Source organism: Aedes aegypti, chromosome 1, assembly GCF_002204515.2.
Source record: "Aedes aegypti strain LVP_AGWG chromosome 1, AaegL5.0 Primary Assembly, whole genome shotgun sequence".
NCBI classification, from domain to species: Eukaryota; Metazoa; Arthropoda; class Insecta; order Diptera; family Culicidae; genus Aedes; species Aedes aegypti.
The window spans coordinates 156,561,603-156,692,818 of NC_035107.1; the positions used below are offsets into that span (position 1 = coordinate 156,561,603).

At 38.1% G+C, this 131,216-nt stretch overlaps 1 protein-coding gene and 1 long non-coding RNA gene across 3 annotated transcripts; one reads left to right on the forward strand and one right to left on the reverse strand.

Moving 5' to 3' along the window:
* Positions 1–7,478: 7,478 nt before the first annotated feature.
* On the forward strand, positions 7,479–92,127 carry LOC110678669. Of its 2 annotated transcripts, none has more exons than XM_021851851.1 (3): positions 7,479–7,943; positions 83,019–83,128; positions 89,265–92,127. In XM_021851851.1, the coding sequence occupies exons 2-3, from the start codon at positions 83,019–83,021 to the stop codon at positions 91,852–91,854; spliced, it is 2,700 nt and encodes an 899-aa protein (XP_021707543.1). In that variant the 5' UTR covers positions 7,479–7,943; the 3' UTR covers positions 91,855–92,127. The 2 variants fall into 2 exon arrangements, with proteins under 2 accessions (XP_021707543.1, XP_021707548.1); XM_021851856.1 differs by lacking the exon at positions 7,479–7,943 and adding an exon at positions 8,187–8,206.
* Positions 91,239–97,068, reverse strand: LOC110678672. The gene is made up of 2 exons (XR_002501824.1): positions 96,925–97,068; positions 91,239–91,279 (listed from the first exon to the last, which is right to left on the reverse strand). It is a non-coding gene; the product is annotated as an uncharacterized LOC110678672 (long non-coding RNA).
* Positions 97,069–131,216: the final 34,148 nt, after the last annotated feature.

Here is a 131,216-nt window from a genome sequence, read left to right on the forward strand (position 1 = left end):
TATACTCAATTCATTGTCATTTATGCCACCGTCAAAGTAACCGCACCACCACCAATATGGTACAATCGTAGATGACACAAAAGTAGATGAAGAAAACAAACAACGATGACCGTTTGTCGTTGGTGTGTTTTGATTAACAAAACCAGAAAAGTGTCAGTTTTAGAAAACTGATTATCAATGAGGTTCATATTAATTCCGATCCGATCCGAACGATCCGATGCACTGAATCGATTATACTGACGTGTCTTTAGTGTGCTTCGTGTAAAAATTACAACTTCTCGAAGCGGATTGTAAAAAACTCAAGCTGGTTCCAATGATTATCATTTTTTGTTTCCGATTATCACAGCGGTTGAGTATCAGCAAGTTAAAGGGAAACTGTCAATCTTGCGGCAAGCGCTTTGCCAATCTTTGGATCACAAAATTAGGAGCACCGATTCAACAGTTAAGCACCAAGTAAAATCTCAAAATAATAGTAGTTTTAAAAACTTACATATCTGCTGCACTCCGAGTTTTAAAATTTGTCTTTTCTCATCGTTTCAACAACTTTCACCAATGTCACTGCGGAACACGTTTTTGTCTCAAGCATCAAAATATCGCTATTTACTTAATTAAGAGTTGCTGCATCCATTGCCGTTTTCAAAAATATCATAGCACGTCTAGTTTTTGAGATATTGTCTGTTGAAAATGCAAAATTTGACTACATCAGCCAACTTGCATACAAGTTTTCCAGCTTGTAAGACAATTTATTTGCCTAATTTGCCTCAAAATTCAAACTTTACAGTAAGTTATAACAATACTTATCAGCAAAGTTCATAATACTATCGATGCTCAAAAGTTATTTTTTGGTGTCTTTTTTATTTCGTCATCGCACTGTGACGAATCTGACGATTGCCTGCCCTGCTCCAAATTTCATGTGAACATCAATTAAACCAGTGTTTTATACAACTTTGGCGATCTGTAGCTAAAAATTGTGACGTGCTGGGATATTTCTTAAATCGGCATCAGATTCAGCAACCCTTAACCTACTAGAGACACATAATTTGATCCTTGAAACACGCAAAAATGTCATTTTTGTTACGCTGTGTGTATAAACAATATTTTTTTAACCCTCTAATACCCAACCCCGCCTTTAGACGGGGTACACTTTGGAATTTTGTGTATTTTTTCGTAGAAGAGGCTTCAACAAAAAAAAAAATGAAAAAGGGGTGTTTACAAAAAAAAAATTATAAAAATCAAAAACCAAAATTCATAGATTTGCGAATAAAAATAAATCATTGCCCAAAACGTGTTTGGAACGATTTTAGTTAACTAAAAATGATATTTAGATCGAAAATAAAAATTTGGGTATTACAGGGTTAAGTGTCGCTGAACAAAAAAAAAACAAACTACTAGTACACTGTATTTTGAGAAATTTCACTTTATGTTTAACTTTTTAGCCGGTGCTTTTATAAGTTTCAAATTTTGTGGGATTAAAATTGATTAGGTTAATTTAAAATTAAAATTCTAGGTCTCTGTCAAAATTTCATGTATTTTATTCAAAACTAGTAATTTCGTTGAGAAAAAACTCAATTGAATCTCAATTAAATTTAAATAGATTTTTTGTAACAAGGTAAAAAGTAAAAATAAATATAAATTATAACATATTTTACTATGCATGTATTTTTTTATTCTAATAAGATAATTAAACAAAAATCAAAGCTCATCTTGACTCATTACGGGCATATTGGGTAATTTCACAAATTTTGTATGATATAAATGGAAATATGATAAATATATGTCATAATATTGAAACAATTAGTTCAAAAAAATTGAAAACAGCATTAAAATTTAGAAGAACAAAAAAGACGTTTCAAAATCATTCAAGGTACTGTAGTGGATCGTACTATGTCGATGATTTTTTCGGTCCCTTCGTTCTGCATACATTTTCACTCTCCATATCTCGATATCCTTCTTATCCCGATGTGATTTTTATTCCATATCTCGATATCCTCCTTATCTCTATATGATTTTTATTCCTGATTTTCTCTGTCGATAAGCTCAATATCAAAGCTAAACTAGACCAGATTTCAGGGATTCAAACAATTTGCAAAGGTGAAATGACGTCTGTTTGTTTTTAATGTCCCTGGTAACGGAGTGTTTTTCGATCTAGTTTCATTAAAGAAATGTTCTAGGGGGCGATCTCTCTCTATCTCGATGGTCCCTTCGATATCGAGATGTAGATAGTCGACTGTAATAAGGAACTTTGATGTACTTTCAGATTGACTTTCTCAGTCTAGAGTTATGAAAACGGCTAATTTTGGAAAGAATCGCAACAAATAAACTTTGTAACTAGACTATCGGAAGTATTTTTTACTTATGCAGTGATTTAGTTTTTCTATGAAGGTATATTATCTATATTATCTTTCCTTTATAATGCTTTTAATTGCCCAATACATCCTGTGTCTGAGAAAAAAGTCCTTGTTAGTGGTTTTCATCAAATGTTACGTTTTTTCGGGAATCCCGGGATTCTCGGGATGTCAAATTTTATATCCCGGGGTGTACAATCTGAATTTCCCAGAACAGCATTATTTACTTATTTTAGTCATTACATTGTATAACAGCCTACTTCATTGTATAGCCCTGCACTTCAAAAAATTATATAATTTCTCCAAATAATTTAAGGCAAACTAGATTATCACTACGAAGCGTGCAATTATACCATAATTCAGGAAAAATAGTGATACATGACAAAATACTACTTGAAAATTGTGTTTACAAATGTCATGCGCCTCGTACCGTTCTATGTAACCATTTAACGTGCACACTAGTGCACCATTTACCATGCGTCTAGTTTTCATCATGATTTAATTTCTTATTTTTAAAAAACGTTGTTGGCGAAGCAATTATGTTGTGTAGTGTGTGCACTCATTTTTAAGGGTATTCAAATTTTATTTTGCAATAAAAGCCATAGAAAGCTGAAAAATGGCTAAATAATTATTTTTTTCATTAAAATAGTCATAGGAGGTTTAACTGTGTTGTCCAAACCATTTCAGATTCGCTCAAAAAAGAAATATGAATCAGTTAAATCATGACATAACATTAAATTCAACATAACCCAATAATTTCATGCCTTTTATACTGATGCACGGTAATCGGAACCATACATATTAAAAAGAATTCATTCACCGTGCATTTGTGCTTCGACTGAAACAAAATAAAAAAAACTAATTTGCATAAAATTTCGAGGCTCATACAATGAAATACATCTAACTAGTAGTATCTACAGCGAAAATTTGTTGAAAACATCAACAAGAGTGTTGGAAAATTTCATTGTTAAACAGAGTTCACATGATTTTGACTACATAAAAAAAGTTTTTCAAAATACATTGTGACAAGCACTATTTAATTTCATCGAATTTATCTTATTTTGCCAACAAAACAATAATTTGGGAAAATTGTATAAATATTCTGTAAGAATCTGTATGTGTTGTGCACGGTGAATAGAAACCGCACGATGACTGGTGACTTGACGGTACTTGAGTCTATCAATTTCATTGGAACCTGACAGCTATGGGAATTCGTATCAGAAAACGGTAGACATGTAGTCACAACTCATGCATATACACTCGTTTTCATCAGAGTGTAAATGTGTAGAGTTGGTGGAACAAAGTTTGCCGCAAGCACAACAATTTCCGGCAGACTACGGTGGGCTGGGTATGTCGGTCGCATGTCGGAGGAATGCCAAGCTAAATAAATATTGAATGTAGACAATAACACCGTGTCAATAATTCCACGCTGCAAATCCAGTAGCTTTCTTTTCAAACGCATTTGTATGAATTTTAAGTCCATTGGCCAGTTCTCAACAATAGCCACCATTCCTAATCCCGCAGGCGCTAAGGCAAAATGATGGACCTTTGTGCCAGTTGTTCAACACAGCGCTAGGGAAAGCCACACGGGGTTTAACGGTCGAGGTAAAAAAAATGCATCACTGTGCCCAAATATTCGCACTCAGATTGCGCCAATTTTTTTTCAGGATTTGGCCTTTTCAGAAAATGTTATTTCATACTTGTTTTACTTTTATGTTTCATAGAATTCAGGAGTTGTGCAATCACAAGATAATAATTCTGAGAGTAATTTTCCAAAAATTCATTAATGTGATTCGAAACTAAAAACAAAAACTTTGACGGAATTCCTGAAATTGTCTCTTTAGGAGTTCTTGCTATCATTGTTGAGTAAATTCCTGAATACATTTCAGGAAGAATAAGAGATCGTTTACGGAGGAATCATTGGATTGTAGTTGGAGGAACAAATTCTTCGTAGAGAATCATCTATCTCTTAAAAGAATCTTTGGAACATTTCTGAGGAATTTCGTCGATTAGTTTATGAAGAAATCTTCGGAAAAATGTGCTGAACACCTTGTAAAGTTTCTGGAGGAATTCTCATAGAGCTCTCGAAGCACTTTTTTTTTTTGGTTTGTCCCGCGACAACCAATACATCGGATCATTCATATTTGTATGATGAGTTAGACGCGTGAAGTATTGAGATCATGCTTCCACAAGAAAAACGGCCCAAAACCGTTTTGTGTTGTTTGTCGCTAGAGTTGATTTTTTTCCATACTTGTGCAGCATAGAACTAATAACAAGACTAAGAGTGATATCATTCGTGTTATACATTATTTCACCACATTTTATGTAAGATTAGATAAAGTTTTTACTGGTGATCCACTTATCCCACCATGATAGGCAATTGGACAATTTGGAGCAAATTTCCATGTCTTGCATACTAAGTGTAATAAAATCAGAAAAATCGCTACAAATTCCGATTTGAAGTATGTTAGTTCCATATTTATCAACCATTGAAAAAAGTTCAATTTGCATTATTCACATGAGCTGTACAACAAGATAAAGTTATATATTGGTTTTTTCTGTATCCTTTAACCCCGTCGTACCTTATAAGAAGATTTTTGTCAGAAGCCTGCAGTTTTGTTGGACTTCAAGACATATCGAAAAAGTTTATAATGACACAATTATTACATCAAGATGATAGCCAGACATTTTTTTTTAATTTAAATATTAGAGTGGTTTTCCTAGGATTACAGATAATTTCATTTTTTTTTTCTCATTGGTCAAAGAATGACCTAAGTTCCTAATTCGATTTATTCGTTAATTATTATTATTTTTGATTGATTTCAGATTTGTGATTCATGAAAATCAAGTTGAAAGTCATAACTATTTATCTACGCCGAAATATTAAACAGTTCCGGGTTCTTTTAATGCATACAATAATTTGATTTCTTGTTGTATAAGCGTATTGAAATAATAATTGCACATCTATTATATTATTACTGCAGATTATTTGTGTTAAATTTTGTCCTAAAATGTTTTGGAATAAAATGCGAAATGCTCTCGCTACATTCTTTCAAGCAAGACGAAACAGTTTTAGACGAGTCTTCAGAGATAAAAAAGGTTTTTACGATATCTGAAATCGATCATATGGAGAAAGTGATTCAAAGTTAGAGCATTCTGAAAGTGAAAGCATTCTTATTAAATCATGGTCCTCTCGAAAACTATGAACACTACTGAAAATATTTATCGAAGTCTCAGTTCATTCTTAATTACACCGCCATGGATAAAACTGTTTTAGGAGCGGTCTGGTGCTGTTATAGAGTACATATAAGAATATTTACCGACAGATATTTACTTGCTTGGTATATGCCGACAGCATCCAGCGAAATAGCATTGAGCTACAGAGAAACAGAGGGCAACGCATATTTTGACCAAAGCGACCGCACCCTCACGATCTATATGTATCACAGCTACCAACTATAGCATGAACAGCGCCAAACTCTTAAATGATAGTTAATTGCATCCCTTGGTATATCAAAGCAAGCCATGGAAAAGTATAAACCACAGCAAAGGCGGTTCGGTTTCTATGCAGCGTTGAAATTCTTTTAGCGACGGCGGCACCAAGCCCCACTATGGGTTATGGGTGTGTTAAAGGTAGCACTAATCCTCGTGGTATGTAAATACATATACCGTTTTGTCTCAAATTCCGAACAGACTCATATTCCGAACACTCGGTTTTTGTATGGCTATTTGGTTGAAATATTTCGCTGAAATATTTCATCAAATTACCAGGAAATGTCAGACAATTATAATTCAATTTAAACGTCTTTCAATCTATTTTATATCTCGAGAATAGCGATCATTCTCTAGTTCGAGACCAGTAAAACCAGCTCAGATAAATTGATTTGCGAAATTATTCATTTGAATACGATTTATTCCTGCTGTTCGGAATTTGAATCAAGGTGTTCGGAATATGAGACAGAATGAACACAGTGTTCGGCATTTGAATCAAAATGTTGTTTCATACTTTTACGTGAAAACAATATTAAAGAAGTTCAAACAAACAATTTTATCAGCACTCCCAACAGCTAACGATTAGACTTTGCGAAGAAATTAAAATTTTCACAAATATCAGCTAATTTGTGCCTATCAGATGCATTTGAAGTCACCGATTGCCTTAAGTGTTCGGAATATGAGTCAAAACGGTATACAGTTTTTTTGCAACTGCTACTAGGTGTAGGTCGATATCTGAAACTATTCTATAGACCCGCGGAATGTTGGCTTGTTGATACGAAAGCCAATATAGCAGAAAGCAAAGTTGAATCGCGCGACATTCTCTTCGAATTTTAGCTCGGACTACTTCGATGCTAGTGAAAAAGTTTGTTTGGATATTTTTGTATCTGTGATCGAACTGTTTGCGATTTTTTTTATTTTTGGACAACGATAAACCGATTTCGGTTCCAACCTTTTGTACGTATATTCTGGTGAATGTACAATGTAGTATACGATCCACTGAGTTGGGGCGGTTGTTTTGTATGTTCCACCGGCATTTCCCAATCAATGGATCACGGGTCATGGCCATGAATAAATAACGTTAACAATTAGGGGCATGTTATAAAAGTCAAGTCTATCTGGAGATACGGTCGACTCGGAAATGCTCTCGATTCGATTCTAGTTTTTCGACTGTTGTCACTTTATGTGACTAGATTACTATGGGAGTCGACGGGCGACTTCTGAAATAGGTATGCTGGTATGCTTACATCTTTAGTGACTACAGACGACTCACGTGAATCTGCTCGATTGCTTCTGAGAAACACTTTGAATGTAAAGCAGCAGTAAAATAACGCCTACATGAATCGCTTCATAAACTACAATATAATGAATTCCTATAGATAAATAAAATAGCTATCAAGTATGAGATGCGTATGCCTGTTGAGTACAAAAACATATTACATCTAAACTCGCAATTCAAACGGGCTGCAAGTTTTGAAAATGGTGCATTGCAGTTCTGTGGAAAACAATCAAATACTTCGATCGACATTGACGTCATTAGCATCCTAGATAGCGCGGGGAAGACCAAACAAACTACAGTTGAGATCCACTGCTCTAGACACCACTGGCACTGGTCTAGCCGATCAAACCGCCCGCAATAGTCGTCAGATCGCTGGTGGGGATTTCTCGTGCAGCACGAAAAACTCGTTTGCGAGGTTTTGTTTGCGCACCCGCAAGACAGTATTCGGTAAAGCTTGCCGCGCTCAACACGTGAACCTCCATAGGTAATGTGGCGCTGCGCGTATATTCCCGTCGTTGTCGGCTCGTTGTCGCGAAGCTTCTAATGAAAACAAACCGTTTGCCGTCCGATCAAATAGTGTTTATAGTGTTTCAAATGCAATTCATCAAGCCACGACAACTGCATTGATAGCTAGAAAATGATAACAAGTATCAAAAATGTGTTTTGTGATGAGAAATGGTAAAATCGAAAATCCAAAACGTGCTAAAAACTGCAGCAACCGAGAAAACTATACAATGAACGACGTATCGACCAACAGCTACTGAAACGCATATACCTCTTTTTTACACACACGTCGAGTTGCCAATTAATTGTGCACATAGGAAAAGGTGAGATTTATATATTGCCCAATAGATTTATGTATGTATTGAATCGAAATATATTACGTGTTATTAGTTATGTAATGCTTACAGAAATATTTCATGTTCGCACACAGTAGGCGAAGTGCGGCTGCAGCTAAACCGTATGAAAAATATTGAAAACGAAGCATGAATGCACAGTGCACACCAGTAGTGCACACTTAGCCCATGCTGTTTGGCTATATCCCGTGCCTGCTATGATGGTAGAATCAACAGATATAGATAAATAACAGGTGGGTGTGTTGTGCGTTGTGTTCTGTCGACGACGACGACGCCGCCATTCGGTACCTACATTCTTCGTTCCGATCTCCCCTATAATAACAAAGCGACCTAGCTAGTCATTAACAAATCTCTGTTTTAAAAGTGTGGTGGTATGTCTTTTCCATCTCCTTGAAAGCTTTGCACCATACTATTTTTTTATCTTTTTGAACATAGGTACAAAGTAGTTCAATGCGACCATGCGGAGTTTTGCTTCGGTTGGGGCTGAGGCTGCAGTTAGCTTCACAGCAGCTGGACCAAGTCACTAACGAATTTTAGTCATTGGTAAATCTTGGCTCTATCTCTCCAATACTGGTCACAATTCAGGGCATGGCAGCATGTCTCAGAGTAAATAGACAAACTGTTGGTCCTTCTATTCATTTAGCAGCATATCCAAACGTTTTTCCTTTTGTGCCACGGACACGGTTTTGAGCTTGAGCAGGGGATTTCATCGCTTCGACCGATTTACACTGGATAGCATGAAAGTGTCAAAAATATATATATAATTGAACATTTACAAGCACATCGTTTGTCTCAAACGACTTATGAATATTTGATCTTTTGTGTGAACAATTGTACGAGCTCGGATGGAGTCATTGATGAACACCTGTTCCTACATCAAGATATCTAAAAATAATGAAACAATTACTTATTTGACAAGCATGTGACCTGTAATGTACTGACAGATTTTAAGTAAAATGCGAACAGCACGTCATCAAATATTTCATGCAAATAGTTGTGTTTAATGCAATTCTACTCATAATTGTACCGAAAAGATAATTAAAATGGTGCACACCAGGCCATAGACAACCATATATCAACACACAGTGTTCTTCGTAGCCAGGATGTCCCGGGCGATAAGTGAATATCACCCACTGTCAGTTGTGACAACTGACAGCGGGCGATGAAAATAAAGACCATCGTTTTGTTAAATGTTTGGTTATCAATTTTTATATCGTTCAATCAGCCAATAATGTACCACAAAGATAAAACACATTTAATATAACGATGGTTTTGGAAAGAGAGCAAACATTTAAAGACATCCTGCAAGCCTCTAAGCATGCAATCAGTTGTTTTATTGCGACGCTTTTTCGATTCGCTTTGTTTCAATTTACTCAAAAATGGGTAAACACATCAAGATATCGACTATGCTACACTGTCGATAATGATATATTAAAATACAGTGGTAAAAATTACTATTTTAGAACACTACGCCCATTATTGAATCTACCATGGAATTTCAGAACACTTTTTTTAATTCATTTTCATCGATATGGTTTTGACTACAGATATGATAAAATCAAGCGCATTTCTGGTCTGCTGAAAATTGTCGGTGAGGGCGCTTAAGTTAACCCCAGGCCCATGACAATCATATATCGATACACAGTGTTCTTCGTAGCCAGGATGTCCCGGGCGATAAGTGAATATCGCCCACTGTCAATTGTAAGAGCTGTGAAAATAAAGACCATTGTTTTGTTTAATTGTTTGCTATGGTTTGATTATCATTTTTTGATATTGTTAAATCAGTTAATAATGTGCCGAAAAGTTGAAGCACATTCAACATATCGATGGTTTTGGAAGGAGAGCAAACAAAAAAAGGCATCCTGCAAGCCTCCAAGCAAGCAATCAGTGATTTGATTGCGACACTTGCTCGATTATGGATCATAAACATTAAACAAAACTTCGCATTCTGATTGCACTCTCGATTCAAATTATACGAAAATGAATAAACACATGGAGATGTTGACTACGCTAAAAGTCGTCCCGTGCCATGGGCCTGGTTAACCCCGTAGAATGGTAATTTTTACCGCACATTTTTTTTTTGCGTGTACGGTGGACACTAAGTCAAGAAAATTCAAACAAACGTTATTTATACCAAGAATTAGTTCATGGCGATGCCGCGCGCTCAATTTAGTAGGGAAGATTGAGGTGATTTGATCTCCTGTCCTTAAGGTTCAATATAGAATCGACAAAAAAAAACACAAATTTAAATCAATGGTGGCTGTTTATTTTTTTCGCAATTTTATGTTAAACAGTCCATACGTTTATTAGAACACTGACTCGGACAACATAAATGATATCCAGTGGAAGACCGCTAGACCCCCCCCCCCCTTGGCCCCCTCCACAAAAATCCTAACTACGCCAATGATAATATCTGTTATCTGTCACGAAAGGGTGCTAAAAACTAGCGTTACACAGATTTTTTAACAGCCATTACTCTAAAACTAGTCATTCGACTTCAAATCTTCTTTCACAGTCAAAAAGCTTGACTCTCCAACTAATAAATAAAAATATTCTACATAGTCGTAGCAAGGAACAAAGATTCTTAAGGGAAGTGTGTCTTCCTTAAAAACAGCGTTACAATGGTTCAGAGACCAGCATCGCAGGGAAGGCAAATGGAGAATGGGGGCTCCTTTTTGGAATGTTTGTTTATGAACCTATAGGGGGAGATCCCCCAGTACCGGACACCCATAGTCGTAAATAGCCATCAGACTTGAGGGGGGCCACGGCCCCTTCTCATGAGAGGTAAAAGGCGTAAAGGATTAAGATAATTTTACAATGCTTTCGATAATATTTGTGAACCGATTAGAGTTGCGCACTTTTATACAGAGGTAGATCAAAACCTGAAAATCGTCCAAAATCGATTGATCAACTTTCTTTGATACCAAATATCACTTTTATGAGAAACAAGTAAACACATTTAATTTTTTTTCGTTTTATTTTGGCATTTTTAACCCAACCACATAGATCTAGAATGATATACAAAGATCAAAAAGGAGACTAAAATCAGGAAACAAATTTACTTTTCCAATTCTGTATGAACTAGAATTTTAGCAAAGTAATAAAAAAAATCCGACCCTTCAAAGCCTAAAAACAATTGCAAGTTTGAAAGTTATTGTTTCTCAGAATTTCAGTAGCGAGCGATTCATTTCTCTAAACTTCTCGAAAGGTACAGAAGGTGCCACAGAAAAACAATAAAATTTACCAAAATTGGAATAATACATTTTTTTGTTAGGGTTAAAGACTTTATATGCTACAAATGCTTGGCTATCATCAAATTGAAGAACTGAAAGTTTTTTCAATAAAGCTGTCGACTTAAAAATCGTATTAATTTCTGTATTACCAAAAACTTTTATAATAACTTTTGTGGGAAAACATTATCATTTGTTGATAGTGTTAAATGTATTTTTACTGACAACCAATACTTTTATTCTCATGTTTTTAAACTTTGACTACAACTTCTAGAAACTTCAAAGAATTTGTGTCAATATAACATTTAAAAATCGTTACGACTTATACGACCTAAGGTGGTTTGATGTAGTTTTATTGTATAAACCCGCCGCTATCTCGCTGTACATAGAGGGATTTCAATTTTCACAGTTTTGCTGTAATATTGATACTTACCACCAGTTCGTTTATGTTCCCGACGTCTCAGAGACATGACTGATAAATTAAATAATATTCACATTCAAACGTTCACGAAGAAAGTGTTCAAAACACTTCACTTGCTGCATCATTATTTATGTTTTCGAAATATTTTTTTGTAAAACTTTGCAGTAACTCTTAAACACAAGCATTTCCCAGTAACAACAATTTGTTCAAGATCAATTATTCACAAAATATCGCGCTTGTTTTAAAATTTGAAATCATACATAATAGCCGAAGAGACTATGATTTTGTAATTAACAATACCACTATAAATGGATCAAACCAGTTCTACCCATTCTAAACGAGTTTCGGTGAATCTCAATATCGGGAACGCTAAAACAAAAACAAAAAGTATACAGTATGGCAGTATGCGACGTTTCAAAACTACATATTGCTATTGCCTGTCAAAAAAAGATCATCCAGGAATTTATATTCACTATGCATTTATCGCTTTTCATAGTTTGATATTAAATGCTAGTTTTGACTATATTGTCATTACTTTTCCAATTTTTTTTCGGGGGACCAAGTCCAAGTTTCGGGGGGTCCAGGCCCCCCTGGCCCCCGCTATTTACGCCAATGCGGACACCTAAGCCACTAAATTCATAATTTAAAAAAATATTGGTTTTATGTGATCTTGTTATCCATTTATGATAAATATTATTATTACCACCTTAAGGAAAAGTCGATAAAAGTGCTGAAAATATTATGAATTTTTCGAATATTGGCATTATTTCCAACAATTTTTAGATAAATACACTAGATCCGCATGATTTCCTTTGTCTTATAAAGTTCACGGATGAATGATTGATTTTTCAAAATTTGTCATTTTTCGAGTCGATTTTCTACTGATGGGGTGATATGAGCACCCCATTTTTGATTGCAAAATAATCTCATATAATTTAAAAAATCAATTATGCTGTTATTACGCTTGATAGTGATTAGTATTTATAAACACTCCGTGCAATAAGACATATTTTTTTAAGAACATTCTAACAGTCAAACTTCATAATTCTGAAATGATGAAATTTAAAAGAGCCTTTCGGGGCAATCTGGGCAGTTTTTTTTCGAACATCATTTATTTATTTTTCTTTGAGTTTTGAACACTGACTTATAACATGCCTATTGCTTCATTTCCTCATAAGCTTTGGGGTTGCATGTTATTTCAGATGAAATATCAAGATTTTATGCAGTTTTCAAGGGGTGCTCATTCCACCCCATTGGCCAAACCGCCCCGACTACCCCTATTTCATAACCAATTCAATGCATTTTCAACATTTACAATAACAATTTGAGTTTTACTTAGTTTGCAAGATGTCCATCAAAAACCTCTTTCATATATGAGGAGAAGTAACACATTTTACTATGTTGATGTGGTACAAAATATATTCTTACTTTCAAATTATTATTGTATTCGATCATGCTTGCGTGATTCAAACTATTTTACAATTTTTATAATAATCTCTAAATATGCTCAAATTTATGGCTATAGGGGCCGGTACCAATGGTTGTAATGTACCAGTAGATTGGACTATGGAATAAAACGTACATTTTTCGATAAAAACGACATGTGTTATTTTTGGTGGATAGATCGCCTCTAGTTTAGTCGATTTGCCAAATTTCATCTTTTTATTGTATCAAAAAGTCATATAAATAATCAATTTACGCAAAAAATTTGCTCCCTTGCACCAATAGTTGCCGTCGTGTTCCAGTAGTGGATCAACGGATTAAAGCAGTTTTTAAAATGGATGTATAAAAATGAAGAAAAGTCCCAGAGATGATCTTTATGCATCATTCAAACGATATTAGTTACTGTTTCGAGGGAGAAATGTTGAACCTATTTAAAAAATTACCATTTTGATTAAAATTCCTTGTATTATTCCCGAACGTCTACTACTGGAGTACTAGCGCAACTACTGGAACACGTGTACCAATAGTGGCTCAAGTGATTTTATGTTTAAAAAAAATAGTTTTATCACTCTTTTTATATTTTTCCCATATAGTAGAGGTTGAAATCTTTATGTTGACGCCAAAAGATCTCTGTTAAGGCTTTTCGTTATTATGTTATGATTTTTTATAGCTTAGGTAGTCCACTAATGGCACCGGCACCCTACGTCAATTTGCATATTTTAAGGATGAGTTATTCTACGCAAACATTACTCTTCATAATAGCTTTCATTTCTTCTAATGGGCGATCTTGATTTCTCAATTTTTCGACTTTATCCGGTATTGGATATTGTCCGGTACTGGGGGATCTCGCCCTATGCATGTGATTAAAAATTCAAAGCGATTTTTTCAACATTAAATTGTGTATAGAAGTTAAGTAAATATGTTTGAGAAGTAATACAAATGTTTGATTATACCAAAACATAATTTTACTCAAGACACAACGTAAACACTGTTAATAGTAGTTTACGAAACAAGTTACAGAATGATGATTTTTACAGCACGAGACGTGAATTTATACTACGAGGCTTGCCGAGTAGGATAATTAAGGTAAATGTTCCAATAGTGGAGGTACTAAGCACAGTTCATCTTCATCAACTCCTCAAAATTCAAGTACCGTAATTAATGTACCGTAATCCGGGGTATCATTGATCAGCGGGGTAACATTGATCGGAATGACTCATCTCGTAAAAAGTTCGTATTATCATTTATTGATGGAAGATTTCCAAACCATGAATGGTGCTTCCCTTTCTTATATTCATGAGCTAATAAAAGTGAAGGTTTTTGCGAAAATTGCGTCTACCTTATACGTAAATTTGGCAACTTTTCGAAATAATGGTTTTAATGGTTAAGGATGACACTACCAAACATTCATGTCTCACATAAGTTCTGTTAACCATATGAGCAAGGAAAACGCGGTTCTTACTAAAAACAAATCCGTAGTCAAAACTTTCATAGGTATGTTCAATTAGGCAACATTACCGAATTACTGTTAAGAATGTATATTTCCCTTACGAAATTGCCTACCTTTAGGCGTATTCCGTGGTTCGAAGTGTTTTTAATTTTAAATTAACTCAAAATGTAAATGACTTGTAAGCGTTTGGCCTTCATATTCGGCTTCAGGGGCCATGATTTAAGTATGTAACGACATTTTCAATATTACCGAACGTTGTTTACATAAGTGATCAATGTTACCCCATACCAGCTAAATCAGAATATCGCTTAAAACTTCACTAGTCACGGGCTATAGGTGGCAGTAATTGTTTTAACAATATAAAATTTGCAACATTTGCATTTTTATACGAAATATTCAAGAAATATAAAAAAAATGATCAATGTTACCCCGGATTACGGTACATATTATTGTTGTAACGGGAAGTAACGACCCCTCGATTGGAGAAAATTGATTTCATCGCAGTCAGTGTCAGTGAAAAATAATACCGTTTTGTCTCATATTCCAAACACTTAAGGCCAACAGTGACTTCAAATGCATCTGTCTGGCAAAAATTAGCAAATATTTGTGTAAATTTTAATTTCTTCGCAAAGTCTAACTCTTAGCTGTTGGATGTACCGATAATAATTTTGATTAAATTAGTTTCAGTATTGTTTTTACGCAAAAGAATGGAACAACATTTTGATTCAAATGCCGAACACTGTGATAATTCTGTCTCATATTCCGAACACCTTGATTCAAATTCCGAACAGCACGAATAAATCGTATTCAAATGAATAATTTCGCAAATACATTTATCTGAGCTTGTTCTACTGGTCTCAAACTAGAGAATCATTACTACTACGGCGGTATAAATTATATTGGAGACGGTTAAATTGAATTGCAATTGACTGCCATTTCCTTGTTATTTGGTGACATATTTCAACGAAACATTTCAACCAAATCGCCATACAAAAACTGAGTGTTCGGAATATGAGTCTGTTCGGAATTTGAGACAAAACGGTACCTCCACTATTGATACACTGTTCCTTTAGTTGAGGTAAATTTTTAATTTGTGTTCCTATAGGGCAAACGCTCCCTTAGTGGAGGCATGTTTCGTACTAATAAATGATTATGTGATATTTTTCTATGATGCACGATGCAATAATGATACAAGTAATCGAATAATATTCATAAATTTCAACCGTAAAACTATTTAAAACAATTATTTTGCTTATTTTTTTTTGCTTCTTTGCACCTATAGTGGTGAATCAGTACCCATAGTGGAGGGTCCCATAAGAAATCAATGGTTTGCGCCACTAAAGGAACCATTCTTAAAATATACCTCCACTAAAGGAACAGTGTTCCTATTATTGGTTCAAGGCTTTTTGCAGGGAAATTTAAAATAAATCGTGATTTGTATACATTTGAGTGATAGAATTGAGATCTATCGAATGATACATTAAAATCATATATTTCATGGTTTTATCATCATGTTTTAGCAGTTTTCTCTTAGGTGCGCCACTAATGGTACACTTGCCCTAGTTGCGGTATCCGTTGTTTTCTTATGGGATCTTCCATTATAGGAACACTTTACCGCAACTATTGGTACAAGTGAGGAAAGTTTAAGCTGTTTTGATGATATTTCATCAATTTTGAAGCAATTTGAACGATGTTTCCAGCTATTTCGTGAATCAATAAGCCAATACGTGGATTGGCGGTGTCGGATCTGTTGCTAATTCAATTAAATCAGTGTAAATGGAACTACCGCAACTATACCCAGTAAACACAAACTCGTACACGACAGCGTATAAAAGTACAATTGTGGAGGTGATATACGTACATGCGCCATAAGGCTGCATGCAAAATGTACGTATATTGCCTCCCCCTTTGTACTCTTATACCCTATCATATACGATCGTGTGTTTGCTGGGTAAAAACACCCACAACTAATGGATCACTTACCCTACGACGAGTGCTGTAAAACGAGTTACGTACAACATTTTTTGCAATTTCGTAGAAGACCACTTGAGGGTATCACAAATTATATCGGAATGCATTCACCATTATTTTACAGTTTCTGGAAAATTGTTGTGTTATGATTAATTATGCAACTCTAAACAGTTGCGTAATGAATCATTACAGCACTGGTTTCAGTTGCGTAATGACTATTCCCGCACTGCATACCTCAGTGCAGGAAAGTTAATCAAACAGCAGTTAAATACACTTAAGGGATCCGTCATTGATTTCGGGATTTTCAAAGGCAGTTTTTTCGTTCAAAATCAAGAAAATTTACAGGAGAATGTGTTCACTGTATTATATTCTCCAACCGAAACAAAGTGAACACATTTTCATCGAATAATTATCAGTTTTGAACAGAAAAACTGCTTTTAAAGTTTCGACGATGATCACGATGACGGAGCGTTGAACGTTAAACATTATTTTACTTAAATATTTCAAAAATCCCAATGTTGTGCCTTAACCTGAAATTAAAATCTAAATCAATATGTAGTTTTTTGACATTTTAGTGATTGTAAAAACCAAGTGAGCATGTTTGAGTAGATATAAAATGTTTGATTACACTCTTGGTCTCATCTACCTATAAATCGAAATTCAAAGCGATGATATCCCAAGTAACATTGGTAGCTGAATAACAGCTTATGCAGCTAAAATGCTGTTTATACAGTCTCTTTTCAGCTGAATAAGCTGTTATTCAGCTACTATTGTTACCTGGAATTTTTAGGAAAAGGAAGTTTTCTTATAACACTTCAAATTTATTTAATCTAAAAAAACACAAAAAACTCAATTTCATGAGCTCGTTTGCCTAAAAATCTAAATTCAAAGCGATGGCACGTAGCTTTTTTGAAATAAATTTACTAAGAGATGTTTAGAGAACAAGTTAAAGTAGGAATATAGAATTTTTACCCACAAAATTTATTTACTCAAGAAACTACGTAAAACTCTAATTCTTGCACCTATATGCATGTGATTAAAAATTCAAAGCGATTTGAAATTGCGAGTTGCAATGTCAACATGACTGCCAAAACAAATGACGGGCTACTTAGCCTTAAGTAAACATATTTGAGGAAAAAATATGTTATTTAAATACACTTAACAATTATTTTACTAAAATATTACGAAAATCCCAATTTTGTGCCTTACCCTGACATTAAAATCTAAATCAATAAGCAATGCAGTTTTTTGACATTGAATTGATTGTAGAAACCAAGTGAGCATGTTTGAGTAGATATAAAATGTTCGATTGCACTCAACATTTCTTTAAACTGTGATATTCATAGTTGTTGAGTAAAATAGTTCATGTGTGTGATCGATTGTTTTTCTCTTAAACACTGCTTTAAAGAAATTTATCTTGAAAAAACTTAATGTCATCGCTTTGAATTTCTATGTACAGGCAATCAGTCTTACGAAATATTGCTGTTCGTATCTTCTTAGATAATATAATTTTGAGTGTGATCAAAAATTTCAATTTTTACTCAGTAATTTTAACTTGACTCCTACAATCAATTTAATATAAATAAAAAAACTACATATTATCGCCTTTGATTTTGATTTAGAGGCATAAAATTTGAAATTTGATTATTCATAGTTTTTCCAAGTATCATAAATTTTGAGTGGAATCAAAAATTATATTCTAAGCTCAAATATGTCAATATAACTTCTATTAGTAAATTCATTATGAAAAAAAAAATAAATGTCATCGCTTTGAATTATGATTTACAGGCAAACGAGCTCATGATTGAGGGGTTTTCTTAGTTTCTTATGTGAAATAAATTTTGATTGTAATAAAAATTTTCATTGCTTCTTAAACATATTTACTTAGCTTCTATAATCAATATGATGTTAAAAAAAAACAGAACAAAATATTATTGCTTTGATTATTTCTCTACAAGCATAAATTCTCTACAGGCTTTAATTCTGTATTTTCATGCAGAGATAACTCCAATGGTGGATTGGCTATGTTCATCAGGACCGATATCACCTTCACTCCAGTGCGTAACGTTCATTCAGATGGATTTCACCATATCTCTGTCGAGCTTGCAATCAATGGCCGTATGTATGATGTCCATGGTTCTATCGTCCTCCGTCATTTGATGTCAATGTTTTTATGAATAAATTAGAAGATTGTCTTGATAATTCAAATCATAACCGCTCTTGTTTCTTTGTTGGTGACGTTAATATACCTATTAATGCAAAAAATAATAACGTGGTTGTCAAATACATGTTCTTGCTCGAGTCGTATGGATTTGCTTGCACAAATACAATGCCTACCAGACCGATCAGCATGAACATTCTTGATCATGTAGTTTGTAGATTGACATTCAGAATTCAAGGAATGACACAATCTCGACCTGTGAAAGTGATCATTCTATGATCATCGCTTCCTTTAAATTAGCTGATAAAAGAGAAAAAATAACTATTTCAAAAACAATTGTAGACCATCGAAAAATTGCTGTCGAATTTAATAATTTTCTGGGTAGTGTTTGTGAAGTAACAGATGTCAATCTTTGTTTTGAAAATAGCGTATCTACTTATAAGAATTTACTTGTGAAATATTCCAAAACTATTACCAAGAATGTAAGCACGAAAAACAGTTTTTGTCCTTGGATGAATTTCAATGTGTGGTCGTTAATAAAGCTTAAAAATAACTACATCAAAAGAGTTAAAAGGAACCCACAAGACATACATCTAAAAGATCTCCTAAAACACGTCTCGAACAAAGTTATCATAGCGAAGAAGCAATGCAAGAAATTGTATTTCGACAACATTTTAAACAATACACCACACTCGAAGTTGTGGAAACACATAAACAACATTTTTGGGAAAGATACTAAAACTGATAAAATTACCCTAGTTGAAGATGGTGCAAAAATCACTGATGATCAACAAATTAGTGAAATATTCAACAATTATTTTTCGAGCATAGGCCAAAAATTAGCCGATAGCATTCAGGTGGATGCTGGAGTGAACCCACTTTCAAATGTAAGACGTGTGTCTAGTTCTATATTTTTGAATCCAGCTACAGCTAATGAAGTGACAATGATTATTAATGATTTGGAGCGTAAAAAAAGTCCGGGGCCCGATAAAATCAATGTTGATCTCATCAAAAGCAATTCTGATCACTTTTCTAGAATACTATCTGATTGTTTCAAAAGAATTATTGAAACTGGCTCATATCCCAACTGTTTAAAAATTGCTAGAGTCATTCCTATTTTAAAATCTGGTAATGTTTGTGATACAAGCAACTACCGACCGATCTCAACACTATCCATATTTAATAAAATATTAGAAAAATTGCTTATTAACAGGTTTATTCCTTTTCTCAAACAGCACAACGTGTTGTACAGTTTTCAATATGGTTTTCGTCAAGGCAGCAGTACTGCTACGGCGACTGTTGAATTGCTTGACGATATAATAAAGGGGATTGATGAAAAGCAAATCGTCGGTGCACTCTTCTTAAATTTACGCAAGGCTTTCGACACATTGAACCATGCAATACTCTTAGATAAATTGGAGGCCTACGGAATTAGAGGTATAGCAAATGAAATTGTGCGCAGCTATTTGCAAGATAGAAAACAGTTCGTCACAATTGGTGACTCACAGAGTTCGTTAAAGTCCTTAGGGGTGGGTGTACCTCAAGGTAGTAATATTGGTCCATTATTGTTTCTGTTGTGCGTGAACGACCTAAATAGGTTGCAATTAAAGGGAACACCACGTTTATTTGCTGATGACACAGCTCTGTTCTATCCGCACTTAGATGTAGATGCGATAGTGGAGCATATGACCGAAGATTTGAGTATTCTGTCGCAATATTTTTCTTCTAATTTACTTTCTTTAAATGTATTGAAAACCAAATATATGATGTTTCACTCATCTAGAAAGATTTTTCAACAACGAAACCAAGTCTTACTCAATTCTTCCTGTATTTAACAAGTATCATCATTTATATACTTAGGTTTGATGCTGGATTCTACCCTAAGCTGGGCAAATCACATTAAAAATGTAGAAAAAAAGGTATCATCGCTATGTGGAATTATGCGAAGAGTAAGTCATTTTGTATCGCGCAGAATACTTCTAAACTTCTATTTTGCTCATATTCACTCACGCCTGAGCTATCTAATTATAGCATGGGGTCGTGCCTCTAAGTCTTCTTTAAAAAAGCTTCAAACTCTCCAGAATAGATGTTTAAAAGCGATATTTAGCAAACCGTTTTTATTTCCCACTCTTCAACTTTACTCTGATGTCTCTCACAATATCCTTCCAATTCACAGTCTCTGTAAAATGCAGACTCTAATATTTGTTCATGACACTCTGCACAATAATCTTTTTCATCATAATATTCAACTACCTTCAATATCCCATGGCTATCGTACAAGACGTACACATAATTTGCATCAAAATAGAGCACTTACAATGCTTGGTCAAAAAAGAATTTCAATCATTGGTCCTAAGCTGTACAATCAATTACCGGATTACTTGAAACAAATAAGCGATCGCAATAGTTTCAAACAAAAGCTAAAGCAATACTTAAAACTAAATCTTCACGACATTCTTGGATAAAAAATAGTATTCGTATTTTGAGCAATATGTCAACTACCAGAAACCAATCATAGCTTAATTAAATTCTCTTTTTCTTAAATATCTTTCTTTTTTTTTGTTTAAAGTTAATTAGTAATTATATCATAAGTGGGTCCCTTAAAAGGAACATTTGTTCCACTGGGACATCACGCCATATCATTCTATTTAAATTAATTAAAATTCAGTTTAACGTTAATTTCAATCTCAGCTCATGTTTTGCTAGTTTTTTCATTAGTTTTTTTGTTCACGTGCTGCACAGAGTGAGCTGAGATAGTTGCGTCCACTACCAGGAAGCTACACGTGAGCTTTTTGGTGTGGGGGATAGTGGCGGGTAAAAAAAAAATGTGTATTGGACTAGGTTTGACGTAGACGGATTTCACGCCAACTCGACAAAGGGATTGGCAGCACCCCTTCAGAATTTAATGAAACTTTCTGGGTGTGAAGACTATGTGAAACTAAGATACTTTGCATATTTTGTTTTTTCAAAATCGATCTAGACTAACATTTGGAAAGGGTCAATGTTTTTTTTTTACTTTTTTTGTATAAACCCGTATAACTCGAAAACGGTAAGACCTACAAAAAAGTGTTGTATGGGGGACTGTCGTGAAATTTCCTGAAATTTTAGGAAAAAATATTGAAAAAATAAAAAATCATTTTCTACACTGAAAAAAAAACATGATTCAAAATACACATCCCCCTACGGACCGTCTACCTTGCTACGACCATATGTGTTATTTTTCTCTAAGCGTTTGACCACAATGTTTTCGTTAGTGAAAAACTTTCAGCATTTGGACAAATATTCGTAGAGTTATGATTTTTTTAAAAGTCCGTGTAACGCTATTTCTCACAGTAGGGGATTTTTTTTTATTTCCGTACAAAGTGGGCCGAAGGGTCTCAGATTTTCATGAAACTTTTTCCACAGGCAGGGCTCATCAATATATGAATAAAAAAAATAAGAAAAAATCAGGGTCGCTTATTTTCCCGGAAAACTCAGTTGGATTTTTTTTGTTTTCCTCTGACACTACTTACTTTGAAAAATCATAGATCAAGAAAGAAGCATCGTAGAAACAAAGTTTTTTTTATGAAAATGAAAGCAAATTTTCTCAGGAATAAAAAAAAATTAACTGGAAAAAGTTTTCCACAAAATTTTCCACCGTTGAGAAAATTCGTAAAGAAAAGCCGGAAAAACTATGCTCCAACTCGTGGAAAATTTTCAAAAAAATATTTTTGAGAAGATAATTTCATAAGCTTTAATCGCTGAAATTTTTGAAATGTACTTTTTTTTCGTTTTTGAGTTATGGCCAATTTTGTAAAAAGTGTGCAAATGTGCCATTTTGAGCCTTTTTTTTTGAAAAATCATAACTCAAGAAAGAAGCATGGTAGAAACAAAGTTTTTTTATGAAAATGAAAGCAAATTTTCTCAGGAATAAAAAAAAATATTAACTGGAAACAGTTTTTCACAAAATTTTTCACCGTTGAGAAAATTCGTAAAGAAAAGCCGGAAAAACTATGTTCCAATTAGTGGAAAACTTAAAAAAAAAAATTTGGAAAAGGTAATTTCATAAGCTTTAATCGCTGAAATTTTTGAAATGTACTTTTATTTTTCGTTTTTGAATTATGGCCAATTTTGTGGAAAATGACCATATAAGCCTTTTATTTTAAGACCTATATTTCAATCGAAGCATCGGAAAAACAAAGATTTTTTATCAAAGCAATTGCAAATTCTAAAACATCTGAAAAAAAGATATGGGATTGGTTTTAATGTAGTATAAGTCGGAATGGATGATATTTTTCATGAAAAATTACACCGCTAAGAAAAACTGAAAAAAACTGTTTCTGCCTCAATTTTTCATTACACTGAAAAGGGATTCTTTCTTTTCTATAGAACAAATAAGATTATTATTATTATTTTTTAAATTTAATCATTCAATTATTCAGTATATAACTTACATTTTCGTCTTAATACTATCTATTTTTTCAACCGGGAAGATTGTCTTTGGTTGCTAACACCAGAAGATCTTCGTTTCTGGTTAATCATAATCATGCACTTCATGCAGATTTTCATCTTTTCCGTAATCCACCGAACTCCATTCGAATGAAACTTGGTCATGAGACCATGGCTAATCGAGCATAAATTTGTCCTTACTGATTTGTGGCCGTCCAGTCCGAAGGGGTTACAGCATAGCGAATAGTATTTGTAGTATTGAACTTTGTCCATTTCAACAGCTTCGGTAATAACGAGTAATATACAGCTGACAACACTTGCACTTTCTCACTTGTACGAGAAATCTGGGCATTTTCACAAAACTATGACCAAACGCAGAAATTAAAAAGTAGTACATCTTACAAACTTCAGTGATTGAAATTGATAAAATTCTGTTCTCAAAAATATTTCTTTGAAAATCTTACACGAGTTGGAACATAGTTTTCCCGGCTTTTCTTTACGAATTTTCTCAACGGTGGAAAATTTAGTTGAAAACTTTTTCCAGTTAACATTTTTTTTCTATTCCTTAGAAAATTTGCTTTCATTTTCATAAAAAAACTTTGTTTCTACGATGCTTCTTTCTTGAGCTATGATTTTTCAAAGAAAAGGCTCAAAATGGCACATTTACACATTTTTTACCAAATTGGCCATAACTCAAAAACGAAAAAAAAGTACATTTCAAAAATTTCAGCGATTATAGCTTATGAAATTATCTTCTCAAAAATATTTTTTTGAAAATTTTCCACGAGTTGGAGCATAGTTTTTCCGTCTTTTCTTTAGAATTTTCTCAACGGTGGAAAATTTTGTGGAAAACTTTTTCCAGTTAATATTTTTTTTTATTCCTGAGAAAATTTGCTTTCATTTTCATAAAAAAACTTTGTTTCTACGATGCTTTTTTCTTGAGTTATGATTTTTCAAAGTAAGTAGTGTCAGAGGAAAACAAAAAAATTCCAACTGAGTTTTCCGGAAAAATAAGCGACCCTGAATTTTTCTACATTTTTGTTATTCATATATTTGATGAGCCCTGCCTGTGGAAAATGTTTCATGAAAATCTGAGACTCTTCGGCCCAAACCCGTACGAAAATAAAAAAAAATCCCCAGTAGCGTGACAGTTAATCAGTTAAGCAAAACGAATGCAAAAGTAAAGAGTTTTAGTATGACACTTCATGTCAGATCTATTGGAATCGATAGCATTTGAAGCCTTATATTCGAATATTAAGAATCGATGAGATTCCAGCATTTTTGAAACACTTACAATGAATGACCTTCAACGATCCATAAAAGCAAAGCCCACCTAAAAATAGTGCAACTAACGAAATTCGACTGTATCGAGTTAGGGAGAGTTGGCTGTATGTCCTACGATGCAGTTGCAATCAGGAACATAACAGTAAATGAAAAAGTAATCCAAAATGAACAAACTTCTTGGGCTTAGTCCAAAAGCTAGAAAGTAGTGTTCTAATGTGGATACACCTACATCTAACGCAGAAAAATGAAAGGAACTGGAATACTTAATCGAAGCTCATTACGTAGTATGTAGCTACCATTTACACCGGCAGTATGGTCAACATTCAGACCTGAACAATTATGTCATGTTGAATGTCTTCCGTACACTTTTGTTATCATAATACAATCTTGAGTTTGCTAAATGTACAACCCTGCATGTGAAGTACAAACGAGATGCATCTTAATGAAAGTGAAAAGTTGAACAGCTGAGATAATTAGTTAATTATCCCATTACTATAAAATTGTTTTTACTTTCCTCCTCGTGTGCCCAGAAACGAAACTTCCATTCCTACAGCAAGCATGCGGTTGGTTTGAACCCATGCACGAGCACAATTTATTAAAGCGCAGAAGAAGGTTCCCAGACCTTGAAGAATTATAAAAATTTAGAGAAATTGTAACAACACAATGGGCATTGTGTAAACAGTTTGATACCATGTGTGAATTGTACATATTCGTTCAACCTTTCGCTTGCATCTGCCGTAAATAAGCCGTATTATTCAGCTCATTTCGAGAAGCAGTATGCAGCTAACGGCAAGTTAATTCACCTATACGAATACTATCGCTTTCCGAAGTGACGTCGTGAAGCGTGTTTGATGGAGGATGTGCTTTTGATGGATGCAGAGAGCAATGAACATTTAGCCAGTCAGTCTATAGATCTTATCAGAGTGTTGTTTTACGGTTGATTTAAAAAATTTCCATAGCTCGATAGATAGGTAGGGGTAGTCGTGGCGGTTTGGCCAATGGGGTGGAATGAGCACCCCTTGAAAAATCCATAAATTCTTAAAATTTCAACTAAAAAAACAAGCAACCCCAAAGCTGACAAGGAAATTAAGCAGTAAGCATGTTATAAGTCAATGTTCAAAACTCAAAGAAAAATAAATAAATTAAATTCGAAATAACTGCCCATATTGCCCCGAATGGCTCTTTCATATTTCATCTTTCAAGATTGATGATGTTTGACTATTAGAATGTTCTTTGAAATTTAATCTTTTTGCACGGAGTTATTATAAGTACTAATAACTTTCATGTGAAAGTAGTGAAAAAAATTGAATTTAGATTATAGGAGATAATTTTACAACCAAAAATAGGGTGCTCATATCACCCCATCGGTAAAAAATCGACTCGAAAAATGGCAAATTTTTAAAAATCATTCATTTATTCGTGAACTTTATGAGACAACGGAAATCATTCGGACCTAGTGTATTGTTCTAAAAATTGTTGAAAATCATGCAAACATCCACTTTTATCGACTTTTCCTTAAGGTGGCCAAACTGCCCCGCTTTCCCCTAATAGGCAGATGGGTTAGCGATGAACGAACGACCCTGATATGCTAGATGCATTCAGACCAAATTCAAAACAGGTTTAAAACACCTTAGACTGTGAATATTGTTTTACGTAGGTATCACGTGCATTTATATTCATAAAATACCACCAGTAAGTGTAGCACTGTGCCAAAAGACCAAAAAAATTGTCTTTAAAAAATATATATCTAGAATTGGCAAAACATTATTACTAACACTTTAAATACAGGATCTGATTATAATCATTTTTCCTTAGTATTACAAAAAGCATATTTTAGAATCTGTTGTACATATCATTTTGCAAACAATTACAATTCAAACATCCCGTGATTCACCCCCTAAAAAACATACTAAAGTGTTCAGTAGAGTGATGCAAATTTTGAAATGTTTGCTCCCCTATACTTAAACGATTTTAATTATGGTAAAAAGCATCCTCCCAAAGTTTGAAGTGATTCGGAAGAAATTTGACTGTGCACACGCCATTTGAAGTTTATATGGAGATTACTATGGAAAACGCCAATCCTTTGTGCTCAGCCCTCTACCTCGTCGTCATAATATTTTATGTAAAAGTGAACATATTCTTCTAATGTGAAATCCTCCCAGCTACAACTTTGCCGAAGACCACTTTTTGATTGGACCTCAGAATAAATTGTTATTCATCATAATAAAGTTGGTTTGCATGTCGCATGCTTCACTAACTGTTCGGCAGGCAACAGTGGTGCTCCTGGCGGGAAGAATAGATCAAAGTAATCCAGGCTGTTCCACAGCAAAAAAGCAGTGTTGTTCTGAAAGTAATTGAATGATCATCTCAGCATGATTCAGACTTTGTTATCAATAATAACAAATTATCCTTACGTCTCGTCGAAATGTGGTCTTCGGCAAAGTTGTAGCTGGGAAGTTTTCCTATGAGATGAGTGTGTTTACTTTTCCATAGATTATTATGAAGAGCAGTTAGAGGACTGAACACAACAGGTTTGCAAATTTCATAGTAATTTCCATATAAACTTCAAATAACGTGTGCACAACCAAAATTTCTTCCGAATCATTTCAAATTTTGGGAGGATCATTTTCATCATAATTGACATCGTTTAAGCATAGGGGAGCAAAAACTTCAAAATTTGCAAAAGTCTAGTGTTCAGTCCATATCTCTGGGATTACACGTCCAATTGAAACTCTCTAAGCTGAATTCGAAAGGCAAAGAATTATTCTTACTTCGTATGTATTTCCAAAAAACATTTTTTGAATTTTGTACACTAATTTTTTACTTAAAGTTGTGACATTTTTCAAAAAACATGACGAATTTTCTCAGCATTTGATCGACCAAAATTTTAAAACAAGCTGTCATTAGAATCGTAATCTTATATTCTTCGAAGGTCGCTCACGAAAACCCCTCAGTATGATGCAAATCGTGCAAAAGTTTGGGTTTACCTGAGCCGCACGAAAATCATTTTTGTCAATATCTCTTCCATTTTTCAACCGATTTTAATAATTCATAGCTTTTTCAAACGCAAATAATGGCGCATACATGATTGGTTTGAGATTTCATAGATTTTTCGTGTATTAAGTAAGTTCAGGTGAACCCAAACTTTTGCACGATGACTTGAATGACTGTTTCATTGGTTTTGAATAATTTTCAGATTTTTCCGCAAACAAATCGTGAGTGCTATTCAAAGAATATAAAATTACGGGTTGGAAATTTTCACGACTCCCAGGGCATAGAGTATCATCGTAACTGCCACACGATATACAAATGCAAAATATGATCAATAGGGTCCTAAAGCCCTGTCCCAATTTTAGTGCCAAACGCTCAAGTTTAGGCCAAAAACGCATGTTTACTCAATTTTCTAATGTTTTCCGTTGGTTTAAGCCCAAAAAACATTTTTTTAGATTTTGTCACAACCTTTGGCTTAAACTCAAATGTTGGGTGTATTTTGTTTTCCGTGTCCCTTATGAAATGTCAGATAGGAACAACCCCAGTGGTCGAACTAAAACCCCTGTGGTGTTTTTGTCGACTAAGCGAACGTCAAACATGATCACAAGTGTCAAGGTTCATTTATGGAACAAATTTTTAAATCAAAGTTTATACATGATATAGCCATTATTTGAGCGGGAAAAAATTCTAAAGTAGTTACAGTAACATGCTTTTTCGTGTTATTAAATAAAAACAAGATTTCATTAAACATTTTAGGACCCAATTGGCAGAGAAAGCTCCCAGTTCAAGGCTCAAGAATCCATCATTCAGTCATCAACAATCATCAAAAATTAAAAACCAGTTTTTTTGTTCAAATTCTAAAAAATCCTCATGAAAATCTATCATCGCATCACAGATAACAAGTGCAATGTAATGATAGATTTTCATGATAATTACTTCCGTTTTGAGCGAAAAAACTGATTTTGACTGACATTTGAAAAACGATGATGGTTATTTTCCTCTTAATAACTGTGGAAGTGTCCATAAGAACACTAAGCTGAGGAGCAGGCTTTGTCCCAGGCTTTGACGTAACGCCAGAAAGAAGAAGAAGACATTAATACTGATGATGATGTTCGATGTCATCACGCATGGGCGTAGCCAGAATGGCAAAATTGTCTTACGTAATTAATTAACCGCCCCCTAGCTGTTATTCTAACAGAATACAAGGCGGGTTTTGGACATAACTTAGAGCAGTATTCTTTGATAATCTTACCTTTTGCTCTCCAGTTTTCAAAATGACGTCCAAGTAAAAGGAGCAGCGTGTCAAAATGTTGCTCCACGCAACAAGAGAATCCGACGTTCTTGCACGAAACTTATGTGAATGCGGGCTTCGTGGCCGTGTGGGTAGAGGCGTCAGTCGTTTAGGCGTATTGTACTACGGAGCGTGAGTTCGATTTCCGCTCCAGTCGGGAAACTTTTCGTCAAACGAAAAATTCATCATTGCACTGGGCTACTGGGTGTTGTGTTGTCCGTTGCCTAATGTTCGTAATTGTTCAGTCTGTGCAGCCTTTGGCTGAAGACGGTGTAAATTGTCTTTTATTTCAAACAGTTTTCAGAATAGGAGTTTTATACCGCACCAGGAAATGTGAAAAAGGCCAAAATTTGCAAAACCATCAAACTACAGTAGGGACCCGATTTTGTAACCCCTCTATGAATTTTAGGCTGACAAAATGGGGAACCTGACAAAATCGGGTAATATTTTTTGTTTCTGTTTTTCAAATTCGGACGTGTTAATATTTGCATATTTAAGGGGGGTCTGTAGCCTTGAGGTTACGCTTTCGCTTCATAAGCGGAAGGTCATGGGTTCGATTCCCAGCCTCTCCACGAAAAACCCGTCCAGCCACCAGAAGACGCCTCACGGAGGACCGTGCTTTGGGGAGCACATCCATCCTCCGTCAGTATCAGATGGTGACTGAGACAAACTGACCCTCTTCGCAGGCAGCTAGCCTCACTAACAGCAGAGCTCTCTCCTACCTGCTCGGTGTGAGAGTAAAAGAGTAGGAGAGAGTGAAACTAGATGTAAATATAGATAAGTTGAAAATAGATTTGTATCGGTAAAGAAGCTACAAGATCAACTGAGTCCGGCACAGTAGTGGCCACGAGCACGGAGTGCCTTAAAAAAAAAAAAATATTTGCATATGTTTACAACCTACATAGACTTTTAAGGGGTGACGGACATGGGCGTAGCCAGGTTTTTTGTTGAGGAGAAGAGCAGCAATTTCACGCCAAAACTTTTTCAAGTAAGCAAAGAAAAGTCCTGAAAAGTCCTGAACGCATCTTGAGTAACGGGTCCATCAATGTCTTGGAGAATTACTTATTGGAAAAAATCTAAAGATTCGATTCATAGTGACCCCTTTGATCAGCGATTTTGCTCTGGCCATTTAGACAACCGGAATCAATCTGAATCCTCGAATCTGAACTCGATATCGACTCATGGAACCATACTAGAACTATGATGGTCCCTAGAAACAGCTTTCCAAAGGATTGCTGTTCCATGACTCGATATTTCCATGAGTCGATGGTCCCTTCAATATCGACTCATGGAGGTTTCACTGTATCTTAGAATTTTTCTTAGGACACCGAAATTCCTAAAAAAAATCATACGATCAACTTAAAGGAATTTAGTTATTTTTTTCCAGAAATTTCATCAAAGAAGCCTTGAAGGTCTTCTCGGAATTCCTTTAAGTAAAATTCATAGAATGTTTCAACTAAAGATTGCAGTATAAATTTTCCTAAAAAATATTTGAAATTCATTTAGAAGTTTTTATAGAATTGCTTCAGAAATTTTATAGGCATTTCATCAAGAATTTGACCTGGAATTGTTGAAAAAATTTCTTGTAGCATCCAACAAAATGTATTTTTTAAGAGATCCTTTCAAGACCTCATGGAGTCATTCAAAGCAGAATCTCATGAGGATGAGCATAAGGAGCAAATTTTGAAGGAATATTTTGAGATATTTTTGAAGAAAAACACGAAAGAATGTAAAAAGGAGTAAAAATAAATGAAGTCATTCATTTAAAATTAAAATTACTTCATAGGAATTCGGGGTGTAGTTTCTGGACGAGTTCAAGAGGGAACGCATGAGGAAAATTTAATCTTGAACGAATACTTTGAAAAATCCAGTATGTTTCTGGAACAATTTATAAAATTATTACATGAGTATTTTTGAAAGAAAGTTTCATCAGGTTTCCATAGAATAATTTAAAAAAAAAAGTATTAAGATAAAATCTCGGAGGAATTCACGAATGAACCTACACACCTAGTTTTTTATCGTGAACTCGGCTGTGTTTTTCAATTTTAACCAATAATTGTCAGGTTGCTAAATAACGAAGCACGATTTATTGATACTCGAGATCTTATGAAATTCGTTTGTCGACTACTCTGCTATGTATATCTCCATTGCGGACAGTTGATAAAACCTTAGAACAATTTCTGGCAAGATGTTTTTAAAAACCTGATTGTTTGGTATACTCTATTGTGGGGCTTTATATTCTCTAGTAAAAGGAATCACCCTCCAGCGAATATGCACATCTTACCCTGCCGATTGTCCGTTCACAAATGAGGCAGCGTTCAGTAATGATGAGCGGGAAATACCTGAGCGTCCGGTTCGCTCAGGGATACCAACATTCACGACTTGCTTATTATGTTTCCAGTGATGGCAATACATCTGTGTATTGTCTATCGTGGTGCCATCTATATCTCACATCTTCCTTCTTCTCACAAATTTACAGAAAAAAGTAAGTAAATGTCAAATGTACGTTAATACTTTATTTTTACTACATTTTCTCTTGAATTCAAATGTTGCTGTCACTACATCTATTTAAAATAAGTTTCCCTTTGCACATGGGAAAAAATGTCTTTTTCTATGTTTGACTCACGAATCATCCACTTTCCACTAACTATGGGTGCTAAGTGGATTATTTTCCCAGTGTATCGTAGTTCTGCCATCCTCCGCCAGGGGACCATCAATGTATGTATTAAGGGTTAAAACTGAGCAGAAAATGGTAAATCACGAACAGCGTGCAAGCGGAGCAAGCTGTCAAGTCCAGCGTTTGTTTTGCTCTGGTAGCGTTCCCCATTAAACATTTGACAGTTCAACGGCCGACTAAAGCCCCAAACGCAATGATGGCGGAACGGCAACGGAAAGCGGAACCGGTTCGCCAGCATGAACTACAACAAGCTTGTCGACTAAGTGTTAGTTCAATTTCATTCGTTGTCAGCTCAGTCGAGATGGTGTGATTCATCCTGGCGAACCGGTACCGCATTCCGTTGCCGTTCCGCTATCATTGCGTTTGGGCCTTAAATTGGTTGAAAAATCGGTCGATTGTTGCACCGACGCTTATGGAAGTTTAACACAGCGATCAACTGACTAATCGCCAGATTAAATCGGGTGGCCGACGAAATCTGGTGTTTAGTAGGTCAACTTACTTGGATTTTACTTAAAATACCGATTTATCCACCTATTTAGTAGGATTACGTCGGCCCACCCTATTAAATAGGGTGATATTCGGTTGATCCCTGTGTTGGCAACACGGAATCAGCCTTTTCAACAGGGATCAACACTGGTGAAGTGACAGACAACTACAATGACACAAGGAGGATGAAATGAAACGTCAAAAAAGGTACACAAACTGAAGACATCAAACATTGCACGTGAAGAAGCAAATTGAAGTAAAAATTATAAAGTTAATAGATTCTTATTTGAATTCGATTACATTTAACAAATAATTACACGAAATTGTAAGTAAAATAAATGAATTTGACACAACACATATGTAACACTTAAAATATGATTTATAGCTTAATAGTAATCTACACACAATTGTTACTGTACGACGGAGAACATTTGCACACGTGAAAGACTTATATTGTAAGTAAACAAACTATTAAATCTAACTTAATCGCTAATGGAATGCTAATATATTTTAGCTTGAAGCTTACTCAACTACCCACATAACCGAGTTTGCTATAGGAAAGTCCGAATCGTATCCGCTCCAGTAACAAACTTCAAGAATATAAACATTCTAACCTCTCATCTGCCGACGGTCGGGATAAGCTCCAGAAAATATGACGACATTACCGTCTGAGACCGTGACCAATGTCGGAGAGGCGACAGAGCATAGAAATTGCCGCGTTTGCAACCAGCCAGATGAGGCAGACAGCCAGATGGTCCAGTGCAACGGCTGTAGGCACTGGTATCATTTCAGATGCGCCGCGGTTGGGGATAGTATTGCCAACGAGAGCAGAGTATATCTCTGCGGTTTCTGTTCAACATCACCTGGCTCGTCAATAGCACAATCGACAACGGCAAGCGCACGAGAGGCCAAGTTGAGGCTCGAAATGCAACGCCTAGCCGAAGAGAAGGAGCTACGGGCTAGATTGCTGGTGGAGAAGGAAAAGCAAGATAAGGACATGCACGATATGGCGATGCGACTGGAAAAAGAACGAAGAGAGAAAGCGATTTCTGACTTGATGACGTTAGAAAAGGAGTTTATCGACAAAAAATACCAACTGCTGCAAGCCCGATTGGAAGAAGACGACGATGGAATAAGCCACAGAAGTCACCGTAGTGTCCGCCATGGAGTGGACAAGGTCCAAGAGTGGATGAATGCACAGCCAGCCGTGACCCTGAGTTCCAATTCTGGAGGAGTAGGCCCCACTGGACTCACATCTACAGCATCCAACGTATTTCATCCACCCTCATCATCAACGGTAAACAAAAACGCTTGCAGTCAACCTGCGGGAATTGCTGAAGAAATCTCCTGCGCTACGTCCTTTGGTCCAACATTCAAGGACCTAATTTCGCCTGTGACGACGTCCTACCCAGGGCTGCCAGTGGAAACGCTAACATCAACTCCAAGCAACGTCCCATCAGTTCCATTGCAACAATCCACACCGAGGAGTTCAGCAGCAAATGTGCTAGGGACCGTTTCGTTATTGCCTACCTCGATACATCCATCAGCAAGCATGCCAGGTACAAACACTCTCCACCGTTCGTTTTATCCAAACACGACAACAATATCAGTAAGTAATCGACCGAATGTTGTTGAAAATGTAAGCCATGCTTTGGGCGGACAGGGTAATGTTGGAACAGTTATAGGGTCTATTTACAATCGAATACCGTGGGCAAGTCAACCTGGCGGTGAAATGCCTGTTAGTAGAGTTAGTGTTCCCGCACCGATCAACCCTTCGTGGTTAGAAGGTTTACCGGCGCGCCCCTCTGTACCGGCAAGTGGCCCTATGTGCTCTTCGTTTCCGCAAAGTGGTTATCCCTCAGCACCACCAGGTATTCCGAGTATTACGCAGAGTAGCCTTTCTCTACCGTCCATGGTATCATCTGGTGTGGGTGGGGGGATATATAACTTGTCCTCTCAACAATATCCCGGCATAAGTGTAACCAGTTATCAAACTCCAATTTTCTCGGTGCCGCAACAACCCAGCATACCAATGCAGCAGTCCTTTGGCCCTAATTCTCAGCAATTGGCCGCTCGTCATGTAGTGCCAAAGGAACTCCCTTCGTTCGCGGGAAATCCAGCAGAGTGGCCTCTCTTTTGGAGCAGTTATGATACATCTACACAAATGTGCGGATACACCGATGCGGAAAACTTGATGCGGCTACAGCGTAGTCTGAAGGGCGAGGCTAGGAAAGCCGTAAGCTGCTTCCTGCTGCATCCATCGAATGTGCCTGAAGTGATGAACACATTGCATTCGTTATATGGTCGTCCCGAGGCTATAATACACACACTACTAAACGAAGTACGAGCCACTCCACCGCCAAAACCAGAGAAGCTGGAGACCCTGATCAATTTTGGACTGGCAGTTAGGAACCTTTGTGTGCACCTCGTGAGTACAAGACAAGATATGCATTTATCGAATCCGATTCTATTGCAAGAGCTTGTTGAAAAATTACCTGCAAACATCAAGCTGGATTGGGCGCTCTACAAACAACGTGTCCTGGTAGCAGATCTTCGCGCTTTCGCTGACTACATGAACGTGTTGGTCACAGCGGCTAGCAGCGTCACGACCATCGTTGAACCTGCGTTTCAAAAGGCTGAACGACAAAAGGTGAAGACAAAGGCATTTGTAAATCCCCATTCGACGGTAGATTCATGACCGCCATGGCAGAGTAAAGAAGTACCAAGCTCAGATGTGAGCAAACCGGACATCAAAGTGGATCGACCATGTGTAGTGTGCAAAACATCTGGGCACAAGCCGAAGGATTGTGATATGTTCAAGCAAAAAGATCTAGCTGATCGTTGGAAGATCGCATCTGAAGTTCACCTTTGCAAGAGGTGTTTGTATCCACATGGACGTTGGCCATGCAAAGCTTCAACATGTGGTGTAGACGGATGTCAGCAGCGCCATCATCGCCTTCTTCATCCTGGCGAACCACAAGTAGGGGGTAATAGAACTGCGATGAACTACAACACGGGCACAGTAGCTGTTCATAAACAATTACGTAGTCAGATACTGTTCTGCATAATTCCTGTTTTGTTACACGCTAATGGGAAATCAATTCGAACCTTCGCCTTTTTGGATAGCGGTTCAGATTCCACCCTGATCGAGAACTCGATAGTGAAGCAGCTAGGCATAGTGGGCCAACCGGCTCCGCTGTGCATACAATGGACTAATGGAGTGAAGCGTACTGAAGATATGTCGCAACAAGTTCAACTCTTGATTTCTGGATTGGATTCGACGAAGCGTTTCGCACTGAATGATGTACACACCGTAAGGAGTCTAGATTTGCCTCGACAATCCTTGAAATTCGACGTGCTCCAGAGAGATTTTCCTCACCTTCGCTGACTTCCCGTGAAGAGCTATGACGACGCATCCCCTGGGATTTTGATTGGGCTAGATAACACGAAGGTTAAAAACACTCTAAAGCTTAGAGAAGGTAAACCTGATGAGCCAGTAGCAGCAAAGACACGGATTGGTTGGGTTGTATTCGGACGTAACCGAGGCTCAGGAGAAAATTCTTCTCATCGACTTCTTCACTTGTGTAAACAGTCCAGTGATGAGGTGTTTCACGATTTAGTGAAAAATTTCTTCCGTATTGAGGGCACGGGGGTATCATCAACAAACGCTCTTGATTCTGCCGACGTCCGGCGCGCTCGAAACATCCTTGAAGAAACTACAGAACGCACCTCTAGCGGTCGATTCCAGACGGGGCTCTTATGGAAATATGACCATTTTCAATTCCCAGACAGTAGACGAACAGCGGAGCGCCGTTTAGTCTGTCTAGAAAAGCGGCTGCAGAAATCACCAGAGTTGTATGATAACGTGAAGCAACAAATTGCTGAATATCAGCGCAAAGGTTATGCGCACATAGCAACGGACAAGGAACTAGAAGAAACAGACCCAAAGCGAGTTTGGTATTTGCCTTTAGGGGTCGTCATCCACCCAAAGAAACCGGGAAAGGTGCGTGTAGTCTGGGATGCGGCCTCAACGGTACAAGGTGTCTCACTGAATTCTGTTCTGCTGAAAGGACCTGACCTACTCACCTCATTACCCGCGGTGCTAAGTCGATTCCGTCAGAGACAAGTGGCCATCAGTGGAGATATACGGGAGATGTTCCACCAGGTTTTGATACGACCGGAAGATCGACATGCACAGCGTTTCCTCTGGCGGGACAGCCCATTGCTCCCGATGCAAGTATTCGTCATGAATGTAGCTACTTTTGGATCTTGTTGCTCTCCGTGTTCTTTGCAATACATTAAAAATTTGAACGCGGACGAGCAGGCAGACGAGTTTCCAAAGGCAGCCGAGGCGGTGAAGAAAAGCCATTACGTCGATGATTATTTGGATAGCGTGGATACGGTTGACGAAGCAATACAGTTGGCGGAAGAAGTAAAAGCGATACACGCTAAGGCAGGGTTCGAAATTCGGCACTGGATGTCAAATTCAACTGAGGTAATCCAGCGAATTGGCGAATGTAGCGAGGACACAGACAAAATATTCGTGATGGACAAGTGCAGCAGTATAGAACGTGTTTTGGGAATGACGTGGCAGCCAAAGGAGGATGTTTTCTCGTTCTCTCTCCAGTTGCGTGAAAATCTTCAATCTCTCATAACCGACGATGCAGTACCGACGAAACGAAAAGCTTTAAGTCTGGTGATGAGCGTCTTCGACCCGTTGGGATTGGTGGCAGTGATCCTCGTTCACGGAAAGGTGTTGCTTCAGGACATATGGCGCTCTGGCGTGGATTGGGACGAAAACATTCCAAAAAACTTGCTCGTACGTTGGAGAACATGGATACAGATGTTGAAGCAACTCGATCTGGTGAAGATACCTCGCTGTTATTTTCCTGCCTACGGGCAACTGGCCTACGACTCGTTGGAGCTACATATATTTGTGGACACCAGTGAAACCGCTTATGCAGCCTGCGCGTACTTCCGTTTAGTGGATCGTGGGGTCACTCGATGTTGTCTAGTGTCGGCGAAATCAAAAGTCGCTCCACTCAAACCGATGTCTATTCCACGACTTGAACTCCAAGCTGCGGTTATGGGAGCACGCCTTATGAAAACAGTCGTTACCAATCACACGCTTAAAATTTGTCGCAAAGTGCTATGGAGCGACTCCAAAACAGTGCTTTCGTGGCTGAGATCAGATCCACGGCGCCACACGCAGTTCGTGGGATTCAGGATCGGGGAGATTTTGGAAGCTACTGACATCGAAGATTGGAGATGGGTCCCAACAAAATGTAATGTCACTGACGAAGCTACCAAATGGAACGCAGGGCCTAATATTGAGCCAAACGGTCGCTGGTTTAAAGGACCCAATTTTCTATATAAAGACGAAGACTGCTGGCCTCGACGTGAACCTCCGTTGCAAGAGTCTTCAGAAGAATTACGATCGGTGCACGTACAAACCCATGTCGTGATCAAACAGGTGATCGAGTTCAAGCGTTTTTCAAAATGGGAACGTTTAATACGTACTGTCGCTTTTGTTCGTCGTTTCTACGAGAACTGTCAGAAGAAGACGAAAGGTGAACGTTCATATCTCACACTATCTTTGAGTCGCGAAGAATTGAAGAATGCGGAGTTCACTGTGTTGAGAATGGTGCAACTGGAAGCTTATCCGAACGAATATGAGCTATTACTAAAGAACCAAGATGTTCCACTGAGTCAACAGATGAAGATCAAGAAGAGTAGTGCTCTTTATAGTAAGTCTCCGATAATTGGTGAGGGTAATCTTATCCGAATGAAACGGCGTACTGGAGAAGTTGACTGGATTCCCAATGACATGCGATTTCCAGTGATCCTACCGAAATCGAGCTGCGTGACCTTTCTACTAATCGACTGGTATCATCGTAAATTCAAGCATGCCAACGGAGAAACTGTAGTGAACGAGGCTATGCAAAAGTACGCTGTCTCCGCACTTAGAGTTCTAGTAAGAACTGTAAGCACACGCTGCAACTGGTGCCGAGTGTATAAGGCGAAACCTCAAACACCACCGATGGGCCCCTTACCAGCTGTACGCATTACTCCTTACGTCCGTCCATTTTCCTTTGTTGGGTTGGACTACTTTGGTCCGCTAACTGTGAAGATTGGTCGCAGCAATGCAAAACGATGGGTTGCACTCTTTACGTGCTTGACGGTTCGTGCTATCCATTTGGAAGTAACCATGAGCCTCTCCACTGAGTCCTGCAAATTGGCAATTCGGAGGTTCATAGCGCGTAGAGGAGCTCCGTCAGAAATTTATTCCGACCAGGGCACAAACTTTCAAGGAGCGAGTCGAGAACTTCATGAACAGATCTACGCTATTAATAGCTCTCTGGCTGGCACTTTCACTAATACTACGACACAGTGGAAGTTCAACCCTCCCTATGCACCGCATATGGGAGGAGCTTGGGAAAGGCTCGTGCGATCTGTAAAGGCGGCTCTGAACGCTACATCAGTGAGCAAAAATCCGGACGAAGAAACTTTGATGACGGTAATGGTGGAGATAGAGAGTATGGTGAATACTCGCCCTTTAACCTACATGGCGCTGGAGAATTCGGAGCAGGAGGCGCTAACTCCGAATCATTTTTTACTCTTGAGTTCTTCCGGTGTGAATCAACCATCAGCGCTCCCAGTAGACCCGAAAACGGTGCTGCGTTCAAACTGGAACTTAGTCCGTGCAATGTTAGATCGGTTTTGGGCACGATGGATCCAGGAATACCTACCCGTAATCTCCAAGCAAACCAAATGGTTTGATGAAGTCAGAACCCTGCGAGTCGGTGATCTAGTAATCGTTGTGCAGAACGACATCCGTAATAGCTGGACAAGAGGGAAGGTGATCCGAGTTTATCCTGGGAAAGATGGAAGAGTACGGAAGGCGGATGTCCAAACCTCTACCGGCATAATTCAACGGCCAGTGACCCTGCTAGCTGTTCTGAACGTACAAGTGCCAGGTAATGGTATAGCAGAAGGAACTTCGTGCAATACGGGTGGGGGCATGTTGGCAACACGGAATCAGCCTTTTCAACAGGGATCAACACTGGTGAAGTGACAGACAACTACAATGACACAAGGAGGATGAAATGAAACGTCAAAAAAAGTACACAAACTGAAGACATCAAACATTGCACGTGAAGAAGCAAATTGAAGTAAAAATTATAAAGTTAATAGATTCTTATTTGAATTCGATTACATTTAACAAATAATTACATGAAATTGTAAGTAAAATAAATGAATTTGACACAACACATATGTAACACTTAAAATATGATTTATAGCTTAATAGTAATCTACACACAATTGTTACTGTACGACGGAGAACATTTGCACACGTGAAAGACTTATATTGTAAGTAAACAAACTATTAAATCTAACTTAATCGCTAATGGAATGCTAATATATTTTAGCTTGAAGCTTACTCAACTACCCACATAACCGAGTTTGCTATAGGAAAGTCCGAATCGTATCCGCTCCAGTAACACAGGGTTAATCTTTCATAAGCGTCGGTGCAACAATCGACCGATTTTTCAACAAATTTAGTCGGCTGTTGATCTGTCAAATGTTAAATGGGGTTCTTAGTACATCACATTCTTTCTTTAGTAAACACAAAACTCTAGGGGTTTTTTCACAAATTTCATAACGCTGAAAATGACCATTTTTGACACCCACCCACCCCCTCGTAACGCATTTTGTATGAATATTTTTCGAATTTTGTATGAGATGTAACATTTTAAGGACACCCACCCACCCCCTTCAGCGTTATGAAATTTGTGAATGGGCCCTAGAAACTTCAACTGTATCGACGTAAACATTTTCTTTCACCCTTTTTTAGTAAACACATAGCTCTAGAAACTTCAAATTAATGCAATCAATAACAGTGAAAGGCACGGAACAGTACCAAAGCAGATAGGGCAGTTTTCTGTCCATCAGTCTAGTAGCCGTAGTCAAACAAATAAACTAGATTTCCATTTCGGAGAAAAGTTTATTTTAAAGTTACCATTTCTTTGAAGACATTAAGGTCTCACGTTAGGCTCTTAAAGTTGGAAGGAAAAATCAACCGGTAAGTAGGTAATTGAAGTAATGTACTAATGTAGTTTTCTTTTCGTTTCAGGTTTTAGCTGTTCAGGTTTATTTACGTTTTTCGTGACCCATTCACCCTGGCAGTTTACACAAATTCATTTAATAAGAAGTTTTTCTTGTACGATTATCTCAAGGCAAAACGATAGCTATTGATTTACGGCTTTGACATAATCTTCCAAATACCCAGGAGCTTTTTTGTCCCTTCTAGGCCGCTCATTGGTTCCGGACATACCTCCGAGCTCGTCGGCATCCTCGATATTATCATTTCGTGATTTTTGGTTTTGTACCCATTCATAGACTTTCTTTGTCTGGGTAATGTGTCGTCTCAATGTAGCTCCATCGTCGTCGACTAGCAGTAAAGTACCGTTCTCGCGGAACATTACTAAAGGACCTATCTAACATTGAGAGGCTCTCTTTGTTTACTTTCTCTTTCATTAATAACTGAGTCACATTAACCTCTTCTGTTGTGTTTTTTGTATGAAACGCTAGTCAAGGAAATTGACTTTCGATCTATAGTGAAAAACTTCCCAAAATCTTCAGTATTCCACTGTTATAATCGAAAGAGAACAAGAGAGGAGAGAATCTCTCATTTGTACATAGGTCCTTTAGTAATGTTCCGCGAGCGTTCACCTCTTCGAGCACCGTGTACCGTGTAGCTGCAAATCTTGAATCACCTTTCGCTCGGTTTTGGTTTTCCACAATCACAATGTCCCCGGGCTTGATGCGACTTTCCCGAGCATCACGGCGTAAATCCTCTTGAGCTTTTCCTCGAAGTTTTGCGTTGCGATCTCGCATGGTCAGTAGACTCTCATCGTGTTGGGATTTGGTTCGATTCAGAAGCGGAAGACCTCGTTTGATTTTTCTCCCCAGCATTACTTCTTCCGGTGGAACGTTGGTTACGGTGTGTGTGGCTGCATTGTGAGCCCTCACTACGGCTTGTAGCTCATCATTATAGTTGTTCCCAGAGCTCACGGCGGCCGACACTACTTTGTTAACCAATTTCATGTAAGACTCGGCTAACCCATTCTGCTGCGGGAACAGCGGTGTAGAAAACACGGTTTTGATGCCTCGTTGCGAACAGTAGGACTTATAATCGTCACCGTTGAAAGGCGGCCCATTATCGCTTTTTATGGTTTGCGGAAAACCCTCACGATCGAAAACTTCTTCCAAAACCGTCTTTGTGTGTTGGAAACTAGTAGATTTGACCGGCCGAGCTATTACATACCTCGATCTGTAGTCAACTAGTACAAGTATATAGATTCCTCCAAACCTGGCGTATGGGCCATTAAAGTCCACTGCAATGGAGTCCCATACAGTATCAGGAGATAATTTCCGTCGCATCGGGGTGGGTCGCTCTGGCCTACCATTAGTAGCGCAGATCTGGCAAGCTTTTACCCAGTTTTCCGCATCTCCAGGCATTCCTGGCCACCAAACACGCTCTCTAAGAATGCTTTTGAATTTCGCAGCGAGAGGATGGCCTTTGTGGGCTACTTGCAGAGTCTTTTCCTGTAGTGCGTTAGGAATGACGACACATCCATTTTTGACTACCAAACCATTAGAAATATACAGATCCGAAGCAACCTGCTGATACCTTCTAAGCTTTTTAGGCCATTCTTCAGAATTGATAGCTGACATAACTTCGGAAAGCGTCTGATCGTTGGCGGTTGCCTCTCTAATCTCCTCCTCCGTCAGGAATCCTGCTGTGCTGACTTCAAGCTTAGCGATCTCCCACAGACTGGAGTTTTCGTTGAATGGTTCGTCATTCCCAGTGTACAGGCGAGAGGGTGTATCGGCGATGTTATCTGTTCCCTTGATGTACTCAACATCGTAACTGTATGGGCTGAGTCGTAGTGCCCATCCATCGGCTCTCGTAAGTACCCTCTTAGAGTCCTCGCGAGAGCGATTGAGGATAAACGACATACCCTTCGAGTCGACTCGCAGTGTGAAATGCCTTCCCAAAAGAAAATACGCGAAGTATTCTACGCCCCAAACGGCACCCAAGGCTTCACGTTGATTTTGAGCGTAGCGGCGGTCTGTCTCGGTTAGGGCTTTCGAGGCGAAACTGATGATCCGATGTAGGCCATTCGCATTTACCTGCACCAGGAACGCACCTAACGCATTCGGTGAAGCATCCGTGTAGAGGATCGTTCTATCAGTTTCATTGAAGTAACCCAGCGTAACCGTACACTTGGCGATGGCTTCCTTGACGGCGTTAAATGCTTCCGTTTGTGTGGAACCCCAAGCCCAACTGTTCTTTGCTGCAACCTTCCACAATGGTCTCGTCAAGTCAGCGAAGTGCTTAATGTGAGGACTTAGATACGAAGCAAGCCCTAGAAAGCTGCGTAGTTCCGATACCGTCGTAGGCCGTCTGAAGTCCCGAATGAGTTTTGCCTTTTCTTCGTCGATATGGAATCCCTGTTCGTCTAGTTTATGTCCGAGAAAAGCCACACTGCTCTTATCAAACTCGCACTTATCAGGGTTTATCGTCAAGTTGTTCGCTTTTAAAACCTGCATCACTTGTGCCACGGTTTTTCTCAGTTCAGACAACGAGCTAGCGAAAATCAGAATGTCGTCTATGTACACTATAACATTCGGAAAATCCTTTAGAATTCTCGTCATCTCTCGCTGAAAGATTTCAGGAGCGCAGTTAACTCCAAACATTAACCGCTTAAAACGGTACATCCCGTCTTCCGAGAGAAACGTCGTAAGTTCTCGAGAGTCTTTGTCCAATTCTAAATGGTAGTACGCGTTCGACAAGTCTAGTTTTGAAAAATATTTGGCACCATGAAGTTTGGCCTTCATTTCGTTTATCGGAGGTAGTCGGAAGTACTCCCGCTTGATAGCCTTATTCGCTGCACGCATATTGACAACCAAGCGGAAGTCCCCCTTTCCCTTTGCGACAGCGGACATTCCACTGAGCTGAGACGTTTTCTATGATGTCCTTCGCTTCCATATCCTGTAGCCTATTCCTAGCTGCCTCTCGGTAGGCAGCAGGAACATTGTAGTATGCGTTCCTCACCGGTGGGACTGACTTATCGACGCTAAACTTTACCCTGACTCCCGGCATCTTTGGGAACGGAGATGGCTGCTCGGAATTCTTGCAAGCGTTTACGTTTGCTCCAACTTGCAACAACTTCATTTCACCCGCAGTTTTCCTGCCTAGCAAAGAACGGCGTCCATTTGGAACCACTAGGAAGCTGGCCCATACGGTGGGTTTAGCCAGTCCAACCGCTCTCACTGTAGCTCTAAAGGAATGCTGGATTTTCATCGGCTCGCTGGTAGCATACGCATGAACTTTAAAAGCCGTATCGTTTTCCAACGGCTTGATGTTTGTTCGACCTGATGCCATGTCGAGCTTCAGTTGTTCCCAATCGCGACCCCCGATAACATTGACATCGGATCCTGAATCTATAAGGAACTCTATCATTGAACTTCCTATCTGGCAACTAACAGAGCGTCCTGATAAGAGATCAAATGTGCGGACTGTAATAAAAGGAGAAAAGTAACGAAGGTTTTATATTCTTTGTAATTTTGCAATAATGCTTTATTTTTATAACATCAACAACTAAATATCAATCCACTGATTAAGGCAATACCTCATGCTCATGTTTGCTGGGCTCGACTGCCATAGCTTGTTGATCCTCGTCCGTATTGTTGACTCGTTTCGTTCGACACATTGCTGCAAAATGTCCGCGCTTCGTGCAGTTGTTGCACGAACGATTCTTGGCTGGACACATAGCCCGGATTTTATGGGCTAAACGCCCACACTGTTTGCACAATTCCGATGAAGACGGCTTGAATCGTTTCCTTGTCGTATCATCCTGTCCAGATCTGAAGTTCCTGTCCCGCTTAACGCCTGCGCTGGAGTTCGACGACTGTATACGCTTTTCCGACGTTTTCTCCATGGCCAGTGTGGCCGAAGGTCCTGCTGACGAGCTCGATTGTAATCCAATTTCGTACGCCTCATTGCGAGTGGCTGCTTGTATGACAAAAAGAGTATCGTGATTGTACACTCTTGCATATCTGGCCAGTTTCTGGTTACGCATGCCCTTTAGGAGCTGAAGGTGAACAGACCAGGTCTGGTGTGCGGGGCTATATTCGCATTGCTGAGCTTTCTCCACCAACCGAGTATGGAAACGGACTATCGATTCACCGTCTAGCTGACGCATGCTCAAGAACGCTTCATGTTCAACGGCTGGGTCTGTCATCGACTTCAAGTAGCCGCCGATATTGTTCACAAATCGGTTGTAACAATCAGCTTCATCCAGTGGGGGGCGAAGTTCAGCAGCGCGTACCATTTCTTGCATTTTTTCGCCCATCGCCAAATAAAGCAGCCTGCACATGTCCGCCTGCGTGTTGGCGTTGCTGAATCCGACACCAATCTCAAAAGTCTCCAAGTAACGGTGCCATGTTCCCCATAGCTTAGACGAGGGTACCCCCTTGGGAAATGGCTTGAGATGCTCCCAGCGGATATTTATTGGGTCGGTTCTTCGTGCCAATTTGTCTCGAGTCCATGAGTTAGCCTGAGCTGTCTCACCTTCACGACCACGCGTGGCGGTTTCAATCGGTCGTGACCTGGTTCTTTCGATACGATCGGGTTCTTCCGGTTTTCCGCTCACAATGTTCGTCTCGTCATTCTGTTGATTGTCGGATTCGTCCTCGACCTCAACTTCTGCTCCCACTTCTGGCAGCTCATCGGGCTCCTCTACAGGTGCCCGCACGTATTTTCCAATCTCGCTCTGGTAATCACGGTAATCCATACTCTGCAATCGGAACATTTTAGGAGGATCTGTATGAATACTTGTTTGCAAACAGACATTGGTAAAGGCGTCATAATCGTCAACCGTAAAAGTGCAACAAACAGATTTCGTTTGATCCAGATAGTTCGTGCGAGGAATTATCCAACTCAGGTCTGTTTCGATGAGCGTCATTGGAATCATATTCTTGCTAAACGCAATCTCGTTTTCAATTCGTTAGAATCGCCTGATTTCAAGACATTTCTTTCAGACTGTGGACATTGCCAGGGGTTTTCTCCAATGGCAAACAACTCCCTGTAACTTCTCCATCCGATATTTGCACGAAACAAAACGGCAGGATCAACAACATTTTGTTTCTCGATAGCGGACATTGCCAAGACTATGCTCTTGAGGCAAACAACTCGCTGTATGCACCTGATCCGACATTTGCCCAGTGCAAACCGGATCATCCAAATTATTGCTTTTCGACAGCGGACATTGCCAGGGCACAAGGCAAACAACTCGCTGTAAGCAACTGATCCGACATTTGCCCAGTGCGAAACAACAGGATCGTCAACATTTATACTTTACGGCAGCGGACATTGCCAGGGCTATGCCCTTCCGGCAAACAACTCGCTGTAAGCACTTGATCCGACATTTGCGAAGTGCAAAACAACAGGATCATCGAAATTGTTGCTTTTCAGCAGCGGACATTGCCAGGGCTATGCCCTTCCGGCAAACAACTCACTGTAAGCACTTGATCCGACATTTGCGCAGTGCAAAACAACAGGATCATCGAAATTTTTGCTTTTCGGCAGCGGACATTGCCAGGGCTATGCCCTTCCGGCAAACAACTCGCTGTAAGCACTTGATCCGACATTTGCGCAGTGCAAAACAACAGGATCATCGAAATTTTTGCTTTTCGGCAGCGGACATTGCCAGGGCTATGCCCTTCCGGCAAACAACTCGCTGTAAGCACTTGATTCACCGTTGTCGTGGTGGGGAAATATCTCTGAAGAAGTTTAAAACACTGTTGCTCTATTACGTATTCTAATATCACTTCACTATTAATTATGTACACTTTTTGGGAAATCGATAAATTGCTCCAAACATATTTTCACAGAAGCCTAAGAGCACAAAATCAACAGTGGTCATAGCAAAGCCATTCCACGTTGTCAAACAAAACGCCGCCATTGCACTTTTCACGATTTTGGAATTACGAAACAAAACTGTGTTTTGGCATGCTGTAGGGTGATTCCTTCCTATTGAAATAGAGAATAATACCAGGAATCTTTTCAAAATTTATTGAAAAGCTGGCAGGTTCGCCAATGTGGGGCTTTATATTCTCTAGTAAAAGGAATCACCCTCCAGCGAATATGCACATCTTACCCTGCCGATTGTCCGTTCACAAATGAGGCAGCGTTCAGTAATGATGAGCGGGAAATACCTGAGCGTCCGGTTCGCTCAGGGATACCAACATTCACGACTTGCTTATTATGTTTCCAGTGATGGCAATACATCTGTGTATTGTCTATCGTGGTGCCATCTATATCTCACATCTATGAGGTTTAAAATCTATCATGACGTAATTATTGTATAAGGGATGGTATACAAATTATGTCACGCTAAATTTCGACCCCTTTTGTCACGTTTTTTTGTATGAGTCCCATGAAAATTTTGTAAGGCTTGTCACGCTTGGCTTGACCCCCCCTTCTGTGGAGTGTGACGTACTTTGTGCATGACCCCTAAATACGAGTGCTAGAGACAATCCTCAAAAAACTCAACCACAAGAATAATTCCCATAGTAAAATTGTTCTATCGTGCCTTCTGCCATTGCCATTCTGGCTACGCCCATGCGTGCATGACATCGAACATCATCATCAGTATCAATGTCAGTATTAATCTTCTTTCTGGCGTTACGTCCCAACTGGGACAAAGCCTGCTCCTCAGCTTAGTGTTCTTATGAGCACTTTCACAGTTATTAACCCTTATACCAGCAGCTTCATTTTTTACCGAAAGAAAAAAATTCAAATCGCGTTAACTTTTTTGTTTCTATGTTTATTTTTGCACCATTTTTCACAAGTTCTCATAAAACTCTTCTAGTTTAGGAATCTGTGTCGGTATTGGTGATTGGTGATCTGGTTTTAAAAATATTCCAATATTCCTTGGGAGACCGACATTTTCCATATAAAATGTCTTTTTTTTTTGTTTATGAGCTGAGATGAAAACAAGCTAAAACCTATACAAAAAAGAAAAATGAGCGAGTTCTAATTTAAACAATAATCTATACGATATCCCAGTGGAGAGAAATCTCCTTTTAAGGGATTCATAGATGATTAAATGTAATTTTGATGATCATCGAAAACTGCAAACGCAAAGGCCAAACAAGTATGAAGCCTCATTTATTCGACTTTAAATTTGTAACATGCATAGCAACAAATAACTGATGGTGTGCTTCTAGAGTTTACCGTGAAACGTTTGTAGTTTGTTCTAGCAATCAAGAAAAACATTGTAGAACACAAAAAGATACCAGTTATCCGGCACCCGCAAGCTGCCAGTCTAACTATGGGTGTCATCTGAGTTCACAGGATTTTTCTATCCTAAATGCCAGGTTAGCTACTGTTGTATCACTGTGTTTTCTAGGCATGGCGTTCAGAAATTTGAATCATGCATATATTACGAAATACTTTTCTACTAAAACAAGAACATAAAAAACGCGATATTTGCAGCTTATTCGAAGGCACCAACACCAAAAGATAATAAATAGTAATAATAATTTGACAACAATAAAAAAAAACGGTAAGAAAACTGTTTGACATGTAGTAGTTTTGTGATGGTTCTGATTTTTATAGAAGGAAATCATTAATTTTAGTTTTTAAGTACTTTTTGAGACGAGTTTTGAACAGACTTCGATTGATAATTTCTTTAAGCTCAATTGGTAAACTATTATATCTCACTGTACCAACGCATGAAATGCGTTTTTGACCTAAATTAATAACAGCTCGTATACGCGTTAAATGACCATGTTGTCTGGTATTATGCAGTCGGTTACCACCATCCATTACTAAATTACAGTGAACATTAGGATTATGAAGAATATCATGAACTAAAAGGAGTGTTTGCAATTCACATAATGCTAGTAAAGGCAGAATATTATGGAGTTCGTTTGAGTATAATTCCAAGGTGGGATGCAAAATTGGCAGTTTGAAAATTGATTTGATACATCTATTCTGTAATACTTGTAGTTTTATAAGTTTGGATTTACAAGCGCGACCCCATACAGATACTAAATATTGTAGACGAGAATGAATATGAGCGTAGTAGAATTTTATCAAAACATGGCGAGGAATAAAACTTACAACTTTCGTACGATTCCGCATAAAGAGGCAACTTTTCTTTCAACGTGTTTTATATGAACTTCCCATGATGGAGTAGAATCAAGATGAACTCCTAGATACTTGAATGAGGTAACGTATTCAATACTTGTTGTTCCAATTTTAGGTTCTGTAAAATGAGGTAAAATTTTGCGCGCTGACCTGAACACCATAAATTTGGTTTTTGACAGATTTAAGGTTAACAAATTATTTGCAAAATAGTATTTTAGCAACAACAAGTCTTCGTTGATCTGATTAATCATTAAATTGGGATTTGCACAAGGATAAAATATCGCAGTATCATCTGCAAATAATTGTGGAGTTCCATTTAAGGCTATATTTCCTAAATCATTAATATATATTAAGAAAAGAAGTGGTCCAATATTGCTTCCTTGGGGGACACCTATCGAAATCACGAAGATTGCTACTATAATCGCCAATTGATACATATTGTTGCCTATTGGATAAATAACTTTTTATTAAATTCAACGCAACGCCTCTGACACCATATCGCTCTAATTTACCCAATAAAATATTATGAATTAACGTATCGAATGCTTTCTTTAAATCTAAAAATAGAGCTCCCACAGTTTTTTTAGCATCAATTTCATTAATAATGGAGTCAACGGGTTCTGTAACAGCAGTAGTAGTACTACAACCCTGTCTAAAGCCGTATTGTAATTTGTAAATTATGTTGTGCCTCTTTAAAAAGGATAATAAGCGATAGACTAACATCTTTTCAAAAATTTTGTTGAAAACAGAGAGAGTTGATATGGCACGATAGTTGTCGGGTGAATGCGGATCACCCGCTTTGAACACTGGGACAACCTTAGCAATTTTTAAGCAATCAAGATATATTTCATTTTCGAGCATAGTATTGAAACACTGGCACAAAATTTTAGAAAAAGTGGAACAATTTTCTTTGATTAGCCTAGCAGGAATGTTATCATAGCCACAAGCTTTTTTCGAATTCAAATCATTTATTAAAAGTGTGATTTAATTTTCAGAACAAGGTTGAAGAAAGATAGATTCCTGAATGAAATGAAACTTCATCAGCAAGGTTGCTGCCAATACTGGAAAAATAATTGTTAAGGATTTCGCAAGTGTGTTGGTCGTTCTCAACTTCTGTGCCATTTACAGTCAGGCAAATTTTATTTTCACTTTTAGAAAGTCCAAACAGAGAGTTAATATTTTTCCAAAGTTTAGAATGTATTGTATTACTAAGAATATTTTCATAGTATTTTTTCTTACATGTTTTTTTTAAGCCTATCTACTTTTTTTGAAATATGTTCTAGCATGATCTTTGTTTGATCATCTAGAGGATGCCGTTTAGTTTTCTTTAGGTAGGGTAGATGTACCAATAGTGGAGGTACTGAGCACGATTGAACTTCATTTAACCGCCAAAATTCATGAAGCGCAAATAATGTGCATGTCACTGTTGTAACGGGAAGTAACGGTCATTGACTTAATGAAAAAAATGATTTCATCGCAGTAATCCACGGCATGTCAGTGAAAAATAATACCTCCACTATTGGGGTATATTTTTAATTTGTGTTCCTATAGTTGCGGTATCCGTTGTTTTCTTATGGGATCCTCCACTGTAGGAACACTTTACCGCAACTATTGGTACAAGTAAGAAAAAGTTTATCAATTTTAGTGACATTCATCTTCTTCTTCTTCTTTATCTCTTGAACTGTCCGTGACAGTATCATTAAAGGGCAGAGTGGCAAAGACTATAATGCCCTGTGGTTTTTAGCGAGAGTTGTACTGGGCGGTCCACTAGTACAAGGCTCCCTCCACAGACAAACAGACGTCACACTCTCATCGCTGTCCATCGACCAACTTTTTAACGATCGATTCGAATATCTGGTAGGTGGTCAATCGACCACCCGCAGCGCTCGCGTCGTTTTTGTTCGTGTTTGACGTTTACACACTACCGCCACCTGTTGGTCCATCGGCCAACTACAGTGTTTTTAGCATTGGGCGTATATGTTTTCGCGACTATGATTTTGATCGCAATTTGTTCTAAGTGTTACGTCTGTTTCTCTGTGCTCCCTCGTTCTCCAATAGAGCTTAGTGACAGTTGAACACACGTAAACTTGCATACGCTCGTCATACACAGTTTGTTTTTGTTTTCCTCAAAGAAACTTGCACACCCTTTCCAGACTCATCAAAATGCATATGGAAATATTACCCAATTCGAAAAATTTACACCCGGATTCTGTGTGTTTTTCGAGACAGAGTGCATATTGTTTTCCTCTAAGGTTCACAACTACATCTACACTAAAGGCCCAAACGCAATGATAGCGGAACGGCAACGGAAAGCGGAACCGGTTCGCCAGCATGAACTATAATTTGCTTGTCGATTCAGTGTTGGCTCACTTTCATCCATTGACAGCTCAGTCGAGATGGTGTGATTCTTGCTGGCGAACCGGTTCCGCATTCCGTTGCCGTTCCGCTATCATTGCGTTTGGGCCTTAAGGCACCCATACTATTGGGCGTGATAACCACAATACAACAGCCATCCCCAATGATAGGACCAGTTGAAGACTACAGGAATTCAAATATCTACATTAATGTCTTTCAAAAATTTACAAACATCCAGAAGCGTATCGACGTTGTTACTATTAAACAAATCTATTAAAGTACGGAATCTGCAATCAAACGAATATTTTGTACGAGTCATCCCAAACCTCACACAGTGTAACACAACGTGCTCTCCATTTTCAGGTTCGTCACAGATTTCGCACATTTCATCATCTACTAATTTCATTTTGGCTTTTCAAAATTTTGAGTAATCATGTCCTGTTATAAGTCTATTCAGCAATCTTACATTTTGGTTGTTTAAATTTTTATTGAAATACCAAGCTTCTTTATTAACTGTTTGTTGAAATTGGAAAAATGTTTTACCTTTTTGAGAAGAATATTCTCGGTACCACAGATTTGTCTTTTCACTGGATTTGGTTTTGAATAATATGAAAGCATCTGAAAGTAAAATACAATTAGACATGGTTATGTTTCCAGAAAGAGCACTTTTTGCAAGGCTATCGGCTATTTCATTTCCTGTAATATTAATATGACTTGGGATCCATTGTAGCGTTACGTTCCATTTAGCAGCTTTTTCAATTATTTGTTTTACTAGTTGAGGAGTTTTTCTAGAGTGTTGACCGGAGTTGATAATTAAACATGATGATTTTGAATCTGTATATATAACAGCCAAATTTATTTGCTCTTGGTCTATTATGGAGAGTGCTTTATCTATGGCTAAAAGTTCTGCTGTTGTGATGCATGTTTCTATTTCTAATTTGTATGAATATCTAGTGTTATTGTAAGCATTGTAAATACCTATTCCACAAAATTTTCCTATTTTAGAAGCATCTGTAAATACCCTAGGTCTCCTATTGTATTTTCCGTTATAGAGAGATAATACAGTTTGCTTTAACTTAACAGGATTTGTGTCAGTTTTAGAAGATTTAATGTTATCTAATTCAGAATATATTTGTATTTTCGGTAATCTAGTGTCCAGAGCTGAAAGTGGTGATATAGCTTTAAAAATGTATTTTTCCTTAATATAAATGGATTCCATGTATGATAATTTCTCGTTGTCGATATTTTCGTTTAATGATAGTAACTGTTTGGATACTAAATTTACATTACTAATTGACCTAGCGATTTCTTTGCAAGTAATTAATTCATGTCTATTTTCTAAAGTTTGAGTTGCGGCAACTGCAACCAATGCATTTAAAGGAGTAGTTTTGGTGCAACCGGTTATTTTACGTAACATTGGTTATTAATTGTGTTTAAAAGTTTTTTATTTGTCTTTCTAGCATTATTGTATATTGATGCTCCATATTCTATTACACTACGAAAAACTGCATTATAAACTTGAATCATTGTTTGTGGATGAGCACCGTGCTTTATTCCATTGATTACTTTAATCATGTTAAGTCTGTCTATTATTTTTAGTTTTGTGTTCTTAATGTGTATATCGAAGCTCATGTATCTGTCTAAAGTTATTCCAAGATAGGGGTGGGATTTAACAGTTTCTATTCCATTGTTATTTATTTTTAAATTTAATACATTGCTACTATTTTGAAAAAGTATTGCTTTTGTTTTTTGAGAATTCACACTAAAATTTAATTTTTCCAATTCATTATATATTGTATTAATGGCATGTTGTGTTTTGATATTCAATGCTTCTAGGGTTTTCTCTTTTACTATCATTGCAAAATCATCTGCAAATTGTATTAATATAACATCATCATCAAATATAAAGTGTAGAGCCGCGGTATACACATTAAATAATGTGGGTGATAATACATCACCTTGTGGCAGTCCATTAGAAACAAATCTCTCAATAATTTGATTTTTCAAAGAGAATGATATTTTTCTGTTTCGTAGAAATTGAGCGATCCATGACGTAATTTCACCAGGTACACCAAAGTCAATAAGAATATTTTCAAGAATTTCTGTTTTAACGGCATTAAATGCATTTGACAAGTCTAAAAATACTATTGCTGTCAAAAAATTCTCCCTTTTATTTTGTTTGATTAAATTAAATAAAAAATTTGAACAAGTTATAGTGGACATATTTTTTCTAAAGCCAAAAGATGTATCCGGAATTAATTTATTATCTTCTAAAAAGTTTTGCAATTTAACTAAAACAGCCGAATTGATGATTTTTGTGAAAACTGGTACTAATGAAATTGGCCTTTTCCCCTCAATACTATCCTGGTCTTTACCAGGTTTTGGAATCGCCACAATTTTTATTGTTTTGAGTGTCATCGGTAAATAACAATCTTTCCAGATATGATTTAAAAGATTAACGATTGTAATTTTTGCTTCCGGTTGTAGTTGCCGCAACATTGAATACGATATCTTATCTTCTCCTGGTGACGATCTTTTCTTTTTTGCATTAATAATGATATTGAAAGTTTCAAAATTAAGTATATTATTCTCAACGTGGTATGTTGAATCCACCATGAAAAATGGATCATTCATACCAAAATGTTTATCAAGAAATGATTCTGCCATTGATTTGTCTTCTTGAAGTATGTTGTTTGAAGGAGATTTTTTAAGTTTACCAGTTAATCTTCCTATTTTTGTCCATAATTCGTTCGAAGACATTGTGGGATTAATTTCCTCAACAAAGGACTTGAAACTTTGACTTTTAGAATCTTTTTTAAGTTTGTGCTAAAGTGTTTTCTTGCATTCCAATAAATTTTCTAAAGAGGATTGATTATTGAATTTTAATCTAGCTTTGTTTTTTTCATCCCATGCCTGTGACAATTCTTTTGACCACCAGTGTTTTGGTGTAAATTTGTTACGTATTGTACACTTTTTATATATCTCAGCTATTGTGTCTTGAATATCCTGAATACTATTGCAATTATCTAATTTTAATTTTTGAATTTCTTCGTTTATTTTTTTATGATTGTAAACATATTTCCTATTATCTATTGCATGACAATTAAAATTTAGTTCAATAATTAAGTGATGGCTTCCAATTCCAAAATCAAGAGTTTTCCATTCAAAATTTGTAAATATATTTGGAGTGCATAGCGTGAGATCGATAGCTGTTGATTTCTTATTTAACTGTAGTGGAATAAAAGTTTTAGAGTTATCATTTAGGAGAATTAAGTTATTATCATTAATCAAGTTCATAACAATGGACCCTTTCGCATCAGTGAAATCGTTTCCCCAGGCATGATGATGGGAGTTAAAATCTCCTCCGATCAAAACTCTAGAGTGATTTTTTATTGAATCAAAAATCTTAGCCAGATCATTTTCCAAATCTATTTTTGTTATCGAGGGAGCGATATATATTGCTACAATAACCATGTCTAACGTACATACTTGAATCGCTACAGCTTGTGTAGCGTTAGAGAGCAAGGGCATTTTAATTGTTTTATAACCAAGATCTTGTTTTAGATAGATGGCACTACCTCCGTAATTATCTACCCTAGAATCTACAAATCTGTGATACCGAGAAATATTGTACTTACTGGTTTGTTCTAAAGATTGATTTGTCCAAGTTTCAGAAAGTAAGACAGCTGAATAGTCTCCCACAGTCAATATTTTCTGCAACTCATCCTTATTTCTGGAAAGGCTTTGTATGTTACACTGTAGAAACCTGAAATGATTCATTGTTGAGAAAAGATAATTATGAGATTAGTCAATTGCAAATTCCGTGTGGTATGTTATGTATTTTATGCAATAATGCTTTCAAGGTTCAAATATTTTTTAGAATACTCTTTTATCGTTTCCTGTAGTTCTTCTGTGACCCCAGGGCATTGGATCAAGGCCGTGTAGAAGTTCGCGAGTTCACCCCGAACGTTGCGGTTCGCCGTATCTTGTGCGTCAGCGTTGGCTTTTCTGATAATGTTGTCCCAACGTTCCCGTTCGCTAACAACATGTCGATTCTCCAGTCCGGTTCCTTTAGACGATCCTTCCACATTCCGATCTTTGATCAGCTGTTGGCGTTCATCGTCGATTCTCATCTTCTTAGCTCCAGCCGGTGTACTGTTTGCTGGTTTCCTCACAGCACCCAGCGGTCGTTCATCTGGTCTGTTAGTTAGGATGTCATTCCTTTGTTGTTGGTGGTTGTTCCGCATGGTGAACCGTCCAGCTGTCATCTTTGCGAAAGTATTTGGCAGCGCCGGGAACTCAGCAATATTAGCCAAAACGTCGTACTGGTTCTGTGTTGTGATCGGAGCAACAAGTTCTCTGGCCTCCACATAGGTCAGGTTTTTCTTCGACATCATTGTTTTGATACTTATCTCTCGCTGTCGGGAAGGGCAGTTTGGATCCGTGGTACGATGATCCGATTTCCGACAATGCAGGCATTTCACTTCATTGGGGCATTGTTCTTCCACTTCCTCGTGTATGCGTGAGCATTTTCCACATCGCTTGTTCGATTTGCAGCTTTCTTCCTTATGGCCGAAGCGGTGACAGTTGTTGCAGAACACGAACTTTCGGATGTACGGTTGGACCTTAACCGACGACCCAAACACCTTCATCTTTTCCGGAAAACTGCTAGCCCTGAATGTAACGCTGACTCGGTTTGAAGCATTTTTCATTCCTTTTTCTCGATCCCATCTGTTCAGTCTGTACAGATTCACTACCGGGTATGAGCATTCGTAGTCCTGCTCAATATCCTCCATCTCGATATCCGTCGGAATGCCTCCGATGACGCCCGTGATGCAAACCAGATGTCGGGGAATGTACGCCTTGTAACCTTTTTCCGTCAAGATGGCTTCTCCTACTAGAAGATTCGCCTTCATCCATGAGTTGAAGAACACAATGATTTTATTGCGTCCGAGATACTTCAGCTCCGTGATCTGATTCCGGTATTTGTCGAGCTTACGCAGCACCGATCCCACCGAAAACTTGTTGATGCGTTTCGTCTTGTCAAGTATTTCGACGTATACTCGATACGGTGCAGCATCCCTAGCCGTATACAGGTACGATTCACGTGGTAGATCGTCCGCCATATTGTCTTCGCCATTTTCACTTGGGTCTTTTCCTTTGTCCGGAGGCAGACCACCGCCTCCTCCAGTCGCCATGTTTTTTCTCTTCAACGACACTTTTTCTCTTGACCTTCTTTTACAATTTACGATCAATCGAATAAAACTTAGCTTTTATCGGTTTTGCAAAACTAAACACTAGATTCTGCACTAGATTCCGCAAGTAAAAGCTTTTCCGAAATCACAAATCAATCCGAACAAAATAACGAGAACTGATCGCACGCACTCGGAAAGTTCCGCTCGCAAAGGCGTTCACTACTCGAATGACGGTGACATTCATCAGTTTTGAAGCAATTTGAACGCTTTTTTCAACTATTTCGGATATCAACAAGCCAATACGTCGATTGGCAGTGTCGGTTCTGTGACTATTGTAATAAAATTAGTGAAAACGACACTACCGCAACTATAGGAGCACCCACAACTAAGGGAACACTTACCCTATCTACTTTTAAGTTTAATTAAATACCACAAATCGAAGGTCATCCAGGCACATTGGGTTCCTTTTATTTTTGCTTCCTTTGACACTATCTTTATGCACCTATCATAAATCAGTTTATAGTTCCTAATGATTTCTGCAAGACAATTGCTCACATTATCAACAACTCCCATCTTAGGCGGCCATTTTGTTTACGTCAGCTTATCGAAATAATAAAATGTGGGCTATACAATGCCATATGATAAGGAGCTATTCTGAAAAAATCATACAAATTGGTTAATTATTCTTAGAGATATCTAAAAATTACGAAATGAGGTTTTTTGTTGTTTCCAAGAACATTATTTGGCCAGCGTGGTACCAGCAACATAAATGCTCATTACTCAAAGACGGCTGGACAAAATTACTTCATTTTTTCACAACATACTTTCATTAATGTATTGTTCCGAAGAGCGGATATCCGAATACGATAAAAACTATGTAACCTGTGATACGTGGGTTATGTTTACGCGTCGGTCCCCCAAGGAATTTTGGAATATCTCTGGATTCGGATGACCAATGATCGATGTTAATACAGATTCTTAAACTAGAAAACTAGAGGGGTTAACTGAGAGCTTTCTTTACCAATTGACCATTTTTTGCATTTGTATATCGTGTGGCAGTTACGATGATATGCCCTGGGAGTCGAGAAAATTTCCAACCCGAAAAGATCCTCGACCGGTGGGATTCGATCCCAAAACCCTCAGGTTGGTCTTTCTGTATAGCTGCGCGTTTGCCGCTACGGCTATCTGATCCCCTGTCAGTATTAATATAAACTTGGTAAAACATGACGAAGACAATTTTTTGATATATTTAAAATAGGCTGACAAAATCGGGCAAAAATCGGGGATAGACAAAATCGGGGGCTGACAAAAACGGGTTAGTACTATATCGAAATTCCCGAAACAATACTTCGTCCGGCATGCCATATGCACGTGTGGTCTAAAAAGAGACATTTTCATCACTACACGGTAAAAAATAAGCACGATGCATATGGCTACGGATTTGCACTACTGTTAAATCTTGTCAATATCAAGGTAACAGCACTTGAATTCAACGATGAATGTTATGATTTGAAATAAAAAATGTTAATATAAACGTTTTCGCCTGACCCAGATTTGAACCTACAACCTTTGAAGTACAAGTCTTGTGTCTTACCTCGATACCAACTCGCATCTGTTAGAATCTCAATCACTTTCTACAACGTGCTGTCAATGATTGCTTTCATATGAAAGACTATGATGTTCAAAATCAACGACTTTTCACTTTAGAAAAAACCACTATAGGTTCCGGAAACGAGCTGTGCTGATTACGCCAGAATCAAATGTTTGATACGACTAGGATAGTGCTTGGCAGAAGCTGTATTAAAAATCTATTGATTCCCAACTGGGTAACCATTGAAAACATATAAGATGTAACCTTGGGCCGTGAGTATTCAGTAGAAACCCACTGTATTTCGTACACACTTAGTTGTTTTCACGATCACGAGTTTGGCCGTGTTAATCTCGGGATTATATACTTTATACTACTTCACTTTATTTGCTGAGATCCCATAAATTGAGTTTGCCGAGTACTCGGCTGTGCAAAACTCGGTTAAAATAAACCGAGATTCGGCATTCTAAATTAAGTGTGCCAGTGCGTCACACGTGATTATGTTTCCACAGTCGAAATAACTAATAAGCACTGTTTGAATTAATGCAAAATTTAGATTGATCACAGTAAAATGATACGTAAAGTGCCAAAAATTCTACACCTGTGGGTTGGTGGATGGAAATTCTGGCTACACACACAATTATCTTACATGCTAGGATCAACTCGGCAATTGGGATGGTCACTCTAAATTTCAACATTTTTGACACCGCCCACCTCACCCCCCTCTTGTCATGCTTCTTGTAAAGGGCCTTCAAAAAATTTGCAAATCTTGTCAGGCTTGGTTTGACCACCAAGCTGATGCTCGACAAAAAATAATGTGAACTTTCAGCGAAATGTTTACCGAATCTCAGCAAACAAATATCACGCTTATCTCTACGAAATAGTAGTTTACGGAACAAGTTGCAAAATGAAGATTTTTACAGCACGAGTCGTAAATTTATCTTACGAGGCTTGCCGAGTAGGATAATTACGACGAGTGCTGTAAAAATCGAGTTCTGCAACGAGTTACGTACAACATTTTTTGGAATTTCATAGAAGACCACTTGAGGGTATCATAAATTGTATCGGAATGCATTCACCATCATTTTACAATTTCTGAAAAATTGTTGTGTAATGATTCATTACGCAACTGAAAACAGTTGCGTAATGAGAAAACGTTGTGTAATGAATCATTACAGCACTGGTTTCAGTTGCGTAATGACTATTCCCGCACTGCATACATCAGTGCAGGAAAGTAGGTCGTTTCATGACGATTGGCGAGATGAAAAACAGCCTATTACGATAAGAAATTGCAAAAAGGATATTTGCTGAGCGCTCAGCGGTGCAAATCTCGGTAAAAATCTATGAAAAACGCCGAGAATCTGGAAATAAAATGAAGTGTGTATTGGGGATCTCTTATGAACTACACAAAAATGCCCAAATTGTCTTATGTTATAAATCGACTGTCCCTTAAGAAAAAACTTACGAGAACTCAAAAAATCAATGGGTTTCGACCTATACTTTAGTAAACGCTGTTTCAACCCATTAGAACATAGTGAGTAACTAACCGGTCTAGGAAAAAAATGTTAAACTAATTTCGCTTTTTGCCTTTCGTTTTCACGTTCTGTTTATGCTTATATAGGCGCAGCAGTATAGGCGTTGGTTTGCGGTTTTATGTATACCTATGCCGTACAATAAGCTGCCAGGGGAAAAAGATCAGAAATCGCGGCTAAACGTATTCGGCGCGGTTACTGTTACTTTTTATTAAGCGAAGGTCATCTCGAAAAATGAAATTACGAGCATGGATTTGTATAATTTGGCAAGCATGAATGCTGAGATACATACATTGATTTGAACAAATGCTTAGCGATGCGGAACAAACAAATGTTTGAACTGTAATGTCAGTGTTTTCGATTTCAATATTAATAGTGTGCCATGTACATGCTCTTGAATGATTCAATGATAGCCTAGGATGTTTTATTAAATTGTTGTACTATTGGATAGTTATTTTTTTATTAATTATTCCGCACAGCGTTGTTGCTCTGTTACGTTGTTGGTTATTTTATACATATTTATAAATTTAACACCCGTACAAATTAAAAAAAAAAAAAAAAATTACGCGGTTTCTCGATTTTACAGCGAATTCCCTAATTTTTGACACACTTCAGAAATCTAGACAAACTGAAGGGCGAATGAATTGTTCTATCCGTAGTCCAGTTCTCAAGTCGAATCATGCCACACAAAGCCATTTTTATGGATCACAGACCGTGCAAGCACCATATTCTGAACGGTTAACCCGGGGTAAAACTGACCCAAAATTCAAACCGTAATAACTCCATCGAATTTCAACCGATTTTCGATTTATCTGCTGTAACTATCAAACAAACTATTGATAGCACTCATGGAAAAAAGTGTGTTCAATTTGAACGATCTGAATGTTCGAGTCCGCACCCCTTAGGTGCAAATACGATTCAAGGGATCATGGAGGTAGCCATAAACACCAAATATGGCATATAATTCTCGAATGTCGAAAATTTGAATCAGAACGACAAGAAAATAGTATTGACACAACTAGCTTACGGAGCGCACTAGCAAATGATGAAGTACAAGTGAAAAGCTAGCTGAAATTCTTGCATGATACCAGATTATACAAGCAATTAAAACGGAACTTGAAATGTATTAACACTGTAGTCGTCACGCTGTTGTATTTTGTACAACAGAGGTGAAAAAACCTCGCTTACCGTACACAGCATTAGCGTGGTGGTTCTGACGGTAGTAAACCGCGCGACGACTGAAAGGTTAACAACAAAGTGTAAATTCTACCTGACGCCAACACAAGTGCACCCCTGGTGTAAAGTGTCGTAAATACACAAACAAACAACCAAATTATAGCGGACTTTGGGGCAAGTGTGACATAGGGGCAAGTGTGCCACTCCTGCTTTTTATAAAAACTACAATATATATTTTCTCTTTGAGCTTAACAATATGTTCCCTTATAGTTCACAATACAATGATCAAAATATGATGAAAATTGCTCTATTTTTCACGTATTTACATCGACTTGTGCAAAGACAACCAAATTTGAGTGGATTTTTATAAGAATTCGTTGTTTCTAATTAGCATGGTGAAAGGTAAAATATGAACAGATTTTTCTAACGTACTGTACATCGTGAAACTATTCAAATATGTAAGTTATTGTGGCATTTGAACGAAAAAAGTATTTAGTTTTACATACGAAATCCAGTTTGGTTAAAATGTATACTTATTGGGGCAAGTGTGCCACCTATTTGGTAAACAGAAATTGTTGGAGTGGAATTTATAAAAATTTAAACATCATGAACAAAATCATAATAGTAAACCAGAATGAGGCACCAGTAGTAGTTTCTGAAGTATAGTAGGGGAATAACTGACATTTTTGCCCCCCAAAGTGATTTTTTCTCAAAATATTCAATAATAAAATGTTTTCGGCATATTAAGTACCGTTTTACATATCTACATCAATATTTTACCGTTATTTAGTGCTGATCTAGTTTAATATTATACATATACATACTCGCCGTAATATAAGGGTAATACATATATTGTATTGAATGGAGACAAAAATTATCATATAAGTTATTCGAATTCAGTAATAGGGAGTTAAGCATGTTTTGAACCTTGTTATAAAACATCCCCTTATTACGGTAAACTTAAAATTATTTTTTAAATTACAGTGATACCTCCATGAGTCGATGTTCCATGACTCGATATCGACTCATGGAACCATACTAAAAACAAAATTTCATGATTACTATGATGGTCCCTAGAAACAGCTTTCCAAAGGATTGCTGTTCCATGCCTCGATATTTCCATGAGTCTATTGTCCCTTCAATATCGACTCATGGAGGTTTCACTGTTTCGATTAGCGTCTGCTTTGTAAGTAATATTAATAGGAAATAAATGAAATTTCATTAGAATTATATGCGATGTTCATTCGGTGGCCGTCTTGCCCCATATAGGTGGCACACTTGCCCCATAGTGTCGAAAAATAGGGGAAGACGGGGTAAGAGCGCCCGCCGGGGTAAGACGGACCACCTTCAGTTTGGCATGAAAATGGCGGTTTTCTTAAAAGTTCACCAAGCACTTTGCATAAACACAAGATTTGTGACATTCCGAACCATTTAGGATGGTATTTACATTAAATTTTTCATAAAAAAAATCAAAAACAAAGTTTCTGCTCGTCGATATTGAATTTGATCTAAATTTAACAGATGCTCTCTTAAGCATTTCGGAAGGGATTTTTTGTAAAAACATAACAAATTACCCGTCCGTGCATCAACAGAAATGTGAAATATGCTTCAGTGAAGTGAAATATGAATTGTAAATATTTAGCTTTGAAATGAGGCCATAGTTGTGAAAATTGCGTAAGCGGGGTAAAACCGACCACTGTTGATGGGGTAAGACCGCCACCCCTAATTTATACCACATAAAATGTCTAAACCATTTTAAAAATTGTAACTACAATTTACATTACTATGAAAGTAAAATGAAATCAATTTTGTTATAAATACAAGCCAAATCCGTATATTTTACCAAAATATGGGTGTCTCAAGGTAAAAATAAGTAAACCTCTAAGTTTTTTAAATTAATTATCCCTATACATGTTTCAATATCCCCATTAATCAATGTAGACTTCATAAAATATTATACTTTTCAGAATCATAGGGAACTGATATGTTTTTTTCGCAAAATTGTGTACGAAAATCGTGGTGGTCGCTTTTACCCCGTGGGTTGGCGGTTTTACCCCGTCGCTAAAAATAATCGTGATAAGACATCACTTTTTCATGCGTCAAGAAACGATTATTTTTTCACAAATACAACACCTGTGATATTTTTTGATCATTCCTAAGGCTTCAAAAAACGACATGCTGCGTCGAGAAAGGATTTATTAATTCTTGATTTTGACATATGAATTAATATGCTTAGGCGGGCGGTCTTACCCCGCCTTCCCCTAGGTTGTTTTGGATGATATTTGAAAAGCTCCAAAACTAATACTTTTCGAAATTATTTTCTTTTTAAATGGCACAGTGGTTATGAAAAGATGTGAAACTAACATCATGAGGCTAAATTGGTGGATTTTGTAAGCTTTAGGCAAAGTTGGAGAACATTTTGCTTAAGGTGGCACACTTGCCCCAAATTCCGCTACCATGGTTCTCTAACTCGGAGAAACGGAGTATCGAGTAAGGGAGAGTTGACTGTATCTAAGAACACATTTCAAGACCGCATCAAAAACCTTCTAGCTGGCAAAGAAAGTATCAAGAATCACAAACGCGGTGGATTCTCTAAGACATTCTCACCTGAATACTGGCAACCGCTAGCGCAACGTACGACTGATATGGCTGACCAAGAAGGAGTTTATGGAAATGACCTACGATCTCGCTAATACCCAAGTAACCAGATAGCACTTTAATTCGCCCTCCGTGCTAATAAAGGGCTATTATAGAGCTGACAAGCCCTATATTAGCCGTATAACAGCCCTATAAGGCCAAAAAGGCGAATTAGCGGGCTAGTGGTTACTTGGGTATGCTTCATTTTTTTTTATTTTTACTACGTCTTCAACATACAGTGTTGTACAGACTGATAACTTAATACATAAAATTAAATCTAATCCTCGCATCGAGACATCAAAAGATTTGCAAAACTTACATCATAATACATATCGCTAAACACATTACATCACATCAAACTTAAGCATCACAGCACTATAAGAAACATAGAAAACATAAAAACATAACAAAACATCATCATATAAATTTAAATCATAGTATTCGATCGCATTATCAATAATATAGATTGTTCCTAAAAACTTGCATTCAAATCACATTAGGTCTCCAGGTTCCTGTTGATCGACAATTGAATTTTCGAAATTTTATTCCTGTCGGCCAAGTCGTTGCAAGCATGGCTATGTGTTTATATTTAACCTTTACTAAAACTTTGAATGAGATATAATCTAAAAGACTACAATCCGTATGCTTTGAAACCAATTTCACAAATTTACGGGATCTTCTTCGGAGACTCCAAGACATCTATGCACCATTATCCGAACATCATTCTCTGAAGTATTGCTATCGATATTTGTAAGTAACAACGAGAACGCCTGTTCGTCTGTAGTCGTTTGCTCTGTTGTACTCTGCTCAGCTGGATCCCGTTCCGTATCGCATGAGTTGTTGCATGTGCCATTCATCAGCTCATCAGATGCTTTCGGAGTGGAATGAACGATGTTTGTTCTTAAAGGAGACATACTGTGCGATGAAATGAGCCGTAATGTGTCCATTATTAACGAAACTTGAGATTTCAGTTCGGCTATATCGTCGGAGTTAATTGCATTTGAATCCGTTGAGGGTGACGTGTTGGGTTTATCACTTCGCCAATCGTTAAAAGCAGGAAAACATTCTTTGCAAATCCACACAACACCCTGTGAAATAGCTTTACGTTGTTCTCTACTCATACCTATGCAAGAGATATGGAATGAGTTCCTACACGGACCAGCACAAACAGCATACAATCCGAATTCCGTGTATATACAAACAGCGCAACTTTTACAATAAACTTCTTTGTCACGATCCATCGAATTTTGTTGCAAAATATTATCGGCTAAATTTAACGTATGACGATCTAGATGACGAAATTTCCGCACGGATTCTTCAGATCTCGAAGTTGTGATCCAATGGACAGCGGTCTCAATGATTTTAGTCGTTATCGAAATCGTTTTTAATAGAATTTACTTGGCGGTAGACAAACAAGCGACCGATCGGCAAGACGCTAACTCACTAACGCTGTATATTATGCAAAGATTAAACCCACAAGACATGTGCTGACATACGAAGCACCCCTTGGCCTTTCTGTGGGTTTGGTGTAAATTTTGACAGTGCAAATCATAGTGTGCGAGCATAGAGGACATAGTGTCCGGCCATAGAGGACACATTTCAGTGCATACGATTTTTGGTACATAATGTAACCCATCATAAAAATAAATTGTACAGGTTTTTTTTTCTCATGTTATTTTTAACTTAAAATATTGTTAATTTTTTAGACACTACATAAACAAAAGGCAAAATTAGAGTAGATTTTAAAATATCACCAAAAAAAAAAAGTGTCCGGGCATAGAGGACTTTCCCCTATGTACTGCCGTGAATCGCAAATCAGTCCCATCTGCATTCTCGACAAAATTGAGTTGAGCTCAGTTTTCAACATATCTTTCAATGCTCTTTCAGCTGCACTAATGAGATAATATGATTTGTTCGGAGAAATTAAGAAAAAACAGAAAGTCGAAAAGTAACCATCATCAATCGCCGTAAGTAACCGTAATCAGTCCCACTACAGATTCCCCCACAGTGTAACACAAAAATGAACCGTGTTTTGACCATCTTAATATTTTTCTTGTTAGGATATCGAAGTCAAAAGCAAAACGTGAAAGTTTAATAAAGATTTGAACATGTTCCAAACCTCTGGAATTTTTTGAATATTCGTATGGAAAAAGAGTTTCACAGCTCATTTTCTCAATGCCTACTTTTTACAGCTGGGACTGACTTGCGATTCACGGCAGTATAATCAAATATGGCGTTAGGTAATTAAATTAAAAATTCATAGGTTTGCCCGTCGCATGCATGCTCCTGGAAGCCCACACAATAGAAACGTCAGCCAGCGCAGTTGCTGGCTAGTGTAGTGTGCTATTCTATTAAAATTATAATACTGTCTAACATTCAGTTACAAGCTCTTTGAGCAGTTATATGACAATGCTAACAAAGCACGATACTGGGTGCAGTGAACAGTAAAATGGACGTTTTGAACGCAAGCAATTTAAACTTAGGCTTATGTCGCAAAAATCAATTTTTGATCACTTGCAACTAGTCAATAATAAAATGGTGATCATAACATTTTGTGAATGTTTGATGAATTGTCAAATCCAAGAGATTTTTTTCACTCTCCTCAAATAAAAAAGTAACTTATTTTTATCTTCAGTTAGTTTATATTTATCAAAGGCTACATGACCTGATAATCAACAATATAGATGTAGATTATTTGTAAATGTTAAAATTATGAAGAATGGTGATCAAGGAAACACAACAAAATATATTTCGATTTGTTAATCAAAAATTCAAAATGATTAAAATGAACTGGATAAAAAATCATAAACCAAATAATCGTCAGTCTCAAAGAAAAGAAAAAGTTTGAAATATTGTATTGTTGAAATGCATCAGTATGTATTGAATTTTGTTATAAACTTAAAAATAAAAATATGTTCAAATATGTTCAAAAGAAATAGAATGTTATATTAATATTTAAATCTTTTCTGTGGAGAACGGTGCATAACAAAATTATATCATATTATGATAAAATTTTATTATAATGTTGTTATATGCCTCTAGTCGAGAATCCACACGAAAGCCAAATTGATGTTGAATTGTTACTTGGGGTCCTAAGGTAACCGGGGTCAAAATCTGTTTTAAAGCTCTTCTTCATTAGAGATGGCCCATATTGCCCCGCTTGTCCCTAAAGTATCATCATCAAACTGCAAATGATTTCACTAGTGTAAAACAAATTTTTCGTATAAACATGTAACCTTTTTCGCACGAATATCGTCTAGCCACAACAATTTTCAAATGAAGGCGTCTGATATCATTTTCATTGTTTAAAATAATTCCTTATATTAGACCCTGTGAACGGCTTTTCGATCAGTAGGTATTTTGGTGTGTTCCAATACAAATACAAATACAAACAATATTGAAAAAAACGATTTTAGACTTTTTTTTATTGTTATAGATTTTTGACCATAAAAATATCAGGATAAATAACAAATTTTGAAATAATGCATTTTTAGTATGTTCGTCAAGAAATTTGTTTTCCGTGAGCGAAAATAGGAATACTTAGATGCAGAAACAATAGGGTCCTAAAGCCCTCTCCCAATTTTTGTGCCAAACGCTTAAGTTTACGCCAAAAACACATGTTTACTCAATTTTTTTTATGTTTTTATAGATTTTGTCACACCCCTTGGTTTAAACTCAAATTTTGGGCGTATTTTGTTTTCCGTGTCCCTTCCGAAATGTCAGATAGGAACAACCCCAGTGTTAAAACTAAAACCCCTGTGGTATTTTTGTCGACTAAGCGAACGTCAAACATGAGCTCAAGTGTCAAGGTTCATTTATGGATCCAATTTTTAAATTAAAGTTTCAATATGATATATCCGTTATTTTAGCGGGAAAAATTGCTAAAGTAGTTAAGGTAACATGCTCTTTCGTGTTATTAAATAAAAACAAGATTTCATTAAACATTTTAGGTCCCTATTGCAACCAAACAAACCAAGAAATGTTGAATATGTTTTCTTCTTCACCTGGCGGTTTATTTTAGCAAATGCTATACAACTAGAAATATACCACTTTCAGAGGGGGCACACGCAATTTTACTTCTTTTTCATCACATTTCAAGTAGGGTATGGCCTCTTTTAGGTATAATGCGCCCCAACCGGGCAATACGCCCCATTTTCAAGGGATTGAGGCTTCTTTAACACGTAAATATGCTTACATATCTTAAATATCCGCAAAAAAATGATATTGAGCATATACACCCAAAAGTTGAAACCGTCATTATAGGCGTTTTCTGCGTCTATTGATGGCGGAAAAGTGTTCTTCTGAGCGACATGACGTTTTTAAGCGTCTATTGATAGGGAGATAATCCGGTCATTGAGTCGAGCAGTTTTTACGGTACAAATGGGGAAGTACAACTTGATATGCTTTTTGCACCACGCATACCAACAAGCGGGTTTAGTGCTGTGGTATAGTATTTGGTTCTCACGCTCATGACCATGGATCGATACTGGTTGATGTCGCATGTGTATTTTTTTTTCATGTGCGTGCATCACCAACACATGTTTTAAAAAATAAAACTTCCACAAATATGCCTTTTTAAGTGCATGTATTGGAAGTATGGAAAAACGCAAAAAACCGAAAGGGTGCAAACCAGATTCGAACTATTATCATCGGATCGACTAGCACACTATGTATCTTCTGCTCCAAACATACTGCTGAAATGATGAGTAACCAAATTTGATGTGGTTTTACGTTTCATATGCATGATTGCTTATGCTATTGATAAACATGTGAACATGTGTTATTCGTGATCAAACGTCAACATCCCACCGCAAAATCGCTAGTGTTTGGAGGTGATGTTAACCTCCAAATTGCGAAATCATCACCTCCAAGTTAGTTCTAATACCCTCCGTTATATGAATTATGGTGGCGCGTCGATCGTCACAAGCTTCTCGTTAAACAGTCAATCCCCAGCAAAATAAAGATATACAGTCAAGTCTCCTTTAAAGCGTTAATCATCGTATGTTGAACAAGTTTAATGTATATCTATATAAATAAAAATGGAATGGTGTTTGTATGTCACGAAATGGTTCACGAACGGGGCAACGGATTTGGATAATTCTTCCCCCATTTTGTTCGTCAAGGGTTCCGACGTGTTTGTGTGTATAAAAGTTTCAGGATGTTCACCGGGAATGTAGGACAAACGGGACTGAACGGAACTGTCATTTTGTATGGGACGATTCATAGCGGTTTTCAACAGCCTACTTGATGGCAAGACGAAGTTTGCCGGGACCACTAGTTCATAATAATTTATCACCTACCAGAGTAGCCACATTCTCTATTGTAGAACTTACTTAAGGACTGTTCATTTTATAAAGTGGACACCTTGTGCATACTATATCTTTATAATATATCAATAAAATCGTAATCGGTTTTCTGTATACAGTATCGTTCGACTATTATATTATTGCACGATGGTGTTATAACAAAAAAGCCATCAAAATAATTATAATTCACACGAATAAGGAACAATGTTTAGAATGGTCAAAGATTGGTAGGTCATTCATAAAAATTCAGATTTTTGGTATGTGAAAAATATTGTTTAAGTTTGAAGAACATCTTTTCTAGAAAGTTTTTGTCGAAACTTCTTTGTTCTTCTTTGTAAGATCTTATATTTCCATATAAAAGGAAAATAATAGTATTACGATGCACAGAAAACCGATTATGATTTCATTGATGAACTAGCTAACCCAGCGTGGCTAGTCACGTTCCATAAGAATTTTCAAGCAAAAACCTCTTTCAAAGATTAATAATGTTTATGTTCAATTGCAAAATGATAACATGGACAGAGAAATTTCTCTGTTGATAAATATGCCATTGGTGTATGAATAATAAGCTGAGACACGCATGATATTTATGAACGCAAAATCGCTCAAATTTATGCTATAACCATACTCCATTGTTATAGTGCCGTTATTCTAATCTGAAATAATTACAGCCTTAAATGCTGTTGTGAAATATTTCAAAAGTTCCAGAAGCTTCTATAAATTAGAGAGAAGAATCTGACTGAAAATTCTAGAATATTCTATTGAATCCCGATTAACCAGTGCTACAATTTCTGTATAGATCTTTGTGCTGCGATGGCGATCGTCAACGATTTAAAACGAATCGAATTGTAATTAGGGGACTATCAACTAATGAATATATCGAGTCATCGAACAGGAATGCTTTGGAAAGCTCTTTTTAGGGACCATTATAGTTACCATAAAAAAATATTTTTATTTTGCCTTCATAAGTCGATATCGAACCATGGAACATCGACTCAAGAAGGTTGTGTAAATAAAAAAAACTAGAATATTCGGCCCACAATCATGTTTATCTTTCCTTTGCATATATCTTATTTGTTTTTGAACCTTATATTGAAATGACGAAACCCGTAATGAATCACATTTTCAACTTGCATCGGAATTTAAGTGCGGTCGAACAGCATAAAGTTGGTTTGTTTACATTTTGATTACCGTCCAAGTTCATAAAACCGAAAAACTACAATGATAAAAAGATCGTGACTTTTATACGAATTAGGAAGGACAAAGCTCCGGAAAACTCTAGAACACCCTGTGCAATAGCTGTTATAGTGCTCCACAATCAAGGAGTGTGACAAAATCTATAAAAACATAAAAAAATGTTTTTTGTACTTAAACAAATGAAAAACATTAAAAAAATTGAGTAAACATGTGTTTTTGGCCTGAACTTAAGCGTTTGGCACTAAAATTGGGACATGGCTTTAGGACCCTATTGTAATGTTGTAACATTCAAATGGACTTTTGCAGTGCTCTTAATTTGACTGTTGTTGTGCTCTTAAATTTCTGTTGTATGCTGCTCAATGAAACCTTTCAAAGCGTTACTGACAGACGGAAAACTCTGGGATTTTATATACATGATAAAAAAGATATAGCATAAACAAGGTGTCCTCTTTATAAAATGAATAGTCTTTAAAACATGAAAACTCTGTGGAATCTTTTGCTGGTGCTATTAAAAGAAAACATGATCACGGTTCTACTTTCACATAGATAAAAAAAATATCGATCCAATGCTGATGAATGCTACCCAGAATGAGCCGATTATAAGAAACCGTGCCCCATATATGGGATTAAATTTTAACCATGGTTTTAGTATAATAGTAAAAGAGTTTTCTATAGATGAATCGATCATTTTGACTCCAGAACAACTTCTGCAAATCGGCTATGAGTTTTTGCAAGCAATTTATTTTGAGAATTATGGCACCGATATGTTGATTTTAGAACAGAACGTTCAGTGGGGAGATTGTAGTAAACCGTTTGGAGAAGTCAAGAGAACATATACACTGATTTTTTTTTATCATGAAAAATATGGAAACAAAATTTTATTTTTATATAACGCAATAATCTTTTTTTTATCATTTTTAATTTTGACTATCTATGAATTGTGATAGGAATTAGTTGTTCAGGACAAAATTTCATGATGGAGACATTTTCGATAAGAAAGTTTTTCTATGAACAACTTATGCTGCCCATAAAGGCCCATATTGAAAAAAGTAGGCACTGAGAATATAGCGCTCAAACTTTGAAGTTCTTCTTTCATACAAATGTTTATAATTTTCTATTAGGGGCCGTCCATAAATAACGTAGCATTTTTCACTGATTTTTTACACCCCCCTCCCCTCTCGTACCGTTTCGTCACAAATGCTGATACTTCCCCTTGGAAAATACGTAGCATATCAAGCACCCCCCCCCTCTTCTTCTTCTTGGCATTGACGTCCTCACTGGGACAGAGCCTGCTTCTCAGCTTAGTGTTCTTATGAGCACTTCCACAGTTATTAACTGAGAGCTTTCTATGCCAAAGTTGCCATTTTCGCATTCGTATATAGTGTGGCAGGTACGATGATACTCTATGCCCAGGGAAGTCCAGAAAATTTCCTTTACGAAAAGATCCTGGACCGACCGGGAATCGAACCCAGACACCTTCAGCATGGCTTTGCTTTGTAGCCGCGGACTCCAACCACTCGGCTAAGGAAGGCCCCCCCTTTATATTTTTTATTAATTTTCCTCAGTGATTGGGTTGAAACAAAAAATTAGAATTCAGAAGTTCAATACAAAATTTGATATTAATTACTGACTAAAATGTAAGGATAATCTTATCTAACAGTATGATATACAGTAGCGCTCGAAAGTAATTTGGAAAACAGTTTCAAATAAACACAGTTCCTGTTACATAATTTTGGTATCTAGTTTCATATAGGCTAAATTGTATTACTTTTGCTGTTGTTACCAAGACAAACAAGTTTACTATAGAAAATGCGAAAAAAATAGATTGGATTGATGAAACTCGTTATTGTTGAGTTAGGGTACAATATATTTCTAGTTTATTTTGAGTTAGAACAGAAATTTCGTTATTAGAGGATTGTTTTTTTTAAATTATTCTTTGTTAGGAAATAGATTTCAATGATAATGAACAATAAAATATATTAATTCGAAATGAATTATTATCCAAATTCAAATCCATTTGGCAATCAGTTGCCAGATATAGAAAAGATTATACTTGATATATTTGGAATGTTTAGAAAATTTTAGCGATTATTATATAAATTATTTATCTCTATTAATATTTCAGCTGAACTTCATTATCTTTCTTCATAATAAAATAAACCTACACAACCTATAATGAAACAGTTAAATAATAAAAAATAATCAAATTACCAATTTATCAATAAAATTGAATGATAGGGCAATTTCGATATCACTCGAATCTGTTGTCCTCATTAATATTCAGGCTATTCCATCAAGAGCATTGATACATCAAAACAAATCGATGAGTTGATTGAGTGAGATCTCCTGCAACATTGAATGCATAATACACGGTATAAATATCTTGTTTCATGTAATATTTGCCGAAAAAACATATTTTATTGTCTTGAAAACGGCTGACTTTATGACTCGTTAACAAATGAGAAAACAATGTACTCCAAGTAGTTAAAGCATTGATTTTTAATTTATTTATTAAACTTTGATTTTGTTTATTTATAAATTTATCAATTAAGATACGAATATAATATAATATTTACATAAATATTTAAAGCTTTGAAAAATCTGTTTGATTGCATTTATCAAGAAAATCTAAAATTTCTCAGATTTCTTTTCAATCTTGATGAATGTTTTGAAGCTGAATCATCATTTTATAAACCAAGTTTATAAGTCAATCAAAACATAGGACAGAGCCTGCATCTCAGCTTGTATCTCAGTGTTCTTATGAGCACTTCTACAGTTATTAACTGAGAGCTTACTGTGCCAATGACCATTTTTGCTTGCGTATATCGTGTGGCAGGAACGAAGATACTCTATGCTCTGGGAAGTCGAGAAAATTTCCAACCCGAAAAGATCCTCGACCGGTGGGATTCGAACCCACGACCCTCAGCTTGGTCTTGCTGAATAGCTGCGCGTTTACCGCTACGGCTATATGGGCCCCGTAAAGATCCCCCTCCCCCCTAAATAGCTACGTCATTTATGGACGACCCCTCATATTTCTTCCTGACATATTTAACACAACCGCATAGCTAACTAATTTTGCTTTTAATGATCAGCAAAAAATAATAAACTTGAACACAATTCACGTTTTGCAGCTGAAATTTAAATTAAAAGTTCATATGGAGACTGGTATGCCTTTATTTTTCAATATGGGACCGCACCAACTTCATATTTTCCAATACATTTTCAAACAATGTGTGTTTATTTTTATATTCATAATAAAATGCAGATTAAAATAAGTTTTATTGCACTCATTCGATAACTGTCAAGCAATGATACATAGTTTTGACATCATGAATGCTCTAAAGCATGACTTTAAATCGACAATATGTTGAGCATTATTATTATAAGTAAATATAGAGTTCTCGCGTTCAGTATCATAAGGGCGTAACTGCAGTGATCGATTTCTCTTCATCTATTTTCTCTTTAGCTAATTACTAGGCCGAGCGACTGATTTCGACTGCTATTTTTGACTCAATAAAGAGCACTCATCATCCTTTATCGTACTGCACCGTAAAATGTTTCCGCAACCGATTGAATTTCGTGTAATAATGCAAAGAGAAAATCGACTAAGAGAAATCGATCACTGCAGATACGCCTGTATGATACTCAACGCGAGAGTTGATCTGGTGGTAGGTCATTTGGCATAATAATCATTTGACATAAAGTCGTTTCGCATAATGAGTCTGAAACCAAGGACGTCTCAAGATGATATTCGTTTTCACGTTTTTATTGAATCCCTCTGACGACATCAGGCTTATTTTAGAGTCAGTTGATTTAAAAAAGGCACTTAATACAACAATGATATGCTCTTAAATAAACTAAAACATATTGGGAAAGTTATTGCCAAAACTATTTCATTACTTATCCAGAAATCCTTTCTTTCAAACATTTATTCTTCTTTGGGCTCATTCGCTAATTTCACACAACGCTTCAGGGGGTGGGTGGGGGTCAGTAAGTTATTACAGGTCATACAAAAATTTTATAATATTCATACAAAAAGCGTTACGAGGGGGTGGGTGGGTGTCCAAAATGACTATGTTTCGCGTTATGAAATTTATGAACAAACCTTATTGAGTTTCGTTATTGGAATATTTTTTTGCACTGAAGATTTTGATATATCAATAAATAAAATATTTAGCACAAATTTACCCTTCCTTCAAACATTTCAAAATAAAATGTAACCATAAATATAAAAACTGAAGATTTAAAAATAAAATGAATTTCGCCTTCTTTTATGCATAGGCTGTGCTTTTGAGCTATATTGTTTTTAGATATTGTTTTTTGTTTCCAACTAATATAAAAGCAACAATCGATAACATTGATCTGCTCAAGTTATCAACGAAAAGAGAAATCGATTACTGCAGTTACTCCGATGATTCTGAACGCATTTTTTTGATGTTGAAAATATTAATTCTGTTGAGCAAAATCAATTGCATCAAATTTTTCACCTTCCGGCCGACAGCGTGACACTTTTTCGATTGTCAAGGCTGTAGTAGCACACTCTGCTGAACAAAGTGATTTATTTTCACTACACATTTGTTCAATACAATCTTCCTTAATTAGATTTCATAATTTCACTTCAATCAATTCCCTACGTGACTTTTACACTTAGATAAAATTTAGTAAAGCTAATACATAAACATTTTTATATATTACTGATTTATCAATTCTTGCAAGCAACGCATTTAGAATGATCATTACTTTAGGACCTGCTAATATTTTTTTTTTTAATCTTTATTAGAGTGTATTTTAACGCACGAGGGCTAGTTCTACACTTACCTGCTAATATTTCTATATAAATAAATAATTTTATAACAAACACATGATATCTATTCGAGATATGTTGAAAAAACATTATTTTAATCAATTTTCCATTCTTTCGATAATGTTTTTGATGTACACTTTCAAAATTCAAAATTTTTCCTTCTTTTACTAAGTAATTTTCTTCAAGTGTTTCGTTCCAACTGGGACAGAACTTGATCTACGGCGGAATGTTCTATGAGCGTTCCCTTTATTATTAACTGCGAACATTCTTTGCCTATTTACTATTTTCAAATATGTATATCACAACAAGCTCATAGACACCCTATTTTCTGGGATGTAGAAAAAATATTGTTCGGAAAAGATCTTCACGAGTTTTATTTATTTATGCGGCTTGGCAAACCTCTGAACGAATACCAACACCAAAAAATCCACTTAAGGGTATAAGAAATCATTTCGTGACGCGTTCACCATTATTTTGCGATTATGTGCATGCATATTGTGCACATAAGTTTTTTGAGAATTATTATTTATGTATATCAATTCCAAAAATATAGAAAATCTGGCTTTGGTGTCAAATGTTGAGTGCGATAATTAAACCTTATTGTAATTTCTGTAAATTCCAGTTAGGTACTATTGCATCTTCTTTACAAAAAAAAATATAACGGTAAATGTAAATGACTGCTAATAAGAGCGGTTTGAAATTTAAAAAAAGTTTGAAATTCCAATCCCCATATCTTTCGTAGGGGTCGTCCATAAACCACGTGAACATTTTTCCTGACTTTTCAGTCACCTCCTCCCCCCTCGTGCTTTTGTGTGGTTTTGACGAATAACCCCCCGCTCGCCCAAAGATCATGTGTTTCATTTGTTCATGAATGAAACAGAAATTTGAAAAATGGGAGAAGAGATATTTATGAATTGGTTTGCTATTATTAAGCGAAATGTGAGATTATAGTGTGACAAACTTCTGCAAAAATCCCTAACAAAATTAGCTCAAAAAAGATTTGTTTCTACTGCAGTGTTCCTTATTATTGTTTGAGGAATTAGTTTTCACTTAGAGATAATTTTGTATTAACATTACAGTACTAACATGTGGGGAACATTTTTTTCAAATTTTGTCATAGTAATTTCCATAGAAATCTTAATCGTCTTCTAATCGTTGTTAGTAAAGAAGATATGAAATATTGAATTTAATTTTTTTTTTTAATTTGAACCATCCGACTGCTAATGAAACCTTTCAGGTTTAGTTGATGGTGGAATTTTCTTTGAAACACAAATGGGTGGACCGTGGTCTTTGGCTAGTTACCCCCTCCCCGCTAAATGATCACATGGTTTATCAACGGCCTCTATTTTGATAAGTAATTGTTAAAAGATACATAAAACATCCATGTCGTGATAATTGTTCCACTTCTAATATTGCGAAAAAAAATACGGTAATCCGATTTGCTGTATGCACACTTAGATGTTTGATTACAATATTACATCGTCAAATGAATCGAATCCCACAAACCCTGGGTCTCCTACTTCGAGGAGTCTCATACCGTCCCCAACCATGCGACTAATAGGAGACCAAAATGTAAATAAATGAAAAGTAAATCAATCAGCAAACGTCAACAATAAAATTCAGCTTATAAAGCGCCCGACTGTTATAGTCAAGTGTGTTTATTTGTTTCTCTCTAATATATTACCCAATCCAACACGCACGGCATGAAATTCTATTTCCACTGCAAATGTATAAGTTATTGCCGATAATATAGATATACAAACATATAGATGTTGACTCTGGTATAAGTAAGAAATTCCCGCAGCACCGCGTTGGTACTTTAAATATATTTATAGAACATATCATCTCACCCCTTCTCGCACTTGGCTGTCCAACGGGTGTTGTATTTTGCTCCTCTTGCATGTTGTCCTCCGTGACAAGATGGTTCCATTTTGTGTGATGTAGAATACATACATGAGAAAGAATGATGGGCGTGTGGTGTGGGTTTAGGTTTAAGGATCTAAAGGTTGCGGTTTCGAACCCAGATTTTATAATATTTTTTTTGTTTTTCATATTTTGGTGTCTAAGGCAAATTTCTTGTGGCGGAGCCTTGGGGCAATCGGGTATATGGGGTAGCTAACAAGGGTAAGTCACGATGGTGTTACACGGGGTTTTCAACCGGACTATTTTTGTTGGATTCAACATGTCGAAATATGTAAAATCCCAAAGCCTATCGGTTGATGAGCCAGGGAAATGTAATATGTTGTTAACAAAATGTTAATAAAATCTTAAATTTGTTTTACCAAATTAGGATGATAGTGTTGTCTAACACAGAACACCTAGATATAAGAAATAAATGTAATGTTTGGAATGATACTAATAAAGAAATTAAAAAAAAACCATGTACATCGTAATGTTCTGAATGGCTTCAACGGATGACGCATGAGTTTGGATACTAAGTTCAAATAATGACTTATTCAGTAGGTACAAGAATGTTGACACTTTTGACCGGGTTAAATCCGCTCGATAAAGGCAATAAGTACATTATTTAGAAAAGAGATAACTTAAATTTACATAAAATGAGTAGTAGAAAATCGGTAAAATAGAATGGTGTTTGATTTTCGATGATGTTATTACTTTTAATAAAAGTAACATTGTTGCTAAATAAATAACTTAACTCTAGTTTTATGTATTTATGTGTGATTTTTTGTGTATTCATACACTAACAAATGAGGCCATTTGAAATCACAGATCTGACTGTTATTTTTTTAGTTTCAGTTCAGTCATTTAAAACGACAATATTTTCACTTGTCCCACTAGTTTCCAAAATTTTCAATATTTACCTTGAACTTTGGCACAAACATTAAATTTAAATATAGCATAGATTTAGTAGGAAACAATCTGAAAAATATAGTAGATCTTATTCATTTTATTTTTTTTAAGAACCCTCTCTATACGATTTCCTTTACCCATTTGTCACACGGTACCTTATTTCGATAGTCACTCAAGCAAAATGATTATCTAAATACAGGGACCGGAATCTATTATGATAATTCGCCACAAGAAATCGGGTTGAATTTCCTAAATTTGCCTGAAGAACCAAAAAATAAAAACAAAATAAATTCTCGCGTTTATTCGGAATCGAACCAAGGACCTCCCGATTCATAATCCAGAGCTAACTCCACTCACCTATCGACGGCTTGATGGGAGAAGTGACAAAAGCAATATATAAAGCGTTTTATATTGCAATATTCATTCCATTCCTCTGACATGTCCACCATTCCATTTGCCGCGTGACCATTTGCCTAAGTGTGCGTTTCCGATGCCATCATTCGGCTTCGGATTGGTTGTGCAATTGTGTGGGTCGGGCGTAAACATTTAGATTGCTCGAATTTTCAAGTCCAATGTGCTCGATTTCAATTGACGGGTTTGCCCGTCTACGCTTAGGAGGCGAATCTTACCATCAATAGGTGGATTTAGCACCTAATACGCTAGGAGGGAAATCCGCCATCCGATTTATTTTGGGTGTAAGATCTTTGGGAAGTATAAACAATAAATGGAAATAACAAAAATATCAAAAAACAGCTTTTTGGCGTAAAATTTTGGGTCTGATGAGCAAGCCTCGTTGTAAATGAAACCCATCCTTTACTATTGTACTTCTAACAAAAACTTTTACCGGAGGAAGACTGCTAATGGACCCTATTAAGCTTAGCAAGTGGTGGAATTCTCCTTGGAATAATTTCTGCAACGATGCGGAACTTTTTCTACAAGAGGGGCATATTGCCCGGTTTGTTTTGAAACGTCAAGATTTGGACCGTTTGCTGAAAACGTCTTGTACTCGCTTTAGAAGCTACCTGGCAAGAGAAAGTTGCCTGCAGAGCATGATTAACTAAGTAAATAACACTTTGACTACAAAAACTATATAAGTAATGGATTTGCCACTGCGATAGAGCAGTTTTTCCTTAGGGGGGGGCGTATTATACCTGTTAACCCTAAATCTCGCTCGGTACTAAAGAATTGAGCACTATATCAAAATAAAAATTGGGGCCTTCCTTAGCCGAGTGGTTAGAGTACGCGGCTATAAAGCAAAGCCATGCTGAAGGTGTCTGGCTTCGATTCCCGGTCGGTCCAGGATCTTTTCGTAATGGAAATTTCCTTGATTTCCCTGGGCATAGAGTATAATCGTACATGCCACACGATATACGAATGCGAAAATGGCAACTTTGGCAAAGAAAGCTCTCAGTTAATAGGGGGGCATGGGGCAAGAGCGACACCCGGGCAATAGTGCAACCTCTAATTTTACGTAGTTCAAATCAATTTTTGATGTTCAACTCAGGATAAGAATAAATTGAGTACTAATTGAGGGTTGTGTAAATATTACAGTTAAAAATGTTTAGTACAAAAAATAAAAAAATGTCTTTAACTCGCCAACGCGAAAAATGCGAAATATTATAATAATGTAAGACTGGAAAACAAGGTTTAACTCCCAATAAATACAAAACATATTGATTTTTCCACACAGTATTGATGATTTTCAATTGTTTAATATAGCTGTGAGGATTTTTTTTCGAAAAAGTCCTTTTGACATTAAGTTTTACATATATAAAAACAGTATGTCTTATGTGGCAAAAGGGACACCGCAATTTTCTCATATAGAATCAAATGAACTATTATTTTTCTTGTTTAATATTGCATTAAATCAAAGTTTCCTACTAAATAAAATCAAAATAAACCATTTTGGACATTCAAAAAGGTTTCTGAAAATTTTTACTTTTATTGTTACAGTCAAATAAGATGAGAATTAAATTAATTTCGTAAAATTACTTTTTAACTTTAAGTCAACTTTTATCCCTCAGTTTTTATCTTTACTTACTCTAGAACTTATCGTTTAGGCGGAGAAATAATAATATACAAAATTTGTGGCATTTTGCTCTGGTCGTCTTCTTTAGAGATGGGCGACTCACTCACGAATCGATCGAAAGAGTCGACTCTCAAAAATGAGTGAACGAATAACGATTCTTTTCAAAAGAGTCACGATTCACAGGAAATGCAATTTCCGGAAGAGAGTACCAGGAATAAGCAACATTTTTAAAGCTGGTTTATCATGATCAAGTGCACTAGACATGTAAACATATTTGAAGTAGCTTCATATATTAAATATGATATCATTCAGAAATGGTCATGTTATGTTTTTTATGTTCATGATTAATTTAATGAATCACTGAATCGATCAAAAGAATCGATTCACTTTTGTGAGTGAGTCACCAACGATTCGCTCGCAAAATCGGACCAAATTGCCCATCTCTAGTCTTCTTGCCCCATACGAGTGGCACTCTTGCCCCGTGCCTCGTTTAAAAACCTCATAGGAAGGGACATTTTCAAAAATCTCAAATCATCATGTGTTTCTTATATTTTTGAAATCTATCGATAACATCATTTAGAACAAGAGGTGAGCTTGCCCCTACACTACACTGGAATAACCTTCAAAAATTGTGCTAATCAACCATGATTTGAACCTATATATCTTAAGGTGTCCTTCTTGCCCCCAGCCCCCCTAACTATGGGAGTGCTCATAAAAGAACACTAAGCTGAGAAGCAGGCTCTGTCCCAGTGAGGACGTAATGCCAAGAAGAAAAAGAAGAAAATCAAAATAAATCATTCCAAATAACAAGTACTATGAAACAAACTATCACAGTCGTGTTATCAGTTTTATTTTGTTTTGTTTATGTTGGAATAAATTCGGAAAGATCGACGTTACGATAAAATCATTTTCAAGATGAAGCGACATTCATCTAGAACATAGCTGCCGTTAATGCTATTTTGCTTTATTTGTGTGACACAGCCAGGCCCCTGACAACCATATATCGATACACAGTGTTCTTCGTAGCCAGGATGTCCTGGGTAAAAAGTCTAAATTATAAAGAGACGAAATCTGATCATATTCAAAATAAATCAGCTAGCAACTATGCCAAATCTATTACGCAGCACTGCCAATGTTGAATCCCACGCTAAAAGTGAGTCACAGGTTTTATGTGTTGAGTTTTCACAGGTTTGGGTAACGAATGGAAAATGGATTGAATGTGTGGAAAACCAATGTAATGAGTAGAGCATTCTTTATGCAAAGCATGAAAATTGCAACCGACACTCAAGTATTCAGAAAATATGCTACTTCAGAAGAAGCAAAATTTTCGTGGGCGGATTTTGGAAGGAGAGAAAACATTGAAAGGCATCCTGCAAGCCTCCAAGCAAGCAATCAGTTATTTTATTGTGACACTTGCTCGATTATGGATCATAAACATTAAACAAAACTTCGCATCCTGATTGCACTCTCGATTCAATTTACCCGAAAATGGGTAAACACATGGAGATGTTGACTACGTTAGAAGTCGTCCCGTGCCATGGGCCTGGACATAGCTATACGCTTCATGGCCTCTTTTAGAGTGGGCCAACTAAAGAGTCTAAATTATAGTTTCTTTAGGGCCAACTAGTCACGTTCTAGTCCACGAGAGGTTTTGGGGCATGCGATGAAGGAAAAAGTACCTTGACCGTGGTTTTATGGGCGTTTATTTATAGCACCCTGGAAGCAATTCGAAAAACTAAAATTCTGGACAAACATTTGACAAGGGCCCAAGAGGTCTTGAGCCTTTTTTCAGAAACGCTGCTGTTGAGTCGTTTTTGGCCCGCCCACGTAAACTAACACCACTATCAGAAAGATTTGTGTTAGCTCTTCCTGATAGTGGTATTGGTGAGCTTGATCGAATTGAATGGGGCTCAACAGCGTCTTGCAAAGCCAATGTTTACCAATGTCGATGTGCCCTTTTGAAATGTTTGTCCAGAATTGTTACTTGGGAGATCATGAAGGATGCTTTAACTAACTATCACCGTAAAAACCGTGAGAAAATCTGATTTTATAAAAAAAAAATAGTGAAAATATCTTGCATATTTTAGTGGAAATATGAATTTACGTTGCACCCTTCGAGGCCATTCCAAACATTACGACGGACAAGAAATTTACGAAATTTTTCAACCATTATAGCATAATAAAGCGATAGATTGTTTACCAGTCAAATATAACTTCTTAACAAGTTGATGGCGTGTTCTTTAAATAGCCATATGTTAACAAGGTTTGCAATTACCATTGAAAAGCAGAGCATGCTGAATATTCAAAAACACTTAATTCAAAGGTACTCATGCTGCGTGCACTAGAGCAGCGAGCTTGATTTTGTGCACGGGGTCATCTACGCCTAATACCTTCAGGGTCGTTGGAAGACAACTTAGCGTCCACGTACGGACTTCAAATTTTTACCTGAATTTTTTCTTACCAAAACGAGCACTTAACAATGATGAACTTATAACATTTCGCATTTTCGAAAAATAAGGGACGACTTATTCTACAGTGCCTATTTTGGACAGTCGATTAAAAGAAAAACGTTGTTTGAAAAGTTTCGAACCAAGAAGCTGCACCTAAAATGTCGATGTTAAGTTAGTTTCCAATATAAAAAATGACAGTTTGGCTCGCTGAGTTAGATAATTACAACAAGTGCAGTAAAATCTAGTTGCGAACAACCTTTTTTGCAATTTTGTAGAAGACCACTTGAGGGTATCAGAAACGGTGTCCGGCCATTTGGCCGAATGCCATTTGGCCGAATGGGTCGTTTGGCCGAATGCCGTTTGGCCGAATCAAGAAAAAAAATCATTTTTTTCAACGCTGAAGCGTAGGAACCATAAGTGTGGACCAATAACTGATCTGCTAGTTAACTTGTTGATCTTTACGATGTGGCAGATCGTCATGTTTGTCGCTATATAAATGCTCCAAGAGAATACTACTCCATTTATTCAGGACGCAGTTGTGAACTCGCGTCAAGATTCTGAGCTTATGGTTGGTTCGTCTCTGGGGGTGCTAGGGATTGAAATGTTTTTGATAATTTTATAAAAAAAAATTTCTACTTTTAAACATAGGCTATTCTTTTGACTTGTACTGGTTTCATAACTATTGGCAATAATTTAACTTATATTTCAATTGAGAATTTTACCATCTTTAAATCATCGGCAGTTCTTTATAGTTATACTGATATAACAATTATTTGCATTACACTAGCTTACATCTTGATAAGAGATTTTTCCTTCTTTCGATCATAGGCTGTTCTTCCATATTTAATTTTTTTCATAGTTATTGGAACTAAAGCTTATTATAAACTCATAGAGTCTTATTTAGGATTAAACCGAATGACTCGGTGGACTCTTGCTTCAAAGAAGATAACTGTTTCTCCGTTGTGATAAGAAGAAGCCAAACCTGTGTTTGCTAGAATTATTTAATTTACTAAGTACTATCAGAAGGATTGAAGCTAACTAATGCTACAAAAAGACGAATAAGTCGTTTAAATAACTGACAAGAGCTGAATACAAACGCAGTGCGAAAATCTATGCTGGCAGCTATGAATGCTAGCAGAGCAGTGAATAATTGCTTACATTTAGAATGTTCTTCCTTCAGCATTGATTGGTCCTTGAACTAACACTAACGAGCTGTATATCAATGATGAATTATCATTCTTTAGAAATAAACTGTTCTTAGAAATTCATTACAAATGCATGCTAAATGTAGCTCACTATTGTTTTCAATTTCGGCCAAACGGCATTCGGACAAATGGCATTCGGCCAAATGACTCTTTCGGCCAAATGGCGTTCGGCCAAACGGCATTCGGCCAAATGGCATTCGGCCAAATGACCCGGAACCATCAGAAACCATATCAGAATGCATTCATCACTAATTTGTCGATTTCTGAAAATGGTTATGTAATGTAACTCAAAACAGTTGCGTAATGAAAAAGCGTTGCGTAATATTTATTACGCTTACGAATTATTACGAATATGCTTCGTGGGAAATTTTGACAGAAAACTTAGTTTCATCCTTACTTCATTATCGAGGAAGATGAATTAAGCACACAAATATACCGAGAATATGAACCCAGGCATCTTGAGTACGGTTTTGTTATTTTGTGAACGTTGCCGCATGGCCATGGGAAGTCCCAACAACAAAACATAGCATATTTAAATGAAGCTTCTTCCCAATAGAAACCCATAAAGGTTACTGGAATGAAAAGTCAATTATTTTCTAAACATTATTATTTTACAATGTTCCTAAAGCTAAAATCTACTTTTCGTGTCACAATGACAAGTTTTAAAATATTTTACTAAATCTTTTTTTTTTTTAATTTCAGATGCGGATGCTTTTGACTTTAATCCTAGTACATTTAGCCACATGTTTGAGTAAAGCAACGACGCAAAATATAGTGCAAAGTAGTTCAAGTATTATATCTGCAAAACTTCCGTAAGTATACCAAAAATGCGATTATAATAACATATGCAGATACTAAGTGTAGAGTATTGAAGAAAACCGAAGGTTTGAAGTTTACTTCTGTTACTTTTCTTTTAAGGTACACCGGGGCAAGTTGAAACGGGTGGGGCAAGATGAAATGTAAAGTTTTCAACTAAATGCCAATAAAAGTTAGCAGATACTTTTTCCCTAAAAGTTTTTTCATCTATTTATTTAAAGTTTCTGTAATCGATTTTCTCATCGTTATGCATTTTCACTATGATACCTTGCCATTTCATCTTACCCCAGTCGTTTCAGCTTGCCCCGGACTCTTAACCCTCTAATACCTATTTTTTATCCAAATATCATTTTTTGAATTTTTGAACATCCCTTATTCTTTTTTATTTATTTTTGAGGCCTCTTCTGGTTACCGATTTTTAACAAAAATAAAAATGTGAGTTTTCTCGGTCATCGAAAAATATTATTTGTAGGTGGAGGATAAGAAATCCAAATTTAGCGGGACATAATTTGTATAGCTTCCCTTAGGTGTGGTAAAATAGGTTACTATGTGAAAGAAGGGGGGGAGTTAAAATTGTTACAATCATTGACGGTCCCAAACGTAAATTTAAAATATTTTCTACAGTTGTCAGCCCCTCGTCTTCTATCGCTCTATAAACTGCCACCGCTTTTTGTATCCAGCTTTTTACGAGCGCTAATGGCTGCCGCAAACAGGTTCGCTTTCTGGTAGGGACATGTCGATTTGACGTTTAGCTTGGGTCCTTTAAATAGAAAACGACCCAAGCCAAACGTCAAATCGACATGTCCCTACCAGAAAGCGAGCCTGTTTGCGGCAGCCATTAGCGCTTTTAAAAACCTGGATAGGAACGTTCAATATACATATATTATACATATTTTTCTTATCCTACCAAAGCCCCTTACGTCACGTAATTTATAGTTGCTTCCTTCTCATTTTACATGGTGCATAGCAACCTTCCTGTTTATGGATTTTTCGAATGCAGTCGCGATAATAATTTGATTTTCTATTTTCGATACGATATAATGTTCATTAAATAATAAGGAACAACGTGTACCTAACTTGACGCACACGTTATCCATACAAAAATGTGTTACAAATCCCAGATAGAGACACATGTGAGCAACAATCTGTAAAATTAAAGGATATTTCAGAGGGCTATTGATTTTTTGTTATTATTTGCGACACTTTACACCGCTATGGTGCATTCGTGTCAATATTGTCGTGAAACATCACATTATTTGCACGAAAACAGATGCACTATGGATGGAACTTTCTTAAATTAATGTAAAATAAAAATAAGGCAATTGGTTTTCGAGTGCTAGTTGAAAATTTAATAAAATTATGATGTGATACATCCGAAAATGCACTCAGTTTGGACCCGCGTCAAATATGGTACATCCACGGTACCTGCCAAACGATATACACATGCAAAAATGGTCAATTGGCAAAGAAAACTCTCAGTTACTAATTGTGGAAGTGCTCAAAATAACATCAAGTCGAGGAGCAGGCTCTGTCTCAGTAGGAACGTTACGCCAATAATAATAAGAAGTTATCCCGGCACTCTCACACGGAGAAAATGAAGTAGGGTAAGTGTTCCCTTAGTTGTGGGTATTCCTATAGTTGCGGTAGTGCCGTTTTCACTGATTTTATTACATTTACCACAGAAGCGACACTGCCAATCGACGTTTTGGCTTGTTGATACGCGGAATCGTTGAAAAGATCGTTCAAATTGCTTGAAAACTGATGAAATATCACTAAAATTGCTAAAACCTTACTTGCTTGTACCAATAGTTGCGGTAAAGTGTTCCTATAGTGGAGGATCTCATAAGAAAACAACGGATACCGCAACTATAGGAACACAAATTTAAAAAATACCGCAACTAAAGGAATCAATAGTGGAGGTATTATTTTTCACTGACATACCGTGGATTACTGCGATGAAATCATTTTTCTCATTAAGTTAACGGTCGTTACTTCCCGTTACAACATTAACATGTACATTAATTGCGCATAATTTGGACGTTTAAATGAAGTTCAATCGTGCTTAGTACCTCCACTATTGGTACATCTACCCTATTCAAAAGTGAGTTCATTCCACTCAACGCGAAGGTTCTTGCGTAAACCTAATTTTGAGTTAATGAGGTTAAGTTCTCTCCATTTAAAGCCATGCGAAAAAATATTCACTGGCTAAGGCGGCATCCACAAATTACGCAACGCTCTAGGGGGAGGGGGGGAGTAGGCTCAAGCGTTACGGCTCATACAAAAAATTTAAATTTTTCATACAAAAAGCGTTACGGAGGGGGGGGGGAGGGGGTCAATAATTTTCAATTTTAGCGTTACGTAATAAATGGACGCCGCCTAAGTTCTTTTAACTCAATCGGAAGATCAATTCACTCAACTTTCAGTACTATGCCACTAACTCAATTTTGAGTTAACCTGAAGATGAATCGAAGCAAAATCTCAAATTTTCAAGAGCACAAATCTGGAGAACCAAACATCCGTTCAAGCTGAAAACTTAACCGATTATTCACTAGCTGGTGGTGACCAATCGATAAAGTTTACAGCTTAAACTGGTGTTCGGTTCTCCAGATTTGTGCTCTTGAAAATTTGAAGTTTGGCTTCGATTCACCTTTACCTTAACGCAATAAGGTTCGGGTTGGTTTGTTCTTCGCTTTTCGACAACAATAGAAGGAGCGAATAAAATAGGAAGTATAAAAAATAAAAAAAATAAAAATTATGTTAAAAAATACTAAAATATGGATTTCTCCATTTTTTTTGTGCAGTTGATTTCTTGACAGATTTTTAGTAAATTATTGACAAGATTTTTGACACACGTTTTACGGAATGTTTCCTGAATCCAAAGATGGCCGTCACTATGGCCACTCCTGCCTCTAGACACGTTTTTAAAGGCACTAAACTAAAATAGTAAACCAACTGACATACATAATTTTCATATATAAAGCTTTCTTCCAGATCACAGCACGGCAATATATTTGTTTTCAGTTGTTTGCTGCATTTATCAATGTTTATATTTTATCATTTTGATCTACAGTATTGGACAAAACATTTGGAACTCTTTCGATTTTCCATACAGAATGGTCGACTTTAGAGATTTAGATCTGAGTCATTTATGGACCGACTTGAATTGAATTTGTGTAGTGCGTCAGAAAAAAAAAACTTGAATTTTAGCATTTCAGTCATCGCGCTGTTGTATTTTGTACAACAGTAGTGAAAAAAGCTCGCTTTTCGTTCACAACAGCAGCGTGGTGATTCTGACGGTGGCAGACCACGCGACGACTGGAAGGTTAAAATATAAGCCCACACAATAGAAACCTCAGCCAGTACAGTTGCTGGCTAGTGTTGTGTGCTATTTCATCACCTAAAAAATAATGCGCTCTCGGGCTAGGCATTGGATATAAATAGAAAGCGTTGTGTTTGGATGGGCATCTAATTCTTCCGAAAGAGCTGAAATCGAATTCAGGTTATCTTCTGCGTTCATGAGTCCTCTCATGGCGTATGGGTAACGCGCCCAAACTAGAGATCAGGGAGTCGTGAGTTCGATTCTCACTGAGAAGACGTGTAACTTTTTCGCAAATCTTCACATCAATTTGTTCATCTAATCCATTTGCAAATTATATGTAATGTTTAGCTTTTCGGTAGAGGTTAAAATATATTTTTGAGTGATTTTTCCAACCAATAGTTTAAAAGCAACAAAGGTTTACCTAAAGTTAATTTTGACGATTTTTTATAATTTACATAATTAAACAAATTGAAGGAATAGCTTTATGGCATCTTGAGCAAAGTTGTAAATTTTGATGAGATGAACAAGTTTTCTGGAAACAGTTTTTCTGTAGGTCTAATGGATTTCGGATAAATAGTTTTCAATTTTTCGACGAAAATTCCAATTTAGTTAAATTTTTATTACTTTCAAACTCGTGATTGGAAAAAAACTGTTCAAAACTAGGATAAGTGTTCCCTTAGTTGTGGATGTTCCTATAGTTGCGGTAGTGCCGTTTTCACTGATTTTATTACATTAGTCACAGAACCGACACTGCCAAACGTATTGGCTTGTTCATAAACGGAATAGTTGCAAAGAGCGTTCAAATTGGTTTAAAACTTATGAAATATCACTAAAACAGAAAAAACTTTTCTTACCTGTACCAATAGTTGCGGTAAAGTGTTCCTATAGTGGAGGATCCCATAAGAATCCCACAACGGATACCGCAACTAGAGGAACACAAATTAAAAATATATCGCAACTAAAGGAACGGTGTACCAATAGTGGAGGTATTATTTTTACTGATTACTGCGTGGATTACTGCGATGAAATAATTTTTCTCATAAAGTCAATGGTCGTTAGTTCCCGTTACAAGCTTTAACATGTACATTAATTGAGCTCCTTGAATTTAGGCGGTTAGATGAAGTTCAATCGTGCTTAGTACCTCCACTATTGGTAAATCTACCCTATATGTAGAAATTCAAGTTCTGTCAAAATGTCTTTCAAATCGGTCCATAAATAACTGAGATCTAGTTTACCAACAGTTGATCATTTTGTATAGAAAATCGAAGAAATTGCAAATGTTTTGTCCAATACTGTACTGCCATGAATCGCAAATCAGTCTCATCTGCATTTTCGTCAAAATTGAGTTAAGTTCAGATTTCAACATATCATTCAATGCTCTTTCATGCACTAATGAGATAATATGGTTTGCTCGAAGAAATTAAGAAAAATTGTCCCATCATTAAAAGTAATTGCATATCAGTCTCACTACAGATATCCGCATCGTGTAACACCAAAAATGAACCATGTTTTGATCATCATGATCATTTTTCTCGGAAAGATATCGTAGTGAAAAACAAATTGTGAAAGTTTCATTGAGATTCGAACATGTTCCAAGCCTCTGGGATTTTTTTAATATTCGTATGGATAAACTTCAGGAAACTTCACGGCCCATTTTCTCAATGCCTACTTTTTACAGATGGGACTGACTTGCGATTCACGGCAGTGTATTATTGAATTAAATCTTAAAATTAAAATAAAATTCCCATTCTCAAGACTTATTTAGCATACTCTGCAACACTGCATACTTAGCTTAATACAGTTTAAACATATGCTAAAATTGCTTTGAATTTATTATGATGTTTTCTCAGTTTGATTCTTCAAAAAATGTGTATATAAGAACACTCCAATGGATACATTGACATGATTCTTTGTTCTGTTAGCTGTTTTCAATACTGTCAAAACACTCCGCGGAGTAAAGAGTTTTCAACTGGAAATTGTCTGAAAAATAAAAACGATGAAATTAAAATGGTTGCGATTAGAAAAATACTGATGTAATGAAAATTAATTTTTATGTTTTAAAATTGAAAAAAAATATTGATGCACCATCACAAAATCGAACAGCGCACAACTCACTCGCGACGCGTCTTAACTGGTCGCGCTCGGGTGGCGCTGCATTCTTACGATTTTTATGAACACGGCGTACTGATCACATACAGTAATGACCCGATTTTGTCTACCCCCGATTTTGTCTACCTCCGATTTTATCTACCCCCGATTTTAGCATCCTTTTTTCCCGATTTTGTCAGCCTAAAATTTATATTTATTTTAATTAGACTAAACACGTCTATACTGGCAATATTGGGTGCATAAAGTCAATTATGATCTTGGCCACGGCTATACAATCATCAAAAGACCGAAATTTTGAAATTTTAATTTTTCAATAATTATTCAAGGAACTGATCAATGTTACCTTGAATTACGGTTTATATAAAATGGAAATAAAATAAAATATTTAAATTAACAAAATCATAAATTAAGGGCTTAGTTAAATTAAAATAAAAACTTTAAACCGGTCGAAAATTTGTTTTCCCGATTTTAGCTCTTTTCCGATTTTGTCAACCATAAATGTAGCATGGGGCTGACAATTCGCAAAGTCATGAATTTTCGTCAAATTTTCGATCATGGAGTGTTTTACATGGGTCGAGAGTAGCAATATTATAGTGAATTAAAGTCGTTCATGAAATAAAACAAATATTGTCTTCTGCTGATTTAGTCAATATCGAAACATTTGAACAGTGCATAAATAAACATATTTTTTATTATTTTTTCAGATCCAGAAGGAATCATGGCAGGACTATAGAGCGATTGATTGGTGGCCATGTACTTTTCAATCGTGAAGTATATAGAAATTTAAGAAATGTCAACCTAAAAAAAGCGAATAGCAGTACGAATCTAAATATTTTTAGCCGTGATAAAAATATTAATTTAGCAGAAAATAATGAAATCGATGACGGTTTATTGCTCACGGCTAGCGCAGGAAACGGCAGTGGAAAAGAAACAACCAACAGTACTAAAAAGGAAGAAAGTAAAAAGACGTTGTCAGATCAGGTAGCCGAAGGTAAATACGGCCTCATTCATAAAGAGCTTTTCTCAACAACGCCTAAACGACCAGGAGTTTTAAGTTACAAGTCAAACTCAGAAGTACCGAAGGATGATGCCAGAAACTATGGGGGATTAAATGATGAAGAAATTTGGCTAGCGGAAGATCACTTGTTGGTTCTCAAAGGTGGATCCGTCAACAAAAATAATAATAAACCGAAATGGAAGCCTATTGATGACTATGACGCCCCTACTAGACAAGTTAAACTACCCTTAAACCCGAAAGTTCCGCCTCCCTTTCCTGTCCAGCTCACCGACGATGGCCCGATACAGTTTATCGGAAATAATAAACTTCCGGTATACAATCCGTTCACAAATCAGACAGTTTTTCTCTTCTCTAATGAGAGAGTCCCAGACATTAAAGCCGACGATCTCAATAAAAAAAATCCCCCTCCCTGGAATGGAAAGGACGGCCCTCCTTCGCAGTTTAACGGATATCAATACCCACCCCCAGCTCCGCTCCCACTTGGTAAACCAAACCAGACGTTCTCGAATCCGTTCTTAAATCTGCCACCATTACCGCCATTCCCACTTCCCCCTCAATCGGGCTCATTCGATGAACAAAACAGCACCGATATTGACGAAGACGACCCATCGCTGTATTATCCACCTCCTTATAGTTTTGAATACAAGAGTAACTATAGCAATCCGGTGTCCCCAGGACCACTTGTTCCAGGAATTATATTGCCACCTCCTCCTAACTTTTTTGCCCCGCTTGACGAAGACAAGAAGCCTGTCAAGACCCCACTTGATGTATTAAATAAGATTAACGATATTAAACTAAGAGAACGTCTGAAAAACACAACTTCATCGCCTGTAGTAACTACTACTATCAAAAATGAACCAACGAGTACAACAGCGAAGCCTGTTAAAGTTAAACCTCTTCGAATAGAAACTCCAAACTATAAAATCGAGATCGAAAAAGCTAATGTCAAGAAGTTCCCAGAAAGCAACGAAACAACTGTCCTTCGAACAGTTCGGCCACCCAACAAAGTTCAACTTACAACTACAACGATTGCACCAACGAAGAAACGAAACAAGGTCAAACCACCATCAGCAACAAGAACTCAACTGCACAAAGTCAATGCTCCAATATCTCCTCCTCTTATCTCACTAAGTCCTGATAATATCAAAGGCAATCCTATTTATTTTGAATACTTCGACGCTCGTACGCCAACGTTACAGCCGTTTGAAGATTTTTCGATTACAACTCCCCTACCATATTTAACTACATTGACAGACGGAAGCTATGATAGCCATTATCACACTACAACCGTTGGTCCAATATTGAACCAACCTACTGTAAAGCAGAAAAGACCGCCGTCGAAAACATATCTTCCTACCAAAAACAAAGATTTGTCTTACGATGCTCCTGATGCAGAGGCTTATCGTTACAAAACTATGCAAGAATTTAATAGAGAAATCGAAACTATACGACAAACGTTGAGGCTCTATGAACATTCCGTTCCAATAATTAACAATTTGAGAACTCCTAAAGCACGGCCTATCTACGATTTCTCTTTTGACTTGAGATCACCCATAACTTCCCCGGTCCAATCATATCCATTTGGCCATCAGCACATACCCAATCAACCGTTGAAGAGTGATTTTAGACCTACTGCATTACCTTTTAATCAAAACTTTTATAACCAGCACTCTGCAAATATTCCGCCTATTCAAACGAGACCTTTACAATCATATGACAAACCGGATCCTCACCACAATAATTACAACTATAGGGATCACGCAGTTAATGTAGAAATTACTAGTGCAAATCCCCACTCTGGTTATCCTCCATTCACTACTGCAAGACCTGTATTTTACGATCAACCCAATTGGTATAGTATTGAAAAAGTCAGGGTTCATGAGATACCGAAGCCTTTGATCTACAATAATGGAGCGAGTGGATACAATCCTAAATTGTATCTTCCCAGTAAATTCACATATCAAGCCAATGTTCCCAGTAAAACAGTTTTAAATCAATCATCGAATCAACAGTACGACCACAATCCAACTCGACAGCCCTCCTCCAATACGCGTCAAAAAGGCAAATATTCCTCTCGAAACCAACAACAAAGAAATGAAGGATATTTAGATAAAGATATATTGATTAATTATAAACATCCGCTACCCGCTATCAATCCCGATAGCGAGCTTTTGCCATATAACGGTAGGAACACAAAGCCAATTATTCAATATCATTTACCCGGTGATAAAGCCCACGTTTATTTCATCACACCACAAGAACTGAAATATCCGTAATATGAGGCTTTATTTCGGTTATTGGAATATTGTGCAATGAGTATAGAGAATGGCGAAAAACGCAATAAACAAATTGTCATGAAAAAAAAACTTGCTGATTGTGATAAATAAATAATGCATAGAATGTTGATAAAGTAAGACATCTATTGAACTGCAACACAATATTTATTTCACGAGATAAATAAATTATTTACCGCTTTTTTGCTCATGATAATACATTTTGGTTTTCCAAACTATTGCCTCACTTTGCAAAAATAAATTAGTTGAATTCGATCAACTGTCTTTTTTTTTCATTAGGATATCCGAAAATTCCTGCACTAGCCCTGGCGGCCAAGAAACCAAAGGATTGAAAAACTAAGCCCTACATTATCGAATGAAAAACATAAGTCAGTGTTAATTTGAAGCGCTGCTTTTAGAGTTTCGATGATGACGATGATTACGATGACGGAGCGTTGAACGTTGAAATATTCAAATCAAATAGAAATAATAATCTATTGGTGATAACCTTGAGTATATCATTGTTTATTTTGATTCACAAGACAAATTATAATAATTAGTATGTCATTCAAATTAATACTAAGCTGCCTGTAACAAATCTGCTTGAAGCGAATGAGATGTGATGTGAAATTTCGTCTTTGAAGTGACTGCTCGTTAGGTATACGCGATGATGACGATGATCAATTAGAATATATACTAAGGTGCGGAAGAATAAGCAATGGCTATGTATTAGTAAAGAGAAAAAACGTAAACAAAAAAAAAACTACGTCACTAATATAGACCATATAGACAGAGTCGATGAATGGAGAGTTGCGCGAAGACTGAAACCAAGTCTACCTATTGAACCGTCAAATCGTCAACCTATCGAGCAAAATAAACAAACACGTTTATGGGCGAGAGAAGTATTGTTATCGTGAAGAAATAAAAAAAAATATTGCTACAGTTTAAGTTACGGTGTAATACGATGATTTAACAAAATAATTGCTCTTTAGGGCCTATAATTTGAGAATAAACCCGCTTCTTGTTACAGTAATGTAATGTAAGTAATCTTCCATCAGTGGAAATATAGAACTCCGTTTCATTGTTGAAATGCAACTGAAATTTAATAAACTATACAAAATTGGATAGTTTCAAAACTATATATTAGTTATTCAACCCAGATTTACGCTACAAATGCGACTGTTTTCGGTCTATTCCCAGAGAGCAAACGGCTAAGAGAAACTCATCGTTTTTTTCAGTTGCTCGTCGCGCGGAAACCGAAAAAGATCAAAATTTTGAGTTCATTTTGTGTGTCGTATGTTTTGTTGAAATTCTCTACTAAACATTTCATTGTTATTACTTTATAATTACAAAACCAGAGATCAATTTCAATTTCGTTCTTTGCGACTTTGTAAAAAAAACATTCGAATTGAGAGTGCATTTGAGTGAAGTCACTGGAAAGCGCACACAGTAAAATAGGTGGCCAGAATAATTAAATGATTTGTGATTGGGGAACTTGTTGCCAGTTCTCTTTGCGCAACTCTCCATTCATAGACTCTGCATATAGACGGCTTCTTATGGAAGCTCGCTCGCTTGTAGTTGTGAAACATTCTGCACCGTACACGGATGTCACGCATACTGGATGTCTTCTACCTCACATCTGGATATATTCTCATTGCGCGATTACTCTTAAAGTAATAAACATACCGTTTTGATTCATATTACGGACAACTTCAAATTCCGGAAACTCTACTTTGTATGGGAAACATTTCACACGAAATGTTTCAATTTTTGCCGTTCAATAGTTCTCAATTTCAAGGCTCGTTTTAGTAAGCTTCTTCCATAAATATCTTTGAAAATTTACAATGCCCAACTACCTTAGATGTCTCTTTAGTGGTTTGACGATTTCAATTGATGATTTGACTGTTCCATTAATGATTATAATGAGCTGTCCGGAATTCGAATCAAAGTGTCCGGAATATGAGGCAAAAGTGAGGAAGCGTTCGGAATAAGAATCATGAAAAGGCCACACATTTTGATTTATTTAAAATTATTCATGCTGCGGAAGCGTATTCTTCACTCACCATTCGAAAGTTAAGAGCTTCCTACGCTTGATAACGCTAAAGAATCATACAGAATGATTTATTTTGTATGCTCTTCACTGAGGCCTTAAGTGTCCGTAATATGAATCAAAACGGTACATCTACTAAAGTTAAACTTTTAATAGATGATTCCATAATGAATTGTAAAATTACCTTAGAAATCCACGATGTTGCCATTTTTGCATTCGTAGGAGAAGGTGGGGCAAGATGAGCACCCATTGTTTGTATCGTTCCTACCGAAGTTTTTCTAAGCTAGTTGAAGATAAATACCATCAGGAATTAAAGATAATATCTTCGGATATTACAAGCATTGAAAAATAATAGTTTTCTTTGGTAAATTGCATCTTTTTTTGGCGGTACCCGTCTTGCCCCGCAGTATTTTTGACCGATGATAAAAAAGCTATTTTTTAACGTGTTATTTGGAAAACTATTTATCACTTTTTAAATCTTTTAATGGTGGATGTGAAAGTGATAATGTAAAAGATAAGGATGGTTACCAATTTTATTGAAATAAGAACGTATAAGTAGGCTTATATCGTGATTATTCTTAGGGTGCTCATCTTGCCCCGCCTGACCCTATATCGTGTGGCAGATACGATGATACTCTATGCCTAGGGAAGTCATGGAAATTTCCATTACAGGGTGTCTACTCGTTTATTGAAATGAAATTCCCTGATATTTCCAGGTTTTTCCAGGTTCCACAAAATAATTCCAGGTTTAAGAAATACTCTAATTTTATATGTCTAAAACAAAATAATGACAAAATTTAAAATATTTTTGATTTGATTATAATTTATAAATATTTGGACATTTTTAAACGCACACGCAAAGTTTAAGTTTTATTCAAATGGAAATTATAAGCCAATGGTGGAATCTTTTATGTTGTTTGTAAGAGCTCTGTTCATCATCGTCAACTGTACTGAACTTTCAAGTGATTTTTCCTGAAAGTTTGTTTAGTACTCAAGCAAAAATAAAAGATTATGCACCATTCATTTCCATAGGTCATTTGGGTAGCTTCATGGGTGCAGAAGTAAAATTTTATTTGGATTAGTGACAATATGTTAAAATGAAAACTACTGATCTATTCGCAAGTAATCATAGAGTTCTGTCCTGCAAAAAATCCAAATTCTTTCAAATACCTCAAATTAATTGAATCGTGTAAATGGTTGCTGCAAAAGCTATCTGCTAAATATTTGATAAGGTATATTTCCATCTAAATTAATACAAATAATCCGTAAAACTTATGGATCTCCGAATCTATTTTATTAAATAATAGAAACACGGATTATCAAGCCTCCGGTTAGTCTTATCCAACCTGTATCACATTAAAATGTAGTAATTAAGATATATGATGGATTGTCACATTTAGTTCGAAAATGTTCAAGAGTTTTAAATTTACCTTTTCTTTTCCATAATAGCCCCAGAGCTATTTTGATTTTCGACGAACATAAGACTAACTGAATCAGATAAATACAATATGATTTTATACATATCAATATAATATTAACCCAACACTCAAGTAACTGTTTCAATAGTGAAACTATTGATAAACAATAATTTTCATCTATTGAAAAAAAAAAAGAAAACTTTTGGACTGGCTTCGAATAATTTAGCTCATTTGCAACCCTATTTTAAGCATTTTTTTTATAAAAATGTTTTTTTTCGTAAATAAACAGTCGATTGAAGTCATGGTGAAGAGAGAGTAATCATAATTATCACGAAGTTTTAAAACTAAAATTATTTAAATTTCAGATTGCTTTTCCAAAATCGTTTTTTCTGGAAGAAATTTTCAATAATTTTAAAAATTGTGCATGATGCAGTTCTGGTAGCGACTGAGTGTCTTGAAAATAGGAAATTTTAAAAACTCTTTACTGAAAAAAAGACTAAACCAGAACCAAAAAGATACCAAACGGTAATACATAAAAGACGAGACTTAACAAGACATAAGACCATACGACCACACGGTACTCAGAGAATATTTCTAAAACTTGTTTTGGAAATATCTCGTGACATTAAAAACTTTATTTGAGAGATTTTCTTTTTTCTTCAAAAGTACACTTAATGATTTTTTTTTTTCATAAAATCCAAGAATTGTCCTAAGGAATTTAAAAAAAAATGTTTTGGATGTCTCAAAATAAAACCTACATTTTTTCAAAAATAATACAAACAATACCTTAGAGATTCCAACAGGAGTTCCATCATATATTTTTTTTTATGTTTTTCCAAGAAAGCCCTTAGCCCTCCAGAGTTTTATCCGGTGATTATTCAATCGATTTTTCAAGAACGTTCCCCAAGGCTTCCTTTTGAAATATGTTGGAATATTCAACCAGAAACTACATCAGATGTCTCCAAGGATATCTCAGGATTTTGTACAAAATTGTGCTTCAAAATTTCTTTAAGACTACAATTTTTTCTAAGTATACCTTCAGCAATTACTCCAGAGATTGCTTCTAAGATTTCCTTGGGAAGTCATCCAATAATTCTAAGGTATTTCTCAAGGAAGTTTAGAAGAAATTGTTGAAAAAAAATCGTGACGTATTCGTAAAGCAAATCTCAGGGTAACTTCTGTTAAAACTTATGTAAGTTCTCAAGTCCCCCTTGATGAAAAAGGATTTCTAGAAGAACTCACTCTTGGGGAAATTTCACAAGATTTTGTAGATAATGGCTTAGATAATTGAAAAAAAAGAAATCAAGTGAATCTCTGGATAATATCCCGCAAGATTTTGTGAGAGAACTCCAGGAAAAATATAGGACGAAATCACAGAAAAATGTGTAGGAATGATCTGAGGATTTCTTGAAAAAAATGTAGGGGGAGATCCCCCAGTGCCGGACAGCACCCAATACCGGACAAAGTCGAAACATTGAGAAATCATGGTCCAATCAAGATGGAGTATTAGTAGAAAAGAAAGCTATCATGTAGACTAATGTTTGCGTAGAATAACACATCCTTGAAATATGCATCCCTGTATTATCTCGTTTATTCAAACGAGACCTTTACAATCATATGACAAACCGGATCCTCACCACAATAATTACAACTATAGGGATCACGCAGTTAATGTAGAAATTACTAGTGCAAATCCCCACTCTGGTTATCCTCCATTCACTACTGCAAGACCTGTATTTTACGATCAACCCAATTGGTATAGTATTGAAAAAGTCAGGGTTCATGAGATACCGAAGCCTTTGATCTACAATAATGGAGCGAGTGGATACAATCCTAAATTGTATCTTCCCAGTAAATTCACATATCAAGCCAATGTTCCCAGTAAAACAGTTTTAAATCAATCATCGAATCAACAGTACGACCACAATCCAACTCGACAGCCCTCCTCCAATACGCGTCAAAAAGGCAAATATTCCTCTCGAAACCAACAACAAAGAAATGAAGGATATTTAGATAAAGATATATTGATTAATTATAAACATCCGCTACCCGCTATCAATCCCGATAGCGAGCTTTTGCCATATAACGGTAGGAACACAAAGCCAATTATTCAATATCATTTACCCGGTGATAAAGCCCACGTTTATTTCATCACACCACAAGAACTGAAATATCCGTAATATGAGGCTTTATTTCGGTTATTGGAATATTGTGCAATGAGTATAGAGAATGGCGAAAAACGCAATAAACAAATTGTCATGAAAAAAAAACTTGCTGATTGTGATAAATAAATAATGCATAGAATGTTGATAAAGTAAGACATCTATTGAACTGCAACACAATATTTATTTCACGAGATAAATAAATTATTTACCGCTTTTTTGCTCATGATAATACATTTTGGTTTTCCAAACTATTGCCTCACTTTGCAAAAATAAATTAGTTGAATTCGATCAACTGTCTTTTTTTCATTAGGATATCCGAAAATTCCTGCACTAGCCCTGGCGGCCAAGAAACCAAAGGATTGAAAAACTAAGCCCTACATTATCGAATGAAAAACATAAGTCAGTGTTAATTTGAAGCGCTGCTTTTAGAGTTTCGATGATGACGATGATTACGATGACGGAGCGTTGAACGTTGAAATATTCAAATCAAATAGAAATAATAATCTATTGGTGATAACCTTGAGTATATCATTGTTTATTTTGATTCACAAGACAAATTATAATAATTAGCATGTCATTCAAATTAATACTAAGCTGCCTGTAACAAATCTGCTTGAAGCGAATGAGATGTGATGTGAAATTTCGTCTTTGAAGTGACTGCTCGTTAGGTATACGCGATGATGACGATGATCAATTAGAATATATACTAAGGTGCGAAGAATAAGCAATGGCTATGTATTAGTAAAGAGAAAAAACGTAAACAAAAAAAAAACTACGTCACTAATATAGACCATATAGACAGAGTCGATGAATGGAGAGTTGCGCGAAGACTGAAACCAAGTCTACCTATTGAACCGTCAAATCGTCAACCTATCGAGCAAAATAAACAAACACGTTTATGGGCGAGAGAAGTATTGTTATCGTGAAGAAATAAAAAAAAATATTGCTACAGTTTAAGTTACGGTGTAATACGATGATTTAACAAAATAATTGCTCTTTAGGGCCTATAATTTGAGAATAAACCCGCTTCTTGTTACAGTAATGTAATGTAAGTAATCTTCCATCAGTGGAAATATAGAACTCCGTTTCATAGTTGAAATGCAACTGAAATTTAATAAACTATACAAAATTGGATAGTTTCAAAACTATATATTAGTTATTCAACCCAGATTTACGCTACAAATGCGACTGTTTTCGGTCTATTCCCAGAGAGCAAACGGCTAAGAGAAACTCATCGTTTTTTTCAGTTGCTCGTCGCGCGGAAACCGAAAAAGATCAAAATTTTGAGTTCATTTTGTGTGTCGTATGTTTTGTTGAAATTCTCTACTAAACATTTCATTGTTATTACTTTATAATTACAAAACCAGAGATCAATTTCAATTTCGTTCTTTGCGACTTTGTAAAAAAAACATTCGAATTGAGAGTGCATTTGAGTGAAGTCACTGGAAAGCGCACACAGTAAAATAGGTGGCCAGAATAATTAAATGATTTGTGATTGGGGAACTTGTTGCCAGTTCTCTTTGCGCAACTCTCCATTCATAGACTCTGCATATAGACGGCTTCTTATGGAAGCTCGCTCGCTTGTAGTTGTGAAACATTCTGCACCGTACACGGATGTCACGCATACTGGATGTCTTCTACCTCACATCTGGATATATTCTCATTGCGCGATTAGCATAAGCATAAGCATAAGCATAGATGACCGTACAATTCGTAGTTGCTACTCCGTGATTGACCAGAACAATCGAAGTTGCACAGGGAATTAATGAATGGGGCTTGGGATAAGCTTACCATTCTTCAATGTGCACAAATCGAGAGCTCAAATTTTAAAAGTCAATAACGGCGCCGGCCACGTCCTTACGGTCATCGGGGAAAGGAAGGAATGTTAGTGCAACTACCGTTGTTACTAGAGACCGAGATCACCTCTGCATCTCCACGGTTGTCATGGACAGGATATTGGGTTAGTGGGTAAGGTATAGATCTGGGAGTCACCAATGGTAGATGATGCGATCCATGATATAATTACGCTTAACCGAATTCGCGAAATAATTCGATAATCGCATTGTACGCTGGACAAGTGTTCATCGCTCGCCCTCGCAAGAGCAAGCGATGCGATCAATAGATCAAACACAACTAATGGATCACGCCACTTTTCACTTCACCCGACCGACGCGCGACATGTTTGATCCTGCCCTCATCACCCGCCCCCGCAGGAGCAAGCCTCAAGGTCGAAGGATCAAACACAACTAACGGATCACGCCACTTTTTACTTTCACTCGACCGACGCGCGACATGTTTGATCCTGCCCTCATCGCCCGCCCCCGCAGGAGCAAGCGTCAAGGTCGAAGGATCAAACACTACTCGGGAAGGGTGTTTATTATTGAGGGATGAAAAGATCTGGGAGTCACCTCTGGTCGATGATGCGATCCATGGACAAGGGGGAAATATACGACTCATATTTAAAGCTAGTGTTGTATTTTTGTCTCGAGAATTTTTTGGTAGAAGCTTTAAAAAATACGTCAACATCTATAATGTCGAACAATTCAAAAGATGTTTTTATTAATGACGAAAACTGAAAATTACATGTATATATTTTAAATTATATGAAACAGGAATAATGCCGACTCTTGTAGTGACGAACTATACATAGTTTGTTTGAAAATTACATATGAGTATTACTGTGCATTTTGTCTCGATATGGTAGAAGTTTTAAAATATACGTCAACATTCACAATGTCGAACAATTCAAAAGATAATTTTTAATAATGTATAAAAGAGACAAATATATGTATATTGAAATTGTATAAGAAAAAAACATAATGCCGACACTTATAGTGACGAACCATACAAAGTTTGTTTTAAAATTACTTAAAAGTTACGCTTTCAAGAAAATATGTGTTATCACAAGAATGAAACGAACTCACCAGTTGGTAATCCATCCTCGACTGAACACAAAACTGATACTGACAGCAAAACTTCTTGGCGTCCCGAAAACAAACCGTCTTGCTTGTGCCTTCCAAATACCTACCCAGCAAGACGCTCCAAAACAGAAAAAAAAAAATCTCCGGCGACGAAAACATGCGCAAAACCGTGAGCCAAATCTATCGGACGACGCAAAACCGAACTGTCCTGCTTGGGCTTCACGAAGCACTACCCAGCAGGACGCTTGGAAACAGGAAAAAAAAAAAAAAAAAAATTCCGGCGACGAAAACATGCGCGAAACCGTGAGCCAAATTTATCGGACGACGCAAAACTGAACTGTCCTGCTTGGGCTTCACGAAGCACTACCCAGCAAGACGCTTGAAAACAGGAAAAAAAATCTCCGGCGACGAAAACATGCGCGAAACCGTGAGCCAAATTTATCGGACGACGCAAAACTGAACTGTCCTGCTTGGGCTTCACGAAGCACTACCCAGCAAGACGCTTGAAAACAGGAAAAAAAATCTCCGGCGACGAAAACATGCGCGAAACCGTGAGCCAAATCTATCGGACGACGCAAAACCGAACTGTCCTGCTTGGGCTTCACGAAGCACTACCCAGCAGGACGCTTGGAAACAGGAAAAAAAAAAAAAATTCCGGCGACGAAAACATGCGCGAAACCGTGAGCCAAATTTATCGGACGACGCAAAACTGAACTGTCCTGCTTGGGCTTCACGAAGCACTACCCAGCAAGACGCTTGAAAACAGGAAAAAAAAATCTCCGGCGACGAAAACATGCGCGAAACCGTGAGCCAAATTTATCGGACGACGCAAAACTGAACTGTCCTGCTTGGGCTTCACGAAGCACTACCCAGCAAGACGCTTGAAAACAGGAAAAAAAAAAAAAAAATCTCCGGCGACGAAAACATGCGCGAAACCGTGAGCCAAATTTATCGGACGACGCAAAACTCTCTGGATATATTCTCATTGCGCGATTACTCTTAAAGTAATAAACATACCGTTTTGATTCATATTACGGACAACTTCAAATTCCGGAAACTCTACTTTGTATGGGAAACATTTCACACGAAATGTTTCAATTTTTGCCGTTCAATAGTTCTCAATTTCAAGGCTCGTTTTAGTAAGCTTCTTCCATAAATATCTTTGAAAATTTACAATGCCCAACTACCTTAGATGTCTCTTTAGTGGTTTGACGATTTCAATTGATGATTTGACTGTTCCATTAATGATTATAATGAGCTGTCCGGAATTCGAATCAAAGTGTCCGGAATATGAGGCAAAAGTGAGGAAGCGTTCGGAATAAGAATCATGAAAAGGCCACACATTTTGATTTATTTAAAATTATTCATGCTGCGGAAGCGTATTCTTCACTCACCATTCGAAAGTTAAGAGCTTCCTACGCTTGATAACGCTAAAGAATCATACAGAATGATTTATTTTGTATGCTCTTCACTGAGGCCTTAAGTGTCCGTAATATGAATCAAAACGGTACATCTACTAAAGTTAAACTTTTAATAGATGATTCCATAATGAATTGTAAAATTACCTTAGAAATCCACGAAGTTGCCATTTTTGCATTCGTAGGAGAAGGTGGGGCAAGATGAGCACCCATTGTTTGTATCGTTCCTACCGAAGTTTTTCTAAGCTAGTTGAAGATAAATACCATCAGGAATTAAAGATAATATCTTCGGATATTACAAGCATTGAAAAATAATAGTTTTCTTTAGTAAATTGCATCTTTTTTTGGCGGTACCCGTCTTGCCCCGCAGTATTTTTGACCGATGATAAAAAAGCTATTTTTTAACGTGTTATTTGGAAAACTATTTATCACTTTTTAAATCTTTTAATGGTGGATGTGAAAGTGATAATGTAAAAGATAAGGATGGTTACCAATTTTATTGAAATAAGAACGTATAAGTAGGCTTATATCGTGATTATTCTTAGGGTGCTCATCTTGCCCCGCCTGACCCTATATCGTGTGGCAGATACGATGATACTCTATGCCTAGGGAAGTCATGGAAATTTCCATTACAGGGTGTCTACTCGTTTATTGAAATGAAATTCCCTGATATTTCCAGGTTTTTCCAGGTTCCACAAAATAATTCCAGGTTTAAGAAATACTCTAATTTTATATGTCTAAAACAAAATAATGACAAAATTTAAAATATTTTTGATTTGATTATAATTTATAAATATTTGGACATTTTTAAACGCACACGCAAAGTTTAAGTTTTATTCAAATGGAAATTATAAGCCAATGGTGGAATCTTTTATGTTGTTTGTAAGAGCTCTGTTCATCATCGTCAACTGTACTGAACTTTCAAGTGATTTTTCCTGAAAGTTTGTTTAGTACTCAAGCAAAAATAAAAGATTATGCACCATTCATTTCCATAGGTCATTTGGGTAGCTTCATGGGTGCAGAAGTAAAATTTTATTTGGATTAGTGACAATATGTTAAAATGAAAACTACTGATCTATTCGCAAGTAATCATAGAGTTCTGTCCTGCAAAAAATCCAAATTCTTTCAAATACCTCAAATTAATTGAATCGTGTAAATGGTTGCTGCAAAAGCTATCTGCTAAATATTTGATAAGGTATATTTCCATCTAAATTAATACAAATAATCCGTAAAACTTATGGATCTCCGAATCTATTTTATTAAATAATAGAAACACGGATTATCAAGCCTCCGGTTAGTCTTATCCAACCTGTATCACATTAAAATGTAGTAATTAAGATATATGATGGATTGTCACATTTAGTTCGAAAATGTTCAAGAGTTTTAAATTTACCTTTTCTTTTCCATAATAGCCCCAGAGCTATTTTGATTTTCGACGAACATAAGACTAACTGAATCAGATAAATACAATATGATTTTATACATATCAATATAATATTAACCCAACACTCAAGTAACTGTTTCAATAGTGAAACTATTGATAAACAATAATTTTCATCTATTGAAAAAAAAAAGAAAACTTTTGGACTGGCTTCGAATAATTTAGCTCATTTGCAACCCTATTTTAAGCATTTTTTTTATAAAAATGTTTTTTTTCGTAAATAAACAGTCGATTGAAGTCATGGTGAAGAGAGAGTAATCATAATTATCACGAAGTTTTAAAACTAAAATTATTTAAATTTCAGATTGCTTTTCCAAAATCGTTTTTCTGGAAGAAATTTTCAATAATTTTAAAAATTGTGCATGATGCAGTTCTGGTAGCGACTGAGTGTCTTGAAAATAGGAAATTTTAAAAACTCTTTACTGAAAAAAAGACTAAACCAGAACCAAAAAGATACCAAACGGTAATACATAAAAGACGAGACTTAACAAGACATAAGACCATACGACCACACGGTACTCAGAGAATATTTCTAAAACTTGTTTTGGAAATATCTCGTGACATTAAAAACTTTATTTGAGAGATTTTCTTTTTTCTTCAAAAGTACACTTAATGATTTTTTTTTTTTCATAAAATCCAAGAATTGTCCTAAGGAATTTAAAAAAAAATGTTTTGGATGTCTCAAAATAAAACCTACATTTTTTCAAAAATAATACAAACAATACCTTAGAGATTCCAACAGGAGTTCCATCATATATTTTTTTTATGTTTTTCCAAGAAAGCCCTTAGCCCTCCAGAGTTTTATCCGGTGATTATTCAATCGATTTTTCAAGAACGTTCCCCAAGGCTTCCTTTTGAAATATGTTGGAATATTCAACCAGAAACTACATCAGATGTCTCCAAGGATATCTCAGGATTTTGTACAAAATTGTGCTTCAAAATTTCTTTAAGACTACAATTTTTTCTAAGTATACCTTCAGCAATTACTCCAGAGATTGCTTCTAAGATTTCCTTGGGAAGTCATCCAATAATTCTAAGGTATTTCTCAAGGAAGTTTAGAAGAAATTGTTGAAAAAAAATCGTGACGTATTCGTAAAGCAAATCTCAGGGTAACTTCTGTTAAAACTTATGTAAGTTCTCAAGTCCCCTTGATGAAAAAGGATTTCTAGAAGAACTCACTCTTGGGGAAATTTCACAAGATTTTGTAGATAATGGCTTAGATAATTGAAAAAAAAAAAGAAATCAAGTGAATCTCTGGATAATATCCCGCAAGATTTTGTGAGAGAACTCCAGGAAAAATATAGGACGAAATCACAGAAAAATGTGTAGGAATGATCTGAGGATTTCTTGAAAAAAATGTAGGGGGAGATCCCCCAGTGCCGGACAGCACCCAATACCGGACAAAGTCGAAACATTGAGAAATCATGGTCCAATCAAGATGGAGTATTAGTAGAAAAGAAAGCTATCATGTAGACTAATGTTTGCGTAGAATAACACATCCTTGAAATATGCATCCCTTTTTAAAAAAGTAGAAAAGTTTGAAAATCTTTAAAAAATTGACGTATCATCTTAATTTTGAGCCTATTTAGTAATTATTTTGAATACGAAAAAAATACTTTGGATCCCGCAAGCATGATTGAACACAATCCTAATTTGATAGTATGAATGTGTTTTGTACCACAATTGAAGTAAATATGGACAAATTACAATTTTGGTTAAGCACCTCCTGTCCCTCAGTTTCGGACAGCTTGATTTGTTATATGATATCTTTGTAATTATTGCATCAGTGTCTCAAAATACTTTCATTTTTCATGGGTTCCGTCGACCATGGTATCAGACATGCAATAAAATTAAGAAGAATGAACATTCATAGGGCAAACGCTCCCTTAGTGGAGGTAGCTCCAATAGTGGAGGTAGTGTGTTTTGACATGTTTCGCACTAATTTATGGCTATGTGATATTTTTCTATGATGTACGATGCGAAAATGATATAAGTTATCGAAAAATATTCATGAAATTTAACCGTTAAAGTATTTAAAACAATTATTTTGCTTAACATTTTTGCTCCTTTGCACCTATAGTGGTGCATCAGTACCCATAGTGGAGGGTCCCATAAGAAATCAATGGATTGCGCCACTAAAGGAACCATTCTTAAAACATACCTCCACTAAAGGAACAGTGTTCCTATTATTGGTGCAAGGCTTTTTACAGGGAAATTTTAAATGAATCGTGATTTTTATACATTTGAATGATAGAAGGATTTAAAATCTATCGACTGATACGTTAAAATCATATATTTGATGATTTTAACACTGCGTTTTAGCAGTTTTCCCTTAGGTGCACCACTAATGGTACATTTGCCCTAACAACATCGTAAAATGTGCTATTTTTCATCATATATGAAAGAGGTTTTTGATAGGCATCTTGCAAACTAAGAAAAACTCAAATTATGTTTGTAAATGTTGCAAATGCATTGAATTGAAACTATTTCTATAGTGTAGACATTCAATGATGTTCAAATTTACAGAATTCGAGGCATTTCCAGATCGTGTCCGGTATTGGGTGTCACCTTTCAAGATCGATCAATTTGGTACTAAAATACATCATCAAAACTCAATATCAAAATTCATATTTATATTTTCAAATTTATTTTTGTACACTATAAAAATGATAATATTTATCGAGTAGTGTTGGATCCGTTGAATCTGTTGCATGCTCTTTTGTGGGCGAGCGACGGCATCCGGATCTATTGTGTCCGGTTTGCGTTTCGCGGAAGAAAAAAAAACGAAGTGTGCCGGTGAAAACAAACAAAACGCGTCAGTAGTGTTGGATCTGTTGAATCTGTTTCATGCTCCTTTGTGGGCGAGCGACGGAATCCGGATCTATTGTGTCCGGTTTGTGTTTCGCGGAAGAAAAAAACAAAGTGTGCCGGTGAAAAAAAAAAAGGAAAACAAAACGAGTCAGTAGTGTTGGATCCGTTGAATCTGTTGCATGCTCCTTTGTGGGCGAGCGACGGCATCCGGATCTATTGTGTCCGGTTTGCGTTTCGCGGAAGAAAAAAAAACGAAGTGTGCTGGTGAAAAAAAACAAAACGCGTCAGTAGTGTTGGATCTGTTGAATCTGTTGCATGCTCCTTTGTGGGCGAGCGACGGAATCCGGATCTATTGTGTCCGGTTTGTGTTTCGCGAAAAAAAAAACGAAGTGTGCCGGTGAAAAAAACGAGTTAGTATAGTGTTGGATCCGTTGAATCTGTTGCATGCTCCTTTGTGGGCGAGCGACGGCATCCGGATCTATTGTGTCCGGTTTGCGTTTCGCGGAAGAAAAAAAAAACGAAGTGTGCCGGTGAAAAAAAAAAAAAACAAAGCGCGTCAGTAGTGTTGGATCCGTTGAATCCGTTGCATGCCCCTTTGTGGGAGAGCGACGGAATCCGAATCAATTGAGTCCGGTTTGCGTTGCGCGTAAGAAAAAACTAAATGCGCCGTTGAAAAACAAAAAAAAAAACGCGTCAGTAGTGTTTGATACGTTGTAGGGTAAATTATGTATTTTGGACAGGCTAAGGATATGTCTGGAAACGGCGAATGATTAACTGCATTAGATACTAATATTTTATTACGTTATGTTACTTATATGCTTAATGTCTCATTGTACTTTGAGTTTCTGAAGAGAAAAAGTTTACAAACTGCAGCATTAGCTTCCAAAATAGCGTTTTTAAGCGGCCTGTCTGTTATACATTTCGGACATCAAATATACATTTTGAACACCCTCATGTAAATATAATTTGGACAGGGGCGTTATCTCAATATCCATACAATTGTTTCTTAAAAAGACGGTCATATCATGAAGTTATAAGAGTTTACATGTGACTTATGCATTTTTTCGCTTATTGGATGTGTAAATTAGTGATAATCAATAATTTCATTTAATTAAAGCAAATATCATCAGATCCACGAGAATACGCCTGCAAGTATGCATGCATGCTACATTCCAGTGTATTTCATCAGATGGCCAAATTATATCAACAGAACAAAAATCATAATCTATTTTGGACATCACCTGATTTATGCCCTATATACTCATGTTAAGATTTTAGATGAACTTAGCTAAAATTATAGACATATTTTATCATATTGCCACTTTTAAACTTTTTCTGAATGCCTATTCTGAGCGCTATTATTGTATTCAATGTATGTTCATGAAATGTACATCCTCTTGCATTCGTAGGTTTCACAGATGTTTTGTTGGTACAATTTACAATTTTGATATTTTTGAAGATAATTTAGAATTGGTATGAAAATGGTCATCATTATTAAGTAGCATAGTGTATTGATAATGCAATGCAGGATTTCCCATACATATATTCCTCACCATCTCAATGGAAATAAGCATAGAACGACCAGCCTGTCCAAATTATATGCATGTCCAAGTTATATACGTTACCCTACCTGTTGTATGCTCCTCTCGAGCGAGCAACGAAATCAGTATCGTGTCCGGTTTGCGTAGTAACCGCACTATCAGTGTCGGTCATCAGTGTATATGTTCATGTATTCATTACGAATTATATATTTATCGTTTACCAAAACGAATCCTTTCCCATATCCAAACTCCCAGTGTTTTCTTGTGGAAGTGCAGAGGACTCCTCGGCTTCTGTAAAGCAAGTAACACGTCAACATTTCCCTCCCATTCCCAAATTGACCTGCATTCGGACGCAGCCGGCGCCGGTATTGTTAATTATAATAATGAGAGCACCAGCACTTACACATTGAGGATGCTACTGATCCCGAGTAGTGTCTGTTGGTTCTCTGTGTAAGTACAGCTGTTCTTGCAATAACGGAGTAGCAACTGCGGGCGGTCAATCATGCTCATGCTCACTATAAAAATGATAATATTTATCATAAATGGGTAACACAAGCCCATCAAATCAATTTTTTTCGAATTATGAATTTAGTGGCTTAAGTGTCCGGTACTGGGGGATCTCCCCCTAGTGTTAACTGATGTGGAACCATCAATAAATTTTAGAGTATTCCATGGGAATTTTATTGAGCAATTCAGTGATTTTTTTTAAGAACTCCAGTAATCCTTGGATGAAGTGCTGAAGAAATTCCTAGAAAAAAATTTCGCGCAGCGAAACTGAATCGAAATTTCTACATTTTGCTTCGGAATGGTTATTATAATACACTTTATGTATCGTTTCAGCATCACCCCACATCAAGATGTCGATAGCCGCAAAAACTATTTTTGTTTTTAAATTTAGATTTCATAAGGAAAATTTATGAATTTCAATCAGATTTCATGTGGCGAATTTGCATAAGGTGTTCCTATGTTTATCGATAGTCCATTTACCTCAACGTAGGGAAGCGTAATAATGAAACACATGTCGAATTTAAGGAATTATTTGAAATGTAAAGTAATCCGGGTAACATTGATCATTTTTCTAAATGTTTCTTTAATATTTCGTTTGAAAATACATATGTTGCAAATTTTATATTTTTAAAACAAGTACTGCCACCCATACTTCTTCTTCTTTCTGGCGTTACGTCCCCACTGGGACAGAGCCTGCTTCTCAGCTTAGTGTTCTAATGAGCACTTCCACAGTTATTAACTGAGAGCTTACTATGCCAATGACCATTTTTGCATGTGTATATCGTGTGGCAGGTACGAAGATACTCTATGCCCTGGGAAGTCGAGAAAATTTCCAACCCGAAAAGATCCTCGACCGGTGGGATTCGAACCCACGACCCTCAGCTTGGTCTTGCTGAATAGCTGCGCGTTTACCGCTACGGCTATCTGGGCCCACTGCCACCCATACCTTGAGACTATATACTGTATTTAGTTTATAGAAAGATTTAAGCATGTTAAAAAAATGTTTTAAGTGGTTTTTTGATTTAGCTGATATGGGGTAACATTGATCACCTATTGAAAAAGTTACGTTAATACTGAAAATGTCGTTACATACTTAAATCAGGGCCCCTGAAGCCGAATATGAAGGCCAAACGCTTACAAGTCATTTACTTTTTGAGTTATTTTAAAACGAAAAACACTTCGAACCAAGGAATACGCCTAAAGGTAGTTAATTTCCTAAGGGACTTTTACATTCTTAACAGTTATTCGGTTGCCTAATTGAGCATACTTATTAAGTTTTGACAACGGAATCGTTTTCGACGATGTGTTTTTTAGTAAAAACCACATTTTCCTTGCCTATATCGTTTGCAGAACTTATGTGAGACATGAATCTTCGGCAGTGTCATCCTTAACAATTAAAATCATTATATCGAAAAGTTGACAAATTTACGCAAAAGGTAAGCGCAATTTTCGCAAAAAATGTTAACTTTTATTAGCTCATGAATATAAGAAAGAGATGCACCATTCATGATTTGAAAATGTTTCATCAATAAATGATAACACGAACTTTCGATGAGATGAGTCATTCCGATCAATGTTACCCCGCTGATCAATGATACCCCGGATTACGGTACTTAATAACCCCTCGAGGAATTTTTGGAGCAATTCGTTAAAAGAACCTTACACGGAGTGGCGTAGAAATTCTTGTCGGGTTTCTTGGAAAAAGTCCCAGAACAAATTTTGCCAAAAACTCTGGAATTAACCTTTGCTGGCTTTCTTGGATTTTTTTGCGCAAATCTTCAGAAGATCTCTTAAAATATCGACTGGCGAATCCGGTTGAAAAGTTAGTTAAAAAATATCTAGGGAATCTCAGGACAATCTTTGGAAAATTGTTCAAAGGAATCCCTGTGAAAGTTACTGGAGGTAGTAAACGTTGAAGTGCTTATTTGCTCCTAAAGTAAATTCTGAAGAATTTCCTTTAGGCATTCTTTGCAAAATTACTGAAAGAATTGGTAAACGTATTTTTTGAAGAATTTCTGGAAAGAACCCTGTTCCTGATAGTATTTTAGATGAAATCCTTGGAGAAACTACTAGGATAATTCCCAAAGCTGTTCTTGAGAAAATGGAGAAGAAATTTTGCATCATATTTATCTGCAAGCGAGAAAAGGAAAAAATAAAGTTTAGAGGTCATTCTGAGTTAAATAGAGATTTCAGAGACCTAATCGAAACCAAAAATAGAAACTTTTTAGCGACTTGTATAAACATAAATACCAATTCTCTAAAAAGAAATCTGCTACCGTCCCTAGATGTGGTAATCCTTTACTAATTGAACTTAGAGATATTTAAAACGTCGATCATGTTTTGAGTTTACATAGCCTTTTTAATAGCGGCGCAGCCGATTTTTTTTTCGATTGAAGAGAATTTTCTTCTCCTTTGTCGTGATCATATTCTCCCATTAATTACTGCTTCAAAATAATTTCCCTGATTGTGATCGAAATTCCCTGAGAATTCCAGGTTTTTTCCAGGTTGAATAAAATTCCCTGATAATTCTAGGTTTTCCAGGTAGTAGACACCCTGCATTACGAAATGATCCTGAACCGACCGGGAATCGAACCCAGACACCCTCAGCATGGCTTTGCTTTGTAACCGCGGACTCTAACCACTCGGTTAAGGAAGGCCCCGAGAATCGCTTCATGGGATATTTGGAATGTAACAGGGATATGATCAGAATCAAAATCTGATTGAGTAACCAGTTGGCTACAAAGGAGACTAGAGTCGGTTAAGACCAAATCAATCGTAGAAGGGTTTCTAGATGAGGGAAAACGTGTAGGGCTATCAGGGTATTGGATCGAGAAACATCCTGAAGAGCACTCATCAAATAAAATTCTGCCGTTGGAATTAATTTGCGAATTATTCCATGAGCGATGTTTGGCATTAAAGTCATCAATGACAAAAAAAAAATTGACTTATTGCGAGTCACTTGTCAGTTTGGAGCAAATAAACTTGCTGCCCAGAGCATTAAAAAGGCAAATAGGCAGCTATGAAAGTTTATTTATTATATTGTTTCAACAGAAACACCTAGAGTTTCAAATTACGAAAAAAAAAGTTGATGTTTTATACACTCCCCTATAAAGTTCGAATGACCATCGGGGTAAAGTCTCTCTCAAACAAAACAAACAACAACATTGCAACTCCCACACATGCCCCATCAAGTTGATCATTACGATAAACAAAAACGTTTGGATCTCTTTTGAGTTTGGATACAGGTCTCATGTAAGTTTTTTAAGAAATAACTGCTATATGTATGTGATTAGCTGTTAGAAAATTAAACAGATCGTCTTCTTAACCATTCAAAGAACAAGTATTCCAGTTTAAAATATTTAAATTATTATTTGGATCCATAAGAAAAACGTAATCCAATAACAATTTGATTAGTAAATTTAACACCAACTTGGACTGCTTCAGTCATAGTGTTGGTTTTGAACATTGAATCATTTAATTCAATTGTTCAGTTAGAAAAATAAAATCAGAGGGAGACATGTCTTTTGAAGTAGGTACATTATCTGATGATTCTCCGTTAGGATCGGTAGACAAAGAAGCGGAATATAAGTTTCCTGTGGCGGCAGGGTTTTTTTCCATTTGATTTGAAACAATTAGAACGGTTACTTGTAGTATGAAAAGGGGAGAAGTTTACATAACCTGCTGCGATATCGGACATAACCGTTCATCTGCCTGGAACGAGCCTCGACGACTCGCTTACACGAAGCGCATTCTCAAAAGTTAGATTTATGAAGTCCCCCGCAATTTGCGCCTACAAACTTTGTGGTGTCATCCTTTACAGGAAAGGCGTCCTTAGCGTGAGAAGAACCTCCGCAAATCATGCATTTAGCATCCATGCGGCAGGTTCCTCCAGGTTTCTGGAAATGTTACACGGACATCGAACATAAGATCTTTTATTATTAACTATTTTTATTAACTAAATAATATTCTTGAGAAAGCCATTCCCGATCAATGCCAGATTGGGTTCTTTTTACCCTTCTTACAACCATAAGAAGGGTATAAAGATCGCTTGAAAAACCGACTTTTGATCCGAGGCCCGGAGGGCCAAGTCTCATATACCAATCGATAGAGCTCGACGAACTGAGCACATGTCCGTGTGTGTGTATGTGTGTGTGTGTGTATGTGTGTGTGTATGTGTGTGTGTGTTGCAAAAAATGTCACTCAATTATCTCAGCCGTTTGTCAACCGATTTAAACACTTTTAGCTCTAAAAGAAAGCTACAACATTCCCATAGAACGCTATTGAATTTCATTGCGATCGGACATTTCGTTACAGAGTTATGATTCAAACAGTATCGTGAAGTACTAGAAAAAGCATATTCTAATATTTTCAACTGTCTGCATTTTGATCGATATCTCAGCCATTTTTGAACCGATTCTTTTATCGGCTAATGAAAGCTCCGACATTCAATCATAAGCCTTCAAATTTTCATTGAAATCGGATTACTAGTTTCAGAGATATCATTGGAAGAATTTTCTAAAGTACTGAAAAAAAATTTCTCTCAAATATTCATTTTTTTACATTTTGATCAATTTCTCAGCTCTTTTTAATTCAATTTAAGCTATTCTTTCGTCGATTGAAAGCTCGGATATCATTCACAACCATATTGCAATCGAATTATAAATTACAGAGATAAAAAATCATTTTAGGACATCAATTTTTCATTTTGCGATATTGTTTTACAGGATGGCAACATGGGTTTATAGACCCTCTTAAACTATGATAATAAGGAACATATCTGGGTTGGCCGTGATAGCTGCTTTCAACGCTACGTTGGAAATACCATCTGGGCCAGGCGCTTTCTTCGGCTTCATTTTCTTGGCCGCCTCTATGAGCTCCTCATTGGTAATGATTGCTCTTTCTTCACCTTCCTGGCCATACGGTGTCGGTGGCCAGACCGTTGGCGCGTGTTGTGGGAACAACCCGTCGACGATAATCTGCAACTTCTCTGGGCATGTTTCAGCGGGTACGGCTGGACCACTGATCTTGGCCATCGCCACCCTGTATGCATCTCCCCACGGATTTGCATTGGCATCGCGACACAACTCCTTGAAGCACGTTCTCTTGCTCAGCGAAATTTCTCTTTTCAGATCAGCTTTCGCCGCCCTCAATGTTACTCTTCGCTCTTCCCTCTCACCATCGGTTTTGGCTCTTTGCATCCGTCTCCTGGCTTGGAGACATCTTTTGCGGAGGTTGCCAAGTGTCTCATTCCACCAGTATACCGGACGACGTCTGTATTTCGGCTCGACCTTCCGTGGCATGGCAATGTCGCATGCTCGTACCATCGCAGCCGTTAACTCCTCCGATCTCAAGTTCAGAACCTGCTCTTCTCTTCTGAGGGCTTCCACGAAAAGCTCTTCGTTAAAACGTTTCGTTTTCCACATCTGCTCATGAGGTGTACTCGCTCTCTGTGAGCATTGTGTTCTTCCACCAATTCTATACCGGACCTCCTGATGATCGCTATGAGTGTACCCATCGCAGACTCTCCAGTTCAGGCTTCCCGTCAACACAGGACTACAGAAAGTGATGTCGATTATTGATTCCCGGCCATCTCTACGGTAGGTGCTGGTTGTTCCTTCGTTACCCAAGTCTACGTCCAGCCTTGCCAGCGCTTCTAGTAGACTACGCCCTCTTGGGTTGGTGAGACGGCTGCCCCACTCAACTGCCCAAGCATTGAAGTCGCCAGCGATGACGACTGGTCTCCGGTCGGCTAGCTTATCGGTTAGCTCGTCCAGCATCTCGTTGAACTGGTCCAATGTCCAGCGGGGGGGTGCGTAGCAACTGCACACGTACACCTCGTTAACCTTTGCAATAACGAAGCCTTCGTCCGCCTGGAACACTATTTCCTGGATAGGATACCTCCCCATCGTCCAGATTGCCGCTGTCTTCGCCTTATCAGCGATCCAGTTACCGTTTCCAGCTGGTACTCGATACGGCTCGGCAAGGATAGCTACGTCGCACTTCGATTCCGATACGGACTTCCACAGCAGCTGTTGCGCTGTGTCACAGTGGTTGAGGTTTAGCTGAGTTACCTCCACTGCGGTTTAGAATTTCTCGCTCGCTTGAAGGCCGGGCACTTAGGGCCTCCCGTCGCGTGTCTGTTGCGACTTTTGTCCTTGCAGATCAGGCACCTTTGCTTATTGTTGCAATCCTGCGCCATGTGACCTTCGTCGCCACACCATCTACAGAGCTTACTTCTGTCTGGTCCTTCGCAGTTTCGTGCCAGGTGGCCGTATTCCAGGCACCTGTAGCATCCCTCCGGTCTCTGGGAGATCTTCAGTGGACATACTGAACAACCGACCCGAATTTTCCAGCGCTTTGTTGGCTGCGTCTACTGGGAGCTTTATCGACGCCGCCTGTGTTCCAAGCGGTGCTCTTCTTAGCCGTACTGTCATCTGCACCGTTTCCAGATCGCACTGTTCCTTTATGGCGGTCCTCACTTCCTCTTCGGTGGTGATCCAATCCAGATCCCGCAATTGGAGTGTCACTTCAGGGCACATGGCTTTCACCTGCACCTTTTCGCCCATGACTCTCTCGGTTAGCTCTTTGTATGTCGAGCTTTTGTTCACCGAGTCTTTTTTTAGCTCGATGAGCATGTCTCCCGTCTGGGTGCGTCTGATCTTCTGAACGTCGGCACCAAACTCCTTTAGTTGAGGGTCCGTCCTCATGGCCCGCAAGACTTCAGCATAAGTGTCCTCGCTAGTTTTGACGACAACAGCTTCGCATTTTGCCTTCTTCCTGATTGGCCTTTGCTTTCTGGCACTCTCCTGTTTGCCTCTCTTCTTCTTGTTCCGGACCTCTTGCCATGGGATATCGCCTGGTCCCCCACTGAGCACTTCATCCGCCGGTTTTGGATTTGCATTTTTCGGCTTCTTGGGTACAGCCTGTCTTTCGTCTCCTGGTGACGACCTATGTCTTTTAGGGGTGAAACTTGGCGTAGTTCCTATTCCCGCTGACCTTTCTTTTCCCTTGCTATCTTTCCGAGGGGCTATGCCGGTTTTTGCCGGCTGCACTACCGCAGCTGCCAGGGCCTTTTTGGTCGCCGCTAACTCGGTTTCAACAGCATCAATCCTCTGCATCACTTTCCTCCACTCCTTGACGGCGGATCCGAGGGTTCCTTGAATCCTTGCCACGAGGTCCTTAATGTCTTTGTGAACGTTGTGCCTCTTATCGACGAATTCCCGAAGCTCATCTACGACGGTTTTCGCCGCTTCCACCTTCGATTGGCTCGGGGGTAACTTCCACGCACTTTGCAGCTGATGTTGCTGCTGTCTCTCACGCTGCTCCTGCTCACTTTGCGACTTATCCCGCCGCTCCTGTTCACGTGTTCGCTGCTCGTGCAGCTCATCTTCGCCCTGCTGGTGTTCCAGCTGCTGCTGTTCCAGCTCCTGCTGTTGGCCTTGCTTCGGTGGCGACCTCGGCAAGCCACTTTTTGCGAACGGATTCGCTGCTTCACCTACGATGATGTTATTCACTTCCATGCTTAAGGGTCCCCCCTCCAAGCCGCTATCTCCACCCGTCGTAAGTAGTCGTCCTTGTGATCCCGTGGGTATCTTTGCTTGCAGTGAGGTCCACGCGAGGGCTGACACGGTCCTTCATGGGGTACCGGGTTCAGAGCCAGATCGACGCTAGTCAGGAATATCCATCTGAGCCTACTTCCACCAGCTAAGGTGGCGAGCTTTGAACGTACTAGGAGGCCTGCCACGGTTTTAACGGGACGGGGGCAACCGTTCCATTAGCCCACCTGCCGTTTCAGAATAGTGTCACCCATTCTTACTAAGGAAGTGGAATAGAGCGATTGTCAGCTCTATAGCGTCGTGTTGATACAGTCCTTGACCTTGTCCTTGTCCTTGCAGCCAGTATGCCGTAATTAGGATCTTACTGGCATCGATCCTAATGTGCCGGTTGGCACTCCAATGGTTGGGCTAAGGCACTTTGAAAGCGGTACCAGGTCGCTTGTTCAGGGTTACTTGCAGATATGTGGTTTTTTGTAGAGATTCACCAGAGCCCACTGATGAACCCCCGCCACATCCTAGGTAGACCGTGCTTGAGCCCCTGGTCAGATGGACCAGACGCTCGGCTACCTCCCGAAGGAAGTACTAAAGGTGGTATTCCATACGGCTGTATGTACAAGTTTCGCTTGGGAAGGGTAAAAATCCCAAGCTCCCACCTGGCACCTCCTCACTCTAGCTGATGTCAGAAGGACAACAGTGCCCAGGTTGCACTACCAGCTAAGTACGCAACCCTTTGCTGGCGGTCTTTGTCATCGTTAGACCCGTGGAAGCGTGAGGTAGGGGCTTGTGAGGACCAGAGCTATGTTGGACGCTCCTTCCTGGTTGTCGACTCACCATTTTGCAACCCGTGTCCATTTTTATTATAGTGAGGTGTCAAAAAGTTTCGAAAACCTGGCCTGTTAATTATTGGCACTGTGTGGGATTCACTTGCGTGCCTATCCACTAAAACCTAGTCCTCACTTTCGGCGGTAGCCTGGATCCCCCCGGATTCCACTAGATGCGACTTCGTCGGGGGGGGCTGTGCATCTGCACTTCTCTTACGTTCTTAACGTTTTCCCGCTCTGTGCTCTTGCACTCTGCGCAGTCTGCCAGTGGTTTGCTCTTGCATGTTGAGCAGACTGCCGTTCCACCTTCTTCCGCTTTTCTGTCTCCTTTCATCGTTCATCCCTTCTCGCTTCCTTCTCCTCCTGACTTCCCCCGGCGTCGGAGGTTGTCACCAGTACCGGTTGGGGAGACGTCCGCACTGATGGTGCCCCGACTACCGGCGGCTATCGCAGGTGAGATCTTCGTCAGGCTGACTCGAGTGCCGAGGTCGGTCAAACGATTCCGGTTGGGGGTTGACTTCCGGTTCATTAGCGCCCCGACGACCCGATGCCAGGCACTGCTCTCTGCCTCTCGCTTCGCTGCTCTTCCCGCCAGTTTCTCTGCAAGATAGATGTTATCTCCACCACCATTTTTTCCACCAGATTCCAAAGGTTAGCATCGCCTATCATTTTGCTTACAATTCTGTCTGCATTGAAGTCCTCTCCAAAAGCAGCCACCGCCGCGCTTCGTTCCATGTTGAACCTCGGGCAGTCGAAAACAACATGTTCCGGCGTTTCCACTCTTTCACTACACACAGGACAGAACGGTGACGGCGCGTGGCCGAACCGATGTAAATAGTGCTTGAAGCAACCGTGACCTGACAGGAACTGTGTCAGGTGGAAGTTTACTTCGCCATGCTTCCTGTTTACCCAGGTCGACACATTCGGGATGAGTCTGTGGGTCCATCTACCTTTCTCAGAGGCATCCCATTCTTGCTGCCACTTGCCCAGCGAGCCGATCCTCGCCAATTTCCTCACCTGTCTATTGCCTCTCCGCTGATAACACTCGATGTCTTCTCCCAGGGTGATGCAAATCGGAGTCATCCCGGTGATCACAAATACCGCCTCCGTCGATATTGTTCTGTAAGCGCTCGCTACTCTCATAGCCATGATTCGGAACGTGCTGTTGAGCTTGTCCCGATTGCGCTTGGTTTGCAGTGCTACACCCCAGGCCGGAACTCCGTATCGCAGTATCGACGATAATACGCTAGCCAGAAGACGCCTCCTACTGCTTCTCGGACCATGAGCGTTCGGCATGATCCTTGTGAGTGCGTTGGTCGCCCTTTCCGCCTTCTCACATGCATAGTCGACGTGGCTGTTGAAATTTAGCCGATCGTCTATCATCACGCCCAGGTGTCTGAGTGACCGCTGTGACGCTATGACATGTCCCCCGACGGTAATCTCAGCGTGTTGGACCGCTTTGCGATTGCTGACTAGTAGCACCTCCGTTTTGTGGTGGGCTATTTTCAGCTTGACTGCATTCATCCAGTTCTCAACCGTACCCATTGCCTCCGTGGTTAGCACTTCCACTTCTTCCAGCGTTTCGCCTATTACAGTTAGGACGACGTCATCAGCGAAGCCGACGATCTCGACGCCCATGGGTAACTCCAATGATAGGACCCCGTCGTACATCCCATTCCACAGCGTCGGACCCAGTATGGACCCTTGCGGAACTCCCGCCGTTACTCTTAACTCCTTTCGGCCGGCGTCGGTTGCATACACCAACACCCGATTCTCGAAGTAACTCTGTAGAATTCGGCACAGATAGTCAGGAACCCGCATTCTATGCAGCGCTGTGGCGATGGCCTCCCAACTGGCACTATTGAACGCGTTTTTAACGTCTATCGTAACTACGGCGCAGTAACGATTTCCTCTTCGCTTTTGCTTCGATGCCTTCTCGGCCCTCTCCAGGACCGTCCGAATTGCGTCTACCGTCGATTTTCCCTTCCGGAATCCAAACTGCCTTTCTGATAGTCCGTTCGCGCTCTCCGTACATTTAGCCACCCTGTTTAGGATGACCCGTTCCAAGAGTTTGCCCAGTGTATCCAGCAAGCATATAGGCCTGTATGATGAAGGATCACCGGGTGGTTTTCCTGGCTTCGGTAGCAGCACCAGCTTCTGGATCTTCCATATATCTGGGAAAAGACCTTCGTCCAGGCATTTCTGCATCACTTTCCGGAACATATCCGGGTACGCTAGGATCGCCGCTTTTAATGCCACATTCGGTATTCCATCCGGTCCGGGGGCCTTTTTCACCTTCAATGCTTTCGCCGCTGCTACAAGCTCGTTATTGGAAACCTGACGATCTTCAGTGATTGCTTCTTCTTCGTCGATATACGGCGTGGGTGGCCACGGTGTCGGATCATGCGTTGGGAAGAGACCCTCGACAATAACCCTCAGCTTTTCAGCACACGTTTCAACCGGAATTGATGGACCCTTGACTTTTGCCATGACCACTCGATAAGCGTCCCCCCAGGGGTTGGCGTCAGCTTCTCGGCACAGCTGCTTGTAGCACTCAGACTTGCTCAGTGTTATCTCGCGTTTGAAAGCAGCTCTGGCTGCTTGGAAAACGACCTTTCGCTCCTCTTTGATTTCTACGTTCGTTGCTCTCTGGTAACGCCTCCTGGCTTTAAGGCAAGCAGCTCGGAGTTCATTGAGTGTCTCGTTCCACCAGTACGCGGGACGTCGATCGTTGCGGGGCTCCCGTTTCCGTGGCATCGTTGTATCACATGCCCTTGCCATCGCTGTTGTCAGCCCTACCGCATCCAAGTTCAGGGCATCGCTATCGGTGCGAAGTGCCTCAACAAAGAGATCTTTGTCGAAAGCCTTAGTCTTCCACTGCCGGTCGCCAATTGTGTTTCTCTGCACTGCCGCAGTGTTCCGCCGGCCAATACTGTAGCGTATCGCCAGGTGATCGCTATGGGTGTACTCTTCGCTTACCCTCCAGTTCATGTTGCCCGCCAGTGATGGGCTACAAAATGTTAGGTCAATGATCGACTCCCGTCCGTCTTTCCGAAATGTGCTAACAGTGCCTTCGTTGCACAATACTACGTCTTGGTTTGCTAGAGCCTCCAGTAGGTTGTAACCTCTGGCATTGGTTACCCTGCTACCCCACTCCACGGCCCATGCATTGAAGTCACCTCCAATCAGCACTGGTTTTCGACCAACTAGCTCGTCGGTCAACTCCTCCAACATATGACCAAATTCTTCGAGCGTCCATCTTGGAGGCGCGTAGCAGCTGCAAAAGTAGATTCCGTTGATTTTGGCGATCACGAACCCCGCGTTTGAGGTGGCAACCACTTCCTGGATAGGAAACCTACCCGTCACTTGTATCGCCGCTGCGCCTGTACTATCCGCCACCCAATTGGCGTTATTGAGTGGTACTCGATACGGTTCAGCTATTATCGCAACGTCGCACTTAGTTTCTGTTGTCGACTGCCAAAACAGTTGCTGTGCGGTGTCGCAGTGATTCAGGTTGATCTGCGTTACCTCCGTTACTGTTGGGCTGCGATCGCCTTTTGGTACGCGCGGCAATTGAAGCTACCCGTCGAATGGGTGTTTCCTTCCTCCGATGAGCAGAGCAAGCACCTTGGTCGATTTTTGCAGTCTTTCCCAAAGTGACCTCTATCTCCACATTTCCTGCACAGTTCGGTTCTGTCTGGGCCTTTACAGCTCACCGCCGGGTGTCCGAAGTCCATGCACTTGAAGCAACGCATCGGTGGCCTATCTGCTCGCGTGACGAGTTCTCAGTGGGCATATCGACCAGCCAATTCTTATCTTGCCTTTCTCCACCAGTTTGTTCGCCGTGTCAACTGGTAGCCGAATTGTCGCTGACAGTGTGCCGTCATACGACTTCCTCAGACGGATTGCCATGGCCTCCTCACCAAGGCTGCATTGCTTACGCAGCTCCTCGCTCACTTCGTCCACAGTTGTAATCTCGTCCAGGTATCTGCACTCAACAACTGCTTCTGAGTAAGTGCTCTAACGGCCGCCTCGTTCGCCCAAAAGATTTCGCGACTCAGCTCCTGATAGGCCGAGTCTTGATCGCTGGGTCACTTCTTCAACTCAAACAGCATTTCCCCTTTCTGGGTGCGCCGCGTCCTAACCACGTTTTCTCCGAGGTCTTCAAGTTCGGATCGTCCTTAAACTTTTCGGAGGATATCTTGCGTACGTTGTTTGGTCGTTTGCCTTAACAAGTATGGCATCCCCTTTCGACCACTGCGGACGTCGCTTCGCTTTTTTCTTCCCGTCCTTTTTCTTCTCCCACCTTCTCATTCTGTTTCCTTTTTTTTATCTTTGGCGTTTACGACGGTTTGCCATCCTTCACCATTCCCGTCTTTTTTCGGCACATTTTTTCCTTGATTGTTGCGCTGCTTTTTTGGGTCTTCCTCTTCTCCTGGTGACTCTCTATCTCGCTTCTTCGTAGGCTTGTCACTACGTACCTTTGGGGGTCCTAAGCTTGTCAGCCGCTGCTTGCTCCGTAACCTTCTTCAGTGTTTTTTCGGCAAACTCTGCCCTCATGATCAGCGCTTCCTGCTCCTTTATGGCAGCGTTGACAGCGGATTTGATGCTCGTCAGCTTGCTCTTGATCACAGTATGCACATTGTGCCGGTCCTTAAACGAACTGGATGAGTTCATCGACCTTATTCTTCACCTCGGTCAACCTCAAGTTTTCAGGTAGTTGGCTCCTGTGAGTGTTATTGCTCGATTTCGGTGTGAACACTGACTCTGAATCCCTAATCCTCCTTGTGGTCCCTGTATTTCACATTGCTTCGAGCTACTTTAGCCGTCGGTATATTCTCCGTGGTGTGCACCGGCGATCGTGGCACCTTACCGCTTTTTCTGGAACGCGCTTGCGTTCTCGACTCCTGCTGCATTAAGCTCCATTGTTTCGGCATTGTTTTGGAAATTCTCCATTTTAGTGGGTCCCCCCTCTAAGCCGCTATCCTCGCCCGTCGTAAGTAGTCGCCTTCGTGATCCCATGGTGATGTTTGCCAGCAGTGACGCCATGCTACGGGTTGACGGGCCCTTATGGGGTGCCAAGTTCAGAGCCAGATCGGCGCAAGTCAGGAAAGGTTCAACTGAGCCTACTTCCACCAGCTAAGGTGGCGGGTTTGGAACGTACTTGGAGGCCTGCCAAGGTTTTAACGGGACGGGGGCAACCGTACCATTAACCCACTCGCCGTTTCAGGGAGGTGTCATCCATCCTTACTAAGGGTGTAGAATAGTACGACTGTCAGCTCTGTGGCGTAGTTCCTATGCGTGGTCCATAGTCGTGTCCATGTTCTTATGCTGCCAGTCTTCCATAATCAGGATCTCGCTGGCCTGGATCCTAATGCGCCGGGTGGCGCTCCTGGTGATGGGCTAGAGTACTTTGAAAGCGGTACGGGTCGCTTGTACGGAGGTGTGATTGCGGACCTGTGGGTTTTTGTAGGAGTTCAACAGAGCCCTGCATTGAACCCCCGCCACGCCCTAGACAACCTCCCCTTGGGCTGACTGGAAACCGGTAAACCGGAACCAGGGCCCGGTCAAGCCAATTGGTGGTTTTTCATTGGCGCTAGGGAACAAGTCCCTAGCTCCCACCGCAGTAGTGACTCTGGATGTAAGGAACGCATTTAATAGTGCCAGTTGGGCGGCTATTGCTGATGCGCTCCTGCGTCTGGGGATACCCGAGTACCTGTACAAGATTCTCGGAAGTTACTTCCAGAATCGGGTATTAGTCTATGACACAGAGGTGGGTCGGAAGTGCTTTCACATAACCTCAGGAGTCCCGCAAGGTTCCATCCTGGGTCCGGTGTTATGGAATGTCATGTACGACGAGGTGTTGAGATTAAAATTCCCGGCGGGTGTGGTCATCGTTGGCTTTGCCGACGATATTACGCTGGAGGTCTACGGTGAATCGATCGAAGAAGTGGAATTGACTGCAGCCCACTCGATCGCAATTGTGGAGGAGTGGATGAGCTCCAGGAAACTGGAATTGGCTCATCACAAAACTGAGGCGGTTGTTGTCAACAACCGAAAGTCGGTGCAGCAAGCGGTGATCAGTGTAGGCGACTGCACAATCACTTCGAAGCGCTCCGTCAAACACTTGGGGGTGATGATCGACGACAAGCTTACCTTCGGTAGCCATGTCGATTATACCTGCAAGAGAGCCTCCACAGCTATTGTGGCACTGTCCCGGATGATGTCCAATAGCTCTGCGGTGTACGCCAGCAAGCGTAAGCTTCTGGCCAGTGTCGCCTCGTCCATACTGAGGTATGGTGGCCCGGCTTGGGGCACGGCTTTGAGTACCGATAGCTACCGTAGCAAGCTAGAGAGTACTTATAGGCTAATGTGCCTGAGGGTTGCGAGCGCGTACCGTACCGTGTCACACGATGCACTCTGTGTCATCACCGGTATGATGCCTATTGGTATCCTTATCATGGAAGACATAGAGTGTTTCGAAATGCGCGGCACAAGAGGCATACGCAGGACTGCCAGACTGGCCTCCATGGTCAAATGGCAGCGTGCGTGGGACAGTTCCACCAAGGGAGTGTGGACTCACAGGTTGATTCCGAGGTTGGATATCTGGGTCAATAGGCGCCATGGGGAACTGACATTCCACCTAACACAGGTCCTTTCAGGCCATGGATGCTTTAGACAGTATCTACACCGTTTCGGTCATGCGGGTTCTCCCGACTGTCCAGTTTGTGCAGGTTTAGAGGAAACGGCGGAACACGTTTTGTTCGTGTGCCCGCGTTTCCGCACAATGCGTGACCGCATGTTTGCCACATGCGGTCGGGACACGACTCCGGACAATTTGGTCCAGAGGATGTGTGCAGACGAGTTTGGCTGGAATGCCGTTTCATCGGCTATCACCCACATCGTCTCGGAACTCCAAAGGAGGTGGCGTGTGGACTCGAGGAGTGACTAGTGCAGACGCTAATCAACAGGTGGTCCAAGGGTTCGCAGTCGGCTACGTAGGTCATACCGGTGCCCTACGGTCGAAATCGACCCTTACAGCGATTAAGTGGCCGCGGGGAGAACATCCTGGTAGCGCTGCTGTCGTGGCGCCGGGCTACTGGGTGGATACGAGCCTCTGGTTGTTCGGGGCAGGTGGAGGCCCTTCGTCAGCAATCCCAGCTGGTGCTAGCTGATAGGGCCTGAGCCTTCAGTAGGTCAAATTGCGAAGCCCGCAGTATCAGTTCTTGATACCTGCGGTGCAGCTGGGCGCGGGCTTAGTGGTCGACCCTGCCCGCTTTCAGCGGACAACGGGAGGTGAGGACCACCCGGGAAGCTGGCAATGCGCCAGCATGCTACCTTGGTGGACCCCCATAAGCGTGTCATCGATGTTCGTTGCTGCATGGCTACGCAGCTAACCTGGAGGATGCGATGTGCAATAGCCCCTCTCCGAAGCAATGCCTTCTTGGTGGTCCCGGAGAGACGAAGGGTTTGGCGGCAATGGAAATGGTTTAGTGGGTCGGGGGTGTAGTCCTGTTTACTGCTTGTACGTAGTAAATGGTCCCCAACCCCACACTCCCGGACCTCGGTCCGGAGTCTGTTGAGCAGATTATCCCCCCATTGCTTAGAAAAAAAATACGCTTGTCATACACAGTTTGTTTTTGTTTTCCTCAAAGAAACTTGCACACCCTTTCCAGACTCATCAAAATGCATATGGAAATATTACCCAATTTGAAAAATTTATACCCGGATTCTGGGTGTTTTTCGAGACAGAGTGCATGTTGGTTCACAACTACTTCTACACTAGGGCACCCATACCATTGGGCGTGAAAACCACTATACTAGAGAATACATAGGGCTGTTGTTAATCTCAACTGGCCGTTTCTTTGGTGAGTTGAGATGCGATGTCGCGCTACACGATAAGTTGTTCATCTGCAACAACCAGACAGCTCACCAATCCATCCCGAGGTGGATCGTTAGGGATTTACATATCTTGGAAAATTCACATGCGCTTTCGTATGAACAGTAAAAATATCAACATTATTTTAATAGCTTACAATAAATTAAAATCACGCATGATATTCAATAGTTTTCTTTATTATGACGGTAAATTTATGATCCATGGGTGCCAAAATTATTACAATTGTTCAATGAAAATGTCTATTCAAATGCATTCTTAAAATGTCGCAATTTTGTTACATGTGATAATTTTGCTAATCAAAGTGTTCCCACAAAATATGGAACATCAAAGACGCTGTTGGAAATGCCACTCTATTTTACAATTGTTGTGGAATGTAGAGCACTCACCCCGACGGCACTGCAGCAGCGTCCGCGATTACAGTCTCAAAATGGTTGAGTCATAAATTATTCATGACAAATGAAATTTTGTATGAAGCTGTGAAATTGATTTAGGAATATTAGAAGTCATATATAAAGTCGGAAATATTTCTTTTTTAACTCTTTTCCACTAATTTGATGGCCCTGAAAAGGGCCGATGGCTTTGTTAGCTTTGATGTTCTTACAGATAAATAACCCTGCGGGATGTTATCAGTTGATTGTCATGGTCAAACGGGGAATCCTCAACTCAAATGTATAAATTTGAGCAAGTTATTTGCTTATACGACGAACCGAAAGATTCGTGGCGTGGATGACGCACAACAGTAACAGGTAGTATCACCGGGCTTAAGTCGAAATCTGATGATGGCAGCGATGACGATGGCTGGGTGAACGCAAACAAGCGGTGACGCACAAAGCGAGAATGACTTGCCCGCCCGACCGTGTTCACAGTTCGACCGCAAATTTTCCTGAGGACTGCTTCTTCTTCTTCTTCTTCTTCTTCTTCTTGGCGGCGGCAGCGGTGATGACTTTGGCTTCGGACGGCATCTTCTCTCGCTCGCTCGACAGTTTGATTTGAGCGAAGCAAGACAAACGGAGAGGTCCTTCGCTATTGATGTCTGTGCCTGAGAAGCACGCCCGGTCAGAGCAAGACGATATGTCGCCTGCTGAGATGCGATCCAAGCGGAAAATGGAAAGCAAATGACGTCAAAATTTCTCTAGCACCCCTATTTATAAATTTATTTATAAATTTGCTTGAAATCAACGTTCTCTTCTAAAACAGTTATTAAACTATTTGGACAGTTATGTGGGATTCAGTAAGTAAACGACATGACCCTTTGATGTCTTGTCTTTCAATTGAGGTGCCATTCAAGGAATTTCGTTGAACCAGAAAACAGTTATAAGAGTTCAAAATATTTCATGCCAACGTAAGGCTCTTGGGTTTGAAACTCCAGTGCTGTTCTGAATAATAGCAGCGCATGTCGATTTCCATACAAAATGCTCAACTTTGACATGCAGTAGTTTTGTTCCCTTTCAAGCAATCGAGCTGAAATTTTCTCCACAGAACTACAAATATGATCAATTTTGTAAACACAAAATTTCAGTTTTTTCTGAGTTCCTGCCGAAAAGTGAGACACTAGGTGAAATTTTTCGAAAAAATAGCAGTTTTTCATTTTAAAATTTTTCTTCTAAAAATATTTTAAACATTTTCGGTTTAGGTGTAGGTTTGATAAGTAGGAGGAGATTGTTCCAATGGTAAGTGATATACAATTTTAAACTATAATGTCAAGCCGAAATTCAAATTTTTAAAACTGCTATTTTTTCGAACATTTTCACCTAGTATCTCACTTTCCGGCAGGGGCTTAGAAAAGTTTGAAATTTTGTGTTTACAAAATTAGGCATATTTGTAGTTCTGTGGAGAAAATTTCAACTCGATTGCTTGAAATGGAACAAAACTACAGCATGTCAAAGTTGAGCATTTTGTATGAAAATCGACATGCGCTGCTATTATTCAGAACAGCACTGTAAGTCGCAAGGTGGAACTTTCCCCGAGGTCGTGTACGACTATGACAAAAGCCAGGATGAGCAATTGGTATATGTTGGTTTGTCGCGGGTTACTTCACTGCAAGGGCTATTTTTGACAAACTCTTCCATTTTTTTGACGTTGGATAACGTCTTACGGCTACATACTGGGGTACAATTTCGAAAAACGAAAAATCGCTCGCGTCACGAAAAGTGGTTAGATTTTGACTGTTAATAACTTACTAACGCCCGGATAGATTTTCAAGATTCTTGCACCAATCGATTGGAAATCTTTCGAATCTACTCCAACAATGAAAACTATTGATTATCATGACTAAACTATTGAAAAATTGGGAAATATCGAAGCATGTCTTATTTTTCATACAAAAGCACATTTTTCTTGTGTATTCCTGACACAGACATCATTGCGCGATATCTTAGCCACTTTCGTCATTCAAAGGGAAACGCCCCTTTCGGTCTTCTTCTTACTTCTCTTTATTATCTCGTGTTCAGTCGAAGCCAACCAAACTCGACTTCACGCGCGCATCAATCAATCGTTGACCAGCAACCGGAGAAGGACTCATATCGGAATAAAATTTACACGTTCGTCGCTGCTGCTGCTGTTTATTCCCAAGTTAAAAGCTGCGGGTTCCGTGTAATCGCTCATCATGGCCCTTGGCATCCAGCTAGCCCATCGAACTCGTGGAGAATGCGTCCAGAAACCTTGATAATTACCGTCGGAGGAGTGAGCAAACCATCGAATACAAGGATGGACAAGAAAGCACAAAATTACCGACCGCATTTTAATTTAATCGTTTTCGGTGATCTTTTGGTGTGTTTCTGTCTAACAATGGAATGAAAACCCAGTTTGATCGACGGTGACTACCACCAACCGTCCTTTTCAGGACGACAATTTCATTTTAAAAGAGTTGTGAGAATTTTCCACCGTGAAGAGCGACATTACTGATGATTGGTTGTGATTGATTCAGATTTTGGTCAGTCATTTGCACGCAACCATAAATGGGAAATAAATTTCCCATTGCGCGCGCGAGGCGATCCTCGACAGTGTGTGCATGAGTCGGATAAATTGCGAACGGCACTTGAATGAAGAATCCCTCCCGGTTTGTTTCGCATTTAGAGATGATCGCATAATGCCGTTGTCGCCGTCGCTACCTAAATGATACTAGAGCGATCAGTATCAACTCGTCGAACACAGAGCTAAAACTAATAAGCAACAGCTTTGTTGACGTTTCGATTTGGTAAGACATTGTCGATCGAATGGAAATACGCACACAGAAAAGACTGCGAAAATGCTACCGCCGCCCGACCAGAACGACGGGAACCTATGTTAAACTTTGTTTGCCATTTATCTCCGTTGAAAACTAATCATCCGAAACATTAATTGATAACTAAATAAATTATTTAATCAATTTTGGCCCTGAAAAGGGCAGTTGTTTGAAATTGTGCTTCAATGCAATTTCAGCACGTTCGCCACGGATACGACGAGTATCGAAAGGCTTCGGAACCCACTTAAGCAATCAATCTTAGTGGATCATGCGTGGACCTTCAAGCGGAATATTTGTTTGTTGAGCAAAAGTTATCGCTCATGCTTCTTCTTCCATCGACCGGTTGAAGAGTTAATCGAACCAACCAAATAATAACACAAAATGTTCATAATAGGTCAACAATGGCATGCAACAAATAGTGTGAAAATTGATTAGAAGAGCACTTATTTTCGACCTACAAGAATTCTGTGCCAATTTTCGGATTTTCATACAAAGTAGGCCAAAACCGTATCGAAAATCGGTCGAAAGTTAGTGTTGGGTCGAAAATTGGTGCTGTTCTCTCAGAAATCTTTCATAAGTTCGTGACGGTCTCAAGCCAGGAAATAGAAGATGCTAATGTTATCCAACGTCACTTTGGCGGTCGTATCTCGGAAACAACCTCTTACTTTTTAAGTTCCATCACGCCAAAGGCAGCAATTCTCCCAAGAGGGTTGACTTGAGGAATGAGCTGCAGCGCTTAGGCAATCATCGATTAGTGACGCTTTGAGACGAACTGCGTGAAATACTGGATCATAGCGGCCAAGCCTGCATATTGATGAGTATCAATGTACAGAGCCTAAATGCTCATGCAATGGATATTGCTACAGACCAAAGCACTGGACCGATTCAATCGATTATCACGATCGAAGCACCCGAGCTATCAAACATCTAATCTACTGGAGGAGTATGGCGAACTACAGCTGGAGCCAGAAACCGATCACCCAACCAAGCAACACAAGGAAGCAACGACCAAACAAACAAACTCAATCATCTGGCATTATTCCTGGAACACCAAACACTGGTTCTCGGAACCACAGAACGACAAATGGTTCTTTTCAGGAATACCAAAATGAGTCCAAAAAGAGTTAACTTCTGAAAACTTCATCCGATCAATAACAACACAAAACTAGTACACTTTCAAATTCATACACTTGACAAATCAAATTATTAATCATCGTAGTTCTACGTCAACCCCGCGGTAATGTAATAGACATTACCCACCCCAATTTTTTTTAATCACATTTTGTTCTGAAAAATTACCCTTAGTTGATCCATAACTGTGGGGTGACTGTACGTCATGAGTTGTGATGGTAAATCCACCAAAATGGCTTTGGTGAGTGATTTTGACGTATAGCGCCGACAATTTTTGTCGCATAGGATTCATCGAATGTAGCGCGGTTGTTGCACCATGGCCAGATTCATTTCCCGAGCGCGTGCACGGAAAGAAATAACAATTGTGATTGAAAACAAATCTGTAGGGGATAATCAACTGATTTTTGCAAACAATATTATTAATAAAAATAAAATGCTTTTAGAAGTGCGTAGCAATAATAAATCGAACTGGTATATTCTGCGCAGTTCATACTTATTTTCCACACGCTCTCCTATAATTGTTTTTAATCCACTTCGATAGGGGCTGTCCATTAGTTCAAAAAGGATTTTTGAAAGCACATTAGGTGATTTCCGGAAAAATATCAGAGGCATTCTCATAAGAATCCCAGAAGCATCTTCGAAAAAAAATCAGTGTTATTTTCGGAGGAATGCCCGAAGAATTTCTAATAGTAATTTCTAATACTTTTTTTTGGAAAAATCCTCTAGAAATATCTAGAAGAATTGCATCATGATTTTTGGTAGAATCTTTCAAAGAAATTTTCAAGAATTTCCAAGAATTTAATTTCCATGATTTCAAAAGTGATCTTTAAGGAGATACACGCAAAATCACATAAAGATTCATGAAATTTTCAAGAATTTCCAAGAATTTAATTTCCATGATTTCAAAAGTGATCTTTAAGGAGATACACGCAAAATCACATAAAGATTCCTGCAAAAATTCCAAAAAGATGTCCAGAAGAATCACAAAGGGATATCCGAAAGAAAGAAGTAATACCGAAATGGTAACGATTTTTTTTATGAGTCCCAAAGCAATATCTGGAAGGATTCTGTGATTTCCAGAAGAACTTAGAGAAAAAGTCAGAAATAATCTCAAGATTTCCAAAACAATCCCAGAGAAAATTTGAAGGATTCATGAGTGATTTAAGGAGAAATCGGGAGAAACTCCCAAAGAATTCTAGAGTAATTTCTGGAACAATATATTTTTTTAAATACTTTGATTCAAATTTATTTCTTGTGTAGCTTTAAGTTTCACTATAGACACAGCTCGTAACATCAATAAAAAAATTAATTTATAAATCTTCATCCAGGTGAATTTGAGCACATCCAAATTAAATAACAGTTCAAAGAGTAAAACACCATTCTCATGAGTTTTCGAGGATATAGATATGTTTGTTATCTGATATTTAGATACTTGAATTATGTGTATCAATATTTACAAGTAATTATAATATATAAGTATGTATGAAACAATAACAATTTGAATTTATCCCCATAATTGAACGACAATTTTAATTAGAATGAGCCTCCACCACATCATCTCTCTCAGAAGGATTTTGATTCCCTATAAATATTTTTTTTTTGCGTAATTGTAATCACATACTTTTTTAATTGCATGTGTTGTTATTCGATATTTCAAATAAGATTCGTTCAGCCGAACATATTGATCCTTCGAAAAGAACTAATAACGAGCATTGCTCTAAGTTATGAGATTGTTTCGTAATGCAAAACCAGCACAATCGTTCTCCCCCTTTTGTTTATGTACTAATTATAACTTCAAACCATTTTAATTAAATTAGCTATGTTGTCTATTATCATACACGCCAGCATGATGCAAAATAAGTGAAGCTGCTTTTGAAACAAACTTTTACATCGATCAACCAAACCATGGATCATCCAAAATCGTAAAAATAATAATAACCGATCATTTCAAATCAAGCCGACTTTCTTTCCGTGCGCGCGCGCGCTTCCTGCAGAGCTGTGAGAACAAATTTTTATGCCTTCCTTCTTTCGCTCCCCTTCAACATTTTAAATCGAGTGGCAGCCTCGACCCGTGCGCGCGCTTTCTGCCGAGCCGTCAAAAACAGACTTTTGTGCGCCTTCTTTCTTTCGCTCTCCTTCAAGCTCAACAACTCAGCATGATCAACCACTGTTGCCTGCCGAACAGTTGGTGAAGCATGCTACATGCAAACCAAGTTTATGATGATGAATAACAATTTATCCTGACGTCCAATCAAAAAGTGGTCTTCGGCAAAGTTGTAGCTGGGAAGTTTTCAAATGAGGTGAGTGTGTTCACTTTTCCATAAATTGTTATGACGAAGAGATAGAGGGCTAAACACAAAAGATTGGCGTTTTCCATAGTAATCTCCATATAAACTTCAAATGGCGTGTGCACAGTCAAATTTCTTCCGAATCACTTCAAATATTGGAAGAATGCTATTTAC

What these genes read in the sequence shown, in the direction of transcription:
- LOC110678669 (XM_021851851.1), top strand. Translation starts at nt 83,019, where the DNA reads ATGCGGATGCTTTTGACTTTAATCCTAGTACATTTAGCCACATGTTTG. An exon ending in ATTATATCTGCAAAACTTCC is followed by an intron (nt 83,129 to 89,264) that starts GTAAGTATACCA and finishes TTATTTTTTCAG; the next exon opens with ATCCAGAAGGAATCATGGCA.